The sequence below is a fragment of the Gracilinanus agilis genome, chromosome 1, assembly GCF_016433145.1.
Source record: "Gracilinanus agilis isolate LMUSP501 chromosome 1, AgileGrace, whole genome shotgun sequence".
Taxonomy (NCBI): Eukaryota; Metazoa; Chordata; class Mammalia; order Didelphimorphia; family Didelphidae; genus Gracilinanus; species Gracilinanus agilis.
In genome coordinates, this window is record NC_058130.1 from 612,167,317 (window position 1) to 612,311,495 (window position 144,179).

A 144,179-nucleotide genomic window follows, 5' to 3' on the forward strand; every position below is an offset into this window, starting at 1 on the left:
AACTGTTCCTTCCCCTCAGACTCTGGCAAGATGTGTCTACAAGACAGTGGTGTATGAACTTGAGAGTACACTCCTTAGCAGCCTTAACTTCTACTCATATGACTTCCAGAGGACCACCTATTACAAATATATTGTTTGTGCAGTATATTTTTACATTTGGAGAGGAAATTTGTCTTCAAATATTTTTCTTTGCATATGTGTTTTAGATGTTTAACTATTTTAGGGACATTCTACAAAATTCAAAGTTTCCACCTATATCCTGAGAAATATTATCTATTTCAGAATCATATCAGCTTTTTATGATTCTGACATTAATTTCTCTGTGTATCAGTTTCTTATCTGTAAGGCAAGGAAAAGAATATCTATCTGCTATAGACAAACTGGAATCTCATTAAGTTTTGAGAGATGGATGTTCTCTATAAATTTCAGTATTGCCAATATTCTGTATTAAGAGATGGGCTATGGCTCAATAGTCATTTTTGAATTGGTGTGAGACATGGAATGGATTTTCTTATAAAAAACAATAGAATAAATGGAGATTTATTCTCCAGGATAACACGCAAAAGCTTATCTAAATCATAATGTAACTGAAGTATTGTACATTTATACTAAAAAATGAAAAACAATGCTATTGCAATACTAGCAATTAAACAAAACAGAACAACAATAACGCTAAATAAAAATTATTTTTATTTATCTTTAATTCTGGTGCTTAAAGAAAACAGTTTAATTGCAAGGATGTAAGGAAGCAGATGTAGATTTTAAGAGAGATTTTAATGGGTGACAAAACACTGAGAAAAGATTAATTATTCAATAAACTATTGTGGAATATGGATAGCAGTAGGGCAACAAAAAAAAATCTCAGAACCATACTCTACAATGATGTACTAAAATCAATTCCAATTGGATTAATGAGCTAAGCATTTCAAAAAATATTTCCTTGTTTTTCTGTTGTTTTAACTACCTGTTTCAGTTCATTCTGGACTCCTAACACTCTTCTTACAGGACTGTTCTAGTTTTTTTCCTCAATTATCTGCTCTAGTTTCCACCTTCTACATGTCTTTTTAAAAATATGAGTTGGATGATGAGGTCCATATACAACTACATTGTTCTCTAAAAGCATCTTTCCCCTAGATTTTTTTAAACATTTATTAATATTCATTTTTAACATGGTTACATGATTCATGCACCTACTTTCCCCTTCACCCCCCGCACTGCCCCCACCCATGGCCGATGCACATTTCCACTGGTTTTATCATGTGTCATTGATTAAGACCTATTTCCAAATTGTTGTTAGTTGCATTGGTGTGGTAGTTTTGAGTCTACATTCCCAATCATGTCCACCTCAACCCATGTGTTCAAGCAGATAATTTCTTTATCTGAAAATTGCCTATTCATGTCTCTTGCCCATTTATCAATTGGAATGGCTTGATTTTCAGATTTCTTCTTGATGATCTTTCTCTTCTGGGGTTCCTGATTTTGGCTTGCCATTTTTAGCCCTGCATCTTCTCAGCTTTATCCTCACACTCAGGGTCTGTCTGCACTCTCTGGGCTCCCAAGGTCTCAGGTCTCGTTGTTCTCGGGGTCAAGCCTCCTGGTGGTCCCCCCGCCTGCCGCTCTGCCCAAGGCTCCCTCAACAGTCTTAGGGTGCTGCTTCCACAGCCATGCTCCAGTCTGCACAGGGTCCCCACTAGAGGTCCAAGCCTGTACTCAAGATCCTTGTCTGCACATACAGCAATGCTTTCACCCACGCCTGTGCTCACAGACTGTGTTCAAAGTCCACACATGTTCTTTAGCCTCTTGGGGTCTTAAGTCTTGCTGCTCTCAGGAACAGGCCCTGGAGCTGCCAGTGACTTAATGGGTGCCCCAAACCTGCTTCAACTCCTGTGCACTGGCTTTGGCACTGTAGGTGGTGTGTGCGGTGGGGGAGGGGTTGCTCAGCTCACACTCCAGTGAGAGCTGTTTCACCCCTTTATAGCGTGGAAATGCCCCGATTCCACGTACCTTCAATGCTGCGCCCTGTTGTGGGGTCCCTTCGTTCATCTGGATTTGTTTTTATGTCCCCCTGAGGAGTCCTATATGCCTTGGTTAGGAGAGGTTAAGCAGCTGCTCTTTACTCTGCCACCATCTTAACCCAGAACCCCCTTTCCCCTAGATTTGAAAGCTAGAGAGACCTGGATTTGATTCCTATCTCAAAAACTGCATAACCATGAGCAAGTCCCCAGTACCTCTAAGCCACTAGATTCTCAGCTTTTAAATAGTGATACTAAATACCTATATTGCTTATATTGGGATTAAATAGATTTGGGGTTTAGTGAGCTAAGGACAGAGTACAGAGAGCATCAGAACATTTTAAGACCCAGCTGGGAATCTTAGGCAAAGTTCTTACAGGGAATGCTGAGGAACTTGAAGTGGTTGGAATTTCCAACTGCCAAGGAAGCTTTCCTCAGAGAGACTGGTTGGATCCTGTTCTCTGTATCTACTTTGGAAAAAATGGGAAAACCAAGGGTGACAGTTGAAGGAGGAAGAAGGTTGGAGTACTAGAAATAAGTTGTGGTGAAGATCAAGAGAAAGAAGAAAAGAAACCTGTGTTTGTCTACCTCTGTGTGGCTGAAGGTAGAGGCAGGCCTTTTGAGGTTTACCAAGGTCCAGAAGCCTGACCTAGCCTGACTAAGCCGAGAAAGTATGGCAGTTGGAGGAGTGGGCTGAATAAATACAAGGAGCCAGTGAATTTTAAAATTTGTATAAGGATACTAATTAGCATATATTATTTAGTATAGATTTTGGGTTTAGTGATAGATTAAGGACTTGTAAATTAGGCTCGGGGAAACCTGAGCAAGAAGCAGATTCTTGTGAATCAGAGGGGAATTGGGAAAAAGCTTAGACCCCTAAGATTTAGGGATCCTATTATCAACCTGTTGTTTATGTATCTTACCTTTCCTAAACCTTTAATACCTATTAAATAGAGGTTTTATTTTGTACAATCTGTGTCCAAGTATTATCAATCAGTCTTCCCCAAGCAGGGCCCAAACTGCTACATACGCCTCAGCTCAACCCCAACTGGAAATCAACTGGTTTTAACAGCTACACAAACCAAAGCCTAAAAGAAGATACAGTATCTCAAATTAAACCACACACTTATTTAGCAAAATAATGAGGATTAAAAGAGATGATATATGTAAATGCTATGTAAATATTAGTTGCCTTATCTTCCCCTCTCAATTTCCCTATACTACTGAGAAAGGGGGAAAAACTACTGTAACAAATACATGTAGTCAAAGAAAATAAATTCTCAAATTGACCATACACACCTAAAATGTCTCATATACTCTCCGATTATCCTCTTGTAAGAGGGAAAAAGAGGGTTTGGGGGTTCAATATATTAAAAGATGGTCACCAGAAGATTGAACTATTATCAACCCTCAAATAAGAATAATCTCAAGTCAAAATTTACTTTCGTGGAAGTTTATTTACAATTAAGAAGAGAGAGGAAATAAGGAAATAAGAATCTAACCCTGTAGGTAATTTACTACAATCCTCTAATTAATCCAGGTAGATCTAATTAACCCTCAGCCAAGAGTCAGAGGGCCAGAGGCCTGGAGGTGAATGAAGCAAAACTTCATTCACAGAGTCTATTAAAAGAAGTTTCTTAAGAAAAGTTCAGGAAGATTCAGTCTTTAAACTCATCATGTGGAATTCAAAAGAAGATATTTAAAGTAGTTTCACTAGGTCTCAGCATTCCAGCCTGTACTCCTCCATGAACCAGAAAAACTAGAAGACCTCTCACTCACTCAACTCCCTCTTTTTAAAGGGGTCACTTATGTGTCACTTCCTGTGCCTTCCCCTAGCCTGCGTGTCCAATCACAATAGACGCTTTCTCATAGAACATATAGGGGGCGGTCAGTTGATTCTGATTCGTCACTCACTCTAGCACATGTGGGTTAGGACCTCCCAGAATTTGGAGGTGCTCTCACGTTTGGTGATTAAATCTAAAGATGGGCAGTGTAGACTGAATCTAATTATCACACTCTATGTTAGGAATGAGGCGGTGTAGAACTCTGGTCACTGCAATAACTATCCATGATTCAGGAGTACTGATGATGTAGCCTTCTGCCCACCTACTAAAAGAGAAGCAATGAATTCAAGATGCAGACTGAGATATATTTGTTTTGCTTGGTTATGCATATATGTTTCAAGAATTTTTGCTTTTCTATTCTTTTCAGTTAGGTATGGGGAGATAGGAGGAAGAGAGAAGGTAGGTATAAGATTCCAAAAATAAACAAGGAGAAAACAGAGGGAAGATCAAAAAGAATCATGGTCAAGTGGGACAGCTTTGAATACCATGTGATGATTTGTTTATATATTTGAACTAATTCTACATAACAGAGATTCACAGATTCGAAGGGATTCATATGGTTTTTATATACAACCCCCTTGTTCTCTACATTATATGGAAACATTCAGTTTATTTAGTGTTTGTTAAATTCAGAATTTTAAAAACTTTTAATTAAAAATGTATTAAATTTGTCTAGTCTAGAAGGAATAAATTGAGGCACCCCACTATTATCATTTTACTGTCTATTTTTTCCTATAATTCAATTGATTTTTATAAGTATTTAGATGATATAACATTTGATAAATATATATGTATATAAAGTATTGATATTGGTCCACTAGCTATGATGACTAAGCATAATATAATTTTTGTGCTCATCTCTTTTTGTTGTCTCTTTCTCCTGTCATCATTTCTAAATACATGAGTTCTACCCCTAAGTGTGAGTTCATCTGAAGAATAATAAATTTTCAAGTCTTTATTTTATCTTCAGGGAATCTTTGTTTTAACTGTTTTTCTTTTCTTTTTTTTTTTTTAAACTCTTACCTTCCATCTTAGAATCAATACTATGTTTTGATTCTAAGGCAGAAGAGCTAAAAGGGATAGGCAATGAGGGCTAAGTGACTTGCCCAGGGTCACACAGCTAGGAAGTGTCTGAGACCAGATTTGAACCTAGGACCTCCCATCTCAAGGCCTGGTTTTCAATCCACTGATCCCCACCTAGTTGTCCCCTTTAAGTATCTTTCTTGTAAACATATTAACTAATTCTGCTTTCTAATCTATTGTACTTCTTCCATTCTATGGGTGAATTCATCCCATTTATACTCATTGTTATGCTTGTTCATTGTGTATTTCACTCCATCTTATCCTCTTTCACTTTTTTCTCCCTCTTCCCCCTCTTCCCACAATTACAAAGGAATTAATAAGTGTTTGCTTAACATAGTGATCTATAGTTGAAGCAACTTATAGCTCCTCTCTGCTGTCTCTATTCACTTTTCCCTTCCTCTGATGACAAGTTTTTATTCTGTCTTCTTTATCTCTTTTGTAATAGACCTTTAGTTGATGGAGTTTGTTGTACTTTTAGTCATAAGTATTCTCTCACTCTTAATTCTGCCCTTCCTCATAAACCCCAGAGAGAAAGACAAGGGTAAAGGAGTGTGTAAATCGAATTAGCTCACCCCCATTCATAGTTAAAACTCTAGCCACAAGAGATAATGATGTAATCCTCACCTCCCTTAGTGGGGAGGGGAGATGAGTTACCCACACGTGACAATAAGTAACAAATCAAGAACAAGGGACTGCCCTTTGGGCAGTCCAAAACAGTGTAGAGGCTGCCATTTGTCCACTTGAATTAGAGGTGGACCTCCAGGAAGTGACAAAAGCTTCTATCTTTCAAATATGATGGTAAACTTACTGTTGGGCAGTCCCATTTTGAACTTGATGCAGAAGGATCTCGGCTGAGACTTCAGGCAGCTTCCCTTCTGAATTGACATGTGGGTAAGTTAGGTTGACTTCCTTTGACCTACCTTGGCGTTTTCCAGAGTCTCTACCTCAAGAAGGCTTCTTTGCCTCTCTAATTGCTAAGGCCTTGTGGCTAGTAGCCCAATTTAATTAATCTTTTTGATTCACACTCGGTCCGGACCTCCGCTGGTCAGGACCAGAGTTTCTCTCTCTCTCTCTTTACCTTCAACCTTCCTAATTGTAAATAAACTACCATAAAACCGATCCTGACTTGGGTCTGTTTTAATTATGGAATCAATCTAGATCTGATTGATTCCTGGTGACCACACCTTAATATATATCTATATAATATCTAATTTTTCCCTATTACAGGAGGAGATTGTCAAAAACCTACTGGAGATAATGTGATCTCATGTAGATGGAGAAAGAAAGTTTTTAGTGAATGGTCTTATTTTTTTCAGTAAAGTGTGAGACAAGATTTTCAGCTGAGATGATGTGGGAAATGGTGTCATAGGAGGTTTAAAGAGGAATAAAAAGGTTTGGAAAAGTTTCTATGGTAATTATGAGAATAAATTAGGGATCTATAAAAGTATTGCTTTATTTGCAAGGAATGCCTAGTTGAGATTTTGTAACATAAATTTGTAAAAATCTCTTTACTGTTTTGCAATTTTCTCTAACTCAGTTCAGCAGCACATAAATAGAAGAGGAGGCAATGGATGGTAGAAGTTATCCAAAGCTGGTGTTTGGCAAAGTAGATCAGTCAGATGTGCTATGACATGAGACTGAAGTGCAGAGTTGAACTGGTTCACCAAGGTATCTAGAGAGGGAAAGGAAGAGAATGTGATCAGTGCAGGGGCAAGGATCCAGGAAAGAAATTAAGGATAAAGGGATTGTAGGTTATGGTGATGATAAGAACAAGGTTAGGCATAGTAAGGCAGAATAAAATGATAAAAGAATGGCAAAGATAGTGATCAATTAAAGAATTTCAGAGTTCATGAACATGGAAGTAGAATAGTTGTTCCATCAAAGGTATGACCAGCTCCTCTGTATGTAGCTGAGGTGGAGTGGATGAATATATTATAGGAAATTGGTAAATTGAGGAGCTAGGAAGTTAGGGTATTTGAGGGAGTATCAATGTGTATGCTGATATACTCTATAATGTAGGCAAGAGTTCACTAAATAGACATCTAAGACCACAGGTTTTACTGATGAATATCTTCTTGGATACTATCTCCAGTGAATTACTGCCTCTCTCTTCCACTATTCATCTTCCTGTCCTATTCTCTTTAGCATCTGGCTTGGCAGATTATAAGTGGGATTTTTCCCCCTCCCTCCAGACTCTGGGCAAATATATTTTTATAAGTCCTAATTAGGTAAATTCCATTCCTGGCCAACAGCCCAATCTTTCCCATATTTTAAGTTGTGGTAGGAAAATTGGAATCCCATTTTTATATATCATCCTCTTAGCCAGCTGTTCACTTCCCATATCTTTCTTTTCTGAATCCCCTGCCTTCAATTAACAGTAGTGATGAAAATACCATTGTGCCTCCAGGTCCTTCAGCATTTTGCCTATGGTTTCATAATATTTAGTGATAACTTAGTTTCCTTCTGGTGGTATCATTTGACCTCATGAGAATCACCAGAAGTATGTTGTAATTGTCAGATTTCACAGAAAGCTATCTGTAGTATTCAACATCTATGTCCAAAGAATATCACAGATTTTACTACTGTCTAGGTTGTTACTAAGGCACCTAGGTGGCACAGTAGACAGAGTACCAGGTCTGGAGTCAGGAAGTCACATCTTCCTGACTTCAATCTGGCCTCAGACACTTACTAGCTGTGTGACTCTGGGCAAGTCACTTAACCATGTTGACCTCAGTTTTCGTCAACTTTAAAATGAGCTAGAAAAAGAAATGGCACATCATTCCAGGGTCTTTTCAAAGAAAACCCCAAATGGGGTCATAAAGAGTCAGACATGACTGAAATGACTCAACAACAACAGGTTGATCCTACCAAATAGACATGTCAGTATACTTCGGCAAAGAATAACCAATCCCAACTAGTCATCTTTTCTTGCTCAGATATTTACTAATGACTTCTCATTCAGAGATAAACCAGAATGAATGGGGTAAATAGGCATTCATGGCTTGGGTCAGCAAATCATGGCTCAAGGGACAAATGCAGTCCACTATATGATTTTACTGCTAATGTAAAAACTATTTTTAGCTCATGGACTATTAAAAAAACAGATGCCAGGGGTCTTGGTCTGTAGTTTCCAACCTTTGCCCTGGAGGACTAAAATTTAGAAGGTGCAAAAGATGATACAATTTTAAAATTAATTGTATTTACACTTGAACAACAATTTTATTCCTTTGGCAACATAAAAACAGGTTAGCAAGAATAGCTAGTTAAACTCAGAAAGCTTCTTCCTCTTGCACCACCCCCAAATAGGCAAACAAACAAAAAAAAAAAAAGCTCACCTCCTGCCCAGTCCTGCTTTTCTTCTTCCTAGGTAATGAGACCTCAAGGTGACTGCTTCCACCTCCCCAGAGATAAGCCCCAAACATACTTTTTCAGTCTGCATTATTAACATTTCCTCCTTCCTTGCCCCAGTTTCTTGCCTTGGGCACCAAAATTGCTAGTTATACAGCTGTTCTTACCTGATGGTGACACTTTATATATCTACATCATAGTTCTGTGGAGCACAGGAAATTATATCTTCCTGAAAGGGTTCTTTTTTTCTCTATGAGAAAAGTATTATACTTACACTTTGCTCCAATTTTTTGGTGATACCTTTCCCTTTCTCTATCATACCTTTCTACCCTCCAACCTTGTGGTTCTGCCCACTACCTTTTCATATCCTTCCTCTATTTTAATTTAATTTTAATTTTAATTAAATATTAAATTTTAATTTTCTCCTTGACCCATTTTCCCCCATTCTTTTGAGGAACATTACCTTCTCCCTGATAATCAAGAGCAGGGGTCAGCAACCTTTTTGGCCGTGAGAGCCATAAACGCCACATTTTTTAAAATGTAATTTCATGAGAGCCATACAGTGCTCACAGTGCATGCTCCTGTAACAGTGCCTGAAAAAAAATTGACTTTATGGCTCCTGCAGAAAGAGCCTAATTGGCTTGAGAGCATACGTTGCCAACCCCTGATCTAGAGAATAGAAATGCATTCTTCCTACAGTTTCATCTTCTCCTCTAGAAGGAAAAGCAACTTGCATTACCCAACCTGTTAGTAGATACTCAAAGAAATGTAAACATCATACAACTGTCTACAATAAACTACAAAATTCTCTGTTGCTTGAAATGAGATCCTGATTCTTTTTCCTTCTTTTTTGTAACTCTCTTAACTAGCCCTAATGGCCAAATGCTGTGGGAAACTGACTGCTTGCCAAGCTTGCTCTGGATATTGAGCTCAGAAAATAGGGATTCATTTTACTGTTGAATTGTTTTGGTCGTCTTCCACTCTTGGTGACTCCATTAGTTCTTGGCAAAGATACTGGAGTGGTTTGCCATTTCCTTCTCCAGCTCATTTTACAGGTGAGGAAATTGAGGCAAACAGTATTAAGTGATTTGCCCAGAGTCACAGAGCTAGGAGGTGTCTGAGGTCCTATTTGAACTCAGATCTTCCTGACTCCAGGCCCAGAACTCTTTCTGCTAGGCCACCTAACTGTCCAGGGATTTATCAACAAGGCTTAATTTATTTGGGGTAAGTTTCCCTTTTTTCTTCTTTGTAGATTCTTTTGACCACAACTATCGCAGACATTTTCAAGGACATCATGACACTAAATGATGCCTACTGATTTGGGCAGAAATCTCTTAGCCTCCTTGGCTACCCTTCCCAGGGAGTTTCACCCTTCCCTTGGGTCTAGTACACTGGCTAAGATTGACTCAGAAATCCTTCCCTCCCACCTTTGAACTTGGGTAAAGGCATGGAAGCCAGTAGAGGCAGAATTGGTAGTAGCATTGCTGCCATAAACCATATTTATGTGGATTCTGGAATGAAGAGTGGGTAGAGGAATCATGTCCCAGTTTCATCAGAGGGGATCCTGTATTGCTGGAATCCATTCAGGCTACAGACAGGAGGTAGTGATTGTCATTTCCCTGGCTTCCATTTCCCTCTTGCTTTAAGAGGCTGAGCTCCAGCTTCTAAACCTGATACCTCATCCAAGGCACACTTGAGAGGTTTAACCTCATTTCTTAAAAATCTGTTTATTCTCTGTATTTAAATGTTGACTTTATTTCTTAAGCCAGAAAATGGGATGAAACTGTTAACCAATTACATTGCTAGACTGTGTGCTATTGTTTGAATACAGCTTTGAGAGGGAACAAGGAGGAAGTCCCTGAGAGATTTAAAACAGCACCATTTCTGGCTGAGTGCCTGATGTCAAAAAAGAGAGCCATTGATTCATTTTTTACAGCTTCCCAGGGCAGAAAAAGCGCATTGGCTGGGCAAACTGATCAAATGAACCAGCAACAATGCCTGGGCAGCTAAGTGGCTAGGATGGCATTGTGGCAAGCTTTTGCCATTACTGCAGCTTGGTTTGCAAGGAAAACCACTTCTCCAGAGTAGAGGCCAAGGGAGTGGCAAAAGAGAAAGTTACACCCTAAGAGAAGCTTGCCCACTAAAAGGTCTAGGAGTGGAGTGGGGGCCAAAGAAGAATACAAGTGACAGATGCCTCTGTCTGCCTGTTCAGCAGCTCCACAAATAGTCACCACATCTTTAAGGTGGTCACTAACTGCTCATTCTGCTAAATTTGCATCTAAAATATTCTTGCTATGTCGGGATATAAATAGTAGTCAACTCTAGTTGAAATGCAATTAATTATGCATCCTACTTTGCATTGTCTACTCACCTCTTTATATCAGCTTATAATAATATCAGACTGAATTTATATAAGGTTAACCTTTTAAATTTTTGCAAAATGCTTTCCTAAATAGACCTCTAGGAAGTACTATTATCCCAACTTTTCAGGTGAGGAAATGGAGGTCCTAAAAGATTAAATGACTTGCTTATGATTTTATAGCTTACATGGGCTGGAAAGTAGAATATGAATTCAGGTTTCCTGACTCCCAAATGCAGAGCTCTACTCATCATGCTCGTCTTATACTTGCCTAATCTCTTCACTTCTTATCCAATCCAATCCGTTTGTTGTTGTTATTGTTATTTTCCTTTGTTTTTGTATTTTAAAGAGGACCAATGATGTTACAAGGTGATGTCTTGACTTGAAAGTGAAGTGAGTTTATTTGAAGCAGTTTCACAAAGTCATTAGCCTCTCTCTCTTTTCCAGAGTCATTCAAGTCCAGTGGCAAGACAAGACAAAAGTCAAGCCACCTGGTAATGTTTCAAGATGCAGTAGAAGACCATTGCATTTTCCAAGCTCTAAGCTCTCCATAGTACCTGCTTCAACCTCCTTCATGGCTGTTGGAATGATGTATTGTTCCTCTCTGCCCATTACATGAAGGAATGTCTTCACATGCTTGGAGTGGATATCCTTCTAATTAACTGATGGGTTTGAGGTCTACTGGTAACCCTCAACCTTGTTTAGCCCATCTGCCAAGATGGTTTTACTGGGATGTGATGCTACAGCTTGTTGGAGCTACAGACGAGAGTTGGATAAAAGGTGGGAACCAAAGGTAGAGAAGCAACCCTGAAAAGGCTTGAACAAGCCCTCACACAAGAGGTGCTGGACCTCCCTTAACACTCCATGTACCCCAACCAATCCAATAAATGTTTACTAAACACTTACTAAGTACCAGACCCTACAAAGTGGGATACAAATACAGAAAAGAAAGATAGTCCCTGCCCTCAAGGAATTTACAATCTAAAGGGGGAGTAAATTCACAAAAGGAGAAAAAAAAAGGGAGGGAGCCACCAGGGGTACCTGGCACAGAGACATCTAGCTCCATAGACCGAAATCAGGCAGAGCAGTAGACTCAAAGTGAGGTGGACTGAGAGTCCATCTGTTGTCTGTAAAGGAAGGTATTGGGAGGAGACAGAGAAGGAGGTTGAGGGAAATGGTCTTAAGGCTTGAGGTAGCAGCATGGTGATGTGATTAGAAGTGATGAGCTTATTCTGGGAACTGCATCTTGATCAGCAGAATTGAAATTAGGCAGAGCAGCAGAAGGGATGATTACTGTGACTTAGCAAAGCTGATTCTCTGGTACTATATAGTCTACTTATTAGGCAAGTACCTAAAGTCTTGCCAGCTTGGTAGGAATTGCCCAAAACTTACATTTCTCTGGAAAATCCTTCAAGAGGCCAGGGTCATGGCCTCCCCTCCACCTACAAACACTCAGAAGTATGTAGGTAAATGTTTAACACCCTCTCTGTTGTTGTTGTTTTTTAAGCTTAGTCTACATTAATAGCATTTCCTCCATCTTTTTCTTAATGCCAAACAACCAACAAAACAATAAACCAACCCCTGATTTGTATTCTTGGCCAATTTAAATGCTCACACTAAAAATTTAATAATCCAGTCCTCCCTACCTTAAACTGATTCCCACATACCTCTGCCTCATCTCCATGAAGAGGCATCAGATTAGAACTTCAATGAAGATAATTCTTATAATTATTGATTCTAGAAATAATTTTAATTGGTAACAATAGCAATCTGCCTTCCAGTTGATTTTAAGCAAGTACCTCACAGAACTTGTAGAGGTAATTGTAATACCCAAAGGAGGAGCTCACATCTCATTAGTCAAAGAGATTTTTCAGTAGAGCCCTTAGCATCACGAATTTTCTTGTATATTTGGAGGTTTTGTCAAATTGCTCAGTCCCTGAAAACCCGCAGGCATCACTTTCCTCAAAGGAGCCAAAAGCTTTGTGCTGGAGCTTGTTCAAGCTGGATGATTAGTATGAAGGGCAAGGGGGAATTCAAAGACCCACTCCCAGAAATGAAGGCCATTTAGTGACAGCCACAGCATGCCAGAGCACTGAAATGTTTTATGCACAGATGTGGACTTTCCATCCAAGATGTTGTTCTTTATTCATGCCAAAGAAATATGTAGATTTAAGACTGGTTTCCAGGCAATGAGATAATCTTAATTAAAGAGAAAAGAAAGGAGATGAAGAAAATAGAGCCAGAAGAGCAATTTTCACAATGACTACAATAATGTAAACAAAATCAACTTTAAAAGACAGTCAGATTAAGAAGCAGTATCATACTTGCATTTGTTTAAGAATTCAAATATCCTTTGCCCCCCAAAAAGAGAAATAATTTAAATAGTGATACCCTCCTTCCATTCTATCAAGGAGAATTTATCCAGAGTAAATGTGAAATGGAGATTTCAGAACATATCTCAGTTGATCTCAGTATCCAGATTCTTTCCCAATGTGATAGGCCTCGTGTGCTGAGTGGGGCTCTAGAATTATCTTCATCATATCCCCAAATGGTATATTCCTTCTGACTCCCTAACTACTGTGCCACCTAGATGCTCCCAATATAAATTACTTTCTTTTAAAGAGACACTATCATCTTTTCAGATATATCCATTTAAGGATAACATGGATACTTTATGAACCATTTAAGGAATTTTCAAGGATAATTTTTACTACATGGGACTTTTATCACACTAGCTCCCTGTAGAACTTAATCCCTGGGTATGATGTGACTCCATTGAACCATAATAAACTTTAGTGATGATGAAAACAGATTTCTCTCCTCTAGGGTAGAGAGAATAAGAAGTGTAGAATGTTGAATATACTATCAGACACATCATGGTATCCATCAGTTTTTCTTAATAATTTGTTACAAAGAGCATTAGGTTGGGAGAAAATATATCAGAAATTTACTATAGTGTAAAAAACCTCAAAATATATTAATAAAATTGTATGTAATGAAAAAATCAACAAAAGGAGATTCCAAGCTGAGAAAGTCAAACATGGTACACAGGTTTCTCATTATCCTTTTTTATCCTTCACAGTAATTCCCAAACACTTGTGCTAAATTTTTCTCTATGCATGACCAAAATAATTCACCTAAATTCAAAAAATATTATTTGAATGATTAAAAAAGGAATTTTTTCAGGCAGCCTCTCTGCCTTTCCCACCCTCCCCTCAATTAAACAAATATTTGTTCAAATAAGAGATAGGGAAAGGAAAGGGGAAAGTAAGGTCAAACTGGTTAATGAGTTTGCTTAGACAACATCTACCTTTCTAAAGTAGGGCTCTGTTAAAGACTGTTCAGACTTTTAAAGACTGAATCTTTAAAGGGGAAAAATACTTTCTCTCTTTGATCTTCCAGTCTCAGCCTAATCTAATCCATGTCATGAATCACTAGGATTTTACCAAGAAGCCTTCCTCTTAGAAAAATGGACCCCAGTTTCAAGGATGTCATTTTTTCTCCCCAATTTCCTCCAGTTCTAGAATTATTAATCATAGAAATCAAAATTATACATGCTAGGATCCCTGGCTGTTACACCATTTCCATTTTCTGGCAAATGATTTATGTACTACCCTAGTTTCCTCAGCTATAAAATGGGGATAACAATAGTGCCTACCTCACAGGGTTGTTGCAAGGATCAAATGAAGTAATATTTGTAAAGAGCTTAGCACAGTGCTTGGGATATAGTAAATAATTAATAATTGCTTGTTCTCTCCCTCCTGTGCCCCCTCAATTTGAAACTCGGGTCTTCAGAATATAGCTCTTTTTCTATTTGGCCAATTCTACTTTGTTAAGAATTCTTTTCCTCAGAGAATTTTTGTACTTTTTTTTTTTCATATGGCCAATTCTACTTTTTAAGAAATTCTTCTCTTCACTGTTTTTTTTGTTCCTCTTTTACCAAATGACCTATCCTGATTTTTAAGGTATTGATTTCTCCTGTATTCTTTTGTGCTTACCAAGCTGTTAACTCTTTTTTTCATGATTTTCATGTATTATTCTCATTTCTTTTCCCAATTTTTTTCTATCTCTTTAACCATTTGTCTATCAACTGGGAAATAACTTGTATTCTTATTCAACACATTCTCTGTGTATATGAGAAATGAGGCCTGTGTTGGAGAGTCTTGATTTTTAAAAAACCTTTCAAGCTCCTCCATTAATTCTTTTTGGACTTAAAAGCAATTCATAGTTTTCTTGGAGGTTCTGGTTGCAGCAGTTCTGTCTTTGTTGTCTTCTTCTGAGTTTGTGTTTTGGTCTTCACTGTCACTAAAATAACGTTCTATGTTGTTTCTTTTTTTCCCTTGTTTCCTCACTTTCTGGTCTCTTTCTTTTCTTTTCATTTAAAATAAACTGTTAAAGTTTGAGCATTGAGCATGTGCCTCTGTGAAAGGAGCACTGTTCCAAGCTTCAGGTTCTTTATGCAACTGTCTTTAGAGCTGACACTAGAGATCTATTTGCTTTCAAGTCTTCCAAGGTGGTGTGATATAAGTAGAGGTGTGCTTAATACTCTCCCTGCCTGTGCTCGGATCTGTAACCCCAAGCACTCTTTCCCCCTTTTGGATCTGTGACCAGGGTCCCCTGCTCCCCTATGGCCACAAGCACTGGTGTTTGCTGGTGTTCCTTCTCACTCTGAGATTGTGCCCCAGGATAGCAACCTGGTTCTGTTATGGGCAATGCAACAAGAGTCTTGCACCCAAAGCCAGCAAAGGGACTCCTGTGATCTCCTTCTGAGTTGTCCAATCCTTCTTACCTTCTGTGACTGAGAGTTCAAGAACCCTTTGCTGATGATTCAACTGTACCCAAGGTATATTGCTGTAGTAGGACCTGCCTTAGCACATTGCTCTTCTTTTACTCTGGTTCACTTGATCTTTTGTGTCAGCTTTTTGAGTTGTTTTGGACTGAAAAATTATTTCCCTCTGTCTTTTTGTGGTTATACTGTTCCAAAATTCATTTTGAGGTGTTATATTGTTGTGGGAGAAACACAACCAAGTAGCAAGGTCTCACCCCAAGAATGGGAGGCTCAAATTCAGTTCAATCCAGAAGTAAAAAAAGAATTTTATTTGATGAAGTGGTTTTTAAGATAGTAGAATAGCCTAATAGCTGGTGAAATGCCTCCCCCCAATCAGTTAGCCTTAGGGCTGATGGATAAGCCTAGGGGCTACTACTGCAAACTTTCTGGAGCTGATGAAATAGCAGCTCTCTAGGGGTAGAGTAGCAGCCCCATCACCCTGGGCTGATGGATTAGCCTCTGAACTGGTGGTGTAGCAGCTCTGGAGCTGATGGAATAGCAGCTCTTGGGGTGATGGAGTAGCCCAATAGATAATGGAGTGGCAGCCCTAGGTATGGAGGTGTAGATCAAGATTTGCATATTTATTAAGGGTCTGGGAACTTATTTCTCCTATTCCAGGGAAATCTCCACCTTTCCTGAAAATCCTGGAAAATAGGCACAGTCAAATTCAGGTGGAAGTTTGTTTTGGGATAAACATCATAAGTGAACTTGGGGGCACCAGAAAGGGAATGAGAAGCATGCACAGGCTTGGGGGATTCTTCTGGAATGCCAGAGCCCTTAGTGTGCATGGCCATGTTTCCCCATGGTCCCCCCTGGCATCATTTGTCAATGTGGGAGATGACTCACTACCCTTCTGGAATGTTGGGAGGGGATACAACAGGGTAGATAACCACTATAGATAATTAATGATGCCTAAGAGTTCAGGACTTAGGTAAATAAAGAACAAGATGAGTAACTAATAACATAGGGCAGGCACAAGGCTGATGCCCCATATGAAACATTACAGATCCACTATAGGTTATTGATGATACAGAATAGGCAACTGATCAACAATACAGATTCTGCAGTTCGTGCTTGACTAATGTTGAATTCACAGATCTTGCAGTTCGTGTTTAACTAGTACTAACTTGGGAGAAATATAAGATTTCAGAGGGTGAAGGTCCTGTTTCCCATCACTGGCCTTCACTTCCCACTGCCAGTCTCTATCAACATCAAAGTTTTTTGGAGGGTAGCTTGGTTAAAGATCAGGTTGGTCTGTGTACCTTCTCCACCATCTTGGCTCTGCTCCATCCTAATCTCAGTTTCAAAGATGAAGACACTTTCAAAGGAGACTACCCTGCCTGACCGATGTAGTAGGGAGTCTAGAGGGCTTCATACTAGGAAATTATGGACCTACTCCAAAGGCTCCTCAAGGGTACCTCTATGTTAGGCAAACTAGGTATGTCCAGACAAGCCTGGTTATACCTTACCCCCTGTTTGAAATAGGGAGGAATACATTAAAAACAAAACAAACCCCTCCAAAAACCCAGTTCTCATCCCATATTCAAAACAGTTCTCTCTAATTTCTGAGGAGCTATATGCAATACATTTATACCTGCCCTTCCCAGAGTCATTCCGTAAAGTCTCAAAACAGCTAATATGATTTTATCTTGTGAAATCTCACAGGTACAGATGAAAATCACGATCATCTCCAAATACTATTGCAATAATCTAAGCTAAAGATGATGAAAGCCTTAACTGAAGTTGTAATTATGTGAGTGGAACGAAAGAGTCAGATGGGAGAGATGTTGTGAAAGAAGAAATGCAAGATGTGTCAATTAATTAACTATGTGGAATGTAAGAAATTGAGGAGTTCAGAATAATCATGATATTATAAACCTGAGGTACTAGAAGGAAGAGAATGCTTTTGACAGAAATAGAGAAATCATAAACAATAGCAGTCAGTACAAGGACATTCCATGCTTTTTCTGGTCCCCAGAGTTATCCCTAGGTCCTTTTTACAAGGATGTTTACCTCCTCCCACTAGTTAAATTCTTTCAATCTCAAACCCCATGAGGCACTTATCTATCTAAAGGAATCAGGTCTTAGTGGGAATTATAGCAGAGTTTGGCCAAAGTCTACTACAAAGTTTGTAGCCAAGAGAGTGCTGGTAAATATTTAACACCTGGCTCTCCAGAAAAAAAAATAATCATATATACTCATGACACACTTTTAAATTTAATCTTGATTTTAACATTCTCTCTTTCTTAAATCTAACTCAAGAGTTAAAAAACTAAGGCCAGCAGGCCAAATTTAGCCACTGCCTGTTTTTGTAAACCTAAAAGTTAAGAATGTATTTTACATTTACAAATATTGTACTTTTTTTTAAGAAATTTTTTAGCTCTCTGATCCCAAAAATAGCCAGAATTTGTCAACTCCTTGGACAAGGCAATCAACAAAACAACAAATTAAGTCCTTACTTGTTTCTGATTTCTGAGGTATAAACTCTAGGGTTTCTCTGTCACCTCCAGGGTTTGGTTTTTGATGCCCTTCATAACCTGGCCTCTTCCTGACTTTCCAGTCTACTTATAGGATACTCTAGTGACAGTGGCCTCCTTGATGTTCCTTACCCAAGACACTTCCAATTCCAAGTATTTTCACAGGCTGATCCCCATGCCTGTACTATCTCCTTCTTCATCTTTGCCTCTTGGCTTCCCTGACTTCTTTTAAATTCCAGCTAAAATCCTATCTTTTCTAGGGAGATTTTCCAAATCCCCCAGAATTTCTCTGTTGATTATTCCATTTTATATATGAAAATATTTATACATACATATTAACATATACACACATAAGATGTATTTGTGTATAATTTTCTTTACTTCTATATATTTTATGAATAATTTATATATTTCTAGAGAGAAATAGATTTATTTATCCTGTATATGTGTATATTTGCATGGCGGGAGGGAGAGAGAAAAAGAAAGAGAAAGAGAGAAGTTTTTTAATTATCTTCCCCACTATGAGCTCCTTGACAGCAGGGACTGACTGCCTTTTACTTTTCTTTGAATCTCCATTATTTACTTAGCACAGTACATATTATATATTAGAAGCTTAAAATGTTTATTGACTGACACTAAAAAATTAAAAATCAGTTCTCATTAGCATGTATGAATTAGCTCTAGTACACCCCTGCTCATAAATAATTAGTTAAGGAAGGAGAAATTTCTGTACTAGGACAGTTTATTCAGTTATTTCAGATATGAGCCTTTGATCTCCTTTTACCTTGATATAAGAGAATAAATAAGATATCAAGTCAGTATCAGGTTGAAAATGGAGGTGGTATGTCCATACTTAAGAGGTACTACTCTATCCTTCATTGAATACTCATAGGCTCATCCATGGGATTGTTACATACAAGAGTAATAACATAAAACCTTGTGATATTAGTCATGGGAAGTCTTTCCAAGGCTCAAATACAAAAATTTCCCCCAATAGAGCCTCCTTCAACACATATTGATGAGCAAGACTGGTAACAATGAGTCAGCATAACTTTCAATACCTATTTTAAATTTGTATTTGAATCTAGAATACTGGTAATGGAGAAGATAACTGAGTTAAAGAAACTGCAAGAAAGTATTTATGGTGTCAGTAGTACTGAATTACCTGAAGTTTCAGGGGCTCGAGTATTTAATGGAAGATTGGACACAACTTTCAAGACAATAAAATTACATTTCTTAATTACTCTGCACGCAGAAAGGTATTTAGAAGCTTGAAGTGAGAGAACTAGTGACCAAGCACTAGTTTGCAATCTCAAGCCCTAATTTTGAAGCGTGAAAGACCCCATTTTCATTTCAATATTTAAAAATAAGCCCCTGGCATCATCACCCAAGCTTTTCCCACTTCTAGAGAATGTTTAGCAGGCCAAACAAAGGCACATGCTTTTCAATGGCCCAATTAAATTGAATAAGAATTTATTAAGTCCCTATCACGTGCCAGGCACTATGACAGATGTTATATGTCACAGTATCTGCCCTCAAAAAATTTACAACCTAATTGAGAAGGATGGGAGAGAGAGGTCAGCTATATACACAAATAAATCCAATAAGGTAAAATATATCTGGAACAAAGATCTCAGTGAAGTTCTCTAAGAAAAGGGAAAAGAGAAAAATCATTTTCAGTCGGGCAAGGGAAGAGAGATGGGAAGGAAGCAGAAGAGAAGGAAGGTTTGAGAGGGGTAGTGGTACCAGAATTGAATAATAAAGGAGGAAAATGTAAATAGATAAGGATAAGGAAAAAGTAAATTCTAAGCATGGGGAATATCCTGCCTTAGTACTCTGAAACTCATATAGAAATAGGGGCCATTAAACCTTATATAAGGATCCCTATGGCTTGCATGTTAGCTTAGGAAACCACATATTAACATTATATATGTTTTATTGTATTTTTTCTTATTTTGTTAAATATTTCCCAATTATATCTCCTGGCCACACTTAGGAACGTTGCCTGCTGGGGCTGCTGGCTTAGTTTTTGATACCCTTGGCTTGCCTTGAATGAGAGATGATAGGAAGAAGAAAACTGGAGAACAAAAGTGGAGAATAGCTAGTAGTCCATTTTAACTAGAACATGTTGTTTTCTGAGAACACATTTTTTAATATAAAATTTTATGCTACTATTTTTATGCATGATGTCAAATAGCTCATGCATTCTGGTGGGTTGAAAAAAATCTATCCTGTGTCTGAATCTCTGCCTAAACCCAGCAGGGAGAAGAAAGACTTCATCATCTAGTCCTAGATCCAACAATAAAAGGTCATATGACTACAGACTACAGACCACAGACTACTGACATTGTCCCATTGAATATCAGTTTCCAGACTGAATGCTCTAGATAGCAAAGAGTCCAAAAGTACTAAGTAGATAAGAGACCCCTCATTGTGTGATTCTGATCTAGTGCCTTGACCTTTCTCAGCCTTGGTTTCCTCATCTATAAAATGGGGATAATAAAAGCTCTCGCTTCCCAGGGTTGTTGTGAAGATCAAATGAGACAATATACATACTTTGATCTTTAGTCAGTTTTTCAGTTGTATCCAACTCTTTGTGACCCCATTTGGAGTTTTCTTGGCAAAGATACTAGAGGAGTTTACCATTTCCTTCTCCAGCTCATTTTAAAGATGAATAAACTAAGGCCAACAGGGTTAATTGACTTGCCCAGGTTCACACAGCTAATAAGTTGTCTTAGGCCAGATTTGAGCTCAGAAAGAAATTTACCTGACTTCAGGCCCACAGCCCCACCTCAGTGTCCAATAAGCATTTATATGGTACCTATTGTGTGCTGGGCACTTTACAAATATGATCTCATTTGATTCTCACAGCTTTCCAAGGTAGATGCTATTGCAAGTGAGACAAACAAGTTAAGTGACTTGCCCAAGGTCACACAGCTATTACGTATTTGAGGTTGGACTTAAATTCAGGGCTTCTTGACTTCAAGCCTATTGCTCTATCCACCATATTGCCTAGCTGCCTTTTTACCACCATTCTTCTTCATGATAGAGGGAAGAGGTATTCAGTCATGTTCAACTCTTTGTGACCTTATTTGGGGTTTTCATGGCAAAGGAGTTAAGATTACAGCCAAGAATAACCTATCCAGTAAAGCAGAGTACAATCCTACAAAAGAAAAAAATATTTGATGAAATAGAGAACTTTCAAGTATTCCTGATGAAAAGACTAGAGATCAATAGAAATTTTGATATTCAAAGACAAGACTCAAGAGAAACATAAAAGAGTAAACATGAATGAGAAATCAGAAGAGACTTAATACAGAGAACATTTACACAGTACCAGGAATATTATAACACTGATCAACTATACTCTAATGAATAACAATGATCCAAGATAATTCCAAAGGATTCATGCTGGAAAATGCTATCAGTTTATCAAAGGAGCAAAGGGAGAATATTCCAGAGATGTTACAAAGGGGGGAAATCAACAGATATTGGCAATAGAAAGTGAGGAGCTGAAGATGACATCTAAGTTAGGTCTCCAGGAGCCTGGGAATATGGTGGTTTGCATCTCCAAATGCCTATTAGACGTCTCAGACTGGATGTCCAGTAAACACCTTAAACTCAACTTGTCCAAAACTGGACTTACTGTCTTTTCCAAAAAAATCACACCCCTTCCAAACTTCTTTATTATCATCAAGAGTGCCAACATAATCTCAGTCCTCCAGAGACCCAACTTAAATGTCATCCTCAACTCCTCACTTTCTCTTATCACCCATATCCAATTTATTGCCAACACCTGTTGGTTTAACCCTTTGCAAAATCTCTGGAATATTCCCCCTTCTATCCTCTGATGCTGCCACCACCATGGTGCAGGCCCTCATCTCCTATACCTGGACTATAGTCTGCTGTTTGGTCAGCTTGCCATAAATCTCTTCCCACTAAAGTCCATTCTCCACTCAGCCAGCAAAGTAACTTTCCTAAAATGTTGGTCTACTCGGGTTACTCCTCCAACAACTCAGTAATGCCCAGTGATTCCCTATCAGACCCAAGACCAAATATGTAATCCTCTGTTTGGCATTTAGAACCATTCATAAGCAACTACACACACACACACACACACACACACACACACACACACACACACACACACACACACACCCCTTTCCAGTTTTCTGATAACTTCCATCTCCAAACAGACACACAGAGTGCTGCCTCTTTTCATCTCAACTCACTGTCTTCCCTGGCTTTCTTCAAGTCCCAGCTAAGATCCCCCTTTCTATAGGAAACCTTTCCCAATTGTTTTCAATTCCAGTGCCTTCCTTCTATTGATTCTTAGGATATATATTATATTCTATTATTAAGATATATGGTATCCTAGGATATATTTTGTATCCTATTATTAGGATATATGGTATCCTAGGATATATATTGTATCCTATTATTAGGATGTATTTATGTGCTAGGATATATGTTATATCCTATTATTAGCTATTAGATTGTGAGCTTCTTGAGGGCAGGGACTGTCATTTACCTTTCTTTGAATCCTAAGGGCTTAGCAAAGTGACTAGCATATAGTAGATGCTTAATAAATGTTTCTTGATTGACAGTTTTCACCCTCTCCCTAACTGAATTTATTTCAGGTTGCCAGACTTCCTAATTACCACTCTGTGTCAGACAAAAGACCCTTTCTCTCACACAGTCCAAACTTCACTTCTTCCCTCTCTTCCTTGTACTCAGGGTAGAAAGAATTTCTCATCTTCCTCCCACATCTGGGAGATTGTTATTCTTAGCAACATTTTCTAACAAAATCCCTATTTCAATTCACTATGGGGAATATCAGGGTCCTCTGGAACAGTTTAAGGTATACTGACCTAGTCCTGAGAAGGAAGATCACTCTACTAATATTTGTCCTATGAATGATGTGATGAGATCAAAGAAAAAGTGTGATTCTTTCTCCCCTAAAGAATTAAGCTGGAAAAGTCTTAAGGTAGATGAATATCCAGTCGGGCAGTCTTCAGAAATCACCTAATGTCTTCAGCAATCTACCTTGTTTTCAAATAAGTTACCCATACCAAAAAGTTACACATTCTCATTCTTGCCATCCATACACAGCATGTTCTGATATCACAATAAGAACATATTTGTTCATTTCTGCCATGGTAAGAGTCACAGAGCAGCTGAGGCCAAACCATTCTTCTGTCCCCTTCTGTCTCACCCACCCCTCAGAAGACTCTCACTAAGCAGAATTACACAGGCTTATCCACGACAGCTGGTTCTCACCAAAGACCCTTGAGAAGAGGGAAATTCCTGGGTGAGGCAGGAAAAGGGAGTTTGTGCTAACATCAGGACTTCTGCCTTTTATGGTCCTCAGCAGAATCACCGAAAACCTTTTGTCTGACTAATTGCACACATTGCTCATTCTTCCCGATTAGCCTTCAAAGATCTAGAAATTTCGGAATTTGTTGAAAGGTCTTAATTTTTGCTTTTCACACACCATTTAGGGTTCACAGCATATTTCCTTAGATGGGATCACCAAGGATTTCTCTAACCAATAGTCTTCTGCTCACCTCCAATTTAGTAGAGCTTAATATTGAAGAGGGATGTCTTATACAATCTACTCAAAGTGAGTGGGACAAGTACAGGACTGAGATAGGGCACCAAGAGCAATGTGGTAATAGAATCCAAGGGCATACATCATGTGATCTGCTTACTGCTTGGATGGTCACATAAGCTACCTGGACCCCTATGTTCTCAGCTGTAAAATGAGGGGCCACTATTATACCTGCCATCAGGAGATCTGTCCTCCTGTGATTCTAGTCTTAATCTTGGCTTCTTCTCCCTAAGAAAATGATTTCTCCTTTAAGAGCCTCAATTTCTACATATATAAAGTCCAAACCCTTCTCAACTGTCCCCTCACCCAACGTTCTCCAGGGGGGTCCCCTGGAATTCTGGGTGAGGCTGACCCTGTATTTTGCAGGGATTCCATGCTGTTATCTCTACATTACAAGTGGAGATGAGACTTCTATTGCTTCTAAGATGAAATACAAAATTCTCTTTTTGGAGTTCAGATCCCTTTATAGGGGGGGTTTCTTCACCCCTTTCCAGTTTTCTTATTCCTTATGCACAAAGCCCCTCTACCATGTACTCTGTGATCTAATGAGACCGCTGACCTTGATGTTCCCTAGAGTAAACACTTCAACTCGAAATTGAGTGTTTTCACTGCTGTCCTCTACTCCTGGAATTCCTTCCCTCCTCATTTGTGCCTCCTGGCTTCCCTAGCTTCCTTCAAATCACAGCTAAAGTCCTACCTTCTACAAGAAACTTCTCCCAACCCTCCTAAATATCTTAGTGCCCTCCTTCTGAGATAATCTCAGCTTTATATCTATCTACCTACCTGTCTCTCTCTTTGTGTCTATCTATCTGCCCTTTTATCTATCCTTGTATCCTAACCATCTATCCATCCATCTATCTATCTCTGTCTGTCTATCTCTGTCTCTATATCTATCTAGTTCTATTTATTTATCCTTCTATCCTATCTATCCATTTATCTATCTCTGTATCTGTCTATTTATCTCTGTCTATCTGTCTATCTCTCTTTGTGTCTATGTCTGTCTTTCTATACTAACCATCTATCTATCTATGATATCTGTCTGTCTATTGCTGTCTATATCTATCTATATCTATATCTATCTATCCTTCTATCCTATCTATCCATCTATCTCTGTATCTGTCTGTGTATCTATCCAACTCTATCCCTCTATTTTTTGGTCTATTTTTCTTTCTATCTATATCTATCTCTGTCTAATCTTTCTGTCTCTTTGTCTATCCTATCCTTTCCATCTATCCATCTATCTGTCCTATGTATCCCTCTATCCCATCTATCTGTCTGTCTGTCTCTATATCCACAGAAATACATATATAGACACATGTATGAGAGGAACAAGTATTTATATATGTATGCATAAAACAATCAAGTACATAGGTGTATATATACATATATGAAAGGAATAAGCATGTATGTGTGTATGTGTACATATATAATTGAAAATACACATTTGGACCAGCTATCAATGGATAGATAGCCAAGCCTGAAGACAGAAGGTCCTGAGTTCAAATCTAGCCTCAGACACTTCCTAGCTATGTGACCTTGGGCAGGTCACCTAACCTCTACTGCCTAGCCCTTACTACTCTTCTGCCTTGGAACCAACACTTAGTATCAATTCTAAGACAAAAGATAAGAATTTTTTTAAAAAAGAAAGCATATGTGCATATATGAAAGGAACAAGTATTATCTATATGATGACTGAAAGCATGTGTTTGTGTGTATATACATGTATATGTATATATATGGAATAAGTATTTATTAAACTCTGCTATGTGCCAAGCACTCTACTAAGCACTAAATGAATATTATCTTATTTAAACCTTCACAAAAAACATATGAAGTAGATGCTATGATTTATTCCCATTTTACAGGAGAGGGGATTGAGGCAAATAGAGGTTAAATGTCTTGCCCAGAGTCATACAGCTAGTAAATATCTTAAGTTGGATATGAAGTCAGATCTTCCTGACTCCAGACTTGGCATGTTTTCCTGCTGCACCAAGGTCCCCCCAACACACACACACACACACACACACAATTAGATTTCAAGCTCCTTTTGAGCAGAGACCGTCTTCCAACTTCTTTGCAGCCTCAGTGTTCAGCACAGTGCCTGGCCCGTAGCATGTGTTGGATAAACATTTGTTAACAACACTGACTGTTTCTCCTAACCTCCAGTGGCATTGCAAAGCCCCGCTGATTCCGCGGATTCCGTGTCTTTCCGCGCTGCTTCCATTTTAGGGAAGAAGGACACGCCTCTTGAATAAAATTCGAGACATGCGACAGCCGTCAGCCAGGTGCTTACATGATGGCTGCCCTGTTGTTGCAGCAGCCACAGCGGTCCATATCTGACTGATTTGCTTGCTCCAACCTACGGAAAATGCAAGCTGACTGATGAACGCCCCGGCAAAGTGAGTAAACAACTTGGCCACCAGGTGGCGCCGTGCTCAAAGCCCCAGATACGCGGCTTCCCCGTAGTCAGTGAACACGTCCGGGCTTTCGGAAAGCCTGGCCATGCCCACTAGTCACCAAAATGGCACTCACTGACAGACTCCCAGACGATTAAACTCTTCCACTAATCCAAGATGGCAGGACTTTCGGGATCATCCTGGTCCGATTCAGAATTCAGCCTAGGGGAAAAGAAATGGTGTTCGAAATTTCAATGTGGCTCTCTGGATTCATTCTGCAAATAATCAGGAGGAAAAAGGTAGGAGATGGGAGATACCTGAGGCTGGGATCCAGCCTCTACACCCTATCTCACCAGGGCTGAAGTATTGCAGCAGCCTCTTTCATTCCCATCTTGCTGGTCCCATATTGATTGCTTCAATTTCCCTACCATCCAGTGGTCTCCATTTCATCTCCAGGTTTTTCATTTTTGCTGCTCTTCAGAATGTCTGAATTTATCCTTGATTTTGTTACTTTTAGGACCCCTTCTGGGCCCTCAGGCAGCTAGGTGGAAGGTTCATCGTCCTGAGTTCAAATTTGGCCTCAGACACTGTTTGCATGGCCTGGGCAAGTCACTGAACCTTCCTTTGTTTTTGTTTGGTTTTTTTTTTTTCCCCTCACTTTCCTCAACTATAAAGTGAGCTAGAGAATTAAATGGCAAACTGCTCTAGTATCTTTGCCAAGAAAACATCAAATAGAATCATGAAGAGCTGGACACAACCGAAGTGACTGAACATCATCTTGCTGAACTCAAAGCTGGAGGTGATAAGAGACTAAAGTTGTCCAGGCAGTCCAGTTGTTCACCCAACTTAACTAAGATACTATGTGCACTCTGGGAAGAGGCAGCCCAATTTCCTGGGTGACCGTCTTAGCCAAGCCTGGAAGGGCCTGCACCCAGGGAGGAGCAACCCCATCTACCTAGAAACCTTCCAGGTTCAGCGCTGCATCAGCCATCCCAGGAGGAGCCAGCCCAGAGCTGACTGGATCCATTTAACAAAGATGCTGGGCCTTTGGAGGAGCCGAATCTATCAACCCTTCCAAGCCCTGCAGCCAACATTGTTTGCTTCCGCTCTGTGAGTTGTCTTGGCCACACAGGTTTCTTATATCCATGCCTTACTTCTCAGTTAGCATCATGTTCATTCCCCAAAGGAAAAGTGGTTCAAAGGCCACAAATAGGCAGTTTTTAAAAGAGGAAACATATTGCTAATAAGCACTTGCGAAGTTCAAACTCTAATAATTAGGGAAATGCAGATTAAAACACCATGGAGGTGTCAGCTCACAGAATTCAGGAGAGGCAACTGGCAGAAATAACTATAAATGATAAATTTGGAGAGGGGAGAGAGCTGTAAGGAAGCAAATTCTCTTACATTTTGATGGGGCAAAATCTATAAAAGCTTTTTTGAGAATAGTCCGACAACATACGATAAGTTTTTAAATGATCTTACCCTTTGACTCTGTTTGTCTATTTATACGGCTGCTATTAAGGTAGGAAGGATCTGAATGTACAAAGTATTCATAGCTGCTTTGTCATAGTGAGAAACTAGAAACTGTCTGAACATCCAATGACATGGGAATGGCTGAATAAAAAGCTAGTCTTATTTTGTCCCATGAGGTCAAGTTTGCCTCTTCCTCCAGGAGACACCGGAGAAACCCTTTTAGAAATGTGGCAATATTTTAAACTTGGAACAAACATGTTTCTGATTCCACGGCCTTTTGCATTTCTAACCCCAATTACCAAAGCTGACTTCACACATCTTATTATAAAATTCTCCTCCTGAATACACATTCCCACATTTGTGTGTGTGGGGGAAGAAGTAAAATGACATTACTTTTCCTAGAAAGACCATCATAACTATAAATATTGGGTGACTTCAGGCTCAGTCTGATGATGTCACAAGGGAGTAAATAAGGTTGTAGTTTAAAGTTTGCAGTCCATTAGAAGATGAAATAATAATATTTTTACATAGTGCCTTGCCTCTGAAAACCTTAAAATGTTTTACAAATACTTTCCTTGTTAATTCTCACTCTGGTCGAGGGAGGCAGGTATTACTATATTTTTATCCTCGTCGTTTGGTCATAGACAAGTGATTTTCTTAAAAAACGTGGTAAGAGGTATATTTGAAATATAAGGGACTAACCCAAACATGACCCTCTGACCCAGGATCAGTCTTACCCGTAGGCTTGAAGTATATTCTAGAGAGGGCATTCCAGGAGACTAAGTCCCATCAAATCTCCCCCATTTCTTAAATTCCCTTCAATGAGGACAAAATCATTTATTCTACTAAGAGAAAACTTAAGATCCAAATATCCCTGGAAGGCATATCACGTTCACTTAAATTCACTCTGATCCTTGAACCTCCTAAGTGCAGGCTGAGATAGTGAGAAGGGAAGAGGGTTCTTTTGAGTACCTGAAGTTGAGAGTAGGGTTCCATAACTAGTCAGAAAAGAGAGAGGAAAGAGTACACAGCAGGGAATGAAGACAAACATTTTGCTTCTCTTTGGATGATAAATATCCAGTAAATGATGCTTGGGAGTGGAAAAATTTGTTTCTTCATGATTTTCCACATCAAAATGTAAGCATGGCTTGGCAAGGACAGACACCCTATGATTTTTTTTTAGTTACCATTTATTTTTATATATAAATAACATGTAGCCTAATAATATAATGATTTGTTATGGATATATAATAAACTATAATAAATATGCTTATCCAAGAGAAACAAATTCTCAATTCTTATCACAAGATTTAGAGCTGTATTGAACCTCAAAAGCCGAGTCTGACCCTCCTATTTTATAAATGAGAAACCTACGGCACAGAGGTTAAGTGACTTGTTTAGGATCATATTGCTAAAACATCTGAACTCTTTACATTATTCCTCTCCATACTCTAGAATCCAGCCATATTGGCTTACTTGCTGTTCCTCACCCACCATACTCCATCTTCCAGTCTCTGCCCCTTTTGCATTTGCTGTTCCTCTTCCCTGGAATTTACTTCCACCTTTTGGAATTCGTAGCTTCCTTCAAGACCCCACTGGAGGGCCACCTTCTACAGGAAGCCTTCCCTTGCAAGGCTTTGTTGTTCCATCACGATCCCCTGAACCATAGCATGCCGGACCCTTCCATTCTCCATGTCCTCTTGGGGTCTGTCCAGTTCATAGTCTGTTTCCACAACAACAGGTCTCTCTCATCTCCTCCTCCACCATGCCCTTCTTCTTTTGCCTGCAGTCTTTCCCCACATCAGGGTCTCTTCCAGGGAGGCTCGTCTTCTCCTTCTGCAACCAAAGCAGCTAAGCTTCAGTTTCCACATTTGACCTTTCAGTGAATAGCCTGAATTCATTCAAGTAGTGACTAAAATTGCTCTCCGTGCTGTCCGAGGGATGAGTCTCCAAAGTCCCTTTCAAAGCTATCTTGTGTTCATTCTGCATCTATCCAGAATATACCTCTCCAGGCAGGGAACAGGAGGCTGGCCAGTAAAGCCCAGTCCTGGGCACATGCAGAGTTCCTGACTGAAGTAAGCCTCCTTCCAGGAGAGCCTGGGGTCCTGCTTCCAAAAGGGCATGAGAACACGGAAGGGAAGTGCCCCTTGGCCGAAGCCTGTACAGACATCCTGGAGCCGGCTCCAGTCCCATAATCAGGTGCAGAGGATAGAGGACTATTGATGGGTAGCAGAGCCAGCACTGGAATGCGATGGAAAAAACACAAACCAGCCAGGCCCACTCTCTTAAGGAGGGCTCTTTTCTGTACTTGTTGACTTAGGAAAGGAAGACTGAGGCCTTCCAGTGGTGGGAGGGTCCTAGACTCTCTGTCAGATGGAGCTAGATAAGTAAATGGAGAACATGGCCACACACACACACACACACACACACACACACACACACCCCTCTCCATATATACACACATGTATGTGTGCATGCACACATATATGTATGGCTATGTACACACACAATCACAAACACCATGCATGCATATGTGCACATAATTTTCACAAGGGCATTATAGATTCAGGATATTCGATTTTCAGAGTGACTTTTGAAAAAGATTCTTCTCCAAACTTTCTTTTTATTTTGAAGACGCTACCTTGATTTCTGCTTATGACATGGTTGGCGACCCTTCCTCCTAGAAGTTCTCTCCTGAATTTCCATGACATTGCTCATCTGGGTATTTATTTATACATATATTTTTATATTTATTTGTGTAAATGTATAAATACATACACACACACACACACACACACACACACACACAGAGTATCCTTGCCTGCTCCATGCATGGAGTTAGCTCATCCCTGGAGGTACCTGGACCTACTTGCTCTAAAGCAGCGTGGTAGGGCTGTGTCCATAGAGAGCAGACAGAGGGACAGTACCTAATCATTAAAGGAAAAGTCTGTTGCTCAGGGAGAAAGTCTTATTCCAATGACCAACAAACCATTTAATCCTGGGTGCCACTAGAGAAACACTATTTTTTCCATGGGTGCTGCTGGGAATCCTAAGCCTAGGGAGAGAGAAGAACCAGGAACAAGAGAAAAAAAAGTTGAATAAAAATAGGGAGATGGGATAAAAATGGGAAGAAAGAGAAGCAAATATCTCTTGTTGATGGTTTGATGGCACCAGCGACCAAAGAGCAACAATGTGAGTTCAGCAACAGATAAAACACTTCCTATTGTTAGCGAACCACCCCTCCTCTCTGCCTTCCTAAGTGGCCCTGGAGGATAAGACTCCTCTCTCTGCTCCAAGGTAACAGCCCTATCCTGGGCACCTTCCACACCAGAGCTGATGGGCTGGGCAGGGGAGCTGAAAAAAGTAAGTGAGGGAACCCAGTAGTAATGGGTTGAAGGTTGGAAACCCAGGTGTTGGTCTGCCCACAGTATGGTGAAGTATGAAGCCAAGTGGTAGGCCTCCGGCCTATGCATTGATGATAATGCAAATCTGACTGCTCAGACAGATGTACAAAAGATCTTGATTTATTTGTCAAACCTCAGGATGGGGTGTGGACCAGGGAATGAACCCTAACTCTAATTAGTTCCAGCTCTTCCCACTTTCTGACCCACAAGGGTCTCTTTGGCCTCCAACAAAGTTGGAGCTACACTATCTTCTCTATCTATGTCCCTAAGATTATACTAGCTAGCTACTCCGGACACTAACTGGTCCACCCAGATAAACCCAGGGTCAGCAAAGTCTCTGCAGATGATTTGGCTAGAAGGCCAAAAGGCCGGAGCTCAGGTGGTCCGGCTCATTTAGGCAAGATAGAAATCTGGGTCCTTGGCAGCTCACACAGAATAAGTTGAATTGATGTTAAAGGCAGGAAATAGGTCACAGGATCTGGGGTAGGATCAGGGACAGCTCCTTGGGATTCAGGAACCTCCAAAGGGAAAACAGGAACTCGGCTTCTTTCTCCAGCTCAATCCAAAGACTGAAGTTGTCAGCTTCTGCTGCTCTCTGTCGGGGTCCAGAGGTCAACCGGCCCCTTTGGAATCTCAGTTTCCCCTCTTATCATTCCCTACCATTCCAGAACCTGATCCGTTTAGTTCCACCCGTGTGCCAGCTACTCTTGCAAATCAAAATGCCATGCCCAACTCTCTGCAACTTTCCCATTCTTTCTATTTCCTTCTTATAGAGCCTTTAGCGTTGGATGCTCTAGTTGGCTCATCCAGGTATTTGGTTCACTCCTGTCCACGGCTTTCCAGAAACCCCCAAGTCCCTAGATGACCCGCCTGACCTTGGAAAATAAAATCTAAGAGTAATGAAAGTGAACTATTTCAATTCTGGAAGGGACATGGCAAAGGGAATAACATTGTAAATGCATCATTTGAGTAGTCCCTGTGGCTATCCGTGCCTGCCAGACAGCGAGTATGTTCTGGGTATATTCTAAGTATATCCCTTCTGCCTCGGCACAATAGTAGAAGTCCCTGCTCTCGAGGAGTTTGCACTCTATCAGGAAAGATATGTATATAGGCACATACAAAGTTAATATAATCTAATTTTTTAAGGGGTGGGTTTGGGGGAATCAGAAAAACTTCCCCTAACAGGGTTAATCCCTTCAAACACAGTACTCCACAGGCTCCCGATGTTGCACCATATTATGTTTGGTAAAGTGCTCTCATGAATTAAATAATTTCTCATGAATTAAATAATTCTCATGAATTTCTCATGAATTAAATAAAATCAGCTTTACTCAACAGGAGACAAACTCTTAAGTAGAATGATAAAATATATATTATTCTTTTTGGTTTACCTTTTGTCAAGGATTTGAATGTAGAATAAGAATGTTAGGTCTCAAATAAAGACTAATATATAGACTTACAAAACATTTTCCTCTCAATAATTCTGTATATTCATATACTGTTCTCATTTCACAAATCTGAGTCTCCAAAGTATTATGACTCGATTAAGTACATCAAACTAGGAGGCAGATGGGTGGCTCAGAGGATGGAGAGCCAGGTCGAGAGACAGGAGATCCTGGGTTCAAATCTGGTCTCAGATACTTCCTAGCTGTGTGACCCTGGGCAAGTCACTTGACCCCCATTGCCTAGCCCTTACTGCTCTTCTGCCTTAGAACCAATACACAGTATTGATTCTAAGATGGAAGGTAAGAGCTTCAAGTTTGAGATATACAGAATTCAAAACCCATTTCACACAAAAGTACAAAGAAGTTTTGCAGCTGCACAGACATGCCAAGGTTACAGAATTACATCATGATTGGTATATGGTTTTACAAAGCACAATAGAGTACAGTAAGAGGTTAGATCATGATTGACATATGATTTACAAAAATTTCTCCCATAAAGATTAAGCTGGATGAGAAAATAATTCAACGTTAGGAATGAATCTCAATATTATCTAAAAGCTATTTCTGGGGAAAGTTTCTAAACTTCTAGAGATAACTTTACGAATGAGTTTTAAACATTATGTATTGGAAAGCACCTGGCAAAACATTTTAGCTGTCTGGCTTGTCTGATTTTTGACCTTGACTGTCTAGGAGTGGGCTCATAGCTATCCTAAAAACTAAATTAATATGTTTTTAATAATGAAAGGAGACATAGAGAGGGGTCAAAGGTTTTTGGATAGGCCATCCATTCTGTGACCTGAAAGTCAGGTCACAGAAACCAGCGTAGAGACTTTGTAAACTATGTTGGTTCTGATGGAGTCCATAGATTATGCTAACAGACCATGTTTCTCTCTATTGCTTTCAACATCTACCACTAAAAAGCATGTGAGGGTAATTCTTGGAGCAACGGGATTTTGTCAGCAGTGGATCCCTTGCTATGGGGAAATCACTAAGCCCCTTGTATTACTCACAAAAAATTCGGTCCCTGAACCACTTAAATTGGAAAAGGAACATTTGACAACTCTTTCAAATATAAGATAGGCTATCCTGTCTGCCCCTGCTCTAGGCATCCCAGATTACAACAAGCCATTTACTTCATATATCCATGAACAGAGAGGGGTAGATTCAGATGTTCTAACTCAACTTTTGGGACCTGCTCAATGCCCAGTAACCTATTATTCTGCCCAGTTGGACTCAGTAGCTTCAGGAGCACCATCATGCCTTAGGGAGTATCTGCCATGGCTTTATTAGTAACCAAATCTTCTGATCTAGTATTAGGATGCCCTCTGACCATAATGTGCCCACATGAGGTCAAGGCATTATTATGAAGACAAATAGGTCACAGGCATTTACTGATCAAAGGATTATGAGATATGAGGTAACTCTATTAAATAATGAACAAATCATGTTAAAATGCTGTGGAGTTCTTAATCCTACAACCTTGCTCCCCAATTTGCCAATTTCCGGAGAACCTTTATACAATTGTATATCTTTAGTGTCCATTACTGATAAACCTCATAATGATTTACTGGACACTCCTTTGGTTAATCTGAATTTAATATTATTTACAGATGGTTCTTTGTTTATGAAGGATGGCATACGCTATGCAGGAGCTGTGGTAGTTACCAAATTTGCCACTCTGTGGTCAGCTTCCTTACCCTCTAATGTAAATGCACAAGGTGCAGAACTCGTAGCTTTGAAACATGCATGTGTTATTGCAAAGGATAATAGAGTCACAATTACACAGATTCCTGTTACACATTTGGCATATGTCATGCTGTTGGCATGCTATGGCTTCAGAGGGGATTCTTAACATCAGCTAGAAAATGTATTGCCAACGCAGACCTTATTACTGACCTTTTTCTGCCCTCTAGCTTCCCAAAGCCATAGCTGTCGTTCACTACTCTGCTCACACATGTGGTACTGAACTTGTCTCCAGGGAAAATGAATGAGCAGATGCCACAGTGAAACTAGTGGCCTTGGAAGGGCCCGAGTTAATTTTGACACTAACAATTACTGATGATTTCGATCTATCTCTTTCCTACAATGACAAGGAAGTGGGAAAATGGAAGAAAAATTTAAAGCTAAACAAATTAATGGAGTATGGGTATCATCAGAAGGCAAACCCCTGCTCCCTAGAAATTTCTATAACCAAATTTGTTACTTCATCCATAAACATGGTCATTTTGGCACCCAAGGCATTGTAGACTCTGTTAAAAAAAAAAACTATGGATAGCACCTGGAACAACTACAATTGCCTGCAAAGTATGTACAGTTTGTCCTACCTGCCAAGCTTTTAACCAGCCTGCTTTTCATGGTAAAGCCTTTGGTGGATGTCCTCACACCCTTTGAACACCTACACATTGATTTTATCTCCATGCCAAAATCTAGGCAGTATAAATTTTGTCTGGTCATAGTCAATCAGCTGACCAGATGGCCTGAAGCATTTCCTACTGCTTGGGCCACATAGGCTTTTGTTACCAAAATTCTTTTGAAAGTAATTATTCCTCATTTTGGAATACCAGCACATATTGATTCAGATAGAGGAACTCATTTTAGAGATTCAGGCTTATTGCAAATTTATTCATGTTTGGGGATAATTCCTAAATTTTATACAGCATATCATCCCCAGAGCTCTGGCCAAGTTGAAAGAATGAATAAAGAACTTAAGACTATGACTGGCAAATTTAAATTTTAAAATGGCCAGAAATTCTACCTCTGGCTCTATTTTATCTCAGAAGCCACCCCAGGGGTGATTTATACATCTCACCATTTGAGATGCTATTTGGACATCCACCTATTCAGGCACAACCATTTACACCTATCTATACTTCATTGTTAGGAGGGGATATTGTCACATATATCAGACAACTACCAACAAAATCACGAGAATCCCATGATTCTGGAGCTGGGTCGACTGAACCTGCTTATGATAGACCATTCCAAGTCCTATTGACTATACCAACAGCCATTAAAATTGGGGAGGAGGACTTCATTGTAGTCATCCTTGTTGATGATGAATAATTGCCTATACTCACTGTATTTGGTTATTGATTGTATTTGACTAAGACTTCCCTGTTGCTAGATCTGTACTATTTTGTTCCATTATATGTGATTGATCCTTCTACTTGAATAAATTGCCCTTGTAGGACAACACATATACTATCTACAAAAAAAAAAAAAATCTGTATTAGTGACTTATATTGGCCTGACGTGCCTTTTATAATGTTTTGTGCCTTTTATGAATTATTTTTAATTCCTAGAATATATTATTGCTTTTGTGCCTCCATTGTTTTATCTACCTCATTTGCACTCACACTGCAGATCATGGCAAGTTAAAGAGGAAATGAATCTTATTTTTTGGCAAGTAGCCTCTATATTTGACCTCTGTGATTATAAAATATATATGTTTTTAAATATTTTTTGTTTTTCTTCCTATATATGTCATAGTATTTGATTTTTTTTCTCTCATTTTTTGTATTTTAAGCACGTCACCAGTATTGAAAAGATTTTTTTAACTGTTTTGATTTTAGCAATAGAATAAGCTAAGATGTCCATTTGCCTAGCATATAAATGCGTACCCAAAAAGCTTTGGACTATGGCAACTTGCCACTAGTTATTTAAATATTATGAGACTTTTGCTTGATGAATATGTCTATAGCAAGGAAAAAACTCACCACAAAGGAGCATAGAAGTTAACCTGCAAAATGAGAAAGCAGCACAAAGGTAGAGACCAAGCCAATCCTATGGGGGTAATTGACATTCTATGCAGAGTGTGAGAACTTGATTATGTGTGAGACTCAAGGTTGTGGCTATTTAACATGTGTTAAATGCAGGACTTCCTTATACCAGTATTTATCAAGTATATAACATCAATTGTTCTGGCTCCATTATCCCAAAAAGTGAGGAAAAGGGTCAGACCAGTGAATACTATTTCCCAATTCCTTCGAGGTCTAGTTTCTTTTTCTTTTTTTCTTTCATGATGTGGCATCTTAATGTAGTCCAGACTGTTGAATTGGGTTAGTAATAATTGTCTTTGCAGGCTTATGGGATATGAATTGCTATAAGATTCGTTAATTTTTTCTTTTCCAAGAATTTTTTCATGGTTTTTGATATTCTACATTTCACTCAGAGGTTAATTTAATTTTAATTTTTTTAATTTCTTTGAATTCTTTAATGTTTTTTATAATTGATTCATATGCCTTATGACTTGACCATGTATCCCTATATGATTCCTATGTGTATCCCTGAATTCTCCTCAGGGGGGAATGTAAAGTTTTAAGTTCCTTTTGAGAAAAAAAAAATTTTTTTTAGGTAAGAAATTACTGCCTCCTGGAATCCAGAGACTGAACTCCTTATGGAAGATGCCATGGAGATGCCTGCAGAGACCGCACTCTGCTCCAGGAGTTCCTGAGCAAACTGAATGTGCAGAATTGAACTTTGGTGGGGTTGAATACATTTGTTTATACGTACTCTGTTGTACCAATGGGGACTGCCCCCTAATTTGTTTTGTTCTTGATTCCCTTTTGTTTCCTTATCCCCAAGTTGTTGTATTTTCCCTGTGTAAATATTGTATATACCTTAGTTATGTTTAAAATGATCCATTGGGGAGATTGGTCTCCCAAAAGATCACAGAGGGAAATATGCAGGTGGAAAATTTGCTACACCTAAGCTATATTCCCAGCATCCTTTTAAGTTACATCCTCATTTGACATACAGGGGCTTGGGAGATAAATTTGGCTGAGATCCACACTGTGGGGCTGTTTTTTGAGAGCTTGTGCTTTGCTTTGGTAAAATGCTACAGATGTGAGCCTTTGGGTCTCTTTGCTTTGCTCACTTTACTGAATGAATCCTTTTCCTTTTCTTTTTCTCTTCTTTTTGTTTATTATTAAATTATATATATATATTTTAAACACTATGTGTATTTATTCATTTTTACTCCTACAACTTCTATTGCCTAACCCTTACCTTTGGCACCCATACTTAGCAATGACAAGAAGACAGAAAGTAATAGTTAAAAAGAAAAAAAAAAGGCTGGGTCTCTACATGTCTCCCAGCCCACAGTGCAGGGGTTACTCTTAGGCCTAGTCCTACCTTGACCAGCACAAGAGCCTTGATCTGCTCCATTTCTGACCCAGTTAAACTTATTGCAGACACCCAATATCAGCTTAGCCCACTGCAATTCAGGAGTCCCTAACTTGAGAGATTCCATATCCCTGGTAGCAAGGATTACTTACAGGCATACACCACAATGTCCAGCCTTTAACAAAGTTTAAAAGGAAAATTCTTGCTATTAGAAGTCCTAAAAATTTAATCTAATGCTACTTATAGCTGTCCATAAATCCAGCAAGCAAAATAGGTGTGCTTCAAGGTTCTTACTCATAAATCTTATGGACTTCAGGTATGGAAAAAAGCTAAGATAACTGGTGAGCCAAATTCTATAGTTATTTTGTCACTGTCTACCTACTTGAAAGAGTTCAAAGCTTCATTTTTACTTGGGAAGCACACTGGAATTTTTAATCCAGAAATCCCAGATGGAAAGCCAAAATTTTGCCATTTATGTCCCAGATGTTTGACATTTGTGCCAGTTTTTCACCTGAATGGTTGAAAGCACAAGGAAATTATGAGATCTTGAGAAAAGTTGACTTTAACTTTTCCAAGTCTCATATTTCTTGGCTCAAAGACTTTGCTCTAACATATGCTTTCTTATTTAGACCAGGTTAACCGTTTTATGTTATAAATGACCAACAAGAACAAAATTCCCCAATAAATTCAGAAATGAAAAACAGGCTATCCTATCACAATGAAGAAATTAAAGTATTTAATTAAGGTTTCCAATAACTAACAAAGTTTGATATTAATGAATGTTTATTGGGAAAAAATATATAACAGAGATACTTTAATTACACATAGTCCCAGCAAAATGAAATTACAATGTAAAAATAAGTACATTATATTCCTTGGTCCCTTGAGTAGCTAAGATAGTTGAATTATCTTCATTAGTTTATATTATATAAACATCACTAATAAACACTTATGCATAAATACTTCCATTTATCTCCCTTACTCTTGCTTTGCTATTTTCTTCTTTTATGGCCATGATGCCTTTCTTCATCCCTAAAACAAAAAGAAATGATGAAGTACTAAACATTTTAATATTAGTTTCAAAAACTTTATAATTCAGCACAAATAGATCATTTAGAATTCAAACTGTTACTTAAAAAAAAAACACAAGATAACTTCAAAGATATATTCAGCTATCTGTCCAGGTAATGTAAAAGATGAGGACCTGGTTAGCAGATAAATTGTTCAAAGATTAAAGCAAATAGGTATAATTGAGAAATTCACTTTCTTTTCAGATTAATGAGTTCCAAAGTGCTAGTGAATACAATTGCATGTTTATTCAATTATGGATATATAGGAGCTACATCAGGGATGGAAATTGAAAGGGCTTTAGGGAGTTCAGGAGTAGGAAGAGAAGAGGTTTCAAAACACATTCTGGGGGCAGTCACATGGCTTAGTGGATACAGAACCAGGCCTAGAGATGGGAGGTCCTGGGTTCAGATCTGGACTTAGACACTTTCTAGCTATGTGACCCTGGGAAAGTCACTTAAACCCAATTGCCAGTCCTTAACATTCTTCTGCCTTGAAATCATTATTAAAAATTGATTCTAAACAAAATGTAGAGATTTAAAAAAAAAAAAAAAAAAAGACCACATTTGGCACCCATGTTGGAGGCCTTAGTCCTGAGGATTATGAAGTAGCACTGACTAGGAAAGGAGTTTGAAATAAAAATATATAATTCAGCTGCCCAGATGAGATAAGGACACCTGTGAGACTTCTCATGAACTGGGCACAAATGAAAAGCAACTTTTAAGCAAACCAAACATACCTTAGGCATCTGGAAAAAACAGGTTCTGCCAGCTGTATAAATTTGCACATAACAGATTTAATTTTCTTCAGCAAAATTTTTAAAAATTGGTCATATTGTTTCTAACAAAGGGAAAACAACTTTGTGCTTTAAGTTAAACTATGGTCAATATTTAAAACATAAATCAATACACACAAAGGGAAGACAGACGAGTTTTTTTAGGAAAAGATTTTGTCTTTTCCCCCACTCTATTTCTTATAATAATGCACAAAAATAAACTCTGAAAACCCGAACTACAAATAATCAACTTCATTCCCCACTATTAAACACTTGAATTTAAGCATGTCTAATCTTGTAGGAATTATTTTAATGAAATCATGGGAACAGAGAAGCTATTTAATGTCCCTTTGCCTATTTCATTCCTCAAATGACCCTGCAAGAAATGGCTTGCAGAATTTAACCTTGTACTACAGCAATGGGGTCAAACTCGAATTGAAATGGGGGGCCACTAAACCATACATGAGGATCCATACTGACCGAGTTTTCAAATGTAATTATTGTCAGTGTTTATTTGTTTTGTTAAATATTACCTAATTACATTTTAATCTGGTTTGGGTAATCCTTGGGGTCTTTTTGGAGCCAAGTGTTTGACACCTCTGCATTACAGGGTTGGTTTACACTATCTCAAATTATCCAGGGGTTAGAGGAAACAAAATAATGGTTCTATATTTAATTCTTTCTTTCTTTTTACTCTTACTTTCTATCTAAGTGACAACTCTTAAGACAGAAGAATAAGGGCTAGGCAAATGGTGTTAAGCGACTTGACCAAGGTCACACAGCAAGGAAGTAGCTGAGGCCACATCTGAACCCAGGTCCTCCCATCTCCAGGTCTGGTGTTCTATCCATTGTGCCACCTAGATGACCCTCTACATTTAACTTTAAAGAATTCTTGCTATGTAAAAGAGAAATCTGAAATGTCAGAGAATTACTTAAGCACAATAGGTGCTATAACAAATAAACTGAAGATCAATCCAAGAATGAGCGATAATCAAGAGCAAACCAGAGAACACCAATGTGGTTTTCTATTTTATCAATCAAAAATGGTCACAAAGTAAATATTTGATTCTGTGAAGGGAAGATTAAACTGGCCTAAATCTGAGCCTATAAATATTAATGAATGATTACAAAACTCCCAACATGGTACTCTTTGACTAGAGGTCATTCTTGGCCCTCAGTGGTAATGGAGAGCAGCCAATAAAGATACTTGAAATCCACAGTTAATACAAACACATCACGTGGGTGGTAGAGCCCTCACTCACGAAAACCCTTATAAGAGCTGCTGTCATATTAACTACTTTGGTGTTTTAGTTCTTTTCCCTTACCAGCTTGATGATGGAAATCCAAGACAGGATATGGGGCAGAGTTGGTTCACTAGCAAACACAGAGTCAGGAAGATCTGAGTGCAGAGTGGACCTCAGAGAAGTATTAGCTGGGTGACCCTGAGCAAGTGCTTTGGTTTCTCTGAATCTCAAGCAATCTTGGAAAGCAAAGAACACTGGCTCTATAGGGAAGACCTGGGTTCATATCCTATAGATTAACTACCTGGGTAATTTTGAGCAAATTGAAATCCTCCCTGGGTCTTAATTTCTTTAACTGAAAAACAAAAGGACTGGACCAGACACCTTCTGAGGTCTTTTCCAACTCTTGAACAATAACCCTAAAACCAGTTGAGAAGGGAAGACAAGAAAGACTTCCTAGAGGAGGTGGCAATTGAGAAAGGCTTTAAGAAAAAGGTCAGAATTCAGTAGGGAATATAGAGGGGCAGCTTCCAGACATGAAGGACAGTGTGAACAAGTGTGGGAATGTATGAGCCAATCAAAGGAGCCAGAAAACTTAGTGTGTAGAATAAATGGGAGTAGTATAAGATAAAGAAGTGGCATCCAATTATGAAGAACCTTGAATGCCAATTAAGGAAGTATGAACTCTATTTCTAGGGCAATAGAGAACCATTTAAAATGTTTAGGGCAGAGAAATGATCAAACTGGATTCATGCACAAGTAAGATTAGTAAAGATGAAGCACGAAAAGAGATGGAAATAAAAAGGTAGAGGAGTGTTTGTAAGACCTTTCAGGAAGCTATTACAATGGTTCAGAAGGGTAATAATAAGGAATACTAGGATAGTAGCATTAGGAATAGATAACAGAATTATGTTGCGGAAGATAATTCATTATGTGGAATTAACAGGCCTTGTTTAGTGATTATAGGAGAAATAAAAGGGGTAAAAGTATAGGAGTGAAAAAGAAACAAAAATTTCATCTCAAGAATAAAAAACTGGGTTAGCAGTGGTACTATACAGTGAAAATGAAGTAAGAAGGAAGAAAAGGCTACGAAACTAGAGCTAAAGATAGAGAGATACACAGGGTGTGAACTATTGATGGCATCATCCTTTCCTGGCCCTCAGGTCCTTGCTGGATGGCACCTTCAAGGTAAGTTCCCTCTATCTCTACCCTTTGTTCCTCACTCCCTACTGGCAATTCATAAAAATCCTGCATTTATCTGGTCCACAGACAATGAGGCAGTCTTCACTGATGTCTAAAATTCTAGCTAATAAATTCTGAGCCACGAAGGGCTCTGGGCCCTCAACAAATTCCCTCTAACCTTGTGGGTGACTGAAGTGGGGAGAAGGAGGTAGATGGAACTGAGAAAAAATGTAGGAAGGGGGCTATAAAGTCATTAATATGAACACAGAAGTTTCTAAGAATGATTACAGGAGATGAGACAGAAAGGTCAACTGTGAACCAAATGCTAAAGTCATTTTAGTAAAAGACAACAAGGATCAGAAGAGGGTGACATGAACAGAAGTGCAAATGTACATTTAAAGTACTATGCTTTTGAACCAGTGGTTATTTGAACTGAACATATCTTGGCCAAGGTATTGACTTTGCTTACTTCATGTTACTCTCTCAGTTTTCCAAAAGAATTCCACAGTTGGGTTTGTATTATGTCACAGAGTAGAAAAGGGCAACTAGGTGGCGCAGGGGATATAAGGTTGACCCTGGAGTCAAGAAAGCCTGAGTTCAAATCTGTCCTCAGACACTTCCAAGCTGTGTGACTCTGGGCAAGTCACTTAACCCTATTTGTCTCAATTTCTTCGTCTGTCAAATGAGCTGGAAAAGGAAATGGTAAACCACTCCAGTATCTTTGCCAAGAAATCCCCAAATGGGGTAACAAAGAGTCAGATACAACTAAAAATAACCAAACTACAACACAGAGGGAAAGAAAGAAGCATTAAGGGCCTACCATGTTCCAAGTGCTTTTTTATAAATATTATCTCATGATCCTCAAAACAACCCTGTGAGATAATACTACTCCCATTTTATGGCTGAAGAAACCAAAGCAAAAAAGGTTAAGTGACTTGTCCAGAGGCACACAGCTAGAAAGTGTGCGAACGTGAATTTGAACTCAGACTTTCCTGATTCCAGGCTTAACAATCTAAGATTCTATCCACTGCAACACCTACCGGCCAAATGGCAGCAGTTAAGTACTCCAGGAATGGGTAAGGTAGGATGAACAATGACTATAGTGTATATAAGGCACAGCATTATACTTACCTATCTCTCTTTCTTCTTAAGTCCCTCTCTCTCTCCTTCTCCTTACTCCTTTTTCGTTTACGCGGGCTCCGACTTCTATCTCTTCTATGTCTTGAGTGATCGGCATCCTTATGGCTTTCCAGAGACTGTCGTGAATCTACTGAAGCTGATCGCCTTTCCTCCTTTCTGGAAAGCAATATTAACCACTCAGTCTTAAGCAGGTTTGTCTCCTTCCTTTTTTGTGCAAAAGGAATCTGTACAACACACTTTAAACACTGGAATCTCAAAGTAACACAATCTTCTCTAGAGTGAATTCACACTCAAACAGGGATTTTTTTGAACCACTCCTCTGGAGGTTTAGAACTGAAAGAAAACAGGTTATAAGGCAGTTTCACTTCTAAGGCAATCGTATGGCAGAGGCTTCAAGTATTGTTATAGTCGTATACCAGGGGAAAAAAATTTACCTCAATTAATAGCAAAATGTTTGAGTTTTTGGGTTTTTTTTGGTAAATTAAATTGTTTTAAATGCTCCTGAACATTCTAGAATTATGGCATTATTGGCATATGGCATTATAAATTTGTGAGCAAGACATGGTCAGAAAAGAACATTTTGACAGTGCCAAGAAAACAATCCACGCACCTTCCTGAAGATTTTGCTGAGCTAGAAGCATTTTCAACATTGTCCTCTGTTTGTTCCACTTCCTCCTGCCAATGGCTGCTGAGTTCTGCCATGTGCACACTGATCACATCTCTAATGACCTGGGGAGATAGAGGATATAGAAGGATGTTCCATTTGGACAAGAGAAGACAGACAACTGAGAGGCTTATATGCAATATGCAAAATATGGAACTCTTCAGTCATTTCACAAGTGTTTATTCTGACTTCCTAAGTAAAATGGAAATTCTTTGAGAATAGGGACCATCTATCTATTTTTTCATACCCCAATCTCTTCTCAACTCCCTTCAAGAAGAAACTGTTTACAACTAGACAAAATTTATATGGAATTCATTCTTTCCCACTACTGCCTAGGCTTTAAACAGTAAAATGTAACAATTAACAATTTTGAGAGGAAAAAAAATTGGAAGTAGCACATAAGACTAAGTGAATGGAAATGAATCCAAGAAAGAAGTCAACAAATGTTTTAATATTTTATGTGCCCAGTAAACATAATAGGAAATACACATGGAAATTTTTTAAGTGCTCCATGACCTCAGTGAAATAAAATACATTAGCTAAAAAAAGGATATAAAATAAATGGTTAAGATTATGTGGTATGGACTGTAACTACAATACAATTAAAAACATTTATTTATTAATGCTCTGGGTACAAGGTACTGGGGATACAAAAATATCAAGCAGATGCCCCTCCCAGGATAAGCAAATCATTTCTAAATTTATCCCTTTATTGATACCACCTCCTTCCTCAGTTCCTCTTCCTTTGTCTGGAGGGCTGGACCTCCCAACATCTTCCTTATGAAGGGAAGAAACTGGACTCTCAGCTCATTTCACTTTGCATCTGCTGCTCTGCCCATTTTCAATTTCCCAGACCAAGACATGCCTCCCCATCCCCTCCAACCACCCCATCTGTTTTCCTTTCTACTTTCGTGTGATGTCTTCCCCTTTAGATTATAAACTCCTCCAGGGCAGGGACTGACTTAAAAAAGATTTGTATCCCAGCACTTAGCACAGTACATGGCACATCTGCTACAAGGTAGGCACTTAATAAAGTGGATGGGATGGGATGGGATGGGATGGGTTGGGATGGGATGGGATGGGATGGGACAGGATGGGATGGGACGGGACAGGACGGGATGGGACGGGACGGGAGAGGATAGCGCGGGATAGGATAGGTCAGGATAGGACAGGTCAGGATAGGATAGGTCAAGATAGGATAGGATAGGATAGGATAGGATAGGATAGGATAGGATAGGATAGGATAGGATAGGGAAAAAAAATATTGGATGGCCAATTAAAGGAGTGCAAGGGTTGTGGTTTTTTGTTTTGCTTTCTTTTTATGATCTTGAAGACCTACGTGCTTTTTTTTTTTTAATAGTGAAGAAGAAGGCAAAGAAGAATAACAAATTATAACACAGAACAGAAGTGAAAATCAACATGGAGGGCTGAGCTTTGGCAAAGAGATCCTTCTCATCTCATAGGAATAAAGGGAAGGAGGAGATGAATGAAGACAAAGCAAGGTTCTGAGGCATAGAAGCCAGACCTTGAGGGCAGTCATGACAGAGGAGTTGCTGTTCTCCAATGAGGAAAATCAGTAAGATAGTAAGACTTCATGGAGTGGGTGGGACTTGTCAGATAGTCCATTAAGGATGGACTGAATAGACAAAGAATGCTTTAGATGACAAAAGCAAAAATACACAAGTAGACTTTGCAAGCTTATGAAACAGTAAGGTCACCAGGCAGAATGAAGTAGAAAGAGCATCCTGGAGAGGCAAAGTAGAACACATTAGGAATCTTGAATGCCAAATTTAGAATTGAGTCAGTAGAAACAGAAAAACAATCAAGAAATATTCGTGGTCCAGGTAGGAGATAACCAGAATTATTCTAAGTAATAAAAATAAGTTCATTAGCTTAGGGAATTAAGAGGCTAAAGTTTTACCTTATATAAACCAAAGACTTTCTGCTGCCATCAGAAAGTGATTCTCAAAACTTGGTATGAAATTAACCCTAATTTTCCTCCAAGTAGTAAAATATTAAGTGTTCTTAATACATTCATCATTTAAATTCAGAAAAGTACTCATGATCATCTATTAAGGAGAATTATTTATGGCTGAAAAATCTTTCTGTGCAGTTTTATGCATTCTGAAAACCTGTTCCCAGCTAAAGGGTAGAGGCAAAAGATGCTACACTTTTTCACCTTCCAAAATATCCCTGGAGCATCTATGAGTTCTACAGTGAGTTTAAAAAGTAGAGTCTCAAGGCATACAAATCATTTTCTGGTCAACACTTACCTCAGTATAGGACTTTTTGGTTATATGAACATTCTTTGCTCTATAGGACTGACGTCGTCTTTTATAATCTCTCATTTCTGCCAGGATTTCAAGATGAGATTTTGGACCCTTTTGACTATCATCTAAGAATGAAACACAATGATTATATCCTCAACATGCTTTTTTAAAAATAATCAGCATTCATAGTATACTATTATATGACATTGCAACTGTAGTGTCCACTTTAGAAGGAAAAAGATTCTGCCTTATATAAATGGGCCAAGTAACAATGAAATTAGAAGCAGAGCTCTTGCACTAAATAGGTGTGGGAGTAGAGTGAAGGAAGGGTTTTCATTTGTCAAGCTCATTTTATTTTTAAGTACCATGCTAAAGGGCACATAGAATTTCAGATTAGAAAGTTGTACTAATTTAGCTCATTTTAAAGAAGTTTTAAAATAACTAATCTTAATACATGTAACAAATATTTAAAACTATAGTATTTATCTCAAACCTTGATTGACTTTAGCAGCCAAGTCTACAAAAAGGTCACTGTCATTTTCAGTGATTTGAGACCTGGACCGTTGTTTCTTTGTCTCTTCAAGGACATAATCAAAGATGGCATGACGATCTGCTTGGGTCAGGTCACAGATGAAACGCTTGTGATTCTGAGGCACTTCAATAGGTACTGAAGAATAAATCCCTAAAGTAGAAAATACAGTGACAAAAAAACCCTACATGAAACAAGGTGAAATAAAACTTTTGACTGATTTCAGCACATAAATATCACAAAAATGAAACAGATTAATAAAGTCAAGACACCAGGACAAATAACAAACGTTCCTCACTGAGCAACTCTTGAACACTTAAAAACATCTATTTATGTTGTCAAATGACTTAAATATGCTATGTCCATAGAGAAGGGTTTGAATGTCTTAAATATGCTATCCATATTGAAGGGTTTGCTTATTCACAATAGTAATGAAGACAGATCCCTGCAGTGCCAAAGACATGAATTACAGCAATAGGCTTACCAGACTTAGGAAAACTCCCTCAGGGTGACACTTCTGATATTATTACTGTGCAGTTTCAATAATGGAAAGGATCTGCTTTTCAAAATAAAACATACCTATCACATGTATCAAATATAGCAAAATCTAGAGGGCTTTGTGAATTGGGAAAGAACTGGTATATTCTGAGTTGGCTAATGAGTTCCCCATGCATCTATAACAGTCTCTTCAGTTCTACAGAGGTAATTTATTCAAAAGAGAGAGAGAAAAAACTGCATGAAAAAATTGCTAGAGATGCACAGGGAACTCATTAACCACCTCAGATTTTTAAATCATAATCAGAAGATGAAAGCAAAGGCAAATAACAGAGAATATGCTAGAGTACAGTCTCATAAGAATTCCGTCAAGACAGCTAAAGTCAAGAATGAGATATTCCTGACAATACTAAAGATAAAAAAAAGGTGGTTCTTTTTCTACTTATGTTAGGAATATTAGTGTTGAAAAGGGGTTACATCTGTTCAGGTTGGGGTGAGGGGTAGAATAAAGGTCAATGAAAAGAGGACTGAACTAATAAAATCCTATTTAATTTCTGACTTCATTTTCTTTGGAATAGGAACAAAAATGGGATCCAGGATTAGAAACCTAAGATAAGTGAAGAGTTACCCTCAATGAGTTTGAGTCTCTACTTCTGGTCAAAGTACCTCCTAGAGCACTAAAAGAACTGGCAGATGTGACTGGTGAACCATTCTGCTGACTCATTATCCATATTACAATCTGTTTTGGGGAGTGGGCCCTGAAGCTCTGTTCTAGGCACTCCTCTCTCTACACCCTCATACAGTTGACTGCCACAGGAACTATCACTATATAGAAGACTCAGACATATATACAGCCACAGTACCTCCTCTGATCTCTAGTACTACATCACTGACTGCCTATTGGATATTTCAAATTGTATGTTCCACACATCTCAAAATTCACATATATCTAAAACAGAACTTTCCCCCAAAACTTACCTCTCTTCCAAACTTCTCTACATCTATTGAGAGCCATCATCATTCTTCCAGTCTTGAAGGCTCCTAATTCCATCATCATTTTAAAGGTCTCATTCTCATTTATCCTACATATCCAATTGGTTGTCAAATCTTGTTCTTTCTGCCTTCCCAGTCTCTCAAATCCATCCACTCTTTTCTACCACTTTAGTTCAAGCCTTCATCTCTTTTCTCTTGGACTACTGCAATAGCCTTCTAACTGATCTTGCCTCAAATCTCTCCTTTCTCAATCTACCCTCCACAGCTATCAAAGGGATTCTCCTTTGGCACAAGTCTGACTTCTTAGCGACCTCATTATAAATTACTGCTCTACTACTTATACTTTAGGGTCCAGCCTACACCTAAAATGAAGGCCTTCTTCACCTGTGCCTCGCAGAAACCCCCAAACTTTCTTCAACACTCAGGTCAAGCACTACCTTTTATACAAACCCTTTCCTGACACCTCCAAATGCTAGCACTCTTTCTCCCTGATTATGTTGCATTTATTCTGTCTTCGTTTTGTATATACTTATGTATGTGCTGTTTCCTCTGATGGAATGTATGTTCCTCAAAGGTAAGGGCTGTTTTGTTGGTTTTTTCCCTATCCTCAGCACTTAGCCTTATGCCCAGCATACAGGAGACACATTATAGCCCATCTTGGAGAATAAGCCATGTAGCAGAATGGAAGAAATGAAAATGTCCCTACTTTCTAGATTCTAGAATACATTACCATGGGATAGCATGTGAGCTCTTAAAGAAATAGCAATGACTAGTATGAGATTTTTTTAAAAATCAGTCCAATCAGACTAATTTTATTTCCTTTCTTTACAAAGTAACTAGACTAGTAAATCAGGAAAATGCTATTAACATAGACTTTAATTTTAGCAAAGCATTTGTGAAAATCTAATGCTAACTTTTGGGGGGAAATGAAGATAAATGACTAAACAACATTAAGGCAATTCAATTCATTTGGAAGTGATTAGAGTGCAGGACTAAAAGTAGTCATTAAATGAAGCAATAACAATATTTTTTGTCCTTGGCTTTACTGGCCAGCCTCAGCTCTTTCTGAACTATAGCACTCCTGACATTATTCTCATAAGACTATAGCATGTCTTAGTATTCATTGTTACCTGCTCTTAACTTAGTTCCAACCTTCTGTACGTGTTTTTTTAATCTAAGTTGGTTGATGATTTCCTTGTTTGTCTATACCAGTCTTTTTAAATAATTTCCCCCAATAGTAATTTTTTCTTTTTACCTGCAGAAATGTTGTTCTTGAGGTTTTTCCAATCTTTCTTTCCCTACAGAATTCTGGGTAATAATATCTTACTTATCCTTTCCCTACTTATCCCTTTGAAAGTTTCTCTTCTAAAATCCAAGATTCACATAAGATCCTCTCCTTTATCACAAACTACCTTGGAACAGTCACTTTACCTAAGGTTCTTACTATTTCCCCCTCTGCAACTAGTTCCTCCTTGTTGGAGACAATCAGATCCATAATAGTGGTTTCCCTTGTTGGATCCTTCACCTTTTTAAGAATGAAATTACCATTAAAGCAAGTCAAAAAATTATTAGATACTCTTCTTTGGGAAGAAACAGAGCTCTAGCAGATGTAGGTATATTTAAAGTCCCCTACTACTATAATATCACATGTCACTAGGCCTCGAGTTTTTAATCTTCTTCCTTTATCTGTTCATGAGGCAAAGTGCTGTATTATTGTATAATTTCATTACAGTATTATTCCTGCTTCTTTTTGATCTTCACCCACATGTTCATCACCATGTTTCCCTTCTCTGGTTCTTGGATTTTCTCAGAAGAATCTCTTCATATGAGTACTATTATTATAACGCTTATAAATGCTAGCTATTTTTTAAGTTAAACAATGCTACTCCTCCCTTCTCCTTATCTCACCTACTAAAACATCCCCTAACTCCATTTGCCTGTCCCAGTCCCTATGAATATAAAATACCCTTCCAGGGTCATATTCTAGTCATAAGTCTCAGTGAATATGGATGAGGCCAAATGTTCCTCCTTATGTTAGGATTTCTAATTTATTTTGATTGCTACCTATTCTTCATACACTTATATACAGACACAAGGCCACTGATTTAATTGCTGGCTCAGATATTTTGTTTCTGAACATTAAGTTTTACACTAGAATTTTAAAAAATTAACTTTACAAATAAAAGATGGGAGGACATGGCTAGACAACATTTCCTGTGGAAAAAAAATTTAAGGGTTTTAGTAAACTGTAAATTCAATGAGTCAACAGTGTGACATGGCAACTAAAAAACTGAATGTTTTAGGCTGCATTGTTGAGATGAGACCTATGTTCAGAACAACAGAAGATGATCATTCTGTTACATTCTGCTCTTGTGTTCAGTTCTGGGTGCCAAACTTTAGGGAAGAGAAAAAAGCTGAAGCATGTCCTAAAAAGTAACCAGGACAGTGAGAGAAGCATAGAACATGCCATTGGGAGATGAAGCAAATAAACTGGGGGTGTCTGATCAGAAGAAAAGATTCCTTAGAAAGAATGTGACAGGGGCAGCTGGGTAGCTCAGTGGAGTGAGAGTCAGGCCTAGAGACAGGAGGTCCTAGGTTCAAACGCGGCCTCAGCCACTTCCCAGCTGTGTGACCCTGGGCAAGTCACTTGACTCCCATTGCCCACCCTTACCAATCTTCCACCTATGAGACAATACACCGAAGTACAAGGTTTAAAAAAAAAAAAAAGAAAGAAAGAAAGAATGTGACAACTGTATTCAGGTATTTCAAAGAACTGTCACATAAGAAGACGTCACACCCTTTGCTCTTCCCCAGGGGGCAGAACCAAGTGCCATGGGTAGACATTGCAGAGAGGTATATTTAAGCCTGATATAAATATTTCCTAATGATTAGAACTATCTAAAAGTGAAATCTTTAGAAGGCAGATTCCCCCTCACAAGAGCTCTTCATTCATTCAAAATCTGAGATATGTAGATCAGCATGGAACTACACAAAATACATCATTTACTAGGTATAATTATTTGTCTTATATTCAGGGATTCCATGATTTTCTAGGCTAACATTTATGTCAAATTCTTCTTATATTAAGTCACCATGTAGCATACCCAAAAAAGTAAATACCAAATTAATTTGAAACCAGTTAACAGCAACATCTAGCAATGCTTGCAATTTTCCAAACCAACTAATTGATGAAAAAATTTATATGTACAATACCTTTTAATGACAAATTTATAAGTGATCAGAAGTATTTGGGGATTCAAGGCTCTCAAAATAATCATATGATTTAGATAAAGTAATACAGTTATATTCTTTCCAGACTTCATTGTTTACTAATGCAAATAATAGGCTTTCCAAATTGCACTGGTTATAATACAACATATACCTGGTGTTAAATTATTTTAATTATCACTGGATTATTAATCCAAGGTAATAATTGGAATCAATTTTGTCCTAATATCCTAATTCATAATACAATGCCTAGTCACTGGTTCTTCCCAGATATTTTTTGAGGTAAAAAGCAATCTCACTGAAACCCCGGACAAAAAATAGAGGTGAAAAGAACTCTTAAAAAAAAATCTAAAGAATTAAACAACCTAGAATGGCAGATGATTATCAGTCTGTAAGCAAACTAAAACAAAAGTTATTTGGAAAACAATTCCTTATTTGGCCCCTGTATCAATACCCTAGTCAAATCATGGGTTTGATTTTGTAAGCTTTCTCTATTTTAAGTCAATAAACTATAGGGTACTCTTAATAGGCAAAAGAAAGAATGTTCTTGTGTAATCACTATTAAAGTTCTCATTTTTATCACATAAATAATTTTAAAATGAGTCAGTTCTGTCTAATGCCTAATTACTTTGGGAAAGAGCTATGAAAATTTAGGGAAAGTAACACAAATGTTAGGAAAATATAACTATTGACCCTATAACCACTATGTTCTCTATTCTTTAAAACAGAAACACAGTTTACTCCTTAATTTGCTAGGGAGGAAAGGTTTCCCTTTAATTTCTTCTGTATCAAGTTACTGAAGGGATATAGGGGAAGGAGTGCTAATTTTTCTTTTTCTCTGAATTAAACCAAAAAGAATCCAAGTTAAATATACAATATTCTGCAGCCCATCAAAATAAAGTTTGGAAATATTTTGATATTTTTGAAAGGATATCTGCAAAAAGGATACTGCAAATCTTTTAATAGGGAGTACAATGATGTTTCTAATTCCTCCTTATACTCACCCCAATTACTGAAAGAGAAGAAGGGGGAAAAATCATTAACTAAAAACTGCATTTAATTAATAAGAATGTATTACATTTAAATACATCAACACATTTCTGAAAAAGAAAACAACATAAAATACCACTACAGAAACAAATAACACAGATAAATAATGTTTGCTTAAAACATCACAGTATATAGGTATTATACCTGAATATTCTATTAAGGTGGCCTCTGCCTCCCTTCCACTTTCTTTTACTAACTATAGTTGGCAATTAATTCTTGTGCTTCTTTTCCAAAATGTTATGGTACAATTAACTATCCTAAAAAGTTTAATAATTGAAACACAGTATGATACATTAGAAATAGAATAAGGATCATAGGACCAAAGATTTGGCACTAACTGGCACTTTCCATTGGGGGAAGTGACAGATCCAGAGCCACAGAGATAGCAAGTGATAGCATCAAACCTTAAACCCAAACCCACTGACTAAATCAACATTCTTTCCACTATATTACACATTGGACTAAACTCAACCTTTAATTCTTGATTTCAGTTTTGTTGTCACCTATAAAATGGAGATAATACTATTTTCTCTATTTAATTCAGAGGGTTGTTGTGAGAACCAAATGAAAATTTAAATAAAAGCACTAAGAAATGCCACAGGACTACATACAAACATAAGGCAAGGGTATGATTATTATTATGTGTGCACAATATAAGAATATTAAGAATTTCAAAGCTAGGAATGTAGAATTGTAGAACCAGAGGGAGTTCAAGAAGCATCTTTTCTAATCGTCTTACTTTGTAGGTAAAGAAACTAAGGTATAGAGGATTAAAATGTCTTAATGCTATCTTCTGTCACTTACATAGTCTTTTATGCAGAATCCTTTGTTTAAAGTTTCATTTATTAGATGAATGATAAACAATATGAAGCATGAATAGCAATAATGTGCTTGTTGTATGTCTATAAATATATGTAGATAGTTAGCAGTTAGAATTCTGTGAATGTGAAGTATGATAGAATTATTATTAGGTTAGAGCAACACCTAGAGGTGAAGAATCATACTTCATTAATTTCTCAAATACACCTTGCTTCATCTGAGAAGCACAAAGGCTAGACCTGGCATATGGGCTAGGAGCCAGAAAAGCTAGGTTTCCATTAATGAAAGATGTGACCTTAAACAAATGATTTAAACAACTTGGTGCCTTAATTTCTCTTTCTGTGAAACAAATGTAATACCATCTCTCCTACTTACTTCTCTGAAACTACAATGCATTAATAGCTTGAAGTACTTCCTATTATTCCTTATTTTACATTCTTTATTAGAGGGATTTCTATCAAGTTAAAACAGGTCTTCCTACGTGAAATTATTTTTTCTTTGCACAAAAAAGTCATAGATCTAAGTTTTTACTGATTTTCTTTTATGAAGGAAGCAAGGTACCAAAATTCTTACATGCTTACAGTTGACAAAGTGCTTTAGAATGTCACTTTATGTGAACCCTGAAAAACCTTGTGAGAAAGGTACAAAGGCTATCATCATCCCTATTTTCCAGAAGATAAAACTGAAGCTCAGAGACATTAAATGAAGTGAGCTTGGTTACATAAATACTTTAGTATCAGAGTCTTCTGACTCAAATGCCTCTCCATCCATGGTGCCTCTCCTAGTACTACTGAAGTTGAAGTCCTGGGACTTGGGATTCAAATCCTGGCTATACTGTTTATTGCATATGTGACTTTAAGAAAATGCCTTAACCTCTCTGGCCCTCATTTTCCTCATTTATAACATAAGACAGTCAAAACACATTATCTGTTAAGGTTCCTCTCTCCATGATGATCCTTTGAGGAAATGTATAAAAAATACTTTTAAAAGGTACTCACAAATCTCAAAAGGCAATTGTACACAACCTTTCAAAACAAATGCACTGGAATTTTGTAATAAAATCAGACATGGGAATTAACTTCAGTTAACTAGCTCAAAGTTAAAGTCAATTTCCATCTCTTTACCTTTTGGGCAATTAATTAAAATGCTGAAAATGAAAGGAATAAACTTTTCAGACATCAATTGAAGCTAATTTTAATGTCTTAATCTGGACTCCTGCCTCCAAGCATCTTCCATACTTTACTGTCTCAGCTATTGCCAATGGTAAGAAATGTCACTATACCTCTACCAAAAATCTCTTTAGTGTCTTTTAAACTAATTAATTAGTTAATTCCTGTATCTGCTTCTGAGGCAAGCTCTTCCCCCTTAGTGAAAATTATGGAAATTATTCCTAAAATTTACTGTACATTTAAGAATGTTGGTATTGAATACCCATAATAAGAGAATTCTGGAAGGCCAATTTCTGAGAGCCATCAAATTAATGAATCATTCTATACACAGGCAAGAAAGAGGAACTTAATTAATGGCCCCAAAAAAAGAGTTATGAGTGTGGAAATAAGAAGAAACAAAGTGTATGCTATCAGAATGACTTGATATGGGAGAGACAAACCTTAAGGAAAAAAAGATCAGTCTAAAATCACAGGTTAAGAAGCCAAGGAACACCAAGGGGGGGTAGTATCAGAGACTAATTCAGACAAAACAAGAACATCAGACAGAAATGGATCAGAGCATGTGTTCAATTCCCAGGGGCCCAGAAACTTCTAGGAAAGGAAAGATGACCTAAAGCATAGAGGGGAGAAAAAAATCTCTCAAAATTAGACAAAATAAAGACAATGCTTTATTCATCCAGGAGGCCAAGGATAAGGGCAGAATTTATAAAGTTAGGGCAACTGTAAAGACAAAACTCAGTGTAATTTGGCATCAAAGGCCTAGAAAAGGCTTGGAGCCCCCACACTGGGAGATAAGAGTAGAAAACAAGTTCTGGTTAGAACTATGAATCCCAATTCAGAAGCAAATTCAACTTCAATTTAAGTCAGGTTAGAGAGCTTCATATCTTTGTATAGCATGCAGAAGAAACAGATCTGAGTTAAGAGACAGGAAGCAAAGACTGGGGTACCACAGAGGCTAACCATCATCCAACTCATCACAAAGAAAGACAATGGTTAAAGTTTATATCCTCTATAAGCCCAATTCATTTCTATGCTTACATTTTTTTTCTTTTCCTTTAATTGCCAAGGAAAAGACCCTTTTGAAAAGTTTCAATCTGACCATGGCTTAACTAAAAAATGAGTTTTCTGTATATACTTCAGTCATTTATTGCCTATTATGTGAAAGCACTAGAAAAAAAAACAAAAACTAATGCATTGCCCCTGACCTCTGGAGCTTATAATATAGGGAACATGATACATTTACAACTACCAATAGTATAATGTGGAATGAAATATGATAGCAGCATAAGAGGCATATAAAGAGGAAGAAAAGAAAATCAGGGAAGACTTTAAGAAGATATTTGAAATGGGCCTCTACCTGCCTTGATTTAATACATCCCCAGACACAAAGTATAGTACTGATGGCAGTAACCAAATGAACTCTGGGATTCTAGGAGAACCAACCAAGAAATAAGAAGTTAGTGGAAATTAGTTGGGACCAGTTATGAATGATGAGCTTTTCCTATCCTCTTAGAGGAATGCCTCTACTATTCACAAAAATGAAATTTAGTACAATGTAAATTTATCTTGAACCTCATCCAAAAGTTATTTCATTACAAGCTAAAAAGAATCTACTTAGAAAGCAATCTTACATAGAAAGCGATTCCTTTAAAAAAAACAAAAACAATTCTTTATTTTCTCCAGAGCCTCAAAAAGTGTTCTACTCAAAATAGTGCTTATGAAATTTGTATTATATAAATAAGGAGGTCAATGAGCTCCCTACGATAGTGTTATGGAGTGAGGCTCTGCTATACCAAGATGGTCAGTCTAGTTACAAAATGAAGCAGCAACCAAGAGGATTATCACTTCAGAAACTTAAAACGTATACTCTGCTCACCTCATATTCTTTTTACATGATTAAAAAAACACTTGATTGCCCCCCCCACCGCACAGCAAAATGAGAAATTTTAATGACAATGTTTCATCTGTCAACAACTTAATTAAACTATGTATGACACTTACTTTGACTATAAACATCACCATCTCTTCCACTTGAAGCCCTAGCTTGTTTAAGTATCTGAAACTGTAAATGCTTATCTGTAAAAAAGGAATAAAGGATTTGTCAAAAGACTTGACAGAAAGGAATCTTAATCGCTTAATGCTAAGGTATAATAATTATGAAATAGTAGTCTGGCTTCCTTATGTTAAAAACCCAACTTCACAATTCACATAAGAATTCTGAAAAATTAAATACTACACTTAGCACAACTGAATTTTAGAAGTCTCCCCCATTTTCTACTTCTACATTTATGTTTGGAGACAGACTTACCAAAGGCAAAAATTCTCTCTAAAGTCCCTCCAATTTAAATGATGACTCAGTCAGGCCTGTCTAGTGGCCAAAAGCTTAGAAATACATTTAAGCAACTGTTCCATCTCACACATACAGCAAAAGTAGCCGGGTATGCCAGGGAACAATTGTGCACATGTGCTAACAATATTTGTTACTCTAGGCACATTCTCAGGCTATGTTGTGGTCCTATTTTTCCCCAGGATTGATAGGCCTAGTCTCTAAAACCATATAAGGTATCTATGGAAAACATCTGCCTATATATAAATAGGAACCTATTCTCCAAACCATGGATTAAAGAATCAGGTACATTGTTCATTCATTCACTCAACTTCATTCCATTTTCTCCTAAGGAAAAAAGATTTATTTTCTATTTGTTAGGCATATTTAGAACTAGAGTATTTTCTATGGGAGAATATGTGAAAATTATTACAGAATTTGTTTTAAAAATTAACTAATACTTGATACTGACCAAGGTGAACTACAGGTATCTTCGCATTCCCATAAAAAAAGGCAGAATCATACATTTCAGCCTAAAAAAAAAAAACAAAAACCTTTAAAAAATGTTTTTCTTGAATATCAGAAACTTTAACATTAAGGTTTTTTAAAATATGTAAATGTTAGTTTGGTGTGATTAAATTATCTTTCTATAATAACCTAAGAATTGGGAAAGCATTAAGATGATCAACCTAAAAAGAAGGGCAATAAGGTATTACTAGTAAACTGCAAAATTACTTTTGAAAGGGTAACATGTAAATTGATCATTAGATAAGGGGGAAAATGTTCAACTTAAAAATTCTAAGTTTCTGGGGGCAGCTGGGTAATTCAGTGGATTGAGAGTCAGGCCTAGAGACGAGACATCCTAGGTTTAAATCTGACCTCAGACACTTTCCAGCTGTGTGACCCTGGGCAAGTCACTTGACCCCCATTGCCTACCCTTACCACTCTTCTGCCTAGGAACCAATTCACATTAAGTTAAGGGTATTAAAAAAAATTAAAAAAAAAATTCCAAGTTTCTTACATAAAGTCTCAAAACTAAGTTATTCATATTTTTTCAACAATAAGGTTTCATTTTTTATTATAAGTATTTGGAATTCCACACTGCACAAAAACATAATACATAGACTACTGTACAATACAATACTGTATATGTATTTATGGTACCTCTTCTTCTTTTGTATAATCCAGTTTCCTGAGCCTACAAGATGCCATGTGCTTCACCAAAGATGACTTTGGCATGTGATGATTTGAATCATATGGGCATACCACAGTTTCATTCTGTAAAGAAAATAATTATAACCACAGAATTTAGAGATGAAAGTTAAGCAACTTGTCCCAAAATATGTAGCTAGTAGTAGACGAGCTTAGACTACTTAGAAGGTAGTTTTCTGAGCTCTAGTACTCTATGCTACCCTTCTTGAACAATAAATTTATTTATCTACAGATTAAAGAAGAGAATCACAGGACATAAATAGGCCTTTACGACTTGACAGTTTCTTCCACCACAATTATGTGGAAACTTTCACATCAGGATGTCAAACATATCAGAAGAAAAACGAAAGTCCCTATTATATAGTGAAAAGAGTCCCTAAATGTGGATTCTAAATCTAATTCTGCAACTACCACTGTGTGACCTTAGGCAAAAGTTTAAATTGAGTCTCAGTTTCCTAATTTAGAAAGTGAAAGGTTTAAATTAGATAATTTTTAACCTTCTAGCTCAACAATTTTATCATTCTATGATTCTATTCTTTCTGACTATATTTCTTATATGAATCACTAAAGGAAATCATTCAAATAACTCAGCAACTCTTATGAGCATCTGGTAGGACATGCAACAACTGAACTGTAGGAGTGACAACAATGGCGTAGGAAAAAAAGTTCTCCTTTGGCACCATTCAATAACATTCACATTAATAAATCACTTCCTTTCTGATTCACAAGGAGAATGATTTCCTTAAACTGCAACAATCAACTGAAAATGTTTAGCCATATTTTTTATATAAAGTATAAAACTATAGGTTTTGCTTAATAAAAAAGATGAGAAGTTGTGTTTAAGAATTTTAAACATACTGGGAAGATTATTTAAAGAAAACCCAGCAAATCATTATCATGAAGTTGGAATATATAGAACATTTTAACACAATGAAATAACTTCTTCAAAGTCATTCTCATGTAGTATATTAGTGATTAGATATTTTGAATGGTCTTATCTCCATTTCACAGATTAGGGATACAAGGTTCAAAAGGGTTAAATGACTTTGCCAAGATTCAATTCAATAAACCCCTATGTGCCAGGAATTGGGCTACATGCTGAGGATACAAAAAACAACAACAACAACAAAAAAAAGGCAAAAGATGGTTCCCACCCTCAAGAAGTCTGCAGTCTGATCCAGGAGACAACACAGAAAACTGTAAAAAGAAAACTATATACAGGATAAATAAGAAATAATAAGCAGAGGGAAGGAACTAATATTAAGGAAGAAGTATAGGTTGGGAAATGCTTTCTGTAAGTGATAAAATTTCAGTTAGGACTTAAAAGAAGCCAGAGAGGTCAGCAGTCAGAATGAAAGAGCATTCCATTCATGAGGAAGTGCCCAAAAGAGAAAATGCCCAGAGCAGAGAATCCTGTTTATGGAAGAGCCAGGAAGCCAATGTCACTGGATCCAAGAGTAGCTGTTAGGGAATGGTAGGAGGGGACTAGGTAATAAAGGGCTTTGAATGCCAAACACAACATTTTTGTATTTGTTCCTGGAGGCAAAGGGAGGTCACAGGGGTTTTCTGAGCAGGGGGATTGACTTGGGGTACCAGTACTTTAGGAAATTCACTTCGGTAATTGAATAGAGAATTCGGGTCAAATTAGGGTCAGTCTGTATTCAAATGCAGATCTCTTCCAAATTCCAAAATCAGTCCACATAGTAAAGTTAAAAGATTTGCTTGAAGTCAGACATTTTGCTGGTGACATAGCTCAAGGAGCTACCCAACCAGTGCTCTTTACGAATTTTTCCTATACGGTAACTGTATCTTGGGAAATATGACAGGGATGGCAAAAGAGAAGACATTCCTTTTCGTTCCTCATTTCCTCCTTATCCCTAAAACTCATATTTTTTATTAACCCTACAACTCCTGCAAAACGGCAAAAACGGATCGACCCAGTGACAGTTAGGAGATCCAGTGAATCAAAAAGCTGGAGTCAGAAAGAAGCAGATCCCTGAACTCGAATGCTGCCTCATACACTTACTAGCTGTACGACTCTTAACCTCTCTCAGCCTCAGTTTTCTCATATATAAAATGGATAACAACAGCTCTTGTCTAACAGGATTGCTAAGAGAATAAGACTTAATAAATAAATAACAATAAAATGATGATAAATAAAATAGTAATAAGTGAAGCGCTTTGCAAACTTCAAGGTACTATACAAATGCTAGCTATTATTACATACATCCCAAGAAAGAATAGGAAGATGCGTAAATAATATTAATTCTCTGATCAAGGAAAACTAGATTCTGGCCTGAAGGCCCAAGTTTTCAGTCTCCACCGGCAAGACCAACCTCGCCCACTCTCCCTACTTCCGCATTCCCATTGGCCCTCTCGGTCACGTTACGTTCTTCGCCCCACCTCCCATGCAGATCTAGCAAAAGGAGGAAGGCACCCACCATTGAGAGAAGGCGGGGAGGGAGACTTATTCATTTCATTCAGCAGGCATTTAGTAAAGCTGCCTATGAGTTAGGCACTAGGACTATATAGACAAATTCCTCTATGCTCTCTCCTCTCTACCTTTCAGATTCTTACCACAGGTAGAGCAGACCAGAGAGCGAAACAATTAGTCCCCAATCCCTTCCCCCAGGGAGGCCGATGGAGGAACCCAGCAGGCCCCGCCTTGCTCCGCCCCGCCCCACTCGCGGACCGGCATTTTCACCTCCTCCAGCTCCTCGCGGTCTCCTTCCCCGAGATCCAGCTCGTCGAGACTCCAGCCTATAGAAGATGTCACCTCCTCTAGTGTCTTGTAGCAGGTCTCCACGAAGTCACTCAGTTCCTGCTGTAGATGCTGCCGCTCCTCCAACGGGGGAGGCTCAACGCCTGGCGTAGTCTCCATAACCGCGTTCAGTGGAGTGAGCGGCTTGCAAGCGCGCAAAGGCGTCTGGGACGTCGGAAGGGGCCGTGGAGAACTGCGTTACCCACGTGACTAGGAGAGCCAATGAGGAGAAGGCGGGCTTGTTAGGGGAAAGTGCCTCTAGCTGGAACGAATTTTAGCATCTAAGCTTAACCAATCCTTATGGATTGTCTGCTTTTCAATCACCTTTTATTAAGCTTGTACCTAAGGAATGTGCGGGGATGCCTTAGACGTCCGGGCGCTGGAGAAGCTTGCAATATTTCAGTCTTTACTTTATGCTGTACCTTTTCCTCCCCAGACCGAAATGGAGGGAGTAATAGGTGGCCACTATCCATCAGTCTATAAGCCCTCGGTTTCTAATCTTTTAACCAATTCAAAGTGAAAATATCATGGCCAGAGGCAAGAAAGTGGTGCCAATTTATAATATTAATTATTATTCGTAATACTTAACAAATATTAATTAAAATAAGTTAATACGAATAATATTCTGTTAATAATAGAATATGGGAAAGAGCACTGGGCTATAAGGATGGAGAACTGATGGAAGTAGGCAATGGACAATGAAGAAGCAGGACCCTTGTGTTCCAAAATCTATTTTTCACCAATTAGCACTACCTAAGCCTAAATTGCAAAACTGAATTATTGTATTATTAATGAGTTAGCTATTCTGTATTATTAATCACTCATAATGGTTTTGTGCTGTTCTGTATTTTAGTTTTGAAGTATTAGGCTGTTTTGTGCACCCTTTCTGTGTCTGTTCTGCACTGTTAATTGTTCTACATTTACCTTAGTTCTGAATTATTAGGCTATTTTATTAACCACTTGCATTGTTCCATGAGGGAAAACATACACATTAAGGGCTCTGGCAGTCCAGGGCCCCCAATAACTATGCACCACCAATTGTTACAGATAAAATTAATATAGATGGATATAATTAAGGATATTAGGGTTTTATTAACAGCCATATCCTTAATTATATCCATCTATATTAATTTTATCTGTAACACAGCTCCAGCCGATTCCATCAGCTAATATTTCATTGATCAGCCCAAGACTATGAGGCTACTCTTCTTTTCCTCAAATAAAATTATTTTCTTACTTCTGGATTGAACAGAATTTGTGCTTCCTTTTCTTGAGACAAGACCCTACTACAAACTTGAGTGCATTTTCCCACAACAAAACTAGCTTTTTGGGCACCATAGGCAAGTCACTCTCTAGGTCCCAGTTACCTCTCTCAGCTAGTCTCTGTAGAAAAAGATCAAGCACAGACCAGAATATTAGTCCAGGCCTTCTTTCACTGACAACCTTATTCTTAAGTGTATCTTTTCTGAGACTTCAGGAAAACTACAATTCAAGCTGCAGCAAAGTTCCCTTGAAAACTATCTCCAAGAGACACTCTCCACTAGACTCAACCTCACCAGACTGCCTTCAGCGCAAGGATTTCATGGCTTTTATGGTGGCTTCCTGTCCCTGCCCCTTTTCACAGGAGCCAATCACAGTTTCCAAATTGTCCAGCACTACCAAGAGGCAGTGTCTGTAGGATTGACTTCTCACCTCTAAAGGTATTAACTCTCCTCCTAGGATTCACACATTTCTGAGTGTGTGAACTTTTTAAAGAATTCAAAATTTCTGGCTGTTTGAGTTAGAAAAAAGGGTGGAGCTCTCCAGGTATCTTACTGGCTTTTCACCTAGCACTAAGCAGGGTGTGAATTCACTAAGTGGTTTTCAAGCTCCTCCACTTAGTTCAAGCTTATGTTGATTCAATAAAAAGGTAGACAAAGGAGAGTTAATCCTATCCTCACAGTCTAGTGAGGTACTAAGTAGAAACTGTTCAACCAGTAAACTGTGAACCTTTTTAATGAGAAATTGACCTTCAGAAGTTGAAAAGTTGATCCCACAGACACTGCCCTCTGGGCAGGGCTAGACAATTTGGAAACTGTGACTGACACCTATGAAGAGGGGAGGAGACAAGAAGTCACCATAAAAGCAAGCCCAAGATCCCTCAGAGGAGATGGTCTTTGAGAAGATAGTCTGAGGAGATTGTCTTCTGGAGATAGCCTCCTGACTGGGGAGAGTCTTCCAGGGAGCTTTACTGGAGATTGTGGCTTGGATCATGGGCTTGGAGCTTAGCTTCAACTTTGACTCTGACTCTCCTGGGATACTTGATTGGGTGAATGAAAGGCGGAATTCTTTCCTAGTTTCCTAAGAGACCAGCTTCCATCTTGGAGGAGGCCTCATGGTTACTCACTACCAGCCCTCATGGCTAAGGATTAGTATAGGTATTTTCTCTAACCTCTTCACATTTCTCTACTTTATTCCCCCTCTATTTTGTAAATAATCTTCTGACTTGAGATATAATAATTTCAGTGACCACATTATTTCATATAATTTAAGTCCAACCATTAAATTTAACCTTTACAGTAGGTTAGTAATTCATATACCTGGGTTACTGAACCAGAAAACCCCCTTGAAGGCTTTTTGAATTCCATATTTCAAAGTGCCTAACAACAGAATGGGTTTATAGCTTTAAAGTCTGGTGAGCATTGTTACGATTAAAAATGATATTCTTATCTGAGAATAATTTAGACCAGAGGGTTTCTTTTTTTAAATATCAGATTTTACTATGGAAGCAATAACAGAGTTTGTTGAGAAACTCTTTTTTTTTTAAATTTTAAACATTTATTAATATTTATATTTTAGAAAAGTTAACATGGTTACAAGATTTATGCTCTTACTTTCCCCTTCACCCCACCGACATCCCCCCTCCCCTGGCCGATATGCATTTCCACTGGTTTTAATATNTTTTCTTTTCTGTTCAAAAATTTTTTGCAAAACTGAAACCCTATTACTTTCCTATGCCTTTCCCACAACCCATCTTAGTTTTTTAAAAACATTTATTAATATTTATATTTTAGAAAAGTTAACATGGTTACATGATTAATGCTCTTAATTTCCCCTTCACCCGCGACCTCCCCGCTCCCCTGGCCGATATGCATTTCCACTGGTTTTAACATGTGTCATTAATCAAGACCTATTTCCAAATTGTTGATAGTTGCATTGGTGTGGTACTTTTGATCCCCTATCATGTCCTCATCATCCCATGTATTTGAGCAGTTGATTTTCTTCTGTGTTTCCTCTCCTGCTGTTCTTCATCTGAATGTGGGTAGCATTCTTTTCCATAAATCCCTCAGAATTGTCCTGGGTCATTGCATTGCTGCTAGTACAGAAGTCTATTGCATTCGATTTTACCATAGTATATCAGTCTCTGTGTACAATGTTCTTCTGGCTCTGCTCCTTTCCCTCTGCATCAATTCCTGGAGGTCTTTCCAATTCACATGGAGTTCCTCCAGTTTATTATTCCTTTGAGCACAATAGTATTCCATCACCAGCATATACCACAATTTGTTCAGCCATTCCCCAATTGAAGGACATACCCTCGTTTTCCAGTTTTTTGCCACCACAAAAAGCGCAGCTATAAATATTTTCGTGCAAGTCTGTTTATCTATGATCTCTTTGGGGTACAAACCCAACAATGGTATGGCTGGATCAAAGGGCAAGCATTCTTTTATAGCCCTTTGAGCATAGATCCAAATTGCCATCCAGAATGGTTGGATCAGTTCACAGCTCCACCAGCAATGCATTAATGTCTCAATTTTGCCACATCCCCTCCAGCATTCATTACTCTTCCCTTCTTTCATTTTAGCCATTCTGCTAGGTGTGAGGTGATACCTCAGAGTTGTTTTGATTTGCATTTGTTGAGAAACTCTTAGCCAAGATTTAAAAGTTGTAACAAGTATATGATTTTTAAACATTCTTTATTGTTTTAAAATGTGCTATTAGAAATTATGGTACTCTATTTGAATGTGCATTGTGAATCTGCTATTTGTAAGATCCATTTTCTCTTTTTGTTTATTATATTAAAATCCCCAGGTGTCTCCTTCCTTCTCCCTGCATTAGAGAAGGCATCATTTGACAAAAGGAGATATGTATATTATATAATATATATATGCAAATATATATACATCTCTTAAAATTCTTCATTTCCTTTGATCCTCCTACTTAGGACTTTAATCATCTTCCTGGCTATTGCCTCCACCCTGAGATTACCTGGTAATTATTTTGTATAAATTGTGAATGAGTAAATGATGTCTCCACCTGTAGAAAGTCAGCTTCTGGATGACAGAGACTTTCATTTTTCTATTTGGTTTTAATGGTTACTAAGAATGGAAACTGGCTCACAATACAGTTTGATTGGAGACTTTGATGGTATTGTTCATTCATTGCTCATAGTAGTCCTTTTTGGCATGATCATTTTTTTAAAAAACCCTTAGAATCTAAGAAATCTTAGAATCAATACTGTGTATTGACTCCAAGGCACAAGAGTGGTAAGGGCTAGGCAATGGCGGTTAAGTGACTTGCCCAGGGTCACACAGCTAGGAAGTATCTGAGGTCACATTTGAACCCAGGACCTCCAGTGTCTTGGCCTGACTCAATCCACTGAGCCACCCAGCTGCCCCAACATGATCATGTTTAATGGTATTTTATTATGGCACTAAAGATGTATTGGATAGAGCTACTGATGGTGATTTGAACTAGATGGACTTATGGATCCCCAAGAAGTTTTATTTTTTTAATAGGATTTAAAAGCTGTATGGGACCTTAGACATCTATTCTTAACCCCTTCATTTTACATGAGAAAACAACTGCAAAACAAGAGTTATTTGTTCAAGCTCTCATAGCTAGTGACACCCAGAATTAAAATGCAGGTATTCTAACATCTACCCTACCTTGAGAGAAAGATGAAAGGGTCCATGTATAAGACAAGTCAAACTGCCACCACCACTTTGGCCACCCACTCCACTCCGTCTCTGATGGAGACATTCTAGGACTCAACTGGAGTCTTAAGAATAAGTGTCCCCCAAACCACCAGGCTTACTTCCAGCCCAGAACCCTAGACATCACTGAGGGGAGAGATTATTGGGGAGAAGGGGCTGTCTACTGCAACTACCTACCAGTCACCACCTCCTGGGCAGAAAAGCCAGCCTGGCTAATACAATGAAGCAGGGACAGGAAGCAGTGTGTGCCAGGAGAGTCAAATGTCCACCCCTTGACCACCACCTTCCCTCAGACCTCAAGGAAGAAAGTTCAGGATCTATTGCTTCCAGCCTAGTGCCCATAACCTTCATCCAGAAAACACAGCTATAGCCACAGGTACTGAAGACACTGAAAGGAAAGTTCTTGCCACCAAGATCCTTGGCACTGTCAAATGGTTTAATATCAGAAACTGATAGAATTTTATCAGTGGAAATGACATTAAAGGTATTATCGTCTGCTTTGCTACACTCTTAAGGATCGTGGGACCTTTCTATCTAACTTCCAATGAAAATTGTTTATATAGTTTTCTCCCCTATTAGAAGGTGAGCTCTTAGAGAGCAAGGATTATCTCACTTTTTTGTTTGTATTCCCAGCACTTGGCAGAATGCTCTGCACATAGCAAGCATAATAAATGTTTCATTTATACATTCTTGTCTTCAGATCATCCATACCTAGTGTAATGTCTGGTTATAGTAGTAGGTGTTTAATAAATATTTGGAATATTCTTACAGGACCTGAGATATTGACTGTGCGACCAGATTTCTAAGCCACTCTAAAACTAATTTACCCAAAAGGTGTCATTCTGCCTTGGTAGAGGAAGTTCCTCATGGGAAGCTTGAACATCAGGGAAATCACCCCCTTCAAAAAATTTAAATGTGATTATGGATGTGAAAGCATTTTGAAAAGTATAAATGTGAAAAAAGTATAAATGTGTTGCATAAATGCCAGACATTATTATAGTAGCCGGTGTTGGGGTCTTCACCCTTTCCCTCTCTCCTCTTGACCTGATTTAGTAGATCAATCTGAGGCTATGGATGCCCTCATGAATGCTTGTAAGTTTTCATGCATCCATTTTTTTTGTGTCAAAGAACCAATTTCAGTAGAGGATTCAATGGCTATGATCTATTCCCTGAAGTAAATAAACGTAACCTACCAAAAGTTGATCAAGCTCTTTGCCTGGTGTGCAATGTGGTGTACAAAAAATTTTTTTAAAAGAATGCCTGCCTTCAAGGAGCTTACTGATAAAAGTGGTTTAATTGAAAGATCAGAGATTTGAAGTCAGAACATCTTGGTCCATATCCCAGTTCTGTCATTTGTGCCTGAGATCTTGGGTTGTACCTCTCTGGGTCTCAGCTTCCTCCTCTGTACAATGAAAGGCTGGGCTAGAATCTAGTCAGAGGTATCAGACAAGGAGCTGAACATTCCCTGGTGCTGCCCAACCAGATTAAAAGTAATTGGGAAATATTTAACTAAAAATAAAATAGAACATAGATAATATTAATATGTGGTTTTCTAAATCACTATGCGGCCTACAAGAACATAAGTTTGGACAATCTTCGGGAAATAGTGGAAGACAGAGAAGGGTCTGATGTGCTAAAGCCCATGAGGTCATGAATGACTGAACAACATGTAGCCTGCAAAGACCTTTATATATACTTTAATCTGACACCATTGTTCTAGATGAGCTGTCAAAGTCCCTACAACTCAAAATTCATGGTTCTATAAACACATATAATTATAAGACAAATTACAAATGGCTGCTTGCTTGAGGAAGGCCAGATTCAGATTGGTGTCAGGTTGGTATGGGATGGAGGTAGGAGAGAAAGCATTCTTTTTTTTTTCCCCTTTCTGGCTATATCAGTAAAAACTAATCTATCCCCCTGAGTAGGCAACATAAATTGAAAAGACGTAAAAGAGTCCAATCACTCAGAGTTATTCATCAAAGGACTTTTTTTTTTAATCGAAAGAAATGCAACCTGATCCTTTATGCCCAGAATATATCTAAAATAGATATTCTGAGAAATAAGTTAGATTTATTTAGAATTTTAATTTAAATTCAATTCAATTTAGAATGTCTTAAAATTCCTCAGAGGAAAATACTTTTTACTATAAAGTATTATTATTCAATAAGAATTCCTTATTTAAATAAATTATTTTCCCACTTATAAAATCTGCAATGAAAGAGCATTAAAATCCTTCTAAGTACTCATCCCTTTTGCTCTATACCAAAAATTTTTCCCCTATGGCATTTAGATGGCACAGGGATAGAGTAGTAGTTCTGTAATCAAGAAGACTCAGGTTCAAATCCAACTTCCAACACTTAAGAATTGTGTAACACTAGGAAAAATTCTCTGTCTCCAGGTTCCTCAACTGTAAAATGGGGAAAACATAACATCTACCTATGATTTATCATAGAAGATAGGAAGCACTTAACGCAATGCCTAGCACATTGTAATTAATAAATACTTCTTCCCTTCCCTACTTCCTTTTAATATTAACCTCTAAAAAAATCACCTAGTTGTGAAATTATACTCTCTGAGCTTCTAATTTTAAAAGGCTGGACTCTAAAAGGTCAGATTTCAAATAGAAAGAAGAATAGAAATCACTAATCATTTTTGTAACCGTTCACTTTTAGGTACATTTTAAGTGATCAAAAAGCTACTTTTAATTTTCCTTAGGTGTATGATCAGTTTTTTAAATGAAAATACAAAACACTTTAAAAGTTCAAAAGTTTATTGCCAGAATAGCAAACTTTCTGCAGACCCCTTTTTAAGATTACATGGGAAAAGACAAGATTAACAGACTTCAGGTGAGCTAACAAAAAGCAAAGACTACTGATAATCATGCACTTCCTGTCGAGTTATAGCAGTAACAAACAAGTATATTTAAAGTATACCCAAATACATGTGACAAAAAACTCAAAGTATCTCATTTCAGGTCAGAGCCCATACTGAAAAACTAACATACAAAACATCTTCCACAGTGCTTGGGCTATTTATTTTTTAATTTATTTTGCAATTGTATGTTCAGATTAGAGGTCGTTACACAATAAATTGAAAAAATTTAGATAAACAATGGAATAAACTGTGATATTTAATAATCTTATCAGATTACTTTTTTTATTCCTAAGATGAGTAGCAGTGTAAGGTATATGCAACAATGACAAACCTTTTTTCAGAAAGAATCACTCAAAATTCTAAATGGGAAACAAAAGGAAAAAAATGACTCTAAACTCATAATTTGTGATATTCTTACAAATGATTACTACTACCTACACAGTATACCCAAAGCAAATTATGTTTGAGATGAGCAGAGAAGATAAGTAGCCAGAAAAGGCTTCACTATTTGATTTTAAACAAGGCTTCATTTTCTAGTAGGCCATCACCATAAAAGCAAACTCTATTCTCACCACTACCAGATATGTTTTCTTTTCTTTTTCAACTTTTTATTTAATAAAAGTGTAGTTTCATATAAAGACGAGATCTAGCAACCACTGCCAACTGATTACTAATGCCCAATAGAGCTACTGCTGAATGTGTAGGAATAAGAAGAGTATGACGAATTCCCAGATGCATCGAAGCTTCCTCGCCTGGATCCACTGCGTGAACCAGAACGTGACCCAGATCGAGACCCTGAACGGGACCCTGGAGCGGAAGATACATTATAAGGGCTTGGCAAACCCTTGGATGAAACTAAAGCTGCTTCCAGCAGACGTAACCCAGTGATGTCCTCCACCATGGACCGATTCATGGCATCTTTGTAAGATATTTTCAGTTTGGTTTTGGGGCAGGTCAAGATCTTGGCATAGTTGCTAGTGTCATGAAGCCTCTGAGCTCCTCGGCCATCAATCAGCCCTTTTCTGATAGCCTCTTCAGAACTTATTCTTCCATGAACCTCTGGGTCAACAAGGCCTCCAGTGAGGTACTGGAATTCCAGAAAACGTTGACCCGCCTCATAGGGTAGCCATTTCTCCTTAACTGCCTCTGCTGCTGACATCTTCTTCTTGCCCTTCACGCCTTCAAAGCCAATGAATGCTTTCTGTGCTGGCTTCAGCCTGGTGGCCATATCTTGGTCAATGAGGCCCTGGGAGACGGCATCTTGTAGTGAAAGCCTCTGACCCGTGGTGGGATTGATGATGCCTCCCGTACAGGCTTGAGCTTCCAGCAGCCTCTGGCCTGTGATGCTATCTACAATTCCCCTCTCTATACCTTCTGTAATGGAAATTTTCTCTAAGTTTTCTGTGTCAAAGATGGCGGCAATGGGGCTCGTCTCCTCTAACGGGTCAGACAAAGAGCTGCTCCGGATGGTCAAATTTCTGATGCTGGAAATACTGGAGGTCTTAGTTATAGAATCATGTCGCGTGCTACTGAAAACATCATCTCCACCACTACCACTGCCAACACTGCTGCCACCATTTTTTAAGGAAATCATATCAGCAAACTGAGTGAGGCTAAGGCTGCCAGAGCGGTACTGATCAAAGAATTTTCTGTCAACAAAGCCCTTGTCAATAGCATCTTGAATATCATACTGACTGCCTGTTTTCCTGTCAACTAGGACTACCCTGGTGGAACCATCTGATCCAGTGATGGTTATTTCTTCCCACTCACACTCTTGCTCACAGAGTTCTACAAAAGTGTCATAATCAATAAGACCCTTCTTGTAAGCCTCTTGAACAGACATTTCCTTGTTGGTTTCTGGGTCTACTATGACTACTCTGCGTTTCCTGAGAGTATTCTTTTGTGATGTCTGTATTGGTTTCTTCTTTTCTTTTAAGGGCAAAAGACAGAGTCCTGTTTCCTCATCCTTCATGCATCTTTCTTTCAACTGCAAGTAGGTGAGATTTTCTTCTGTGTTGGGATCAAAAAATCCCTTTGTGTCATCGCTGGGGTCTGACAAGATTTCATTCAACTCTTCATTAAAGTAACCCCTCTTGTAGGCCATGTCAACTGGTAAACGATGGCTCTCCTTTGGGTCGATGATTCCACCCGTTGCAATCTGGGCCTCCAATAAACGAATTCCATGACCCTTCTCAATAAGCTCTTTGTTCATGGCTTGGAACAAGGAGATGATGTTTCCTGTTTCTGGATCTTTATACCCAGTAACTGCCCGTTCAGCCGACAGGAGTTTTTCTTTAAATTCAATGCCCACTAACCCTCTTTTGTGGGCTTCTTCCACCGGTAGCCTCAGGTTGCTGACAGGATCCACAATAAAACCAGTGGCTGCTTGAGCTTCTAGAAGTTCCAGGGCAGTACCAGGTCTGACCAAACCAATTTTCATGGCCTCGTAAATGCCAAGCTTTTGCTTTGTGGTCTCATTGTAGATGCCTGCTATACAGCTGGAACCCTGGAGGAAATCCTTAATTCTCTCACCAACCTCATCATAGGAAATCTGGCCTGATTCCAGTTCATTTACGGTGGATGGCCGTAAAATTCCAGAATCCACCAGTTCGGTGACTGTGACAGGTTGCCTGATGCCTTGGAATGACATGCTCCTCTTCTGGACAAGCAGTAAAAGCAAGCCAGTGTGGGGTTCAATTCTACATCTTTCTCTCAGCTGCACGTAACTGACCTTCTTTTTGTTGATGGGATCCACGAAGTTTTTCTGACTGTCTCGGGGATCATTAAGGGACCTATACAAGTCTCGGTCAATTAGCCCACGGGATAAGGCAACATCTTTTGGCAAAAAGACACTGTTAACTGGATCTATCACACCCCCCGAGGCAATCTGAGCTTCTAGTAGGCGCATTCCTGTTTCTCTATCAATTAGATTTTTCTTGATAGCTTCAGAAACAGATACTGTCTTGCCTGAAAATGGATCATCAAAGCCAGTGACAGCCTTTTCTGCAGTGTAGATCTGCTGCCGGTCATCAAAGTCAATGAGGTCCCGAGCAATGGCGTTGTCAACGGTCAGCTTCTCATTCCTGTGGGGGTCAATCACACCTCCTGTAGCTGCCTGGGCCTCAAGGAGCATGACTGTGGATTCTGGAGTAATGAGTTTCTTCCTCTTGGCTTCCACCAAAGAATACTTTTCTTTAGGGGAAGCAGAAGCCCCAGCAATAGCACCTGCTCCACGAAGGAAAGGTTGGATTTCAGAAGCAACTTCTTCTACAGACTTTTTCCCCCTCAACAGTTTATCCAAAGTGCTTTTGTCTATCAGTTGACATTCGTAGAGTTGCATTGCAGTCACCTTTTTCCTTAGCCCATCAAATATCAGTTTTGAGGGGTCAACAGACCATTCTTCTTCTGTCTGAGTCTCCCTATGAGATCCATATGGACGCTGTTTAAGCTTATCAATCTCTCTCTGCATCCTACAACGTTCTGATTCCATCTGTGACTGTGTTTCCCTGGTAGAATCTTCCAGTTTTCGCCTGCATCTGTCCTCGATCCTCTTGATCTCAGCTTGCAACCTTTCAATCTCACTTCTTAGGCAGTTCTTCTCTCTCTCACTCTTTTCTCTTTCAGATTCAAACTTTCTCATAGCTTCTTCCTTGCGGGAATACTGACTTTTCCACTGATTTAAGTCATTCTGAATTTGCTGTTTCTCACACTCCAATCGTTGTTTCACCCTAATCTCTGACTCCAAAGTTGCTTTTGCACGATTCAGTTCATCTTCTAACCTTTGCAGTCGTGCCTTGTCTTGTTCCAGGACTTTGATTTTTACCAGCAGGCTCTCCCTTTCTTGTACAACTTGACTGCATTGACTCTTGGATTCATGAATCCTATTAGATGCCTAAAATTAAAAAATAAAAATAAATGAAAGAACAGAATTGATTATCTCCGATAAGTAAATCCCTTTGGTTCTAACATTTTCACTTTATATGTGCATGCCTTTTCTCTTCCAATCTGTGTCCTCAGTTTACTTTTAGCTTTTTATTCTACATATTTATTTTTTTATAATTTTTCCATTGCCACCCAACATCTATTGCTTCATACTTACCATTCTTATCTCCTCAAAGGAAATGAGGAAGTTGTAACCTTAACTAGTATTGTAACCCTAACAAAATATTTACATTTACTCTAAAATGTTTAATACAGCAATGTAAATACTTTGTATTTGCATATTGCCATATACATGAGTGTATATAGGCATGTATATATAATATACACTTTCACTGATATAGACACAGTTCTACTCCCACACAAATATTGTCTATAGAAGTCAAATATATTAGAAGTTAAAGAAATCAATTTTTAAATATTAGATGTTAAAGTAGGTAAATCCAACCAAAAAACAGGAACATCAAAATTGGCATGCAAAAAAGCAACATGCTAGGAAGTGGTGAAAAGAAAACAAGAAGCAAGAAGCGAGAAAAAAAGATTAAAAACCTGCATAGAAAACAGCTTTGTTGAGGGGATAATTTTAATTCAAGCAAATGTGAAAATAAACAATGTGTTAGAGATCCCTCTAAATATAAAAAGGCACATGTTCAAATAAAGTTATTGTCTGGAATATAAAGCAAGACAGATATAGTCCTGCCTTCCTAGGAAATGATCCCAAATGTCCCACTTGCTCTTGAGGACTCCAAAAGGAGCCACATGCATTATACACATATTGAATTTTGGCAACAAGTCAGGACATAAAGACAAACAGCACCAAAAGTTTTTGTAAAGCAGTTTTCCGGATTATGATAGAGTCATGCTTTAATGGATGCTCAGCAAATAAGCAAAGAATTAGTTGGAATAGTGAAAGACTGATTAAGATTAGAAGACTATTTGAGTGAATTATTTGAGAAACAGTAAAGCCATGATCAAATATTTGTGAATACCTCTAATGCCTGCTTTTGGAATTTTTCAATTTCCTGTCTCAAATTTTCCCTTTCTCTCTGTAAATCATTAATCAGCCCCTGCAGTTCCAAGGTTCGGTTGGTGCTGATTTGCAGTTGGCTTCTTAGGTCAGAGATAGTAGCATTTTTATCACAATCAGCTTCACTCTTTCCTCTTCGAAGATCATCATATTCCAGTCTCAGGTTCCGCAACTCCTCCTCTAGCATCAAATGTTCTTTGGTCAGGTTCTCTGTGAGAGATTGTAGTCTCTCTATTTCTATCTTACTTTCATTCAGACTTCTGCTTTTATCTTCAATTGCCTTCTGGAAGTGCTCATTTCTCAGGTGAGCCTGTTTGACATTTTCTTGTTCCTGAACCAACTGCCTTCTCAAAGCTTCAACTTCTGATGCCAGTTTTCTCAACTCCTCCTGAGTTCTCTGCTTCTCTCTCACGTGCCCATCCAACACATCCCTTTGCTGTCTGAGGTCATCTTCACTTCTCTTCTTGATAATGGATGCTTGCTCTAGCTGCTGTGTCAGGTTGGTGATTTTGATTGCTTGCTCTTTCAAAGATCTCCTCATGGACTCCAGTTCATCTTCCAGCTTCTTCCTCTTGGAACATTCATCAGAAGCTGTTTTCTTCAGCCTGTTCAATTCATCTTCTACTTTCTGTTTTTGGAATTGGAGATCTTTTAGAGAACTTTGGAACCTTGAAATATCTTGGTCCTTTATTGTTCTCTCCTGAGAAATTCTTTCATAGTCAATTCTCAGGCGTGTCAGCTCCTGTTCATGAATCTTCAGTTTGCTTATTGTTTCTGTGGCATTACTGTTTGCTTTCTGCAGATCATACTGTGTTCTTTGTAATTTTGCATTTTCCTCCTCCAGACATTTTCTTTGATTTGTTTCAGTTTCTATCAACTTTTTGAGTCTTTCAAGTTCCTTGTTTTTATCCTGAATGGTTTTGGCAGCATCATCAAGTGACTGTTTATATCTCATGCTTTCTTCTGAGCGCATTTGAGTGACCTGCTTCAGCTCAAACTCTAGCTGCTGTTTCCTCTGAGACATCTCAGAGCCAGTTGCCTTTTGCTGCTGAACATTTTCTTCTACTCTTCTAAGATTCTCTGTGGTCTGAGCCAAAGTGTTCTTCAGTCTCTTAATTTCCTCTGACAAACTCCTGTTTTCTCTGGTTAGATTATCTATCTGAGTTCTGTAGCCACTGGTGTCCTCTTCTTTTTGCTTGGTAAGCTGGTGGATTGTGGTCTTGGTGATGTTTATCTCTGTTTCAAACTGGTTCTTTAAGCTAATAATTTCCTCATCATAATTGTTTCTTACCTTACCTAGCTCATTCTCATAGTCCCAGCGGCGCTTAGCCTCCTCCTGATACTCAGCTTTTAGTCTTTCTATCTCTTTATTCTTATCCTGAATAGTCTTTGCAGCCTCCTCAAGGGACTGCTTGTGCCTGGTATTGTCCTCTGAGCGCTGCTGAATCACCTGTTTAAGCTCTATCTCTAGCTGCTGCTTTTTTTGCATCAGTTCAGACCCACACGCTTTTTGTTGAATGGCATTTTCTTCTGCCCGCCTCCTCTGCTCTGTGGTCTGCAAAATGCTGTCATTCAGCCTGACAATTTCATCTTTCAAATCTCGGTTTTCTCTTGAGAGCCGATCGACCTGGTTTTTGAGACCTTTGGTATCATCTTCCTTTTGCATGGATATCTCCTTGATTGTGGTCTTCGTAATATTAATTTCTGTCTCATACTTGTTCCTTAAATTACTCATCTCCTCATTATAGTGGTTTCTTACCTTTGCCAGCTCATTTTCATATTCCCTCTTCCGGGCGCCCTCCTCTTGAAGAAGAACCCTCAACCTTTCTATCTCGTACTCCTTCTCCTTGATGGTCTTTTCAGATTCTAATCTTTGCCACCCAAGGTTTTCCTTTTCGCATTGCCTTGCTTTCTGCAGCTGGTCATAGTCATTTTTCTGTTGGTCAAATCTGTCCTCCACAGTCTTTCTTTTCCTCTTTTCATCTTCAATCTCATAAGTGAGTCTTGTGATCTTCTCATTGAGCTCTTTTATCTGCCCATAGCACTTATCTAGGTTTTGTTTAGCTGATTTTCCATCCAGCTCGGCTTGTCTCTTCAGCTCCTCTAGGCTCACAAGTTTTGCTCTGAATTGGGAGCACTCTGCCTGGTATTTTTGCAGGTTCTGATCCAAGAATTTGTTCTTATTGCAGTTTTCGGAATTGGCATCTCTAGCAAGACGAAGTTCTTCTTCCAAAACTTCAATTTTGGTGTTTTTCAGCTGTTGGATTGAAGGTACAAAACATGTTTAAGTAATTGCTTTCATAACAGGATATGTGTGTGTGTGTGTGTGTGTGTGTGTGTGTGTGTGTGTGTGTGTGTACATATACATGTGCATAGGCACATCATAGAACAGTGGTTAAGGAGCTGGCCTCAGAGTCAGGAAGACCAGGGACCAAGTCCTGCCTCTGACACCTACTAACTGTGGGGACCTTGGCAAGTCCATTAATTTCTTATGGTCTTCTGGCAATGCTCTCAGAGTGGAAATTATTGAAAAGTTACTGATCTGCTTCTGTTAAAGAAGTTTTCTCTCCAAGAGCTCCTTATACCAATAATACTGCTATGTACAATAACTGACATTGTAAAGATTTCTCTTTTGAATTCTAGCCATTCAGGTATTTTTAAATTGTAAGATAAAGATTTTTTGAAAATTGTGTCTTTGTTTTTTATTCTTAGTTATAAAAATGTTTCACTATTAACTATTTGTCACACTTTTGATAAGCAAAATCTTGTTTACTTGGGGAAAGTGGTCAATTTATTCTTTTTAAATTTTGAACTTGGCAGACAATCAATCAACATTTATCAAGTGCCTACTGATATGCCACGCATAGTGCTAAGTTCTGGGGATACAAAAAGAGTCAAAAGATAGTCTCTGCCCTCAAGGAGCTCATATAAGATGAGAATCTTAGAATATAGAATACAAGGATTGCCAATGAGACCACACACATCATTCTGGCACTACTTGCTCTTTTAACTTTCAAAGCCATCCAGTTGCAGACCTGTGAATTCATTGAGACAGGGAACTCTTGAGAGGGAAGAACTTCCTTTGGCATTGCAGATAAAATCAATAAGAAATAAAGGAAATGTATTATATACATAAACAATAAGAAGAATTTATTAGTCAGTATATGCTAACCATGAATTGAAAAGAGATAAAAAACATGAAGAGTCAAATGTTTTTTAAAATTTGTACTAATAGTATTATTTTTTCTAAAGTACTAGTATTGACTCTAAGACAGAAAGAGCAGTAAGGGCTACGCAGTTGGGATTAAATGACTTGCTCAGGGTCACACAGCTACTTAAAGTATTTTAAGGCAACCAAAATTTGACCAGTAATAAAAAATGTAATATATCCTTTATAACCCTGGTGCAAGAGCACAATATTAACATCTATCTAATAGGTGAACTGAATGTTAACAAACTTTTTACATATTTGGCTGCATTTGGGAGGAATCGATGACTTTACTCATGGCATATCCAATTCCATAAATAGTTCTACTGTGTTTTGTTATTTGTATTAAGTCACCCAAACAAATTACCTTCAGATCATCCAAACTCTTCAACATTTCACTCAGGAATCTGTAATAGTCTCCAGATCTTGTAAGTAGTTCTATGTACCGAGCATGAATTTCTGCAGCCTTAAATGGGGGAAAACAAAACAAAACATCATATTCCAAAGAGCTTTACAAAAAATATTTTTTCAAAGATAGCAATATTATGAATAATAAATTCAAGCTTAGCTGAAATAATTTACACAGGAGTTTATTTACATTAGAGGAGTCAAGAATTAGCAAAAGCAATAAATGTGTCATGCTTTGTTTATAAAACACCCCCCAATTTAATGTAATAAGTTTTAAAGATTATTATAAACCTCTTGCAGGATGACCCCTGAAGGGGACTGAACCATAGTTCTCTTTATAGGTATATTGAGCAGAGTTTCCAGTCCTGAAGTATATGATGCAAGCTGAAGTTCATAATCCTAAAAAAACAACAACAACAACAAAAAAACCAAAGTTAATAAAAACAAATTCCTGAAGGATCTCTGAAAAATAATTTGTTTCTAAATTTCCTTAACAATTTGCATTGTTAGGAATAAATGCAAAAGAGAGGCAATGTATGAGGTCCTAAGCATGGAAATAATAATATGGCATTGCTTACTCATAAGTAGTACATATTCATTCTAAAGTGTATAAAATAAAATTGAATAATTCCCCAAAAAACTGACAATGAAAAATGTATCCAGGTTTATTAATAAACATTTATAATTTTCTCTCTACTATAAAGAACAAATGAAAGCCACAATCTCTATCCTAAGAAGCTTATCTATGTTAAATATATAGGTAAATGTAGCAGGAGTAACATTCTTAATGAAATACTGAAATGGTCATCAAGAACAGCATACCTTAATGGAATTTGCACAGAGTTCTGCAATCTTCTGTACTTCTTCTGATTTATCTCGTTTACCAGATATTTCATTGTGCAAAGCCTATATAAGAAAAATAAATATTTATAGGGCAATTTTGAAATAGATGCCATCATTCTCTAGCCTTCCTGATTAGTGGCCAAGGAAGTAATACTCCAGTTAACAAGTCAATGAGACACTATTCTTACTAGTAAGGGTTTTCAGAATGACAGTATTTACATGAAAGAAAGCTTTATACAGTAGATATTTATACTTCTTTGCAGTTATATCAACTGATTTTGCTCTAAGATCCTTTAATTACATTACAGATATTAAAGGTTTAATATTTCAAATCAAACAAAATATCCTAAGCCCTAATTCCTGCCATAACAGATGACTGATTAAAACTATTACATCAAAAATGTACCTTCTGTTCATTCAAAAATTTCATGACTGTACAGGAATCTCCAAATTTCATGGATTCCAAAGAATCCTGGCGACGTTTGGCATCATAAATCCACTTGCAGAATGCTTGATAATTATCACGGTAATTTCTCAGCTGCTTAATTTGTTTCTCTAAATCCCATAATCTGGTCATAAGAGAAATAATGACATTTTTAAAAGATTCCTCGTTAAAATGGCTCTTCAGTTGTAATTCCAATAATTTTTGTGTAAGATACTGAATTAGCATTAGATTTCACTTAGACAAGCTTTTTTGGAGAAATTATACAAGTTTCCTGCTACATTCCAACAGTCAGACCCAGAACTTAGAATACAAGGGCATGCTGAATGATATCTCATGGCATGAGAGTGATTATATCTTCCCAAGCATCAGATCAATTTAGGTAGGTGGGAGAAAAAAGCTTATGCCATTTTAGGCTACAGTATGACATTCAGTTCCACTCCATTCAATAAATAATGATTAACCAACTACTTTGTGCCTAAGCAGAAGAGATACAACACATGGACAGGAAAGGATCCCAACCCTCTTGGATCTTATTATCTAGACATATCTTTGTTTATGGTGGCTTCCCTTCTAACCATTTCAAGAAACTCTGGCCACTGAAAGGAAACTAATTATTTTCAGCATCTACTTACTCATTTCATTCACAAAGCAGAATCTTTTTTTTTAAACCCATCATTTTCAGGATGATAATATCTCAAGAACAACCCAAAATAGGGGAAGGTCTTATAAGGAAGCTGAACCAACCTGAAATCTATCTGTTTATCTATCCTTTGCCAACGGTCTGACAACTGGTTGACTTTGTCACTGAACTTTCCAAGGTCCAAATCACAAAGTGGATACTGCTGGGAAGTCTGGGAGTAGATCTGCTGTGCTTTCTGTAATTCAGTCTTCATGGTAGCCAACAATGACTTCTTCAGGTTCAAATCATTTTTTATTTTCTGGAAGAAAACAAATTGTGTAATGGTGAATCTCTTCCTTCACCTCCATGCTGTTGAACATTAATGACAAAATCAATTGGAGCAATTAAAATTATCTTTCTGAAAATCTTGTAGTTGTGCCAAATACCTCAAAACTTCAAATAATTTAGGCCCCTGATTTTTATTTGCTAAAGCCATCTACTGTAATGAGTTGACAATATGATCAAATGAATCCAGTGGTCTTGAAAAAAACATGGAAACCTACTGAAGTTACCTCTAGTTATCTTTCTCTGTGTGTATACATACACATACATGTTCACATGTGTACATATATACACAGGTATATTTCACATATACCTATTTATTATGTAATATATAATTACATGTATATGCACACATGTGCACATTTATAAAGTCAGTATTGGGCCTTTGTCATTTTCCACAGAGCAGAACCAAATACCTTTAGTCCACAACGGTAAGCCTCCACTTTATCAAGGTCTAGGCAAACGGTTTCCTCTTCGGTGAGTCGGGATTCATACACTTTTAACGTGTCTTCTGTCTGGAGAATAGCCTGAAGCAGTCCTCTCACTGAGCATAGGCTGTAATAAGCAAAAGAGCTAAAATCAGGCTGCCAACAAAACAATTTAATGGTGAACAGTCTTTACACTATCACTAAAAGTTGAATTTATATAATGCTTTATAGTTTATGAAGCACTTTTACTTATATTTATTCTTATTTAATCATCAGAAAAACCCTTAACTCTAAAAGGTGGGTAATACAAATGTTTTTAGTCCCAGGATGCAGATAAGGAACTTGGGGCTCAGAGATGGTATGCTGTGCTCAAGGTTACCCAATCCTCAATTAGGGAATCATAACTTGAATGTAAATCTATTCCCAATTCTAACTTTAGAGCTCTTTCCAATCTACTCCACTGTTCCCTGACAACAAATAAGAAATGTAATGGGGGGAGGGGACAAATTTTACACAATTTTACAAACTACATGGGCACTAAATTCTTTTTCCCCCCTCTATAATGATTCAACCTAATATATAATATTCACAGGCAGAATTAGGAAGTTTAATCCTTGAAGCATGTCAGAGGGCTTTTCCCAAGATGCATTAGAAACTAAAAATAATAAAGTTGAAAATATGATCAGAAGATACTAAGGAATGTTAAATAAACCTCTATTAAAGAACAAAAAGAGAATGGCTGCACATAGAAAGCAAATGAGAACAGTTAAAAGAATATTTTGGAAAAGGAAGACATCTCAGACTAGTAAGTTAATGGAGTTAGTGTTCTTTACCTATTTAAGTAGCCATCTGTAACACCATTGATGTTTTCTAATTTCTGGAACAGTCCAAATATCTCATTCTGCAAATAACAGTATTTTTCAGAACCTCTGAAGTTAGCTAACATATCTTTGAGCTGGTTGAGGACTTCAGCAATTGCTTGCGAATCATTCTGCACACTCTGTCAAAAAAAAGAAGGAAGGAATGTCCAAATTAACACATCTCATGTGTCTATATCTGTTTTTTTGTCCCATCTTTGTTTCAAAGAAAGTTCACTGAATACTATTCATTCAGTAACAAAAAGAATTGATTTAGTCATCTATTTTCTTCCAGAAAACTATAAAAAGTAGCATATAAATGTGTTGATCTACAGGTAATTGAGGTTATACTAATGCAATAAAGTCTAGCTCCAAGAGCTTTGAGTTGAGATGGAAGACTTTGGGTCTAATCTCATCTTCACCACTAGCTTTGTGCCCATATACAAGTCACAATCACAATCTGAATTCCCTCATTTGTGAAGTGTGCCCTACAGATCTGGAATAAGAGAATCCAGATGGGTAGTATAAACTTTCATACGACACTAAAACATATTTAAATACTATGCACTTAACACAGCTCTGTTCTCTAGTTTTCCAAGATGGTGCTGAGAATAGTTGATATTTTGATAGCTAACATGGACATAGCAAAGATCTGTGGCATATACATGGCAGAATATCTAGAAATGGTTCTGGAAAGGGTATCTGCAAAGACTGAATCTGAATCCTGCCTCTGACAAATTTACTTGTTATCTGACCATAGGCAAGTCAGTCACACTTTCTGAGTTTGAGTTTCCCCATTTGTAAAATAGGAATACTACCTGTAGTATCTACTTCACAAAACTATTAAGACCAAATGAAATAATGAATGAAAAGTGCTTCTGTCAGTCTTAAATGGGAATGTGATTGATAACAGAGTAACAAAGACAGAAGCTTAGTGGAATTTTAAGCTACTAAAGCTTAGACACCTAGTATTATTTTGACCAAGAGATGGAAAGCAGACCTCCAAACGGTGGATCTGCAATTTACAGTACATTCAAGGGCATTTCTAAATACATTTTAGTCAGCAAAAAATAACATTATGCATAGAAAAGTAGCAATTTTAAAAAAAGGCCAGAGATTTGGCTTCAAAACTACTAGTAATATTAAGTGAATTCAGAATTCAGAAATAGGAATCCCATTTGACAAAAGCATATTGATTCTTCAGATACAGCAATCTGACATCTTTGTTAGAAGATGACAAAAGGACTGCTATTTTTAACTCAGATGACAATTGTGTGCATTTTTTGGAGAGGAAAACATGCCAACTTTGTCATAAATTAGACCATCCCAGGAACTGAGGATCATGAAAAAGGAAAAATTATCCCTTTGAATAAATTAATTTTATTAATAAAATATGGTTGGTACTTAGAAGATATAAAATGACATTTTTCCCGATTTTGCTCTCCAAATCCAAACTGGTATGGTAACACAGAGGATAGCCTTGTGTGGCTTTCATAAAATGATAAATACAAGGGTACACAGTATATATATGTATATATATAAAATTATTTTTCCTTTCTCTCCTAGTATGTGCAGAGCCAGAGCATATATGTCTGAGTGATTAGAGTATTCTACAATGGGGTCAGGTTGGAAAATATTGTACTGTCTCCTCAGAATGCCCTTCCCCATCTTCTCTATTTAAATCCCAACTCTCATTAAAAGAGTTATCTCGACTCTTCTCTCTTCCACAATGCTTTTATACCCTTAAAATAGGGCATGACCTGCCTATATAGCCTGTCATAAAGCAATTCATTAACAGTGTAAGACATTTAATGCGCCTGATATGCAGCCCCTCTCCCTACCTAAATGACTCCATAGAAAGATTAATAATGATTGTAATTATTATTAACATGTATATAATGCTTTAAGGTTTGCAAAGCATTTACATACATTATTTATCTTTTGATCCTCACAGCAACCCTATAAGGCAGATTCTATTATCATCCCTATTTCACACATGAGGAAACTGAGGCTGAGAGTTTAGTGACTTGCTCAGGATCACACATCTATCTAGTAACTGTCAGAGGCAGGACTTAAACTCATTTTTTCCCAACTCCAACTTCAACATTCTATCCACTAAACCATCTAGCTGAGTGATCATGTTAATTGCAAAGGAGACTTAGTTATTTTTCCTTTCTCTCCTAGTATCTTCATAGCCAGAGCATATATGTCTGAGTGATTAGAGTATTCTACAATGGGTCAGGTTGGAAAATATTGTACTCTCTCCTTCTCAGAATATCCTTCCCCATCTTCTCTATTTAAATCCCAACTCTCATTAAAAGAGCTATCTTGAATCTTCCCTCTTCCACAATGCTTTTCCTGACCAACCTAGCCCCAAATGACCTGTCCTTTCTCCATATCCTATCAGCTCTTACTTCCCATTTCTTTACTGCAACTTATTATATATTGCCCTACATGCATGTCTTATATCTAGTGTCACTATGGGGAAGGACCAAATTATATATCTTTGCTCTCCCCATAACACAATGAAATGTTAATGTATATACTTCTATTTATTGACTGGAAAGGAGTAGAAGAAAGTTTTTGCATCTTTGGCATCTTATAAGCCTAAGAGGCTAGGAATGAAAGGAAGAAGTGACAGGATGACCTATTAGTGGTTGAAAAAATGAAATAATAATTGGAAGAAATAACCACTAATTTTGAATAGCACTAAACTCCACTATTTTAGTATGCTTGCCAGGTTTCACAAACCAACTGTTTTCTGCAACCAGCAAGTTAATATGGAGAACAGTTCTACAAAAAGTTTTACTGTAAAATTTTTCTTTATTTTCAATACTTCAGAAAAAATGCAAACAACCTCCTACACAAGGCTAAGATGAGATAAAAAAATGGTAATTTTTTTAAAAAAACACTGAAATCATCTAAACTTGACCTGGTCTGTGAATAAGCTTAAGTACAAGTAGAGTTCATCAGAACATTTAAGATAAATGTTTAATCTAATTTAACAAACACATACCTTTAGTTCATTTATTTTCACTGTGATGTGGTGGGAAGAGCCTTGGTCAGGTTGAAGGATATTTTTAATAGTCATTCTGCCCTCACAGTGCTCTATCTGCCGACGGACTTTCTGAAGTTCCAGCAGTATCCATGTTTCTTGCTTGTCATTTTCTCTGTTGATTTCAATAACTTGATTTTGGTTTTGGTTTAGATCTTGCTTGCAAGTGCCAAGATGAGTGACTTCAGTGACTTAAAGGGGAAAAAATCATGGAATTAAAACTTTAAGAGTTTCTGAGGAGGGGAAAAGTAATAAAATAACTTGAAGAAAGTAAATATATCTTCTCCAGCAGAGAAATGAAAAAACCTTTGCCTTTCATCACATATAAATATGAAGTAAAATCCATGAGCCAATGAGGCAGCTGGATTTTATTGTTTGCTTCATGAAAAATCAATATATAAAAATACTTTTGGAAAAAAAATTCCTTTCAAAGAAGTTTTCAAAGTCCCCAAATACCTTTAAGTGTCCAAGAGGCTAAGATATTCAAGATAATTCATTTGCAAACAGACTATTTAATCCATGGAGAGAAAAAAATACCAACCTGTCTGATGTTGGTGGTGACCTGGGAGCTGTATAACCAAGGTCTGATAGTGCTTCTGAGCATCAGTAAATTGAGACTGTATTTTCCGTTTGTCATCATCTCCAAACATCTCTGAGCCCTGGCTATTCCTGATGAATTCTTGGTAATGTAACTCAAGATCAGATATTGTCTTCATGTAATCTTCCTGGCGCATTGTTTTCAGCTGAAAGAAAAACAGGATGAAGTTGTTAAACAAGCAATAAAGTGTATGGTCAACTCTACTTCACAGCCAAGCGAAAAAAGAGACTTAAAAAGCAGCCCCACTTGAATTATGATTGAGGGGCCGCCTGTTTTGTATGTTCAGTCTACCTGAAAGAGGTCCTTTGTGATTTAGAGGTTATTCTGTAGATAAAACTGATCCCAAGGAACAGCTATTACCCTACACTATGCTTTGGATGTTTCTTAAAGAATCTCACAATTAGTCATGTAGGATGAAAAAGTGGTCAATGGGGGTAGGGATAGGTGAATCATTGCTTCAACTTTATTTGATAAGAATCCAAGATGTGTGGGGAACCGAGACAAATGGATAAGACCAAAAGACAAGTAGTCAAAGAATACGAACAAATGATTCTCAAAAAAATTGCAAATTATTAACAACAATTATTTTGAGGCATAACTAATAAGAGAAAAAGCAAGGCAAAAAAAACTCTAAAGTTTCATCTTATAGCTTGCAAAATAGCAACAATGACAAAAGTCAGAAATAGTTAATATTGGAATGATTGTGGAGAGACAGGCACCCTAATATCTATTGATAGAACCATGAACTGGTACAACTATTCTGGAAAATAATTTGAAATTATGTTAAGAAAAAAAAATAAAACTTCCTTATCCTTTGACCCAGAGATCCTACCACTAGGCTTATAACTCAAGGAATAAAATGACAAAAAGAAAAATTCCAAAATTAGGAAGCACATTTTTAAGTAGCAAAAAACTGGAAACAGATGCCCATTTATTGGAGAATGGCTAAGTTGTGGTACATGTATTTAATGGAATACTGTTATGCTCTAAGAAATGAATATGATGAGTACAGAGAAGCATAGGAGGATTTAAAAAGTGATACAAGATAAAGAGGATCCAAGAAAGCAATATACACAATGTCTATAATGATATAGATAGAAGGAAAAGTAATTAAGAAAATAAAATTGAAAACTGGAAAATTAAAATAATCTAGTTTGACTCGCCAAAAAGAGACGAGTGGTATATCTCCCTTCCTGCTTTGCTATGGTGAGGTGGTGGGGAGTGCAAATTATGGGTGTGGAACTTGGTATATAATGTTGGATTTAGATGATGTGTTGATTAGTTTGCTGGACTACTTTTTCCCCTTTTGTGTTCTTGGTTATAGGAAATGGTACTCTGGATTGAGGAGAAGAGAGAGATTTATTGAAAAATATAAATGAAAGATATTAATAAAAATCTTTTTTAAAAATAAGAATCCTACAATCACTCTTTGTTTTGGTCAGTCACTTAACAACTTTAGAATCCAAACATTTAGTCCTCAAAAGACATCTCACCTGTCTCCTAACAATTTTAGGGCAACAAGCACAATGGTTTTAATAATAAAACAACAGTGATGAGTGCCTTTAATGCCTTTAAACTTTTTCTATTAGTATTTCAAGCTCGTCAGATTATTTTATGTTAAATCTTTCTATTGTCATAGGTACTAGGTTGCCCAGCTCCCATAAAGAGTATACTTAGACTTCTGCATCTACCCTGGTCCACTGGCTTCCATACCTCTCCAACAAGCCTGATAAAATGGGTAATCTCTTGAGAGGGTTGGGGCTCAATTCCAATCTCCCAAAAGTACATACCTTAGCAATGGTCATAGCCCTAATCTTCTCAATATCAATCATGCAGTAATGCCAAGACACCAGACTCTTCATATTGATATATAACTGATTCCACAGAGCCAAAATGGCTTCATAATACTGCTCAATCCTACAAGAATTATAAGGAAAGAGATTTAAATTTAAACTTTCAAATTTCATAGCAACAGAGAAAGTGAGTTAATAATTTATAGCTGATCATGTAGTAAGATGCAAATAAAAATTACATTAGAAAGTGAAATAGTTTATTTTTCAAAAATATGTTATCTTATACAAAATAGGAAATATGACAATATTTAATTCACTTTTTTAAACTGAATTTGGCCATATAAATGATCAAATTATTCATACTAATGGAGTTGATAGAGTTCAATTTTATTTGAAATATATTATATATCTGTATTTGTATATGTATATTTTGGTCAACAGATTTTCCTAATTAGCAATGGGAAAACATGACCTTGAAATATATTCCAAACAGCAGAGAGAAGCCAATAGCAGATTAAAATTTTGCCAAAAATAGGCCATAACTTCAATGCTGCAAAACAACATCTGTTAAATAGCTCTTATGTATAAGGTACAGTACTGTAGAACACAAATAATGAGAGCAGTTGACATTTATATATCATTCCCAGTGCTGTATGTGCATTCTCTTATTGGATCAAAGTGAATACTGCATATGTGCCCTCGTTTCTCTCCAGGCTACACTCCGGACTTTTTCTACCATGCTCACTCCTGTCCTGGAATTCACATACTGGAATTCCTCCATCCCTGGAATTGTTTCCTCTAATGGGATAGCTCCTCCCAGAACCACCATTTAAGAAGGGCCACTGGGTCAGGTATATCTCATGAGGCTACACTTTTCTACCATGTCCCACCTCAGTGAGCACCATGGTTTTTTCCCTCTCCCTTTTCATCTTCCTTTTGTGTGCTGTTTTTCTCCATTAAAATATAAACTCCTTAAGGGCAGGAATTGTCTTTCTGCTGTATTCTCAGTTCTCTGGCACATAGTAAATACCAATAAATGCTTGTTGACTAACAAGTTGATATTTCACTTGTATTTGTTGCTAAGTACAAAATTATTAAAATGCTGAGAAGATTCATAGGTAATTTCATCAAGAATAAAGTTTCAAAACAGAAATAAAAATAAATGTTAAATGTCACTGCCTCATCTTTTCCCTCACAGCTGGACTGTGGGGTTTTTTTTTCTTTAATGGTGTAATATCTTTTCCTAATCTTCCTCCAAAGTCCTGCTATAATGGGTATTGTAAAATTTCAACATAACACAATCTTGAGGATAAAAGCAGAGTTGTCTTTGCACAATGAATTTTTTTTCTAACTAAAGAATAGCTTTGTAAAAATGTCTTTGATCTTTTGAAGAAATAGACACTCTCAACTCCCAGCTAATAGCTGGGATGACCATTATTAAGGGAGGCTCATAGAAAACTTACTTGCAGGAAAGATCCACTGCCAAAGGATTCGGAGGCGGGATAATAAGACCAACAGAAGGGACAAGCATGTCTACGCCTCCTGGGCCAGTCACATACCACTTGCTTCGTTCATTGTTGTCCTTCAAAATACATTCATCTCCTTTGTGTACTATTTTCTGTCACAAAAGCACAAAAGTATTTTTGCCTCTATTCACAGAATAATAGAAAATCAGAGCTGGATGGGACCTTAAAGGTCATCTTGTCCAGCTGTGTCAAATCAAGTAAAATCAGATCTCTGTGGGTCATATATTGACTTATAAAATCTCAAATTAAAATTATCCATGTTTCATCATTTTTTTTGTTAAATATTTCAATTACATTTTAATTTGGTTCAGATTGCCCTGAAGTATTTCAGGGCATATGTTTGACACCACAGATGAGCCTATAAGCACACAAGATTTTTGACCCCCCTTGTAAAAGCCATGGGAGGGGAGGCACCACACCTTTGGGAGTTGAGAAATAAAGATGCAAAATGTTTCAGATTATAATATATTTTGTAAGTATGTATGTGTGGTGAGGGGGAGGGATAGAGCGGGCTTCCTTCATCAATCAAAGGCATCAATAATATTTGAAATTTATAAAGGCAAAACCCAACAAATATTCAGTTTAGTGTCAGAACACTAGAAAAAGCCCTTATTAACCAAATGCCAGCATACAATGAGATCCTAGTTCCATAAGCAGAGATGACAACTAGCTTTATTTTAATAATTATTCTCAATACTCCTTCTGGGTCCTCACTCTGAGCACCATTCTTACTAATCACCAAGTCTGCTATCAGGATATTTCTGCTCAATAGATTAGTATTAAATTTCATTATTAGATTAGATACCACGTTTCACACACACACAAAAATAAATGTTAACTAATTGATTAAAACATGGATTCCCTCAATATTTGATATCTATGTTTGCCAAATAGCCTATAGAAAAACTGATACATTTAATAATTGCATAAAATGCAAATCGAATGTTCTCTAAAAAAGTTAAATCATTATGTACATCAGCATGAAAAGTGAAACTATTGAGCTTATTTGATAAATGCTTCTTTGAGATATGAAAGTAAAACCATTTATTATGGAGCTACCTGAAACTTAAGTTAATACTGGTCTCTTACTTATGAATAGCCTGTAGGGAAAGGAACTTTTGAATCATTCTCAACAACAGCCAGTCATTATTTACCTGGTCTTGTTTGTAATCACACAGAGCCCTGAGAATAATGGGTTTATTGCTCCTGTAGTCTGGGTTACGAGGTTTCAGCTGGATAATTTTCTTGGACTTGTTTACCAAGTTCTGCACCTGGCGCTTATATTCAAGGATCTTCTCTCGTTCTTTCTGTAATTGTATTTCAAAATTATATTTTAAAAGGCAATAGTCTATGGATTTTCTGGTAAAATCTTCTAGATGCTTTAAAATATAGTTATTAAAACTTGATAAAATACTTATTGCTATGGTTAAAATCATTATAAAGTCAGCTAATTTATTTGGGGAGAGTCTGAGAGTCTTTCAAGATAAACCTCTATATAAACTAATTGCCTGTGAATAAAAGGAACAAAAAATAATTTTAAAATGTGGAAGAATTGTTTAACCTTCTAAGTTTTCTTTTTCAAAGGATTTTTGAGGCCAAGAAATCACTGTTCTTTGTTTTCATTTTGGCATGAAAATTGCAAAGGATCCAAACACTTTAAACCACATGACTTGATAAAAGTTGAACTTGCAGAGAAATTTACATAATTTGATTTATAAAAGATCAAGAACCCATGTACACCTAGGGATCTTCTTTTATTTGCCCCAGACTCTTTTGCATACTACTTATAATTTAGTAATCAGGAGAGATATGCTAAGTGAATAAAAGTCCTACTGAATTGCATTTTTTTCATTGCCAAAGATTTTATAGTGATGATACCTCAAGTTCTTTGATCTGTTCCAGTAAGCGCTGCAAGGACATATTCTTATCACAAGTATACTTCTTTCTGATGGAATCCTGTAGGCCCTTCAGATAGGCTTCAGTTGATTGAGCCTCTTCAAAAAACTACCAAAGAGGATGATGATCACAATTAAATACTTCTTAAAGAGCACATGAGTAAAAATGCAATAATTACTTTCCAACAAATAGGGTATAAGTCATATAAGCTAATAACCACATTTCATAGCATAAGAAAAAACAATTTATAAATAGCCAAATAATAATATTAGCAAAGGAGGAAATTTATTCTTGTTTATATTGTCCTCTCTTAATATCTCAAGATACCTTCCTTGCCTAAGAATCTCCTGGTAATCTAGAAATACTTATTCCTCAAAATCAAGAATAATTCATGTTTGTGCATTATGATTGGGCTTTTTTGCTTTTGCTCTTTAAAATCAGATTCAATTACAGAAGTAAAATATTACCTGAAAGTATGCAGCATTTTCCTTGAGATGAACATCAATGCATTTGGTGATCTGAAGAATCCAACTCCATTGTGTCTGCAGAGTATCCATGTATGCCTTCAGAGAAAACAGGAGTTGTTAAAATCATTAAGCAGCTTGAAGCTATTTCTCTTTAATGGTGGCCAGAGGAACCAGTACTTTTCAGTTGGATTGGAAACTTGGGCATTTGTTCATGATTTTAGTGCCAAGTCAAATAAATGAGCTTCTTCTAAAACTTAAAAAAAAAACTGCCTGATGCAGAACTGGCTCAAAGCTGAAGTAAGTTTTTTTTTTAAACCATCTTTGATAAAGAAGCATAACATACTGATGTAAAACTAGAATTTAGACTATGTCTAGTGAAGCTTTATGATAGTGCAAGACTGTCCCACATACCCATCTTTCCCCTTTGGTAAGCTTTGCTAGTTATTCTCTGACAGACACACAATATAAATGTCATAAGAGGTCTACCTCGATTTTGTCTGAAGCAGGGTGCTGGTTGAGAACAAGCTGGTCACTTTCTTGCTTAAGCTTGTTGAGTTCTTTTTCCTTAACTTCCAACTGGCTCATACGTATCTGGGAAGAAAAGACCAAGAATAAACAAACCCTTTAAAACAAGTCATCCTTAGCATTCCAGTTCTCTCAATGTTTTTTTAATAACAGTAAAGACAAACTATTTTTATTAGCAATTTAACAGTTCTTGTGTTATCAATGAACTCAATAAATTCTTTCTAAATTTTAATAATAATAGCATTTATATAGCACCTACTATATGCTAAGGAATGTACTAAGCTCTTTTTACAAATATTATCTCATTTGACTCTCAATCCCTGAAGGTAAGTGCTATTATCCCTATGTTACAGCTGAAGAAATGATAGCAAACAGAAATAAAGTGAGTTGCTCAAGGTCACACAGCTTTTATGTATTTGAGGTTAGATTTGAACTCACATCTTTTTCATTCCAAGTGCAGGGCTCTATCCACTGCCCCATTTAGCTAGCTCTTAAACTGACCACCAACTGACAACTATGTCGTTCACCACTGATTTTCTACATAAATTTCACCAAAAAAAAAAAACATATCAAGTGAATTGCTGTTTGGTATCCACTAGACCAAAATATAAATAACTTATCCAGTCAGGAAAAGGATCTAATATTTATTATTATTTATCATATCCTTCCTTCCATTCAGCAGTTTCTAGGCTGAAAGGCTGAGAAAATTGGGGGGACAGGCGGGGCAATAGAGAGAGGGGCAATGCATTTACCGAGAAAGCCTCCTGTTTCTGGGCAATATTTGTGTTTCTATCACTCCAATCATAGAGTAACTCCTCTTCCTCACAGTCATTGATCCACATGATCTCACGGGAAGTAGCCTGGATGATGCTTTGAAGTTGGCGAAGGTGATCCATTCTCTCAAAGGATGCTTTCTGTAAAATTTTAATACAAATCAATTCACCAACCTAATGCAGAATTTTACAACTTTCAGTTCTTTGGGGACAAAAATCCATTTAAAAATAATTGTGACTTCTCTCACTAATTAAAAAATGTAAGCTGATATGTATTAAACAATGTCATACCAAGGCTAGGAACTAGAGCTGTGATTTCATTAGCACAGTGAACTCTCAGAAGAATAAATTCTTTCTATCAATTCAGGTTGGTATGTTTTCTGTGACTTATAGTCTTAAGAGAGTTGCCTTGGATGCTGGGATTTGCCCAGGGTTACACAGTCATTGTGTGTCCATGGCAGGACATACATCCAGGCATTCCTGGCTATAAGGCCAGTTCTTTATCCATTATGCTATCATGGTTCTCAGTGTCTTACTAACACCCAACTAAGAGATGATGCTGTATTCTTAAAAGTTATGAAAATGTTCTATTTGGTAATATTGTTCCTAACTCAATTAGATTTAGCTGTTGGTGCTCAGATAAATACTGTGTTTTAAACTATTGAAAAGATGAATAGGCTATAGAATAGGGTTTGCCCTGGCTCCGAAATCACTTAAGGCCATCTCTATCACCCTTTCTCAAAGCTAAAGAGGAGACGCTGGTGTCACAAAAACCACAATGTTTGCTAGATATGAAAAGAGGTGAAGACTGTTGCCAATAAGAAAGTTATCATGAAATCAACAGTAATAAGTAGCTGAACTCATGGTGTGCTTTAAGGTTTGCCAAGCACTTTATCTGCATTATCTCATTTGATCCTCACAGTTCTAAATTTTAATAAGAACAATAGCTAACTAAAAGCTAATACATTTTCTTCCTATTTTTTCCAGTCCCTTAACTGTTATGGAACATGTCACTATTATATGATTATATAAAATAAACTACATAGAAAACACTGACTCTTTAGCAAGCTTTTTCCTTTTCTATTAAAAAAAAGGAGTAGGGAATACAATACAAAGGTTCAAAAACTTCATCAATTTAATTCTACTTCCCAATTAACAACTGCTCTAATCATTCTTATCATCACAATTCATTTGTTAAGTATCTAGTTACAAAGAGAATTATGTGTGACATTGTTATCAGATCGAATTAAAAGCAATTTTCTCCATTTTAATGTCTGAAGTAGATTCTTCAATAAATACAAAATTATAATTTAATAGAATTTTAAAATATTTATGATGTTATTAATAGCAATGCCATTTACTGAACTTAAACATGATTTATATGAACTTGGGAAATATATATGCTTACCAAAAGGTTTTCATATTCTTCCTCCAACTGATAAATTGCAGATTTCTCACGCTTGAAGAAAATAAAAGGAGTTACTATTCAGGGCTCCCTGAGAATTTAGCCTAGTCCTGGCATTATTCCTGATCAGCTCTTTCTAGGTTTGGCTTCAGATCCTTTCTATGCAATGTAGTATCTGTTCTAATGTGTAAAAGAATCTTTCAATCAACTATAGTTAAATTAGTTGTCTCCAGATAATTTGCCTGAAATCACTCTCATGTTCCTGGATACAATAAAGCATTTCAGATTAATTTTTTCCAAGGTAGAAAACATAAGTTGTTGTCCTCTCATCATTTCCTGTCTTAGAAAAGTAAGGAAAGAAGATGGACATATATCTAGAGAGAAAATAATAAGCAAGAAGGCCAGAATTTGAAACAAAACCAACTGATTCTTTAGTATCTCTTACCAAAGGAAAGGTAAATGACTTAAATGGTCAAGTGAATGTTGATGAAATAAATGTTTTTTTGTTTTAATTCCTTTTTATATAATTAGTCTCACCTGCTTTTCAGATAATAACAGAAAGGAGTTAGAAAAAGAAATGATTTGGTAATATGTACTATAAAGAGTCACCACTAAGTATATAATTCACCAAAGATACAGAAGCAATGTATTACACCCTGCATATATTACACTGCATATATTTCATTTTCAGAGGTGCTCCCCTACTCATAAGACAATTAATTATTTGCCCAAATACAAAAGAAACCACCCATGGCTGGCATTTAAAAAAATTCCAGCTTAAGTGCTATTTGTGCCATGTGAAAAGAGATAATTCCAATTCCCTATATGTGAAATGTCTATACAACTATGCCACCACTCAGGAGTGGTAATCATTATAAGCTAATATTATTTATAAGACTTCTTAGAATAAGAGAAATTACCCACCCTTCCAATAAACATATTTTTAAAAGAAAGCATGTAAAAGGTAATACCAGATCAGCCTTAATTTTATCCAGCTGCCACCGGTAGTCTCCAATAGCATTGTGGACAACTCTGTGGCTATTGATATGTTGCTCTACAGATGCAGAATCAACGCCCCATATCACTAAATCCATCTCCGCCTAGGAATGAAAAAACAAACAAAACAAACATGTCTCTTGGTCTGGAGCTCCTTGACTGAAAGACACATCTTTCATACTACACAAAGTCCCATAATACAAGGAGTGGGTTATAGTAACAGGGAAAGGGGAATTACAAAAACTTTAAATAAAATATTTTTTTTATTCTTGGAAGCATGATACTTTAGAATATAAAATAATTTTTCAAATTAATATATCCAAATGTCCCAGAATTCCTAAAGATTTTCTACAGCTACTGGGGGTGCTCCCTAAGAATCCCTAGGACAAGCACAGCCTCAGCCTCAAGGGACTGCCCAAGGAGATAATTCATGAATTTGCCTCCAAGGAAAAGAACTTAAAGGTTTGGGTTTTTTTTTTTTTCATTAAAATGTACTCTTTTTAGACTATCACTGTTTCAGATATTACAAATATATGAAGTTATTACCAGGAAGCACAATAAGAAGTTTTCCCTGATAGCATGAAATTTAAGGTGCTTTCTGGTAATAACTTTACATATTTTTAATATTTGAAACAGTGGCAGGTCAAAAAGAGAAGACCTCATCATCAAGGATTTAGTTGATTTTTTCTAATCTATTTCCCTTCCATATATATGAATGTGTGTGTGTACATATACATATGCATATGTGCATACTATAAATTATATGACAATAAAAGATTGTGTATCATTATATGTATATAACATGTGTGCAATACAGAATATGTATAAATAAAATATATATACATAAGCACATACATATATATATTATTTGCAAATTGTCAAGTCACCATTACTCATTTCCTATGCAAACTTTTTCTGCTGAGGGTTGTTTTCAGGACTTAGTAACAGCAACTGCCTTACCTTCTGGGCTAAGCCACACCTGTGCTCAAACAGACCTGGCAAACTTTCAAAAAGTGTAGCCATTTCACAGAGTCCAACATTTAAACATTACAAAGAACTTTGACCCTTTCTCAATTAGCTAGGGCAAGCCTTTCAAAGAGTCTAGATGTGCAATACACCAAAATGGTCACACAATACTCCAAACCTGATCCTCTCAATAATTGCCAAACTCAGGGAATTTAACCCAGCTACATAGAATCTCAGTCTTTCATCAGTGGAATACCAAATAAGGAAAGACAAAACAAAGACCTTAAAAAGGTGAAGAAGCCATCTATGATCTCCCTGGGATTGTGTTGTTAGAAAAAGAGATCTTTCAAACTCAGAGCTGTAATTTGGTCTCTAGGGACTGAAATGCAGAATACAGGGTGGTGTGCTTGGGAAAAAGATAGGCAAGGAGGTAAAGGCTAAGAGAGAATGCTGGGGCAAACCACCAAGTAAATGATAAGATAACTTTCCCTAGGAAAGGAGAACAATCTGAATAGTTATTCTGAGACCAATAGGTTCATTAGATGAGTACTGATAACCCTTGTGACATTAGCCACTTTAAAGAGAGGAAACTATTTACCAATGCAAGTTTCTCCTGATTTTAAAATGGACTTTTTGCTACAAGGGTACAATATTTATAAGGTTAAATTAAACAGCTTGCTTAGGAACTACTGCTGATTAAAAGCTGAAGAACTGGGCCAAGAACAATTATGGAAAATCAAATTTCTTTAATTTGCAAGCTCATTTTCTCAGTTATATTCTTTTTACTGCTCATTATGGGTTAAGAAAAGTATAATAATGAATCTGCTTCACAGGGACTATGGCCTAAAACTGTAATCAAAACATTAAAATTGTTGCTGTAGTCTATAAGTGGCTCTTACTGCCTGACTTAGTCTTCAAGTCTAAAGTCATAGCCATCTATCTCCATGAAGCTTTTCTTTATAATTCCATAAGTCTTTATCTCTATGGCTCTGATTAGTAACAAAACACTTTTCTAGATGTAGGTCAATTACATTAGTAAGTGTTCAATCATTCTTCCAATTTATCATTATCTCTCTCTCCTCCATTTGAATTTGAATAGTACTTGTTCATAACAGTCAGAGTTATAAATTTTTCATTGCATGGTAGAGGCAGGGCTTGAACTCAGGTCTTCATAATTCAGAGGCCAGTTTTCTATCACTATCACTACATTACCTCTTATAAATCTGTCATGACACTGATTAATAAAACTCTTTTCTAGATGTAGACCAATTACTCTTATAAGTGCTCAATCTCTCCCTCCACCCACAATTTTGAATTATATGCCCATTTCTGAGAATTACAGTTCATCAGTAGTAGATTTCCAAGAAAAAAAATCTCCAAAATGAATTTTTTAAAAAACAAAACAATTAGAGTTTAAAACTCATACTTTGTGAAACTCCAGGTCTAGGGAAAGGGTCATTAATGTGCTTTGTAATTCTTATTATTTTACTTTACTCCTACTCTGGTGACCTAATGGTTGCATGAAAAGACAATGTCATATCATAAATATAAGGTAACCAACTAACAGGCCCAAACTGGAAGATCTGGTTTTAATGCAGGCTGAGCTCATCCAATTTGTTAATATTGTAAGCAATCCTCTGCAACTGTTTAAAAAGCAAACCCAAGAATCACAAATATGAAGTAAGGCAATATCTTAGGAAAACAAAAGTCTCGAGATATTAGTGGGCAAACTCCTCTGACTTTTTTTTTTTTTTTGCATCCTACAAGTCATTGGAACCAAATGTGTTAAACTTGCCACATAAATTATAGTAGCTAAATAAACACTAAGCCTGATGATAAAATGATGACAAAGATTCCCTAAGCAATTCACAGGAATCAGTATTCTCAAGTTGTTAGAAGTTAGATATATATGACCAATTCTCCATGCACACATGTACCATATATATAATGGCAACAATGTAGGGTAATGCCAGGTCTATTTAAGTAGCTAAGTTTTCAAAACAATTCTCTGCCTTTATTCTTAAGTCATAAAATCTAGATTTAATAGAGGGTTTAACATTACATAGCAAAAGTTATCATTAACTACTATAGATGGCGTCAAGTTAATGGTAAATAAAAATAAATGGAAAGCAGGTCTTTGAAGCAAATAGATTTTGAAGTTTACTCTCCTCTTACATTAAAAGCCAAACAAGTTCATTTTTATAGGAGTATACAAGACTGAGGTTTTAAAAACCCCTTATGCTTGCATCTGATTATCTATGTTCTATATAAAAGTATATATAAATTTCAACTAATATATTTTTCTTAATGAGAGTAAATTAAGGTCACTTATAAATGGCTTATAAGACTACTATGAGAGATAAACTTTAAAAATTTCTGTTTCAATATGGAATCTCGACTCTACTATATGAACTTGGCATCTATTGTATCATACATGCATAATGTATTTTCAGATCCTATTCAATCTCACTTATCAAAAGAATACTATCTAAGGTCCTAGCTTGGTGGTTTATGGACCAGATTATCAGTGCCCCAGAAAAATGCTTACCCTTTGCTGTCTCATCCATCCCAAGCATTCACTGGTGAGGCGCTTGGTATATTCATCCCACCCAGAGCCACTCTGACAAGTGTATCCTCCACCACCCCTGGAGCTGGCTTTTCTTACTCGAGGAACACTGATAGCTTTATAAAGAGCACGCATTTGCTCCTGAAGCTGGAGTAATCTGAAAGGAAAAGATAACAATTATGAAAGGTCAGGAAGGAGTCCAAGAATCTCTTTTGACTCTGAAAAGTTTGAAAGCACAAGGTAAAAATGCTTGAATTCGCTCACCCACATCATGAACACATGAACTAGGGCAGCTGGGTGGCTCAGTGAATAAAGAGTCAAGCCTAGAGACGGGAGGTCCTAGGTTCAAATCTGGCCTCAGACATTTCCTAGCTGTGTGACCTTGGGCAAGTCACTTAATCCCCATTGTCTAGTCTTTGCCACCCTTCTGCCTTGGAACCAATACAAAGTATCAATTCCAAGACAGAAGCTAAGGGTTTAAATAAAACAGCACACACTTGAACTTAAACCATGGCCAAAACAAAGCGCAATTGATTCTCAAGATAATTATTAAAGCATGAAATACCACCATGGAAAACATAACTATCCTTGGCCAGGATTGTAGAACTTTTCTCTCTTTAATCCCAAAACTCATATTTTGGTCACTGGTTCTCATGAAATATAAGTCAGTTTATAAATCATTGGAATGGCTTTTTTCCAAATAGAAGTCTCATTCTGTAAACTTCATTCTCAAGAGGTTGAGCAAAACCCTAGAAACAAAGTGTATTCCCATAAACTGGAGATCTAATAAACAATTTGTGGTTTGTGAATGTTCTGTAATGTCATTGTGCTATATTAAATGACAAATATGAGGAATACAAAGAAGCATAGGAAGACATGTGAACCAATACAATGTAAAGAAAGCAGAAACAGGAAAATGGCATACACAGTGACTATAACAATGTAAATAAAAGGAAGGAAATGACACAGAATGCCATTTAACCAATGATCAAGCTTGACTATAAAGACGAGATGAGAAAATACACTTCTATTCCTTCATTGGAGAGTAGAGGGACTATGAGTATTAAACATTGCATCTGCTCAGGTGATGAGTTTTTTCAAAGCTGATATTGTTCCTCTTTTCCCTCTTTTTAAAAATTATTTGCTACCAACCATGTCTGCCTAGATAGCAAACAAGAGAGGGATAAGTTTGGAAATGAAAGCAATGTAAAAACAAAATATACCAATAAAGGTTTTTTATAATTTAACTAAGAAGTCAAGTTCAGAGTAAACAACATCTATTATCTTCTAAATAAAGGTTTATATGCTTTTATTTAAAAAGTTAAACCAAAAAAAAAAAAAGACAGTCATTATTACTTTTCAAATCTAAAAACTAGACTTGACCACTGGCACCTGAATCAAGTGTTTACTCCTTTTGGAGAAGTCATTTTAGTTCTACTTTAGAGTTGTTTTATAACTCTATCCCAAAACAGATCCATTCTATGTCAATCTTAGACGCACTTCAGATGATGCATATACTAAAGATAACCAAAGCAAACAAACGTAACACAACATAGAACAGCTCTGTACTGAGGATTTTAGCTTCCTTAGAGAAAGCATACGTTTTAACTAAAAACATGTACCATGGGAAAATTAACAATATAAATGAACTTGCTGAAGTTTTTTTGTTGTTCTTTTTTTTTTATGGAGTCTAGCTCTTCTTCTGAACATTCAATATTTGCAATACCTTTTCTAACATTTGCAATACCTTTTCTGATAAGCATCACAGGGTTGACCCATTTGCCGCATTTCTCTAATTAGGCTATCAGTGATTTCCATTTGATCATTGGCCTGAGCAAAATATTCATCCAGTTCTCTACTCCGACCCAGCTGTATACCATCTCCATATTTCAGCTCCTGAGAGAAAGAATACACATAACTGATATAAAACATATGCTTCCCAAAAGGAAACTTCGTATTTGTTAACTTAAGCAAAATGCTTTGCTTAATTTGTTCTTTTACAGGTATTGGCGAGTGCTATAAAATTTGCCCACCAAACTACACCAAATACTTAAAAGAAAATAATCTTATTAATCTGACAAGTGGAAGAAGAGGAATAAGCCCAATTTTAAACAATGAAAATTTATGAGCCAGCTACTTTTAGATAGCTCCTTGAAATTTCTGAATATATCCTGCATGTCAAGGAGCAATGACTTACAGAATGAGAAAGTGTTGTGTGGAGATGCAAAGCATGGAATCCTTGCAAAGGTACTTTGCATCTCCACACAACAAAAGACAACATGTCGGTCCTCTTATGACTATAGATGCTGACTTAGCCACAAGATTTATTCATTTATTATTATTTAGTTTTCCTAGAACTCAATTAGTCCAATTCCAGCATTTCAGAGGGGGAGAAAAATTATGTTTAATAGGACTAATTACTTGTTCAAGCTAACACAGGAAGTTGGTCAAATCAGCACTTGAATCCAGACCTGCTGACATCAAATCCTGAGTTCTTTTTATCGCATGAATAAAAGGTATTATTGATAGACTCTTTAGCAGGCAAAATCTTTCCACTACTTTTTTTTTTCCAAATGCCAGTAAGTCACATTTATTGATATCAACTCCAGGGAGTTTGCTTCACTAATTTTATAATACAAAATCAATATTAAATCAAATGGGGGTATAATTTTGTGTTCCATTTTGATATTTTCTAATCATTCCTTCTCATGAATGATTTCCCCCTCTCTATCAAGAAATCAAACAGGGGGCAGCTGGATTGAGAGTCAGGCCTAGAGACAGGAGGTCCTAGGTTCAAATCCAGCCTCAGACACTTCCCAGCTGTGTGACCCTGGGCAAGTCACTTGACCCCCATTGCCTACCCTTACCAATCTTCCACCTATAAGTCAATACACAGAAGTTAAGGGTTTAAAATAAAAAAAAAAAAAAAAAAGAAATCAAACAGCATTTTATCATACACATAAGCTTTCCTAAAGAAAAAAAATATGCAAGGGTGTTACCTATACCAGCCATTTTACTTCTTAAATAGAAAACTGTGTGTCCTTAGTCAAAAGAGCAGATGGTTATGCCACTTCAGTTTCATGTATGATCTTATTTTGGAAATATCTCTTCCTTGTTTTAATTCAGATGTTTTGGCCATATGTCATTCATAGATTTGGGGTACAAGGAAAAGGGAAATAAAATTCCTAAAATCTATAAAAGGAAAAGAGAACAGCCACAAAAGACATGTGATTGATTTCTCCTCAAGACTAAGTAAACATCACTAGTGGCATCCAAGGAGACCTCAGTTTGATTGCATACTCTTCCTTGTTATTATTAAAGAAAGATGAGCTTATAAACATACATAGCTTGACCTTTGAAAAGAATATAATTCAGACTCTACTTCTCTTTTTTGCTTTTTGAATCAAGCCTTAAATTGTATATCTTTATTCCAAACTCAAACTTTAAGTATATTAGTAACTATAGCTATTAATCATTCCTCCCATAAGAATTACATTTTTTTTAAAAAGTACTATTGGCATAATGGTAGGTATATTTTTATTGCCAAACACAAAAATACAACAATAATAGTCATGGCATTTGTAAATAATTTTTAAAGCTATTTTGTGTATTCATTATTATGCCTTCCCAAGGACATTTCCTCCTTCTGAAGGAAAACATTCAGGAGGTGAACTTTTATGCCATAGTATTATATTTCAAACCATCAAATCTGAGAAACTAATTGAAGGACAAACCAAAACTTATAATGTAATTAATTTGCTGCACTTTCAAAAGAGCCCAAACATTTTTATTAACAAAAAAGATCCTAACTAATAAAAATAAAATACTTTGTGAACTACTTAAACATTTAATTAATCAGATTAATGTCAAAATGTATTTCTTATTATTTAACATGAGTCAGGAAAAAGTAAAAAATTCTGAATTGAAGTTTCTAAATTGAGACATTGCATCATACTGTATAATAAGTTAAACATGGAAAAAGTTGAGAATAATTGCTAAAATATCATATTAGAGGATATTTGGTGATTTGTCAGTTACACATATAACTATGTGAACAGTTTTTATTGATATAAAAAATAATCTCATACTTCTGCTCAACACCTTGCCTATAGTTTCTGCCTCCTTATTCTGGGATTTTATGATTTATTTTTATTTGTATATTATCTGGTAAATGAATGCATACTCTTTTTACTCTCTGGTTTCTGGTAACCTATTTCTACTAAGTTGAATGGATTAATGGGGAATAATGTAAAGAATGAAGAAATTTTCAAATAAATAAATGAAACTAATGAGCCAGAATATCAAAATATTCTCTAAATTAATATTTAATTTAAATTCCTTTCCGGCTCTAAAATTCTGTGAACTGAAACTAATCTAATATTTGTTAGGCAATTTTTAGATCTAGTCCACATTTAGTTTAATGAGTTAGCATGAAAAATTTACTAAGAACATACAAATTCCACTTAAGCCTATTCCATAAAAAGGCATCTCCCTTTATGAGGTCATCTGCAAGAGGTCATCTGACTAAAGAGGCTCTAAAAGAGTTAAGAAATGCCTAATGGGCCAGAGTAACAGAAGTTCCTTTGCTAGTTCCAGTAAAGATAAAGAGGACTCACAGGTTGAACGATGAGCTCAGCCCGCATCAAGCAGTCAGCACAGTTCTGCAGAAGCTCCTGGATTGTGTTCTGGTTCTGGTGCCTAGACATTGTACCGCCAGTTTGACTGATGAAGAAAAAAAGGAGGATGGGGAAAATGATTGCATTAAAGAAAAATTACAACAAAACTATTATAAATTATGTAATTCTCATATCATGCAGCTCTTCTTGAGATTAGATATCACTTTTTCCTCTAATGAATCATACCGTAGAATCTACAATAGCACAAATCCTGCTATAGAAACAGATTAGACTATCCTAAATAAGCATGACAACTTCACAGACAAGAGGAAATAAAGAAAATCCAGCTGCTGAGTAAGTGCTTTTGTCAAACAATGAAGGAATAAAACAAAGGTAAAGAAAATAGGAAGGGCACAAGGAAAATCACCAGCCAATTATATTTGTCCCTAATGTAGAGAAAGTTATGAAATATTCTTCCAGATTCACTTTGAGTAAATATCTTTCTTTAAGGGAACACCCAATCAAGCATACATGTATTTCTACTCTGGCACTACCTCTCTGTAGAAAATGAATAGGTTGGTACAATTTTTTTTGGAAACATAAGCTATTTAAAAAAAAATACCTTGAAATGTAACACTGTTCCATCATAACTCAGTAAATTACTAGTTCTAAAAATGTATCACATCAAGTTCAATTTCTGAAAAAACTTATCACAATTACAATAGTTATCTTTAGCAACCCAAACTACCAAGAAAAAACTGAGTAGACATAAGCCATACATCTGTCCATGACATACAACAGATAATTATTCCTTCTAGATTTTATATTATCCTTTTGTATTAACACAGTCATTCTCCTATACTCTTAGTTGTGTGCATGTGTGTGTGTGTGTGTGTGTGTGTGTGTGTGTGTGTGTGTGTGTGTGCCACTTGGAAAATTTTTATCACTGTTCTGAGCTAATAAGCGCACATTTGCTGCCTCAACTTGTACAAAATTCCAACTGACTTCATAATCATAATGCTTTCTACTCTCTAAAATAAAATAGATCTTTCATGTAAAAATGTTTTTAGTTCTTACAGAGATAAAGAAAACTGTTGAAACCTGTCCTACAGTGGTAGGAAGAATCCAAAAGGATTTATGCAATTGCACATGTCAAAGAACATCTTGTTTACTTTCCTTAGTTGAACAGGAGTCTGTTGAGTCCAAGAATTGTCTCTTTTTGTATTTGAATCTCCAATGCCTAGTACGATTGACACAAAGTAGGAGTTTTTAAAATGTGTCTTGATTAATTACTAGCTGAAGATGAAATAATAGTATCCTTTAGGAGTACCATTAGAAATCTCTTTATTTCTAAATTCTTTGCCTTATTATTTTTTTAACACAGGTGCTATTTCTAACCATATAGTCAATCGTGGCTATGAGAGACCTCTGAGGTATAATTCCTCATTTTACAGATAAGGAGGCTAAATGACTCATCCAAATAGAACACCTTTGATCAGTCAACAAGTATTTATTAGGCATCTGGTATGTGGCAGACAACTGACTAAGTATACAAAGACACAAAAAAAAGGTAAAGAGCCTCTTCTCTTAAGAAGTTTCCATATATTGTCTAAATTGAGATTCATCTCCAGGTGCTTCCACCCATCCTCCAATGCCAAACTCCTCTCAAGAAATTTCCATCTTGTCATCCAACTCCAGACTACTTTCAAAGAGTTTCCTTCAATCTTCTAACTCTAGTACTGCAATCTTGTCCACTGTATTAAGCTGGGAAACAAAAGGGGCCTTTCATGGAATGGAAAAGTAGATCAAAAATACTTTGTTACTGAGAAAAATATCCTTTCTGAGAGAAATGTGTAAGGAACACTTCACTTGGGTGCAAATCCTGGTAAAGTACCAAAATGCAACAGCTAAAATGTTTTTCAAACACAAGATAGTAGACAGAGCGCTGAATTAGGAGAAAGAAGACCAAGCTTTTCATGTTAGGTTTACTACTAACAATCTCAAAAAATTTCCAATCAGCTTCTCTCTGGGTCTCAGTTGTCTTTATTTCTTTTAAATTTTATTTTATCATGAAACAACAAACACCAAATAAAATAGGCGTATCTATTAACACTGTAGAATAGGAAAAAAAAAAAAAAGGTTACATATGAAGCTGCAGATTTCTATGATATACAACTGGCTTTTCTTTTAAAATATATAAGGCAAAATAAAATATCTTTAAATACATAAAAAATAAAATTGATAAATTCAACTTGTAGTTTCCCAAGCTGTCCTGTTTGTCTGTCTTCTTTCTGGCTTTCTATTCCTTAACTTTTTTTTTAAGTTGTCTCAATGACCTTCTTTTCTTTCATTATCTTTTACCTATTCCCCATCACATTTCCATCCAATTCCATAAAAAAAAAAAAAAGAAAAGAAAAGAAAAAAGGATATTAAAAGGCATAGGCCTCTGTTTTCTGATCTGTAAAAAAGGAGATTGGACAAAACTATCTAGCTGAGCAATTAGGTCAAAGAGTGGATAGAGTGCAGGGCTTAGAATCAGGATGATATCTTCATGAGTTCAAATCCTACCTCAGATATTTACTAGCTGTGTGACCCTGGGCAAGTCACTTAACCTGTTTGTCTCCATTTCCTCACCTGTAAAATGGAGATAATAATAACACCTATCTACCAGGGTTGTAATGAGGATTAAATGAGATAATATTGGTTTAAAAGGGCTGAGTGTAGTTCCTGACACATTGTAGGTACTATATAAATGCCTATTCTCTTTCCCCAAAAATAAATTGTGCACCTACCATGCATAAGACAATCTTCAGTCTTCTGTTTTTAAAATTACTGTAATGATTCTAGATCTATTTTTTAAAACTGCTTAATTATTGTGGTAAAAGATTCATTTGTGTCTGCATACAGCTATGTCTTCCCTACTCTACTCCAAACACAATGTGCCTCATTCTTATTTCCCCATACACATTTGTATGCCATCTTTATTAGGACCTTATAATTATTATTAATGATGATAATAGTTATTAATAATTATTATTATTTAGAGTTGAAAAAGTTTTCTACAGCATAAGTTTTGAACCTGGAGTTTGTGAACCTTAAAAACACATATTTTGACAACTGTATTTCAACATAATCTGTTTCCTTTACAATTGGATATATTTTATTTTATACATTTAAAAATATTATTCTCAGAAGGGACCCTCAGTTTCATGAGACTGACAAAGGGACTCATGATACAAAACAGGTTAAGAACATCTGGTTCAAGAAATGGAAAACCTTAACTCTGCTTTGGCATACTTAAGTGTTTGCATTTGCTTTAGTTAGGGCCCATCATTAACTGGCTAGTTTAAGGGACTGGAGGTAGAAGATGGAGATAGGGAGAAGGTGAAAGGAACCTAATGGTTAGAAGACCTAAGGTTGAAGTAAATGGAGGGAATTGCTGAAAATGTAATACTAAGTCTACAAAAAAGATATAATCATATTTATAAAATTTCCAACTATATTCACCTTTTCAGAACTGCCTCTATTGCAAAAATGAAGATGGAACTTTGTTACTTTTTTGTTTTGAAGAATACCAGTGTAATTTGGGTTGTACACTAAAAAAGGCATACAAGAAAGGAAAGGCAAACTCAAGGTGAGGAAGGGAACCAGATATACAACTTGTGAGCCTATTACATTAAATCAGGAATGAGGAAGAGGGATTTTGATAAAGGGCACCAAATGCTTCAACTCTTAGAGAAAACAATAAGCCCTTTATGCATTTTATATTCTTTGAATCAACAAGTCATCATCCATTAGAAGTTTTAGCATCTACAGTGACTGGTATTATTGAGAATAGCACTTTCTCTATGTGGTAGAGAGATTAAGGAGACTTGGTTTCGGTCCCCAGTCTGCAATAAACTACTGAATAATATAAGCAAGTCTCTTGACCCAAGTTTGGCCCAAATTTCTTCATCTGTAGAAAAAGGTGGTTAGACTAAATAATCTTTAAAATCTCTTCTTCTTCTATTAAAAATATAGTGTTTGTTCTTCCTGTACAACAGAATGGCTACTCCAAAAGTTTAACCAGTTGGAATACGGACCTGATAAACCTAGGGTCCATATCTAAAAATTCTACACTGCTACTTCTGGGTGGATGCTAAAAAATTCTTTTTGATGGCTTATTATTATTATTATTATTATTATTATATATTATTATTCATGCTTAAGGCTTTACAGAAATAAAATTATGCAACACACATATACTAAGGGGTTTGAAAGCTGTTTAAAATTTTTTCTCTTTTATGTATATAATTATTAAAATTAAATTTTTCCCCATGTTAAAATGAATATGGAATAAAAGATTCATGAAAGCAAAAAAATGTAAGCCATTCAGTTAGAGAAAAAATGTTAAAATTTACTATTCTGTCTTGTACTTTGTAATAACAAGCTGCATAATAGATTACAGGATCACAGCAAAACTGTCATTTTGACACAGATCCTCTGATTCCAAATTCAGAAGTCTTTCCTCTAAATATACAGTTTCCTAATAGCAAAAGAAAAGTAATTCATTAATTTGAGCAGGAAAAACAAGAGTATTTGTTTCTTTTAAAAACAAAACAAAATTACATCATATAGCTATCCTAAAAGAAAGTAATTTTTCCCCTTTTAAAAAATGTTCTTTTAAAAATTGGATTCTATTTTATCCTTGGGCTCACAAAAGCAAATGATTCATACTTCAAGCAGCCTATACATATATATTTTTTAAAGTTCATTTCAAACATGCTTAAACATGGTTCCATGATAATTACTTTTATAACTGCTAAAAGGAAAACTTGCCCTAAAACAAATCCAGGATGAATAATATGACTATGCATGTGAATTTTAACTGCTTCAGAAGTTTTAACTTTGTGGTTTTACTCCCTTTAAATGCATCATCCTTTTGTTTTGGGAAAATACGATTCACATATTAGCAAAGACAATGGAGTATAGGGAAAAGAACACCTGATTTGGAGTCCAAAGACATGGATCCCAGCACTGATACCACCACTTGTGATTTTGTACAAGTAACTTAACCTCTCAGTTTTCTCATCTGTAAAAAGAAGGATTGATGGTGCATGGAAGGTTCTTTGTAGCTTTAAATCTTAATTTCAAATTTTGTAATTATCCATTTCTCTCATTTTTAATTTTAATTTAATAATGACTATTTAATAATAATGGTTTATTATTTAAATATTTTAAAATTATCCCTATCTAAGCTGCTAGAGCAATTAGGTGGCACAGTGAATAGAACCCTGGGCTGGGAGTCAGGAAGACCTGAGTTCAAATTTGATCTCAGACAAGTAACAGTTGTGTGACCGTGGGCAACTCATTTAACCTCTGTGTGCCTCAGTTTCTTTAACTGCGAAATTAGGATAATAATAGCACCTACCTCCTAGGGTTGTTGTGAAAAACAAACAAAATATTTGTTGAGTGCTTAGCACAGTGTCTGACTAGTAGATGCTTAATCCTTGGTCCAAATATGAGTTTGTAATTCTAAGTATTTAATACTACAGACTTTCAGAAAACCATTAGCTAAAATTCTTCCATTCTGATATGGAAATTACATCCATTACTACAGATCATCAATTCTTCTATAACTTAAGTCTTAGAAAGGTATTACTTGGGGTAGTAAGGCATAACTGTTTTAATAAGGCACAAAAAGCATCCTAGGTGGAAGCAGTTGTTCAGTAGTTTCAGTTATGTCTAATTCTCATGACCACATCTGGAGTTTTCTGGGCAAAGATACTACAGTGATTTGCTATTTCCTTCTCCAACTCATTTCACAGATGAGAAAATTGAAGCAAACAGGGCTAAATGACTTGCCAGGGACTGCAGAGTTAGTAAGTGTCTGAGACCAGATTTGAACTCAGGGAGATGAATCTTTCTGACTTCAGATCAGTGCTCTACCCTTTGCCACTTAGCTTCCCTTGGATGGAAATAGTTAAGCATAAAAATGGCTCTTTTCTCTGTTAAGTAGACATAATATTAATCGCTAGTCTATTCCAATTAGTAGTGCATACTATTACACTATTGCACACTCCTCAGGTTACAATGTAACCCTGTGAACACAGGAACCTGGTTTCATATCTCTCTACATCCTAAGAACCGAGCACAGTGCCCATAGGTCAGAGTTGATGAATATTTGTTGATAATAGAAATCATAATAATGATATTAACATGTAAGGCACAGAACTAATGTTCTTGAAAAATGAACCAATAAAACATATTTGTTTGATGAGTTGCAAATCTCAATGCAATTCTCACAAGTACTTTCCTCGTCTGATTCTCCTTCTAAAATTCTACCATTAAAAAAAAAATTAAAAGCTCCAAAAATGTATCCCTGCACTAAGGTTAAATTGCACTGGTGATAGGTTGGAACTTTTTAATGAGCTAACATAGTTTAGTGGTAGAGGGGGGAAGAGAGAGGTAGAAGGGAAGAAGAGAGTTGATCACAATAAAAAGAATTAAAGGATATGCATACACTTGGTAAGTTTCTGAAGTTTTCATTTCCTTTTTTTCTCTTTTGTTTTGATTTATAGTCTTTGTCTTAAAATATGATTTTTAAGGCCATCCTAGATGAAAATGTTGCTGGGAGATTATAAAACAAGTAAGTACCAGTAATTTGATAGGTTCAGGAGTTTCTAAGAATATCTAGGAATAGGAACTGGACCCATGAAATCGATGGTACAGAGAACTCCCAGATGAGGAAATTGTCCATACCAATTCAGGCCTTCATCTTCTCAGCAATTTATAGCCTCAGAGGGAACTGCCTAGAGCAGTGATGGCCAAACTACGGCCTGCGGGCCAGATGTGGCCCCCTGAAATGTTCTATCCCACCATGTGACATTATTCCTAAATCCGACAAATACAATGAGTAGGATACAATACAATGAAACTTGAAAAGAGTTGCCTTAGAAACAGACTGACAGATGAGCATTTCCTTTTCTTTGGCCCCCTCTTTAAAAAGTTTGCCCATCACTGGCCTAGCATTAAGAAATTAAAATGACTTGCCTATGGTCACAGTCATAGTGTGTCAAGAGATGAAATTTGATTCCAGGTCTTCCTAGCTTTCTGTAGACTTTGCTAAGCTATTTCTCAAGAATATCTACCAGACATCTGACTATGCCTACAAATCTATTCAACTAATTTAAGGAAAGTGACTGATTCAGTATCAGGGTAAAAGTGAGTTTTCATGAACAAGAAATGAGAAGACTCTGAAAACTTAAGTTTTCTTTCTTTTATTCTGTGAGTGTTGTATAATCATTTGTTTGAGGCTATGTATTCCAAAACAACCAAAATTGGGGTTTCTGGTTTTTTTTTATCCCTTCTCTCTTAGAATTGATAGTATCAGTTCCAAGGCAGAAGCTTTCTAAGGGCTAGACAACTGGGGTTAAGTACCTTACCCACAGCCACACAGGGAGGAGGTTGTTTGAGGTTAGATTTGAACCCAGGCATCCAGCTGCCCAGGAATTTCTATTTCTGATCACTTCTTCTGTGGCACCAACTTTAAATTATTTTCAAACACTTCCATTTTCATTAGTCTTTCCTACACAATTATATGCAAGCTAATTTTTTTCAGCTATGCATTAATTTTCATTTCAGCTATGCATTAATTTCATCCAATGGGGAGGAGGAAGATCTTTTGTGTAAGAACCAAAGATTTGAAAATATAACCATAGCAAGTCTTTTGGTCTGTCTTAAGAAGTTTGCATTCTTGTTGGGAAGAAATTTGTACATAAAAAAAAAATAATACAAAATGAGTTGAGGTGGGAGGAGGGAAAAGGGGAGCAGGGAAAAACAGCAATTGGAGGAATCTGGATAGACTTTTAGGAGAACCAGCAACTGGAAAAAGACGAATAGGCTTCAGGAGGTAGCATTTGAGTTAAGCTTTGAAGAGGTTTCTATGAGTTAGAAGAAATGAAAAGGGGCATTCCACACATTTGGGAATGGATTTTACAAAGGCATAAAGATGGAACATATTGGAAGGAACAAGCAAATCAGTTTGGTTAGAATCCAAACTATATGAAGGAGAGTGAAGGGCAATAAGCCTGGGAAGGAGAGCTGGATTCAGTTTATAAAGAGCTCCAGGTCACTTCTCTAGGTCTTTAAGACATCCAGTTATAATATGATACATGAGGGTATTTAATTCATTAGCAAATGAAATTTTACTCAATAGCCCAAGAAATAAGTGATCCACTGTCTGAGCCTGGAAAATGTTTGTTTTAGTGAGATGCCTGTTGTTAGCAAGTCTAGACCTCTATTTTAAATAACTTAAATAGAAATAATTTGCAAAATGCTTAAGAAAGGATCCACTGAGAGTTAACACTTTTGTAGTTTACTGAATTTAGCCACAATGCTGCTGCTTTTGAACCTAGAGACCCTCCCCCACCAAACATTGGCAGAGAAAAAGTAGAAAAAGGAACGATGGCAACTATATTCTGATCCACCAGTGGCTAGCTTAGAATCACACCTCAGACTCTTGAAGACAATGCTTCTAGAACCTCCTAGTCTGGAAAGACTGGTTGGCTTACCATTTTGGGGAGGTGGAATCCCAGTCACACCCAGTCCCTCCTTAACTCCACCCTGAAAATTCAGCATTTTGGCACTGAAGCATCAGCAATCTTTTTTTTTTCCTTCTTTTCTTTCCAAGACATTTAAATAATCTGAGTTACATAAGAATACATCCATTCTGAGGGGAAAGCCATTGGTGGAACTCATTAGATAGAACTGATCCATAATTTAGTATGCTTGTGTAACACCACATTAAATATAAATTGCACTACTGTTGAGTAGACTAGAGAAGTAGACACTGAAGAAGATAACTGAATGAACAGAAAGGATTTTTATAAAATCAAATATTTAATATGGATGTAGCCAGATGAAGACAACAGGCAAAACAGGAGCTAAAATTAAAGTTAAATAACACACTTTTCAAAAACAACAAAAAAAAAACAATCAATAACAAGTCTGATTTTTTAAAATATATTTTGAGCTTCATCTTAATAATCATCTAATTGGTACATGCTCATCATGAAAGGGTTGGTACATATTTTTGACCACAGCAACTCATTAAACCGTCTAGGAAAACATGGAGGGGTTTCTCTCTGCATCAGTGGAAGGAGAACACCCACAGATGGAATCACAATGCTTATTTATTTGTAGTTGAAGAGTTAGAGCAGTAAAGTTCTTGTTTCTCTTGTTTACAGTTTTACCACTTCACTAATTCCACCTAATGTATACAATTAAGAGACAGCCTTTCTGATGATACAAAGAAAAGTTAGCACTAAGCTAGACAGTGTGGTACAATGGAAAGAGAAATTAACTTGGTGTTACATAGGACCTGAGTTTGAATGCAGATTCTGCCACTATCTGAGTAACCTTAGGCAAATCACTTAAATTTGTTCTCTGGAACTGTGCTTTCTCATCTATTAAATTAAGAGTTGGACTAAGTGACCCCTAAGGTAATTTCTAGTTCTGGATCTATGATCATATGATTCAGCCATTCTATCATGGTGACTAAATATTAGTAAATCACTGAACTATTTTGAACTTCAGTTTCTTGTTTGGTTTTTTTTTATTAGAAAATTGTATATGAATGATTTATGTCACTCCATCTATTCAGACCTCATAAATATGATGAAATGACTTATATAACCAAGTTAAATAGCATGCTAAGAAAGAGAAAATTGTTTTTTAACATTAAAAGGAAAGATTCAGCTGAAATTAAAGCCTTATGATTTTGAAATCATGGGAATTAAAAGAAGAAATATTAAAGTACCACACAGGGCAAAACAATTATTAACACTACACATGTATCAAAAGTTCTGCTTTTAGTGGAAATGCGCATGGGTAGGGGGGGTGGGGGGGGTTGAAGGGGAAAGGAGGAGCATGAATCATGTAACCATGTTAAAAATGAATATTAATAAATGTTTAAAAAAAAGTTCTGCTTTAAATCTTTGGACAAATCCATATTGACAACAAAGATATGTCTAAGTGTGATTGGGCTTTCACATTAACTTGGACAGTGATCACTTTACTTTATGATAAAATTGCATTGCACAGAGTTCTGATTTCTTTTCATGAAAACAATGTTACTTCTGTTTTAATGGAAGAAAATATTCAAACAACACTATGTAAATGGAATTTGAAGCTGAATTTTCTAGGTATAGCCCAATTTTTTTCATGAACATTTACTGAGAATGATAGCAATGCACTGTTGAACTACAGTGCAGAGAAGGGATTATATGCAGCATAAGTATTCACTCCACCTAAAAATGAGAAAGGTGTTATTACTTAAATAGGCTGCCTTAAGAAAAAATGTGATTTGGATATTAGAAAATGAAATGAAGGAATATTTTATAGCAAATTATGGAAAGGAAGGTGTATTTCAGTTGTTTCTTCATAGTCAATTTTTGGGAAAGGTTAAATTCTGTCAAGCTACTCATTATTTTAAGTCACTAGTTTAATTCAATCAGGAAACTTAGACTTTTTTAATTAATAGGCTGTCTAATACAATTAAGTCCCCCATTTTTGAATTGATTTGTAAATATATAAGCAGCTTTCTTTAGAGAAATATTGCCATGTTTAGAAAAAACAGTTTAAAGTGAATGTCTATTTACTTTTATGATGGAAGGTCAGTAAGTATAATTTTTATCCATAAAAAGTAAGAATTATTATTATTACTTTTATTATTATTTTCCATCATCTAATCGCCCACCCCTAGATAATCCCATCACCAGCATTCTCACAAATACAGGTTAGAACAGGTCTAAGAAAATTATATTGCATGATCTAAAAGAATGAGAGCATGCTGATGCAAGTCAAATAAAGTCTGTGATAGTGTGCAGTGAGCCAAGTGATGTCAAACCAAGCTATGTAACAAGTATTACTTTTTTAAAAGAAAAATCAGTACAGATAAATAAAAATGCAACTAATGTTGCATGAAATTAGGTTATTTATATAAGTCTATTCCCCACCAACAAAATATGTAAGTCTTGCTAGTATTAAAGGAATTCTTAAGTAGGAGTAAGATTGGAAAAATCCAACAAAAGAAATGTTATGGATTGTAAAAAATACTGTCTCTCATAGAACAATTTTTCAGTAACTAATGGCTATCAAACATTATTTAAAATTTTACGAAATAAATGAAATAGCATTTCTCTATAACATTTTAATTGCCTAAGATAAAATATTACATTAACACAACTGATTATTTTTCATTTTAAAGAAGCATCCAGGGCTTTAGATCTAGAAGAGCAAAGCAAATTAAAATAAGAATTGTCTTTTAAGAAGTAAAATTTTGCTCAATAGTAAACCTATGCTGAAAGACTTTCAAGGACCTCTGTAAATTTTGACTGTGTGAATTCAAGATAAAAAGAATGTGTATCTTGAATATGGGTAACATAAAGGGGAAATGGAGGTAGGGGGAAGTGAGCAAGACTTTTAAAGCTAATAAAAAAAAATTTTTAAATAAATAATCAACCTAAAAACGTCTACAGGATAATCCCAACCCTATTTCCTCTGCAGCTTGGCTTCTTTTTCTGGGAAAAACCCCTTGGTCCATTTTGTTCAGACAAGAGTAGTTTTAAAGATGATTGACAGTCTTTGGCGAACCACAGAACTATCCAGAACAACCAAGTTACTTTGAAAAGAAGTTAGAGCCAAGTGGAAAATAGTTTGAGTTTTAATAATCCTCATTTTAAAAGTATTTCAAATCCAAAATCTTAAATGTTTTCAGGTTGGTTCAGCTCCACCCCAGCCTAAGACCACAATGCTAACTACAAGGAGCAAAGTACTCTATATCCTCCTCCTTTTCCTAAGACTCAGAGTGGGTAAAGATAGGTAGTTCAAGCTGGTAAAATCAAAGAAACTGAGAAAATGTTGAATACACCAGCAGCTCCGCGCTCCAAGAATCACTGAGAAATCGATCGTGCATATCACATTAGCTGAGCTTTTTTCCCACGGATAATTTGACTTGTTCTCTTCTCTCTAGCTCTGGAAGTGGCCCTCTCAGTCACTGGACGCCATTCCAGGAGTTAACAACAACTCTGGAAGTGGGTGGGAAGAGCCAGCCTTTACAACTACTTCTCTATTACTCTCTGCACCTTAGCAGCCCAGGAAACCTTCCTTTGATGATACAGGGTCTATGGCACCAAATAAAAGGCACCCTGTTCACTAATTAAAATCTTTACCCTCCTTGCTTTATGGTTCATCAGCACTGCAAAAAAAGAATGCAAAGTCACAGCCTCCCAGGGGTAGCTGGCATCGATTGTCGGCAAATTGCCTAGGAGAGCGAGAGCCGAACCCTGCAGCTTCAGGGGGCGTAGGTAGGTAGTGAAAGGTGTAGTTGACTTAGGGGTTTCCTCATTTTCCTGGAAGTCTCTCTTAATTGGAACACTTCAATGCTTGCCTCTGCACCCGTAAATGCGCTCAGTTTCTCCACTTCCAGGAAGGCGAAGGGATGAGAGCAGCGCCTCCACCATTCCGGGAGGGTGAGGAGGAGAGGATGTTTGAACAAGCCACCGGGCTGGGGGTAAAGGAAATATCTTGGGGAATGACACACTGGGATTCCCCGAAGGGAAGCCAGGAGGAGACTCGTCGGTATCTTCGTCTCCGTCTCCTCTAGCTCTTCAAGAAAGCCGGGGTGGAGATCCTGCCTGCTCCGGATGGCTTTGTTGGGTTTTTGGTGTGAACAGTGAAACTGAATTTGAATTATACTGGGACTAGGCACATAGCTGTTTAGCGACCTGTTACTGTTCCCCAAGTCCAAACACTAGATTTGGAGGGATGCGGAGGACCATGAAATCTCTTCCTTTTATACTTTTCAAAATACAATGCTTATTTTAGGGGAGAACGCTGTATTTTTGTTTTAACCTCAACACCTTGCTCTCCTAACCAACCAACCAACAATCATTTATTAAGCGCCTACTACGTGCCAGGCACCGACCTAGGGACTGGAGGCACAATGACAATGACAAAAATTAAATAAGCTTGTCTCCAAACACAACCCAGGCGCAAAACCACTTCTCTCCTATCAGTCCCTCCCCCACTCCTCAATGGACAGCAACTAGTTTAGTTCGGGGTGGACTAGATGAATGACAGCTCTTCCACTCCCCACCCCCACCCTTCAACTTCCTCCTCTAAACCACAATAAAAGACGAATTCCCATATTGAGCCTCGCTAGCGGGTGAGTGAGGAGAGAGCTAATCTCCTAATTTTAAACACCCACTGTGTTTGAGCAAAGGCGGGGTTCTAACCAAACCAGTCTCCTCTCTAAATTCGTAGGTGAAATACAAATACAGTATTCGCCCTCCCACACTATTCCCATCAGTCATCCAAGCAGCACGCAGAAACTCCGCTAGTCTAATATACAAGAAAAGTGACCCTCCTTCATTCCTATTGGTATCCTTAATTTCCTTTTTTTTTTTTTTTATTTTTTAGTGTGAAAGAGGAAGGTGATTTTTAAAAATAAGGGCTTTTAAATCCGTCTGTTCAGACTTGGTATGGATGGAGAACGTCTTTGGAGGGAGACCTCGGGAGAACGAAATCAACGTACATTAGAAGTATAGTAGCATTTACCCCCGGGGTAACTGGTTCTCTAACTAGGGAAAAAAAGAAGTGACCCACAGAAACATTCCTTCCTGACCCCTAGCATGCCCGGCCCGAGTGCGTCCTGAGTTGTACCCACCAATAGCCGTCGGAGTTCTGGTCGTTCACAGTGCACCTCCGCATGTAATACATCTTGTTGTTGGATCCCCCGCCCCCGCCGCCGCCGCCGCCACCGCCGCCGCCGCCGCCGCAGCCTCCCCCGTAGGTCATCTCATAGCGAAGGTCTGGGCCGGATTCAGCTCGGGTCATCCGGCCCAGGGTGTTGATCCGCGAATGGGATCCTCCGTTGCAACTCATCTTGGTCGACGATCAATAGAGCAATTTAAGGCTGAGGCATAAGCGAAAATTATGCGGACAAGAAAGAAACCAAAGGAATTTAAGGGAAAAAAAGTTCCTCGAGACCCCAGCAGAACCGACAAACAGCTGACTCTCTCCTCTCTGCTGCTCCAGGGGCAGTGTACCGTACACTGCAGGGGTCGAAGTGGGGAAGAGAAAGCAAAAGGGGGACAGGGAGAAAACCCCCGCTGGGGGGGCCGGGCCGGGGTAGGGGTAGAGTTGGAGAAAGGTGCTGCGCCCAGCGGTGGTGGTGGAGAGAGCTGGCGTCCAGAGAGGAGAAAAGGTTGTTGCTCTCCAGTGGGTGCTGAAGCAGAGAGGCTGTGTACGAGCTGGGTGTTGGTGTTGGTCTGTGGTGGAGGGCTGGTCTCCTCCCCGCTGGCACAGGAAGGCGAAGCCACACCTGCCAGGTTTCTTTTTCTTCTACGTCGGGTCTTTTTTTTTTTTTTTTTTAAATGAACACACTCGGGTGTGGTGGAGCAGACGGGCCGCGCCTCCCCCACCTACCGGACCGAAGCTCGAGTCTCCTTCCAGCTCCTCCCCCTGCTCCTGGCAGTCTCACCGACGCGTAGGAAGCCTAGGTCCCTTCCCACCGTTTCTCCCCGGCCCGCCCAGCCTGCAAGCCTGGCCAGGCGTCCCTTCCGTTCCCTTCAGCACCTGAGCCCTGCCCAAGTAAACTCCGCCCTTTGAGCTGGTGATTCTTGAACGGAAGAAGGCTAAGACTAGAAAACTCTTTGCGGGCGGGGAAAAGAGAGACAAGGCGCGCCTTCTGGGACATCTGTCCTTCGAAAAACACAGCCTAATAAGTCAACGGAATGTCCCGGCTTTGGAGGTTTATCTCTCTCCAAAACGGGGGCAAGCAAATTTAAGAAGTCGTTATAAAATTGTAGGATTTTCTGATCGAATTGGATGTGTCTATTTTTCCTTTCTTATTTTAGAAAGAGAGACACCAATCGCTGGAGAAGTCAATAGGTTTGGGCAGTAATAATTAACCTCCCTTCGAAAAGATAACTTTTTTTTTTCCAGTAAGGTGAACTAAGAACATACAATGCAATTCATTTTTTTATCCTTCAAGTAAGTTATCTACTGAGCATAAGCAATGTTCAGTTTAATTCTATATTTCCTAAACAGTGATTATGTGCTAGTCACTGGCCTGGAAGCTGAGGTCAGAAAGATAAAAAACAAAGTTGTCTCTACCCTCTTAGAATTATAATGCTATTGGACAGATATAAGGTAGAGTACAGACAACATTTAATTTCAAGAAGGAACTAGTGCTTATATTTCGGGGAATAGAAAAAGGATTCACTTAGAAATTTCTTTTCTGAGTGAATCCTTTTTCTATTCTCTTTTCTGGTGAATTCACTTAGAAAAGAATTTTTAAAACTTCTTTTCTGAGTGAATCCTTTTTCTATTCCCCGAAATATAAGCACTAGTTCCCTCTTGAAATTAATGTTGCCTGTACTTTGTATTTACTTATCTACCTTATATCTGCACTTTTATTGGAATCAGTAATTATTTGCCCTTCATTTTTAGAGGACCCAGGACATCACAAGGTGATATCTTGACTTGTCTGTGAAATGGATTTAAGTGAGTCAGAGTTGCACTGAGTCATCAGCCTCACTCTCTTCCAGAGTTGTCCAAGTCAAAGGTCAAAATAAACTGGCGAAGGTTCTCAATTCAAGGGATGACTTCAATGTCTTCGAAGTTTAACCAAGTCCTGAGCATTCCAAAGTGCTTTCTTCAACCACCTTCATGGCTATTGGAAAATATTGTTCTTATCTGCCCCTTCTTCTGGGATATCTCTGTGTGCCTGAGATAGACATCCCCTAATGCAGTACCTCTATATCCAAAGCTGTCTGTTTCTAAGCCCATTTCTTCTTAGTGGTGTGTGACCACAGTGATCTGCAGAAGTATTCCTAGGACTAGCAATAGTCTTAGGTTCATAAAATTTTAGAGTAAGAAAGTATATGATTCTTCCTTTGCTTCTTGGAAAAGGTTGGACCAGTTAATGTATAGTTCCATTTTTTAAATTATATGATTGAGATCTTTAGGATGTTCAACTTCCTTTTGTGTATTGTCTTCCCCATTAGATTGTAAGCTCCTTGAGGACAAGGACTGTCTTTTTCCTATTTGCATCCATAGTGTGGATCCAAATCCAAAACCATCCATCCAAAAACTAGATGTTTTTTTGTTTTTACAGAGGAAGAAACTGAAATCCAGAGAAGTTAAATGGTTTGTTCAATGTCACTCTGGTAGTTGCCAACAGTTTTGAAATCCAAGGTAGTCATCTTTTTTAATTTTTTAAATTTTTATTTTTTAAAAAATATTTTTCCATGTTTACATATTTCATTTTCCTCCTCTTTTCTCTCCCCTTTCCTGGATGCAATAAGCACTTCCATTGGGTTATACAAATGTTATCTCTTATACCAAGGTAGTCATCGCTACCTCGTTCCAGGCTGCCTCCTTTCCTTTCACGGAGAATAGTCTGACACTCCAAACTACAAAGCAAGTCCTTTCATTTTTTTTTTTTTGGAGTTTCATTGTATTTAGTATTAATAGTATTAGGATGTTGGAAAATATCCTAAGCACATGGTTATAAACCTTAAATTTAAATATCCTTATGGAATGTTTTCTATATCCTAAGTAACATTGGTTACTATTGAGAATCCTGGAAGAAAATAGCTATGGTGGGTATTTGTTATTTCTCCTGGTGATAATTTCCCTTTGTGAGCACCTTTGAATGAAAAAAGAATACAGACAATATAAGTTCCTTTCCGTCAATATATCTCAGAAGATGTTTATGCAGTAGTATATAGCTACTTTAAAATTACATTAAAATGCTACTTAAATGTCTGTATCAGTGATAGACTGTCCACTAAGGTCAACCCCTCCCCGGATGCAACCTAAAAACAAAAAGTCTAAGGTTGGTAAATGCAGGATCACAAGCAATCAGAACTGAAATGAACCTCAGGAATTGACTAGTCCAATGATGGGCAAATTATGGCCTGTGGACCAGATGGGGGGGGGGGGCCTGAAATGTTCTATCCAGCCCTGCAACATTATTCCTAATCTGACGAATACAATGAGTAGGATACAATACAATGAAACTTCAAAAGAGTTGCCTTAGAAACAGACTGACAGATGAACATTTCCTTTCCTTTGGCTCCCTCTTTAAAAAGTTTGTCCATCACTGGACTAGTCCAATTCATACCTGAACAATAGTCCTTTCCTCAATATCCCCAAACAGGTGATTAGCCTTCCTTCATTTGAAGACTTCTGGTGATCTTCTAGACTTTCATTTGTAGACCACTGCCTCCTGAAGCAACTCATCTCAATTTTGGAAATTAATTGTTAGAAAGCTTTTCTTTATGTGATTCAAAAGTTTTTTTATATGATTCACAACTAAATCTTCCCTTGCATCATCTACCCATTGCTTTCTGACTCTCAGAACAAAATTAGAAGGAAAGTTTCAAAAGCGGACAGAAACCTCCAAACAAACTGTTTAGAAGTCATAAAGGAAATATGTTGACAGATGGTTACTGACTAGGGCAAGATCCAATAGCTGCAAGTAAACCACTATTGACAAAAATATCAAATAGTTGAAATTATATTTATTGAATTCAGTATTCTGATAGGAAAACAAGAAAGCACTAGCTAAGCTGCTTGCAATGACAATTCTATTTAAAAAAAAACACCACCACCACAAAAATTAAATGGACAAACCTTGGCAAAAAGATAATAACTATAGGTGATTTACTTTCCTACCACTAGAAAATTCTAGGATATCAAAATATGATTAATTTCCAACCAAAAAGAGCTACTAATAACCCTAACGCTACCAGTACCAAATGTCTTTTCAGTCTATTTTCAAATGTGTATGTCTATGTTGATAGAAAAATTGTAAGGAAGGATAATGAATTGTCTTACCCAGAGAAGACATTCAATAAATATTTGTTAATTTAAACTAATAATTCACATTTTGTACCACTCTAAAGATTACCACATGCTTTCCTCACAAAACCCTGGGGAAGTTTGTCTAGGACTCTGTGATGGTAAACCTTTTAGAGCCCAAGTCCCCAAACTGCACCCTCACACTGCATATGAGCAGCCCCCTTACCCTAAAAGGGGAGGGAGGAAATGCTCTATTGGGCTGCTGGGCAGAGGGGTGGATGATGTGAAAAAATTGTCCTTAGGCTTGGCAGAGAGGGGGAAGGGAGCAGCATCCTCCAGCAGACATGCTATAAGTTGTTATATTCAATAATCTGGGAAGAGATGGATACCACCTTGACTGACAGGGATGGCAGTTGAAAGACTCAGAATGTTCCCAGGTGCTGTGAGCAAGGGACAAATGTCGGTTGGCCTCACCCTATATATATGCCTCACAGCCACTTTGGAGGGAGGTCTCTAGACTGAGAAGTCTCTGGACTCAGAGGTCTCTGGACTCAGAGGCTGAGAACTGGAGATCACAGATCTCTGCAAACCTCTGTGGTTCAGTCTGGGCAGTGGGTGGCTGGAAGGGTGGTTGAAGGGTGGAAAGGGTGGTTTAAGAAGAAGAGGGTAAGAATAAGCCTGAATCTATTTCCTGATAGACTGTGAGAGCTAGAGAATCATCAACACTAGTAGTGAGAGAGCTGAGAGAATAAAGACCTTCAATACATCTGCAGCAATAGCCTTCTCTATTCTCTGGCTTGGCTGTGGCCAGGTCCGGCAGGAGATAGAGGGAGAGAGTGCAATCTCCAGCCTCCCCCTGATCAATAGCCTCTAGTCCTGATTGTTAATTAGTCCAGTAGATAATAGATGGATAGGGTTTCCAATCCCTAATCTGATACTTGACCTTTTATCCTTTCCCTACTTATAGATTAAAGAGCATTCAACAAGTATCTTCCTGAGTGGTCTTTCTTTCACAGCCCTTGGAAAGGGAGTTAAACACAGTCAGATCTGGAACGTTATCCAAGGCATATCAATAGCCCAATACCAATATAGCCAACCCCAGGTTGGGTCTGGAAAGGTTACCCATCTATCTAACTTCTCAAGGGGTCCTTACTTGGGCAGCTATTAAGAATCCCTAACAGGTTATCAACCAAACCTGTTAGAGAGAAAGGGATATTTTACAGCAGTAGTCAGGGTGATAGGAGCAGGTATTCCTCCCAACTGCAACTGAGGAGTTTATAGACAGATATATATCATCACCATCATTAAAAATCTATATATCTCTAAACCCCTGTATTTCTATAACAATGTTCATCAACACGGGTCTAGGTAATACTATCATCATTTTATAGAGAAGGAAACTGGTGCTCAGAGTCAAATCACTATTTATTCAATACTGTCTACCAGGCACTGTGTCCTAAGTTCTGAGAATACAATTACACGTGGGGAAAAAGAAAAGACAATCTTTGCCCTCAAGGGGCTTATAATCTAATGAAAGATAACATTTAAAAAAACAAAAAACTAGAAAAGAGAGGTGAAATAACTTGCTTAAAGTTATACAGCTAGTAAGTATCAGAGTTGGGATAAAAATTTGCCTCCTGAATCCAGGTCCAGTATTAGTTCAGATTCAACACACTGCCTATAATCTATTGTGTAGGATCTAGCCTTCCTCTGTAAAGACTGAGGACCAGTATGCAAGCACATTTGCAGGCAGGCTCAGAGAAACCTCAAGCCTCTAGCAGGGGCAGGGGAGTGAGTGGATGGAATACTTTCTCCTTCCCCTCCCTTGGCAGTTTAATGCTCTGGCAACTGCTATTAAAAGAATCCCTTTCTGTCCAGTAATGGTTGCTATCTGACTTAGCTTTCACAGGGCTAAATTGGCTGACGAAAGGGGAATTATCCCACAGAAATTGGCAACTTCCATTGTTTGAGGCTTATTCCCTAAGCACAAAATAGGTAAAGTGCTCAGGATATCTTCAAGCAGCTTTCTTAAACACTGGATCACAACTACTCTCAGAATCAGCCTAGATGGAGATTTGGCTTAGGTAATGTATCAACTTGGCTTATTTAGCCTGAATCTCACACCTCACTCATACACTATTAACAAGAGGAGGGATTTATTAATTCAAAGAATTTGGGAAGGAGGAAAAGGTCTAGGTTTGAGGGTGAGGTAAAATCTATCTAAGATCTTCAAGGTGCTACCAGAATAGCTACCCCTCTGAGGGGAAAGCCTCTGACTATAACTATTTTTCCCTAAACTCCCTTACAATCTAAACTATATCTTAAATCAAATAATATTTAATACAAAATTATAAATATGACCTTGATTGTAGATCTGTAGTTGTGTAGAGTTGAGTAGGACACTACATGCAAGTTTTGGTCACAGTGCTCACAGCCTTAGGGAAACAGTCTGGATTTAGTCAATGTGGAATATATAGCAATGATCCACCCTGCTCTCTGGGTTAGGGATCAGCAAAGCTACTGAGAAGAAGTAATCCTACCCCTTCCCAGCTCCCTCTGTCCCCCAAAGAGTGATCTTGCCAAGCTGGGTGTCTTGCTTTTATACCCACATTCTTAATTGCCCCAACTGCCCCTCTGTTCTGGAGTTCTAGGGGGTACTGTGGAGTTCTGTGAGGCAGTATACCCCACTTAAGATTATTTATGTTACACTTCCCAAGCTCATCACACTTCTATCTGCCTCTCCTGGAACTGGTTAACATCCTTTAATATCTGGCTCTGCAGAAGCACTACTGAAAATCCCAAGTTCCTAGGAAAAGGATTCCTATTTTATATGCCTGCCAAGAGTGGTATAAAAAATGAAAGAAGATAAGAAAGAGATAAGCAACATCAAAAAAACGGAGTTCAAACCTTTTAATCCAATTCCATATAGTTACCATTTCATCTAAATTCATCTATATTGAGGCAGGCTACTGAGAGGCACATCCTACCATGCTTCTTTCTTTTTTCTTATTTCTTTTTTAAAATTAAGTTTATTTGTTTAATTAATTAATTTAGAATATTTTTCCATGGTTAAATGATTCATGTTCTTTCCCTCCCCTCCTCCCACCCCACTACCATAGTCAATGAGCAATTCCACTGGGTTTTACATGTGTCATTGATAAAGACCTATTTCCATATTATTGATATTTGATCACTTAGAGTCTACATCCCCAATTATATCCCCATCAACCCATGTGGTCAAGCAGTTGTTTTTCTTCTGTGTTTCTGCTCCCACAGTTCTTTCTCTGGATGTGAATAGCATTCTTTCTCATAAGTCCCTCAGAATTGTCTCGGATCATTGCATTGCTGCTAGTAGAGAAGTCCATTACATTAGATTGTGCCACAGTGTATCCGTATCTGTATATACGGTTCTTCTGGTTCTGCTCTTTTCACTCTGCATCAATTCCTGGAGGTCGTTCCAGTTTACATGGAATTCTTCCAGTTCATTATTCCTTTCAGCACAATAGTTTTCTATCACCAACAGATACCACAATTTTTTCAGCCATTTCCCAATAATTTCCAATTTTTTTGCCACCACAAACAGCAAGGCTATAAATATTTTTTGTACAAGTCTTTTTCCTTATTATATCTTTGGGGTATAAACCCTGAAGTCCTACCATACTTCTTAAATCCTCCCATACTATCCCTTCTGCCCCTACTTTATTTAGGCAGTAGTTAACAAAGGAGAGTAGTAAATAGTAAATATGGAAAAAATACATCTAGATATCTTCTGTGGAATAAGATCTAGTGAGAAGCTAGAAAAAGGGCAATAGCAGATCAAAGTTGGCATCAGACAAATGAGTGAAGGCAGCTTTGTATATTCTTGTAACGATTATTTGAGACTTTAAAGTTGGCAAAAGCCAAGTTTATAAGACAGATCAATTATCAACGTGCCTTTCATCCCCACCTTCACACAAAGGAGTATTATTTATAAAAAAGCATTTACATCAATTCTTGGTATTCAGTCTTCATCAGCAGAGCAAAAGTAGCCTCTGCCTCTCTGAGGGTAGGGACACCAAACTCCACCCAAAGTCCTCATGTAAAGAAGTCCAGTCAACTTTTCATTTCCTTTCCCGCCGGACTCTTTGGATTTAACAATACCATAATCATGCCCCTTTGCCCCAAGTACCTTCTTTCTCCACCCTCCCCTGCTTTTCAGCTTCCTTTTATGTGTCATCTTCCCCAATAGATTTAAGCTCCTTGAGGACAGAGACTGTCTTTTTCTTATTTGATCCCTGGTACTTAACACAGTGCCTGGTACTGTGTTAAGGTGCTGAATAAATATGTATTGTATTGTTTTCTGCTTGGTAGTGTCAGGTAGTCATAGGTTATCTGTTTTGCTTTACCTTTCTTTATCTCAGTTCCACCAAAATATCCCAGATCTATTCAGGAGTAAACTTTGAGGCTTTCTTTTTACACTCATTGAATACAACATAGAAGTTTTCTTCATTAAATAACCAGGCTGCCTACCAGAAGCATTATAATAGTAAAAAAATAAAATTTAAAAAACATGTGAGATCTGTAAAATGGACATAGCTCAAAAAAGCATTCCTTTTAATGTGGCCATATACATCGGAATGTTCATTCCTGAGTCTTAATTATGAACATTTCTTTTGAACATCAGTCTTCGAGATCCCTCATTCATTAGATTAAATGATTAAAATTAAAAGCATTTAACTAAACATTATCACCTTAAATGCACTCTTTAAAAACGTACACATATATATGAAGAATCAAAAAGCATCATGGATCTTCACATTTATCACTCTGAGTGCCATATTTAATCTAATTTTGAGTCAGAAAAGAATAGCAGATAGAACACTGACCTAAGAATTAGTAGATCTAAATCCTAATCTTAGCTGTTACTAAGTAGGAAGGAAGAAAAGAAGTATTCGTTAAGTATTATGTGCTAGGCATTGTGCTATGTCTTATAAATAATATCTAATTTGAACTTCAAAATAATCCTGATAGTTCAGTATAATTGTTATTCCCCCTTTTACTTTGTGGAAACTGAGGCCAACAGAGGTTAAGTGACTTGTCCAAAGTCACCCAGCTATTGTGTCCAAGGCTGGATTTGAACTCAAGTCTTCTTGACTCCAGGTACAGCATTCCAGCCATTGCCAACTTAATTGCCTCATTCTGGATCTCAGTTTCTTCATCTGTAATAACAATGTAATAGCTATCATTTATATATTGCTTTAAGGTTTGCAAAATGCTTTACAAATATTTTCTCACTTTATCCTCCCAACAACTCTAGGAAGTCAGCACTACTATAATTACCCTCCATTTTATGAATTAAAAAACTGAGGTCAACAAAGATTAAATGACTTGCTCAGGGTCACATAGTTAGTCAGTATCTAAGGTTGGATTTTAACTTGTCTTCCTGACTCCAGGTCTAGTACTCCATCAGCTGTGCCTATAAATCTATATACTAAAAACTTTAGAATACATAATTTAAAAAAATCCTTCCAGCTTTAAAGTTTTAGGAATCAGTGATCTAAACGTGGACAGAAACTCCACATAAGATATTGGACTGTTATTATGATTCTGGTCTGGACATATGGTTTAATCAAGGCAGGAAAAGTCAGGTGAGGAAGCTATCTTTACCAACACAGAGCTGTCCAGAGTCGTAAAGCCAGTAGGTAACACACGTTAGACTTGAATTCGCATGATCCCAATTCCAAGACAGATGATAAGTCAGACTTCCTCTCACCATGACAATGATCCAGTAGAGAAGCTATGTAGCACAGTTTATAGAATGCCACGGGACTGAAGTCAGAAGGACCTGGGTTCAGATTTGGCCTCAGACACTTCCTAGCTGTGTAACCCTGGGCAAGTCACTTATCTTCCATCCTTCTAGCCCTTATTGCTCTTCTGTCTTAGAATAATTCTAAGACAGACAGTGAGGGTTTAAAAAAATTTAACGATTCTCAGTTTGAAGTTGAGCATTTCTTAACAAGCCTCTCTACAAAAGTCAGTTATTTTTTCTCCCACTTACGGTTACCTCCCCTTGAACTGATAAAAATAAATCACTCGTATAGTCTCTCTCGCTCCTGACTGACTGAAGAAATGACCTTGCTAGTCAGGAGAAAAGAACCAGGCACATTCTGGATTTATTATAAAAACAAAACACCTTGACCATAGGAATTCCTTGACTGTTCAAAATTCCACAGAAGCTTTGTATTTTGTTGGTAAAGCATAGTCTCTGTTCTATACTGAAAATTTTTGGTCCCAGAATACCACTCTGCCTGGTGGTGTGTTTTCACAAATTTAAGATTACAGAGAATAGGATAGGGAGCAGAACTTGAAAAAAAAAAACTAATGAGATGAAAAACTTCACTTTTTTTCCCCCCAAATAAAAATATAATGCTAGTGCCTTTGCTTCCAGTAAGCATTTTAATAAATGTTTGTTGAGTTAAATTCAATTGAATGGTGTACTCAATAGGAATTTAGTAGTACATTTGATGTTCTCATCACTTTCTAATTCTACTATAGCTATAAATAAATTCAAGTGCTCTAGAGATTAGAAAATCTAGGCTTTATATGTCAACAAATAGGAATTGTCTGTTTTATCATTACTAAAACTAAATATAAAGCAGTGATTCTTAACCTTGGATCCATGAACCTTTTTTTTTTCTAATCTGGAAACTATGTTCCAGTATAATTGGTTTCCTTTATAATCCTATGCCTTTTATTTTATTCATTTTAAAACATTATTCTAAGAAGTCCATAGCCTTTACCAGACTGCCAAAGGGGTCTATGATACAAAAAAGGTTAAGGAATCTGGAATTAAAGGATTGTATATAAACCAACAAGTTTGTCAATAAATATTAAGTTTGTTTCAGAAATGGAAAACCACTAATGAAACTTAAGCAAGGGAAAGTACCTTTTTATTTTTTTTTTAAACCCTTACTTTCTGTCTTAATAATAACTCCAAGACAGAAGGGCAAGGACTAAACAAACAGGTTAAGTTACTTTCCCAGGGTCACACAGCAAGGAAGTACCTGAGGTCAGATTTGAATGCAGGATCTCACTTCTCCAGGCCTGACTCTTTCTCTACTGTGTTACCTAGCTGTCCCTCCTTTTTCTTTAAAAAAATACATATATATATATATGCACATATATATATATGTATTTAAGCTGGTAGTTTTTATAAACTTTGATTAGCTCAAGTTCCTTAAGGAACAGGAAGGTGATATTTTAAGTAACTTTAGAAGTTAAATAGTTGAGGCAAATCACCATAGAAATATTTAAGTTTTGTATTAAATACAGTTATTAGGTCTTTTGGTTTAAGCATAGAAGATACAAAATAAAATTCAAACATTTATTCAGCACTTACTGTAGGCAAGAGATGCTGTGAAAGATGCAAAGACCTTCAGGGAATTTAAATGATAGTAGGGCTGATAAGATAGGGAGGGACACATATAACTATATTACAAATTGGAATAGAATAATTGCATAGGAGATGTATGAAATGCAATTAGAGATTTGAAGAAGCTAGATCTCAAGTGGCACTTAAGCCCTTTTATTCAAAAGTCTATAATATCAAGGAATATCCTCCGTCATTGACTGGCTGCATGGAATAATGGGTTAAGGGCTGGCTTTGGTTTCAGGAAGATCTAAATTCAGATCCTGAATTTAATACTTACTCTTGACTTCAAGATGTATGTGACTGTGATCAAGTCACTTATACTATCAGTTACTTAGATTACTTTCTAAGACTATAAATTATTGACATAATGCCCATTTGCACGGTCAAGTTCCCCACACTAATGAAATCATAGTTCCAAAATATAATACCCAGCATTATCCATTCCCAATCATTACCTAAGAAATTCCTATACTTTGTTATTGTGTTGAAAGCTATCCAACTGCTCCAAGAACAGTTTAGGTGAGAAAGAAGTGAAACAGGAGACCAGCTTTCTGCCAGCTCATGGTTGGGGCTGCTCTGACTGACAAGGAGCACGAAGTTTATTTATATAGATTTCAAGACTCATTTCACACAAAGAACACCAAGAAGTTTGCAGTTGCACAGAAATTACAAATTTTGTCATGTCAAAATACAAAGCCTCAGTGACTTCAAGGTAGAGATAGCCTGAAATAGAACAAGGTCCAAGGCTGAATTCCAGCCACCTTATTATCAGAAAGCTAATTCTGGGATACTTTTCTCGGGAGGAAAGCACTTGCTGGATAAAATCTTGTCTCTTTCTCCAATTTTGACCTTGACTATCTAGAAATAGTTTCAAAGGCCATGCAGCTTAATTTTCTAAATTTCTGTCTTAAAGAGAAATTGTTAACCTCTTAACTGCTAGTTTGCTCAGAACTTAAACTTTCTAATAAGACTATAATGCTTTTCAATAAGAAAAGGCATGGATCATAAAAGGAGTGAAAAGAGGAGTCTCAATGGCTTCCAACATCTCACTTTTTTTTGTTTAAATTGAAATGGTTTATTATACAGTATTTAGGTTTTTCGTAAAACTTTTATTAATAAAAGGAACTATAGAGAGAGGTCATAGCCATCAGTTATAGAGATTTTGTAAACTACAGCTGTTTCTGCTCAAACACAAAGAAAATTCCTTCCCATGAGGGGCTTACATTCTCTTGGAGGATATTACATGTTCATAGATAAGTAAATATAGAAGAGATAATAAAATAAATAGTATATGGTGTTGGATATTGTCTCTGTCTTGGTTGACTTAGATGAACTCTTTTTTTGTTTAATCAATCACCTTTGTTATAAGAGAAGGCTCAGTGGGTTGAGAGAGATGTGTTATTCAGAGAAAAATATGATATAAAAGCAAAAAGTACTAATAAAATCTAATGACAAAACAAAGTGACCCCCCCCAAATAAATATGATGTTATGGGGGGGGGGGGGAGAAGCACTAGTCACTGGGAGCTTCTTAAGGCACTTAAGGTGAATCTTTTTGTTTGTTTGTTTTTTCTTTCTTATTATCATGCAAAACACACTTCCATATTGGTCATTATTATAAGAGCACATCTTATATAATCAAAACCTCCAAGTAAAACCAAAGATACACTGATGTGAAAGATGACTCCAACAGTTCTTACTCTGGAGGCAGATAGCATTCCCCTTCATCAGTCTTTCAAGATTGTCCCAGATCATTGCATTACTCAAAGTAACCAAATTTCCAGAGCTAATCATCTTCCAATATTGTTGTTACTGAGTACAATGTTCTCCTAATTTTGCTTATTTCACTCTGCATCAATTCCTGCAGATCTTTCCAGCTTTTTCTGATCATCTTGTTTATCATTTCTTATAGCACAATAGTATTCCATTACCAACATGTACCACAATTTATTCAGCCATTTCTCACTTGATGGACACCCCCATAATTTTTAATTCTTTGCCAACACAAAAAGAAAAACAGCTATAAATATTTTTGTACTAGTATGTCATTTCCCACTGAAGGTGAATCTTAAAGGAAGTTAGAGTTTCAAAAGGGAAGAGATAAGGAGAAGATGACATTCTAGGCAAAGGCCCAGAAGAGGAAGTTTAAATATGATCTAGAAGTCAGTAGCAAGAAGGATATTTTGGCTGAAGTGCCCTTAGTGATCAAGTTATTGTACTATATTAAAATGTTTACCATGAAAGGTAACTAAAATATATTTAACATTCAAATGTAAAAGATATGGGGCACCAGGGATGTTAAAATATAATCTAAATGGTTGTGGGTACACACACTGGGTTGAAAGAGATACAGGACCAGGATGGGGAGACCAGAGTACACAGCTAAGCTGCTGCTAACTGACAAGAATGGCTGTTGGCCAACTGTCACCCAACTCACCGCTAGGCCAGAGTCTTTGAAACCAGCAGGCAAGGTAAAAAGGTTTAACAGTTTTAATTATGTTCAACTAAATAAAGGTGGGCTAGGGGATTCTACACTAAAACCTAAAGGGCAAAACCACAGGGCAAGGGGGGACTTGACTTCTCTAATCTTAGTGACCTAAGCAGACAAGGCCCAAAGGAACAACACTGGAGTCTCTGGGAGGCTGCTTCAAACCTGGTTCCAGCCAGGTTTGACCAGCACAGTTAAAGGATCTGAGGGTGGCTTTGGGGTTCTCACGGTAATCCAAAGATGATCACAGGATGCCAAAAGCCAAGGTGGTCCAAGGTATCCAAGTAGAGAGAGTGTGCTTGAGATGCTGTTCACCAGCTCCCAAACTCCTCCTCCCCTTGGTGCAGCTCTGCAGGTCTTGTCCACTTACTAGAAACCACCACCACTCAGGATCCCAGGATATCAGGATGCAGGTCTCCTTAACTCTGAGATCGCCCAGGGCTAGCAACAGTTTGTGCCAACCACTAATGGAGTCTCTCTCAGGGCACAAGCCACTTCCTGCGCCTTCATTCCATCTTGGAATGCTCCAGTCCTTCCTGCTAGGTCCATCCTTAATACTTAATTACTAACTAATCTTCCTCACAACACAAATAAGGATGTTTTAGTGATTTCTATAAGCTTTACTTTCCTTGTCCCTTTGTCCTTTTTACTCTCTCACAAAGTCTGTAAGTTGGACTGCATTCAAGTTTTGTATAAAACATATTTGGTAAGAGCCAGGCTTAGAGACAGGAGGACCTAGGTTCAAACTTGGCCTCAGTCACTTCCTAGCTATATGACCTTGGGAAAGTCACTTAACCCCCATTGCCTAGCCTTTACTACTCTTCTGTCTAGGAGCCAATACACAATATTGATTCTAAGATGGAAAGTAAGGATACTTAAAAAACATATTTGGGGAAAGGATGTGTCATATTGGAACCTATAACAGGAGTAATCTAGAGATTCCCTGATTAATTAGATGATTGCCTCAAATCCATTTGATGAGACTATGGGGACTTTCCATAGAGCTGGGCTTGGCCCCTTATTGAGACCAATATACCTATATGGAGGTCATCTTGAGCTCTTCTGATTGTTCTTAGTAATTGCAGCTGTTTTCTGCTGATTGGATGTCTGAGATCAAGGAGGAGGAATTCTTGTCATAGTTTTTCCTCTGTATCCTGTAAGACAGCCAAGGAGAAATGGCTCCATACATCTTCAACTCATTTGTTTAGGAATATAATTCTTGCATTTGTTTTCAAGGTCATAATCCAGATAAGCCTCCATAATATACCCTATGGTCCACAGACTCCCCAAAGAAAATGAGACTAATGGACCTAGGTTTGATCTTTGGGAAATTGATTCCTTAAAAGAGATGGAGTCAAGTTTCTCTTTCTTTGGCTCACTAAGGTACTTCCAGAGAAATTTCTAAAATTAGGCTTAAATATACCTTATATCTGTGATTTCCTCTAAGTGTGAGTAACAGGATTTCTTTTAGAAAAGACATTCAGTGTACGATTTGGATATCTGGTTAAGGATAACTATTTCTTCCACCAGAGAAATATTGATTCTAAGATGGAAAGTAAGGATACTTAAAAAAACATATTTGGGGAAAGGATGTGTCATATTGGAACCTATAACAGGAGTAATCTCTAGATTCCCTGATTAATTAGATGATTCCCTCAAATCCATTGAACAACAGTGGACAAAGTTGTTTTCCCTGGATCTTTCAGTGAGGGGCAGGTTTCTCCAAACAGAGTCTATCTTCATGGATGTCATTCAACCATGAATCACAGAGATAATATGCTAGTTGATTTTGCTGAACCATCTTTTGCTTGTTTGTGAGACATCAGGAGTCAGTTCTAGTCACTGGGGAGAGTCCATACTCAAGGTAAAAAATGTGCCCCTCATTAAGGGGCCAATTCCAGTTCAATGGGAAGTTCTCCAATATGACAACAGTCCACTCCCTGCTGCCTCATCAGATTTAGGGGACTCATCAAATCAATGGGTCTCTCACAATGCCCTCTGAGCAAAAGTAAATATCCTTCAGCAACGGACCAAATGTATGTGCCTACTCCATTGGAAGTATTTCCATCTAACAAAGGTCCATATCACCTTTTCAAGTAGATTTGGGCAATTTACCACACTGAGCAGGGGTTCTTCTGATCACTTTTTAAAATTTTTATTCATTTGTTTATTATAGTAAAATACCTAGTTAACTCCCTCCCTCCTTCTCCCCTGCCCCACATTAGAGAAGGCATCATTTGATGAAAAGATATATATATATATGTATATATATATATATATATATATACACATATATATATATAATTATGTCTTGTTTGTTTCTATTTATCAGCTATTTTTCAGGAGGAAGATATATACGTCATTCTTCAAACAATATTTCTGTTGCTGTATATGATGTTCTCTTAGTTCAACTCATTTCACTCACCCTTACTCGTCATTTCTTATGGTGTAGTAGTATTCCATCACAATCATATGTCACAACTTGTTAAGCAATCCCTAATTGATGGGCATCCCCTCAAATTCCAATTCTTTGCCATGAAAAAGTAAGCTGCTATAAATATTTTAGAACATATAGGTTCTTTTCCTTTTCTCCTGATCACCATAAATAAATATAATACTAGTATTGCTAGGTCAAAAGGCATAAACAATTTTAGAACTCTCTGGGCCCAATTCCAGATTGCTCCCCAAAATGGTTGGATCAATTCACAGTTCCACCAACAGTATATTAGTTTCCCCATTTTTTCACATCCTCTCCAATATTAGTCAACCTAATCCCTTCCACTATAAACCAATATAGCAAGGATAGTCTATCTTCCTTGTATAAAGATAATATTAGTTATCTACCATGGATAGGGCAAACATGGACTTGTACTATTAAGCTATAGTAATTTCCCCCACCTTTTTTTCAACCAATAGTCCAAGTTTGTAAGATGATTGATTGGAACCAAGGACAAAGTTGTGACTATAAAACAGAATAAAGCTAACTGGTCCATATGGACTTAAATCTATTACCTTTGCCTTATGCTTTGGACTCATTGGCTAAGTTATAACAAATTAAGATAAAAACAAATTATTTTTAATAATCTATATTATATTATATTGTCAATAAACTCCTATCAGCCCCAAATTTTAGGATCCTAATGATAAATGTATCATGAGCTCATACAATTGTAAATGCAGTCCAAGAACCAAATCAGCTAATCCTTTGCTGAAACAGGCTGACTTGTCAAAGTAATGTTCCATGTTTAGTGGGACCTTGAGGAACCTACAGGCTATGTCACCAATCTAACCTAATCGTGATGACCTCCTGGTCACAGAGTTTGACCAGCAGATAAAGTTTGTTGCTAAGTCTACTCTCAAATTTCTTCAGAGATATTTGAGATTTTGAAATATTGCCAGTCACCAAGGTAAAGAATAAAACAAAGGATTTAGATAATACTAAGCAACTTAGTCCAAAGTACAACAGTTCAGAATTTGGATTTGGATTTGTCTCAAATACTTAAACATGTCTGTGATTTTACCAATGTGAATGTTCCATCAAAAATACAGATTCCCTCTTCCTTCTGTGTGACTCTTGACCACATCCTTCCATAAGTCTGAAGTGTACTGTCTTTTTCTTGACATCAGGAGGTACCAATTTAGCATGGTACTATTCCTCACTCTCATCACATGATGGAGTCTATAACAGAAAGATTGAGTGGAAAAACATTCAATCAATAACCCAATGGCCCATGGATCAAAACAATTCTCTGCTAAGAAATTTATTTGTTCAGTTACAATGAGACTTATGAATTAGGACATGGCAGAATCCTAGTTTGTTAAATGCCAATATTAACAAAGATGCTAACCTAGCACCTAGCAGTAGCTACTTTGCTTTCTGAAGAAATAAGTGTGGTAGACATGAAGTTTGTTTGAATATTGGCATCTTAACAGCTAGGAATTATTTCTCTGGAATATCTGTTTATTTTGAACAAATTTCCCTTTATCCTAGATCTCTTTTTCTCACCTTTCTCCCGTCTTTTTTCCTCTCACAAAAACCTAGCTCCTTTCAGAAGCTACTACATTCTTCCACAAATAATACCTCTTATATCTGACCTCTACAGTCACAGAGTAAACTGGGGTTACTCCCCACAGCTACTATGGAGGGAGGCTCTCTGTGTGTGAATTCTAGGAGTGTTAAAATGAGAACAACAAAAAAAATTCCCCCTCTATTTCAATTCCTACATTTGGCAGCAAATACCTCTCCAAAGAAGGGATTATGTGTTAATCCAGGGTCAATACTAGAAAGGGGAGAAGAAAAAACCCACACTAAGACTTATGTGTCCCAAAGAGATATATTAGAGGTTATTTTTTGCATCTGGTTGGGAAACTGGAGAGGATGCTGCTCTGGTCCTGCAAATCTGCATCTAAAGTGGAGTGGTGCAATGATTTGGCAGCATCTCTAAGATAGCTTCCCAGATTTCACTTTTGTATAGGAATTTTCATCTCTGACTTTTGTTAGAGGTAACCCATCTTTTTTATTTCTATTAATTACCTTAGCTTCCCTATATTTCAATATCTTTGAGTACAGTAATTAGTTGAGGAGCATGAGAATATGCAATTGAAATATTTCGCAATTTACTCAGGGTTGTCTATTAAAGGGGATGTGGAGAATCTTATCTATGGTCTCTATCTATGGTCAGATGTTATGAGCTTTGGGATCCAAAAGAACAATTATATATGAAATTATAATTGTTGACTTAGGGGGAGAACTTCCAGGCTGGTTTGGGGGGGTAAAAGCAAAAGAAAGCAAGAAACCATTAAAACCCCAAAGGTATACTAGATAGTAGCCATTTCTGGGAGTTGTACATCTTAAATTGTCTGGCCAGAGCCAGAAGAATGGCCTTAGGTCATTGGCTCAAGGAAGCAACAAAGACTTTATAGAAGCCCTTGTGGTTTTTTGCCCTCAGGATTCTTCTACATAAGAATGCTACCTCTTGTACTATAGGGGAAGGGGTTTAGATTTCCAGTTCCTAGAGATGCTAACAAGTTGAGGAAGGCACTAATTATGAAGTCAGCCATGATTAATCTGTAAATGTATGTATATATTTTTCTAGTGAGCTAAATCAATTCTTTTACATTCACCAGAGTGAAAAGTAGCGCTTGCATTTATAAAATGCTAAGAAATAAACACATACTTATTCCTATAAAAAGGGTCATAAAAACACACTACGAAATGAATTACTGTAGTCATACATTAATGGAAAATAAAATAAACAGCTATTACTCTGGTCCAGGTCTTCTGGCATGGACTATTGTAATCACTTCTCCACTGGTCTCCCTGCTTCCAATCTCTTCCATTGCCAATCTTTCTAAGACACTGATCTAACCATGTTAATCCTCTACTCAAGACCTTTCAGAGGCCTCCTGTTACTTCCAAGATAAAATACAAACTCCTCAATCTGACATTTAAAGCCTTCCACTCTTTGGCTTTAACCTATCTTTTTTTTTTAAAACCCTTACTTTCTTAGAAGCAATATTACATTTTGATTCCACCGCAGAAGAGCAGTAGGGGCTAGATATCTGGGGTTAAGTTATTTGCCCAGGGTCACATTGCTAGGAAATGTCTGAAGTCGGATTTGAACCCAGGACCTCCCTTTTCCAGGCTTGACTATCCACTGACCCACCTAGTTGCCCCTAAGCTGTTTTTCCTTTCATTTTGTATTACTTCTCCCTTTCCCATGCACTATATCTCAGCCAAACTGTTTTAGTTATTATTCACATTACTCAACATGCTATCTGCCTTGTAAATGCCTTAGCGCAGGCTGTCTCCCATGCCTGGAATGATCTCTTTCCTCATCTGTGCCTCTTAAAATCTTTATCTTTAGGGGTTCAGTACTGGTGCTCTTTCTTCTATGAAACTTTTTCTCTCTCCTGTACCATCTAAATTTTGGACTTTTTCCTCTTCATCACCCCTTATGTTTACTTAGCTGCATACCTGTTGAAATACCTAGTGCAAAATCCAAGTTTCTTGAAGGCAGACTTTTATTTTTCCCTTTGTATCCTCAGGTCCTGGCACCATGCCTGGCACATAGCAAACACTTAATAAATGCATGTTGAGTTGTATAGAAACATACAGGTTAGCTAACTGTAAAGTGAAGAGGTTGAATACTTGCTTATAAGCCACATTGTAAATTCAGACTCATTTTAAATTTATACCCATGGGCAAAGGTAGTCACAGATTTTCCTCTTCAGCTCATGTGGCTCTAAGTCTGTTCATGTGACTTATTTAATTTTAATCTCAAGTTTATCTCTTGAAAAGCTAAATATTCTGTTCTCTAAAAGAGCTGAATATCAGGACTGCATGACTTAAAATCAGAAATAAAGGCAGTACTTACTTAGTACTTATCAAAACCATGGATTTGAAATATAGAAAGACCAGAACACTTGTGTGAATTTTCTCAACAGGATAAGCCAAACTTCTTGCTTACCTTCAAAGTGATCTCCAGGAATCTCATCATTTGTAGGCAATTAGGATACCATCAACCAATATTACTATTATAAACATCAATGATTATTTATTGGAGGGGGGACTGAATGTATAAATAACAATATAAAGAAACACGGGAGAAGAGTGTTAATAAGGGAAAGGATACGTACAGAGAAACCGTAGTCTCTGCCTTTGATGATCTTATGAATCAAAATAGGACACAAAATGGCAAACATACATCTACAGTATAATAATACTTCAGATGTATATAGAACTTTACTAAACACTTCGTATACATTATTTCATTTAATCCTCAGAAAAACACCCAGTAAATATTACTGGAAGTATTATTATTCATTTTACAGATGAAGATACTGAGGCTCAGATTTGCATGTTTGGCTTGTCCAGGGTCACACTGTTGGCTAGTAAGAGGCCAACTGCTCCCTATATTGATGCCAAGCTTAATACTCTTTCCACTTACTATATTGCCTCAATAGTGAGCAGGCAGAGGCAGAGCACCCCTTGTAGTAAGAGCTGTTGAATAGTTATTTTCAGCTTCAGGTCTTTTTTCCTTATCCCTATGTAAAATACTTTTAATATTGGGTTTGGAAATAGCAGGTGGCACCGGAAGATTTTGTTGTTGGTGGTGGTTGGGTTTTTGGTTTTTTTTATTCCTGGAATTAGGGGCTTGAGAATTCAGCATGCAAATAAATGTCAAATAATATCCAAATAAGTACTTTGAACACGGAGCCCAAAGATGTGTGTCTATCCCCCCCCAAAAAAAAACCATAAGAACCTAAAAAATGTATTTAGTGCAAAAAGATAAATTGTTTTCATTCTGCTGGTTTTACTTAGTTTTAAAAATTAATTTTATTTTTTCATTCTGAACTTAAAACACCAAAACAGGACAGCGCTACTGACAAGATCCAGGGCCTAAAGCAAGAAAGCAAAAAATCTCCACCCAACTGGGCAATGATTCATTGGAATGGTGGTATCCTGTGAGAGAATGGTATGCACAGAACTGTATAGTGAGGTGCCTGAGAAAGGGAGGGGCTGAGGGAATAGTGAAGCAGCCAGCAATCATCCTGATTAGAGCCTTTAAAACAATTACTGAACCAGATTCAGAAGTGCATAGGTGCCCAATGTGGGAAGAGGAGAAGTCAACTGATGACAACCTACGCCCTCTTAGCACGTTTTCACCTTTTAGATGCTTTCCTAAAATTTTCAGCTTTTCCCTGAACCTAAGAGGCTCAAAGAGAATTAATCCAATTATCAGGAGAATCAGGAACTCTTTCATGAGCTCAAGATCCCACTGTTCCATGAGGAAATATCCTGATGTCTTCTAGAGAGGTCTCCATGCAAGGAAGAATGTAAATGGACAGATAATATGGCATAAAGACAGTGATCTCAATAAAACCAGGAAAATGGCATGAAGATTAGTATTACTAGTAAAAGTATTAAAAGAAGAACTATTTTCCTTTTGTAGGTTTCACATTTTTTTAAAACAATTTTTTATTTTTTATTCTGAACTTAAATGCCCCAAATCAAGCATTTTCATAATCAAAGCAGAACATAAAAAAAGATATATGGAACTGTGAATCTCCATCTTATCACTCACTTTTCCAAAAAGGTATATGATAAATTTCAAAATACTGTCATACTTGTCTGTGCATCTATCTTTTCTGTGTGCTTTTTTAGAAATTATTTATGTGTAACATTTAAATATTAAGATAATTAGTTAACTCCTCCCCCATTAGAGAAGGCATATAAAAAGATATATAATTATTTCTTACTTATTTCTACTTATCACATCTTTCTCTGGAGGTAGGCATACACAAATCATTCTTCAAACAACATATCTGTTGCTGTAAACACTGTTCTCTTGTTCTGTTTATTTTGTTCTTTATAATGTTTAAAGTTTTTTCAATGACTGTCTCTTTCCTCTCTTCCCCCCAGTTTTGCTCCCTCTTTGTCTCTCTAGTTTGCTCTCTGCCTTTCTCCCCCTTCCTCCCTCCCTTTAGGTCTCTCTGTCTCTTGATCTCTCCTTCTCTTTTTCTTTCTCTCTCATCACTGCTACTCCTCTTTCCTCCCCCCAACTACATCTTCTATGAAAAGAAGAAAGAAAAGAAAACACGAGAAATCAATTAACAAGCATTTAATAAGGACATACTACATTATAGACACTATGACAAGCATTGGACATACAAAGAAAGGCAAAAACACAGTCTCTACCTCAAGGAGTTCACATTCTATTAGGGGAAGATAACATTAACATATATACATAAAATCTGTGTGTATATTTGTATATATCCACATAATATGTGTATTATTAGTGCCATGTCCAAAAACTTCTCTTTCTGCATTCCAGTTGTTGATTTTCATTTCAATCTCTGAGGATGAGGAGAGAAAAGATGGAAGGGAAATTTTCTGTGAATAGTCTCTAAATTGATAATCTCCAGTAACAGCTATGCCAGGAACACGTTTATCCCAGTATTTGTGAATACCTTGGATTATTCCTGAGGGGATACATTTATCCCACACTGACATGAGGCAGTAACTTTTCAAATTTCAGGGGAAAAAAATCCTAACTGGAGAGCAGTTTCAGTGAGCCAAAGAAATGTTCTGTCTTGCAGAGGAGGGCGTGGGGAGCTCCAGAAGCCTTGCTAAACCTGATTGTCAGCTTCCTAGGGAAGTTTCAGCTACTTAGCAGTTTGGCTTCAGGTGGTGTCAAATAATTTAGCTCATCTTCTCCCACCATGGAAAACAGGGATAGCTATTTGTCATCTCTTAACAGCTCTTTATTTTACCCTTTTGACTAAGAAGAAATACAGGTAGTGATTTATTGTTGGAATTACTCTTCTGAAAACGTCATCAATATTTCTGACATGAAAGCCTAAGTAAATACATAATAGAAATTAGAGTCATTTTAATCTTTCCAATAATTAGAAAGGAACTTCTCCATATTTTGTTAAGATAAAATATATACCTGGTCCCAAAGAAATGACAAGCAGATTAATTTTGGGAAAAATGGAAAGATCTATATCAAATTATGAAGAATGAAATGAGCAGACCATTATATATAACACAACAGAAATATTCTTTGAAGAATGTGTATGCCCATTTCCAGAGAAAGAATTGATAAATAGAAATAAGTAAGACATAGATTATCTTTTTGTCAAATTATGTTTTCTGTACAGGGATGAATTAACTGTGTAATGTAACAAACAAACAAAAAATAAATTTAAATTTTAGATATTCCATTTTAGAGCTGTATTCTGAAAGTGTATATAAAAGCCACACTATATCTCTAAGTTTTTTTTAAGTTAATCTGTCTATTACACTAAAATTCCCAAGTATATCCTTCCTTTTCCTCCTCACAGTAGAGAATCTCTTTCAGTTTTAAAAATCAATCCATTCATTCCCCCAGGTCTTCAATCTAGAATTCTTCTCCCTTTCCATGAAAAAGTTCTGAAAAGTGTACTTGCAAGTTTGTAACTTCTATTTCCTCTGTCATCAAAACCCAAGTCTTCCAACTCCCAAACCTTCCTGAAACTTTCTCCATGATCTACCTTCTATTTGCCAAATCCGATGACTTCTTTCTTGTCCTTTTCCTCCCCTTAACCCTCTTAGCAGTGAATTATGTTGACCATTTTTGTTAGTCTTCTCATAACAAGTTTTGCACCTTGCCCAACACTGAGGCCCAGAGGATCTAGGAGCAACTTTTGGGACCCAGATGAATGTAGCTGAAATAAAGACTTTTCTGTCAGTAATTTTACATTTGGACCTGAACTTGGCGAAACCAGTGGATATAGCAATTGTGTTAACCCACTGATCCTAGACATTGAAAAGGTATAGGAGAGATTAAACTCTTAAGGTATTGGAGAGAAATGTTTGTTTTTCTGTTCTTGCTAAATGTTTGAAGAAATTATCACTTTGTAAAACCAAATTTGTATTAATTGGTTAAATGGAACTCAGGTACAATGTATTGACTTCTGCCAGTAGGAGAACTATGATTTCTCCCTCACATTTTTGTTATGGAGCTTGAATGGAGCTTTAAACAATAGCGGTAAAGATTCCCCAATCTCTCAGGTATATATATCCTCAGAACACTGAGTGGGGAACTGTGAGCCCAGAAAATACTTACTGGGAAGAATTTCCCAGGAGTGAAGTTTTTCAGTCACTGGAATAAGGAATAAAGGGAAACTATTTCCTTTTGTGGAGATCTTTTCTTAGAAGTTATTAAAATAGGAAATATGTCAATCTGCGATTCAATTCAACTGAATTGAAAGAGTACGGGGAAAGATTAATGACTGCATTCAGAGGTTTTGGGTTAAAATACTGCCCCTTATGTTAAATAATTATATCACCTTGGGCAAGTCACTTGACACCATTGACCCTCAGTTTCCTTCTCTATAAATGAGGAAGTTGAAGGAGAGACCTTCCAAAGTCTCTTCTAGCTCTAGATCAGCATTGGCTAAGTATTGGCATGTATGCCCAGCTCACACTTGGGGAGCTGCTTCATTACCCCTTCCCTAGGACCCGAGGACATTTTTGCATGCCCCCACCCCTCTGTCCAGCCACCCAAAGTGAGCACTTCCTCCCTCCTCTTTCTAGGGTAATGTGGGAGGCTCATAGGCAGCTTGAAGTTGCAGTCTGGGCACACAAACTTGAAAACCTTCACCAATGCTGCTCTAGATCCTACAGTCTAGGTCTCCCAACTAGAATTAGTAAAATAGACAAACAAGACTCTCAAGGTTCCATTTTTCCTACAACTCTGTAAATTTAGACATCAGTCTGGCCAGGAGTCAAGAAGACCTAAGTTCAAATCCAGCCTCAAACACTAGCTGTATAACTCTAGGCAAGTCGCTAACCCTGTTTGCCTCAATTCTGTCATCTATAAAATGAACTGGAGATGGAAATGGCAAATACTACAATATTTTTGCCAAGAAAACCCCAAATGGAGACATGAAGAGTCAGATATGACTGAAGCAACTGAATGATAACAATGATTCATCCCCTTAAATCATTTCAGTTATATACTTTCTCCAGTTGACTATCATTTTTTCCTAGACCTAAAGATATAAAAACTCTTTCTTCCCAATGCCAAACTTGTAGTCAAAGTCCCTGATTTCTGTCAGTAGTATTACCATTTTTTGATCACTTGGACTTAAAATGAATGTCATATTTAATTTTCCCTTCAGATTGGATAGAATGATGGACTTGGAATTAGAAGTGAGTTCAAATTCTACCTCAAACACTAACTAGCTGGGTGACCCTAGAAAAGTCACTTAGCCCTTCTCAATCTCAGTTCCCTCATTTGCCAACTGGGGATAATATTAACATCTACTACATAAGGTTATTATAAATAACAAATGAAACAATAGATGCAAAATGCTTTGTAAAACAAAAATTTTTTTAAATTATATAAATAATAATAATTATTATTGTTGTCAGAATAGAATCAGTAACCAAATCCTCTTCATTTTCTCTAAAAGTATCCTGCATCCATTTCTTTCTCTACCACTCCTCTAATCTATACATTTTGGCATCCTAATGTCTCCTTAGTTCCAATGACTCCTGGCACTTCCATTCTAAACACTATCCCACTTCTTCCTTGAGCACTGACTTCTTTGTGTCACTCATCTGTGCCAAAATGTACAAATATCCCCAATTAACTGCAGTGATGGGCAAATTACGGCCCACAGGCCAGATGTGGCCCCCTGAAATATTCTATCCAGGCACAGGACATTATTCCTAATCCAGTAAATACAATGAGTAGGATGCAATGCAATGAAACTTTATAAGAGTTACCTTAGAAACAGACTGACAGATGAACATTTCCTTTCCTTTGGCCCCCTCTTTAAAAAGTTTGCCCATCACTGAACTAGAGGATAAAATTTGAACTCCTCAACCTGGCATTTAGATTTTTTGTATTCAACCTCCAACCTAACTATCCTACTGTTTATCCCACTACTCTATAATTTGAACCTTGCACTCCAGTCTTAATCTTTTCACCATCTCATCAGTACACATATTCCTACCTCCAAGCTTTTGCTCATATGGTTCCTTCAGTTTAGATTGTTAGGCCACTCTTCTTAAAGTCTAGCTCGAATCTTTTCTGTTCCTCAAGGCCTATTTTATCCAAGTTGGTGCCTCCTTTCTCCAATCTTCTGATTATCATTTGTTGTCATCACTATCACACTTGTTTTTATAACACACTTCCTTCAATTGTTTCTTTCCTTTTCTTTGGTGCCAATATCATTTCCCCAAATACACTGTCAGTTCCTGGAGGACAGGAACTATATCTTACATTACTTGTTTTTGTATCCTCTATCAGTACACAGTAGGTGCTCAATATGTGTGAGATATGATTAATAAAGTAATCAAACTTGTTTTCTTGTTGTGGATTGTCTCCCAAATCCAAATGTAGTTTTTTCCTCTAAAGACTATTCCAAAACTATTCTCTGTGACCCTAGACAAGTCATTTAGTCTCTTTTTACCTCAGTTTCTTCATCTATAAGATGGAAATAACAATAACAACAAACTCCTAGAGATGCCGTGAGGATGAGACAATGTTTTTAAGGTGTTATACAAACTTTGAAGCATAATAAAATGCTAAATATTATTATTATTTCATGCAATGACTCAGAATAATAATATATACTTTTTAGTTTCCCAACTTTTCTGAAGAAAAACACTTATTGAAGTACAAACTAAATAGATTTTTTTAAACTTTTTTTTATTATTTTAAACCCTTAACTTCTGTGTATTGGCTTATAGGTGGAAGAGTGATAAGGGTGGGCAATGGGGGTCAAGTGACTTGCCCAGGGTCACACAGCTGGGAAGTGTCTGAGGCCAGATTTGAACCCAGGACCTCCCGTCTCTAGGCCTGGCTCTCAATCCACTGAGCTACCCAGCTGCCCCCCTAAATAGATTTTTAAAAGTCTTATTACTTTATATTTAGTGTCATACCTTGTATAAAACAATCATATTATTTGATAGGCATGCATCCTTCATTCAGAAGAAATTGATTAATAATGAAGCCAAATTTTAAGTACAATCTACACAAGTTTGTGAACAAAGAATCTTAAGGTTATAGACGTAGAACTGGAAGGAACATTGGAGGTCATGTAGTTTCATTCCCTTCATTTTATAGATGAAGCATCTCTAGAGAAATTAAAGGACCTGTTTGAAGTTTCACAGCTATCTACTAGTAGTTATCTACAACTCAAAATAGCCCTTTCACTTCGTTTTGCTATGGACTTATACAAACCACAGACTTGAACTCAATCATTCCTTAGAATCTTTCAACATTTTAGTCTTCCAGGTGACTCCCTTTCACTGATTATCTTCATTGTATCTTCTTAGAATTGAATTCATCATGGGCTGCCAATTAAATCACATCTAAGTATTTCTTGACCATTTTGCTGATTTTTGCAAGTCTTTTCAAATTTTGTCTTCAGCCTCACTAATGTTTCTAACTCTTCTCCTATAAGAACAACAACAACCAAAGAAAACCCAAATACAGGGTCAAGATGATGGTTTTTTGAACCCTAACTTATCCTGAAAAAGAGAAGACTTAGTAATGGTGAGAGGATGGGGAAAGTGTTATTTGCATTCAAATATCTGAATAGCTATCTCAATGGAAGAAAGATTAAACTTATTCTACAAATTCAATTTACATAAAGAAAAAATTTAATACTACATAAGAGCTTTCTAATAATTAAAAGTTTTCTAAAAAGAGAATGAGATGTTTTTTGGAGATCATTAATTTCCTGATACCAGAAATGTTCATGAATGGCCTATCAAGTCTTTCACAAGAAATTACAGAATGAGATCGGAAATTGAATAATCACCCATATTTATATGACACTTTAATTTTTGTAAACATTTTGTATACATGTAAGCTATGTGTGGCCATATAAAATATGTCTATGTGTCCTCATGGGTTGTATAAGTGAATAGATGTGGCTCATAAATGACATAGATAGACATCTCTGGAATCTGGACCACTACTCTCCAGAGAGAAGTCCAGGGTGACTTTAGAAGTAACAAGCTAACATGGGCAGTAGAGGGTGGAGAGGAACAGACAGACTCCAGGAGTCCCCAGAGACTGTTTATTCTTTTCTCTAGTCTCTGAGAAAAATATCCAAGTAGATTCTATCTGTCTCCCTCATATAATTCTCCCTGCTCTAGGGGTATGTTAATTAGGACTTCCCAGGCTGAATATTCCTTGGTCTCTCTTAAGAAATATGAGCTTTGGTAGCTCTGAGTTTATATTTACCAGCTAATCATTCCCACAAAGACAATCATAAACAGCAGCTAGTGTAAACCCATTTTCCTAAGCAAACAGCAAAAAGAAATTGGAGACATTCTTATCAGAAGATATCAAAGAATAACACAAGAATAATGAACTCTTTAGCTGGGAGTGAGATAAAATCTCAGCTCAACACAAACCAAAAAGGAAGGGTTTAATCCCATCCAGA

The 144,179-nt window shown here is 37.1% G+C and overlaps 2 protein-coding genes across 4 annotated transcripts; both read right to left on the reverse strand.

Moving 5' to 3' along the window:
- Positions 1-38,169: 38,169 nt before the first annotated feature.
- On the reverse strand, positions 38,170-60,454 carry SNRNP48 (small nuclear ribonucleoprotein U11/U12 subunit 48). The gene is made up of 9 exons (XM_044658160.1): positions 60,270-60,454; positions 57,518-57,631; positions 56,826-56,886; positions 56,029-56,103; positions 46,238-46,426; positions 45,748-45,869; positions 43,450-43,539; positions 42,802-42,962; positions 38,170-38,436 (listed from the first exon to the last, which is right to left on the reverse strand). The coding sequence occupies exons 1-9, from the start codon at positions 60,444-60,446 to the stop codon at positions 38,397-38,399; spliced, it is 1,029 nt and encodes a 342-aa protein (XP_044514095.1). The 5' UTR covers positions 60,447-60,454; the 3' UTR covers positions 38,170-38,396.
- A 7,600-nt stretch (positions 60,455-68,054) lies between these two features.
- On the reverse strand, positions 68,055-115,417 carry LOC123240358 (desmoplakin). Of its 3 annotated transcripts, none has more exons than XM_044667855.1 (24): positions 115,183-115,417; positions 101,475-101,580; positions 98,606-98,754; positions 96,841-97,015; positions 93,302-93,430; positions 92,334-92,384; positions 90,905-91,066; positions 90,114-90,218; positions 89,628-89,723; positions 89,143-89,268; positions 88,419-88,571; positions 87,202-87,356; positions 85,736-85,862; positions 83,889-84,090; positions 83,309-83,538; positions 80,269-80,435; positions 79,424-79,562; positions 78,791-78,984; positions 78,008-78,170; positions 77,581-77,664; positions 77,050-77,157; positions 76,718-76,816; positions 74,902-75,399; positions 68,055-72,068 (listed from the first exon to the last, which is right to left on the reverse strand). In XM_044667855.1, the coding sequence occupies exons 1-24, from the start codon at positions 115,398-115,400 to the stop codon at positions 68,847-68,849; spliced, it is 6,858 nt and encodes a 2,285-aa protein (XP_044523790.1). In that variant the 5' UTR covers positions 115,401-115,417; the 3' UTR covers positions 68,055-68,846. The 3 variants fall into 3 exon arrangements, with proteins under 3 accessions (XP_044523790.1, XP_044523782.1, XP_044523772.1); XM_044667847.1 differs by having other exon boundaries at positions 74,434-75,399; XM_044667837.1 differs by having other exon boundaries at positions 73,105-75,399.
- Positions 115,418-144,179: the final 28,762 nt, after the last annotated feature.

Excerpts from the sequence above, each read along its gene's own strand:
- LOC123240358 (XM_044667837.1), bottom strand. The coding sequence starts at position 115,400 with ATGAGTTGCAACGGAGGATCCCATTCGCGGATCAACACCCTGGGCCGG. Across the intron at positions 76,817-77,049 it reads CAGGGGTCATCCTGCAAGAG|GCTGCAGAAATTCATGCTCG; the intron begins GTTTATAATAAT and ends CCCCCATTTAAG. Across the intron at positions 75,400-76,717 it reads AGAGTTTGGATGATCTGAAG|CTGAAAAACACCAAAATTGA; the intron begins GTAATTTGTTTG and ends TCAATCCAACAG.
- SNRNP48 (XM_044658160.1), bottom strand. The coding sequence starts at position 60,446 with ATGGAGACTACGCCAGGCGTTGAGCCTCCCCCGTTGGAGGAGCGGCAG. Across the intron at positions 46,427-56,028 it reads TGGTGATGTTTATAGTCAAA|GGATTTATTCTTCAGTACCT; the intron begins GTAAGTGTCATA and ends TTTCTACTTTAG. Across the intron at positions 42,963-43,449 it reads CAGAGGACAATGTTGAAAAT|GAGGAAAGGCGATCAGCTTC; the intron begins GCTTCTAGCTCA and ends CTTTCCAGAAAG.